The 144,179-nt window shown below is 42.9% G+C and overlaps 1 protein-coding gene across 1 annotated transcript; it reads right to left on the bottom strand.

Annotated features, from left to right (window-relative positions):
• Positions 1-14,402: 14,402 nt before the first annotated feature.
• LOC132396292 (15-hydroxyprostaglandin dehydrogenase [NAD(+)]-like) lies at positions 14,403-92,048 on the bottom strand. Its single transcript, XM_059973819.1, has 7 exons — positions 91,907-92,048; positions 66,697-66,820; positions 39,486-39,592; positions 37,669-37,765; positions 28,888-28,964; positions 26,939-27,102; positions 14,403-14,999 (listed from the first exon to the last, which is right to left on the bottom strand). The coding sequence occupies exons 1-7, from the start codon at positions 91,997-91,999 to the stop codon at positions 14,891-14,893; spliced, it is 771 nt and encodes a 256-aa protein (XP_059829802.1). The 5' UTR covers positions 92,000-92,048; the 3' UTR covers positions 14,403-14,890.
• Positions 92,049-144,179: the final 52,131 nt, after the last annotated feature.

Consider the following 144,179-nt stretch of genomic DNA (forward strand, 5'->3'; position numbering starts at 1 on the left):
CTGAAAGGACAACAGTCCTTGTTTGTTTAAATGTTGTAAATGCAGCTTTTAGGTCTGTCAGGAATACTGGCTCTGAAAAAAAAAACCGAGAATTATTAAGCAAACATTTATTGCATTTCTCAGCAAATCACAAGCACAAGAGATTCTGCAGCTGCTGGGTATCCAGAGTAATATACAAAATGCTGTAGGAACTCAACAGGTCAGGCATGCCGCATCTGCAGTGAGGAATTAAAGTCAACACTTCAGACCAAGACCTTTCACAGATCAGATCCTGATGAAGATTCTCGGCCTGAAATGCTGTACCTTTATTCCTCTTCATAGACGCCGATTAACCTGTTGAGTTCCTCCAGCATTTTATTTGTGTTGATTTGAATTTTCAGCGCATTGGCTGAAATTAATCAGTTCACCAGGAGATGGCAGCACAGGCTCAATGTTTCATGACAACATCCAGCCCGCAGATCTGCTTTATTCTGTCACAATGAAATTTGTCTTTAGGGACGGGAAAGCAGGCATTGCTAGTTATGATCTAATCTCAATGTCTGAAGACCCCTAGCACAAAAATTTAGGAAGTTTTAATTTGAAAGCAGTCCAATGGATGTTGGAGTTACAAGAATGGCAATCCCAGCACAGCAACTGAGGAATTTGAATTGAACCATTTAACAAGATCATGACAGACCTTTGACCTCAGAATCATGTTTGGACACAAATCCCATATTTGGTATTGGCGTTGGTATTGATCCGTGTACCACTTTAGAGCCAAAAGCTTTTGGTATGCGTGCTATCCAGGCACAACAGACCATATATAACTACATGGAAGTAGTTAAAAGAAAACAAAATGCAGAATATATTTGACCATAAAACCAAATTCTATAAGATGCAAAAATGGAATTAAGTCATTTAGCCCATAAAGTCTGCTCTGTTATTTAATCATCGCTGAGTTTTTTTTCTCAACCCCAATCTCCTGCCTTCTTCCCATAACAACCCACATACCAATCAAGAACCTATCAATCTCTGCCTTAGATACATCCAATGACAGCCTCCACTTCCCCATGTGACAACAAATTCCACAGATTTACCTAACAAAAGTTTTTCTCTCGCTGAAGAAATTCTTCCTCAGCTCCCTGTGCCCTTGGATCCTGAAGGAGACACCCTTTCCGCGTCCACTCTATCCATGTCTTTCTGTGCTCAGTAAGTGTCAGTCCTGTGTTCATCCTAATAAACTCCATCGAGTACAGACCCTCATGTGTCATGGCTTCCAACCTACTGGAGTCAGAGAGAAAATACAGTCCAGGCAGACAAAAGAGGTGCAAAGGCCTTGGAGAGGTTGGCTGAGAAATCAAGTGCTCACCAATTCATCTTTTGGTGCATTCAGGAGCCTGAAAACAGTGGGATAGAAACGACTCTTGAGCCTGTTAGTTGAGAGTCTCAGGATTTACTATCCCCTGCCCAGAGGGAGGGGGAGAAGAGAGAATGTCTAGGGTGTGAGGGATCCTTGATCAGGCTTGTTGCTTTCCTGAGGCAGCAGAGCGTGTAGATGCACTCAGAGGCTGGTTTGTGTCGTGGACTGAGCTGTTTCCACAACTCTCTGCAATTCCTTGCAGTCTTGGGCAGAGCATTGACTTAGAAAAGTCAGACCGTGCATATCATGGTACATCAAAGTTCGAAGTAAATTTATTATCAAAGTGCATATATGGCATTTTATACTACCCTGAGATTCATTTTCTTATGGGCATTCACAGTGAGTACAAAGACACATAATAGAAGCAACGAAAAAGTGCACATAGCAAAGACAGACAAACAGCTTCTTCAACAGGCAGGCTAAATAAGGTGAATGTAGCCGGCAGACCTCATATCCAGTTGAGATAGAGACAAGCCTGTCCTAGCACGTGAAGTCTGCTCCAACAATCTGGGTGGGTGAGGTCTACAGTGAGGTCCAACAGCCAGGATGGAGGATGGAAGGCTTTGTGGACGGTGAAGGGCATGACAAGGCACAGACAACATCATGGTCATCAACTTTAACCAAGGACAACAAACTTCAAATACAGAAAGAGATAAAACAAAATAACAACAATAAATGGTGGTGGGTTTCTGTCATGACAGGAAACCTGCGCCGGAGAGATTTTAACTTGGAAAAGCCATTGCACAGGGACAGTTCTACTCTCTCAACCTTGGAAGCCTGGGTCCAGTGGTACGAAAAAGCGTAACGACTGGGGTCTTCCTTGGTTGCAGTGGAATGATCATGACGTCTTCTATGCTCTGTCATACCCTTCGCTGTCCCGTGACCGTCGGCAGAGCTGCCTTCCTGACTATTGGATCTCACTGTAGATCGCATTCACCCAACCCGTCAGAGTAACAACCAGTGTGAGAAAGAAGACAAATCATCATAAATTAATAATACTGAAAACATGAGTTGTAGAGTCCTTGAAAGTGATTCTATAGGTTGTGGAGTCAACTCAGTGTGGAGGTTCAAAGGTTCAACGATTCAGAGGTTCATTTATTATTGAAGTACACAACTCTAAAATTCTTCTTCTCCAGGTAGCCAAGAAAGAGAAAAACAGCAACACAATCACCCCCCCCCCCCAAATCCATCCTCCCCATAAAAAATGAACATAAACGAAACAGGTACATCCCCCTCCCTAGCACATAAAGAAAACAAGAAAGATCGGGTGAAAAACACCGAATATAAAAACTATAAGACTGGGAAAAAATCCATATCCAAAAAATGCAAATAAACCTAGGTAACATTCTCCAGGCCCAACATCAGGCTTTTCCCTCTCTGTAGCAGAGCGATACCACCAGCGTCTAAAAGGCAGTCGCCCCTCTCCGTAGAAGAGCATTCCCACCTGTGATCAAAAGGCAGTCTTGCCTTTCCATAGCAGAGCGATCCCACCATCAATCAAAAGGCAGGCAGCCAGGGCTCATCTTCTCCATTTGCCTCGATGCTTCGATCTCCCTTGTCACTTTAGTAGGCGAACAGTGGAAGCTTTAATCGGTGAAGTGGACTTCGGCTCGTGTCCTGCACCCTTCTCATTACGAAATTCGCTCATGCTGCCTCTGCCTGCTGAGATCCTCTTGGAGACTGTGGAGAATTGAAACAGCCAAAAGATCTCCAAACTGCAAATCACAAGCTTAAAGGTAGAAGACATTATCTATGCTGGTTCAGGAGCCTGATGACATGTGCCTGGAATACACTCTCTGGGGATAGTGGTAGAGCCTGATATAATAGGGGCACTTGGAACTCTCAAATAGGCACATGGGTATAAGAGAACTGGAGGGTTATGAGCTGTGTAGGAGTGAAGGGTTAGATTGATTGAGGAATAGGTTTATATAGGTCAGTACAGCGTTGTTCTGTTCTGTATTCTTCAATGCTTTGTGTTCTAATAAAAAGTAGATTAGTGAATGTAACTGAACAGCTGATGGTCAGCGTGTGTGCTGGAGGCATGTTGTGGTGCTCTTCACTTTAAAAGCTGGAGTGAAATGGTTGCGGAATGAAAAGGATCACTCTCTCCAATGATAACTGAACAGAATCAGAATCAAGTTTAATACCACGGACATACAGTATGTTGCAAAATTTATTGTTCTGCAGCAGCATTACAGTGCAATATGAAACAGTGGTTTGCATAGGACTGTATTTGTCAACCTGGAGTGGAGGGTGAGTTTGTAAATCTGCTAGGAGCAAAGGATGTTGGAAATGATGTGAGTGGAGCGCCATGGGAGGAGTGTGAGACAGGTGGCAGAGAAAGAGTGCCAGGAGTGCGGGCAGGGGTTGGTGGGGGTGCAAACACACCCGGCCCTAAGACATCAGGCAAGATTATTTGATTCCAAACAATTGGTTTATTGATCATTACAGAATGTCTCTGGTGCTTCCCACTCTCTCCCCTTTCCTTTCCCCTTTTCCCAATCATGATTCCCCTCTCCCTGATTCCTTCCACTCTCAGTTCACAAGTGAGACCCATATCATAATCACGTTTATCATCACTTACATATGCCATGAAATTAGTACTTTTTTGTAGCAGTACAGTACAATACATAAAATTACTACAGTACTGTGCAAATGTACTGTGACATCTTTAGGGAGTGGTGTCTCAGAAAGGCAGTGTCCATTATTAGGGACATCCAGCACCCAGGACATGCCCTTTTCTCACTGTTACCATCAGGTAGGAGGTACAGAAGCCTGAAGGCACACACTCAGCGATTCAGGAACACCCTCTGCCATCTGATTCCTGAGAGGACATTGAACTCATGAACACTACCTCACTTTTTAAATATTTCTGCTTTTTGCACGCTTTTATCTATTCAATATATGTATACTGTAATTGATTTACTTATGTATTATTATTGTATTTATTTTTTCTCTTCTATATTATGTATTGCATTGAACTGCTGCTACTATTTTAACAAATTTCATGCCACATGCTGATGGTAGTAAACCTGATTCTGACTCTGATCTGGATGTATTATGCACCCTATATCATGGCAAGCATTTGGTCCATAATGACAGACAAAGAAGCTCATTAGCTGTGGTGAACTATGTGCCTGTCGGGACACGCCCCCTGCTGACTGCTCCTGTGGCTCCTCCCACAGGCCCCTGTATAAAGGAGATCTGAGGCCTGACGCTCGGCCTCAGTCTCCAGGACATTGTATGATAGACACTCACTCCTGGTTCCTTCTTCCAGTCAATAAAAGCCGATATCTCGCCTATGTCTCAGTGCGAGTTATTGATGGTGCATCATTAGCTCAACAACCATTTTATTGTGATAAACGCAAAATAGACAGCGCACCAGGACCCGGAGAGAGAATCCACTCAGTCTCATACAGACAGGAGAGGTAACCATCACACACAACCACAAATACACAGGTGAATAATTGTATAACCCAGCCTAAAATGTAAGTATAAATGAACTGGAACTTCCCACCATAATCTCACAAAAGCACTTTAACACAAGAACAATAAACAGTGCTGGTCATTAGAAGTGCAGTAGCGGGGTGGGGTGGGGGTGTGTGGGAGAGAGAGAGAGAGAGAGAGAGAGAGAGAGAGAGAGAGAGAGAGAGAGAGAGAGAGAGAGAGAGAGAGAGAGAGAGAGAGAGAGACTTTTGCACAGTACTGAATATATAGATATAGTGAGATATTTTGAATTCAATAAATAGCTCAAAAAGAGAGCCGAAAATAGTGTGGTAGTATTTATGGGTGAGTTCATTGTCCATTCACAAAAGATTCTAAAAGATTGAGTGTGTGGCTTCACTCTCCTGTACCTCCTCTCTGATGGTACAGGAGACTGAAGCAATGAGGAGAGGGCATTTGCTGGGTAATGGAGGTCTTCAACGAAGGATGCCACCTTTTAGAGGCATCGCTTTTTGAAGGTGTCCTCAATGCTGGGGAGGCTAGCGCCTCTGATAGAGCTGGCTGAGTTTGCCACCCTCTGCAGCTTTTAGCTTTTTCCCCACAAAGAACGAATTGCCAGGGCTTGGAGTTGGGGGGGGGGTGGAGAGAGGGTGTTTGCTGAAGCAGCCCATCAACATGAGCTCAAGAAAGAAGAGACTGTTTTGCAGAGATAAGGAATGAAGGGGTTTTTTGAGAAACTGGTTAGGCGTGATGAGGAATGACAGTGTAGCAGCCTCTCCCCACGCCCAGGAGCTCCTATCTGCCTGCTCACTGTCAGAGAAATCACCACTTGGTGACTGGAGTGGCTGAGTAATCACTTTATTAATGGGCACTGTCACTCTAATGGCCAGCAGTGGAATGATTAGAGTCACCAAAGATGTGCTAAATCTATGGCTACAATATACATCTCTCAATAATAGCGTCTCCTCCAGGCCAGTACAATGGTCCCGAGGGTAAGTTGGTCAGGAGTATTCAGCCTCGTGCTGGCGTGTCCGCTATTGCAAGCTGTCGAAACCTCTCTGTTTTCCTCTCTAGACCTGTTCTGCCTCTTGCACAGAGATTCCAGCGTCATCAGTGGCCCATTTGCTCTGTCTGAAACACTGCTGATAACCTGCTGGCTGGGAGCACTGAGAAATCGTCACTGGTTGCTGATGTGTGTTGAGATAGGGTGCAAAGCTTTTGTCTGCCTACCATCCAGACGGATCATTCTAATCAGCAGGGTAGCACAAAGGGCAAATAAATACTGCAGAATGTAGAGTATTGCCAGGCAGAATATAGGGTTGAAAAGTGTATGGTCACGCACTTTGGTAGAAGGAATAAGGCCACAGCCTATTTCCTAAACAGAGAAAATTCAGAAATCAGAAGTGCAAAGGTTCCTGGGCGTCCTCGTGAAGGATTCCCTAAAGGTTAGCTTGCAGGATGAGTCAGTGGTAAAGAATGTAATCTTAGCATTCATTTTGAGAGGACTAGAACATAGGAGCCAGGATGTGATGCTGAGGCTTTATAAGGCATTGATCAGACCATACTTGGAGTATCATGAGCAGTTCTGGGCCCCATTTTTCAGAAACAATATGTTGGTATTGGAGAGGACCGAGAGCAGGTTCATGAGAATGATTCCAGGAATGAAAAGATTAACATTTGTGGAGTTCTATGGCTCTGGGCCTGTACTCGCTGGTGTTTAGAAGAATGAGGTTGGAGCTTACTGAAACCTATCCAATATTGTTTGGCCAAAATAGAGTGGATGTGGAGAGGATGTTTCCTATAGTGGGGGAGTCTAGGACCAGATGACACAGATAGAGTGGATGTGGAGAGGATGTTTCCTATAGTGGGGGTGTTTAGGACCAGAGGACACAGATAGAGTGGATGTGGAGAGGGTGTTTCCTATAGCGGGGGAGTCTAGGACCAGAGGACACAGATAGAGTGGATGTGGAGAGGATGTTTCCTATAGTGGGGGAGTCTAGGACCAGCGGACACAGATAGAGTGGATGTGGAGAGGATGTTTCCTATAGTGGGGGAGTCTAGGGCCAGAGGACACAGATAGAGTGGATGTGGAGAGGATGTTTCCTATAGTGGGAGAGTGTAGGACCAGAGGGCACAGATAGAGTGGATGCGGAGAGGATGTTTCCTATAGTGGGGGAGTCTAGGACCAGAGGACACAGATAGAGTGGATGCGGAGAGGGTGTTTCCTATAGTGGGGGAGTCTAGGACCAGAGGACACAGATAGAGTGGATGTGGAGAGGATGTTTCCTATAGTGGGAGAGTGTAGGATCAGAGGGCACAGATAGAGTGGATGCGGAGAGGATGTTTCCTATAGTGGGGGAGTCTAGGACCAGAGGACACAGATAGAGTGGATGCGGAGAGGGTGTTTCCTATAGTGGGGGAGTCTAGGATTAGAGGACACAGATAGAGTGGATGCGGAGAGGATGTTTCCTATAGTGGGGGAGTCTAGGACCAGAGGACACAGATAGAGTGGATGCGGAGAGGATGTTTCCTATAGTGGGAGAGTGTAGGACCAGAGGGCACAGATAGAGTGGATGCGGAGAGGATGTTTCCTATAGTGGGGGAGTCTAGGACCAGAGGACACAGATAGAGTGGATGCGGAGAGGGAGTTTCCTATAGTGGGGGAGTCTAGGACCAGAGGACACAGATAGAGTGGATGTGGAGAGGGTGTTTCCTATAGTGGGGGAGTCTAGGATTAGAGGACACAGATAGAGTGGATGTGGAGAGGATGTTTCCTATAGTGGGAGAGTGTAGGACCAGAGGGCACAGATAGAGTGGATGCGGAGAGGATGTTTCCTATAGTGGGGGAGTCTAGGACCAGAGGACACAGATAGAGTGGATGCGGAGAGGGTGTTTCCTATAGTGGGGGAGTCTAGGACCAGAGGACACAGATAGAGTGGATGTGGAGAGGGTGTTTCCTATAGTGGGGGAGTCTAGGATTAGAGGACACAGATAGAGTGGATGCGGAGAGGATGTTTCCTATAGTGGGGGAGTCTAGGACCAGAGGACACAGATAGAGTGGATGTGGAGAGGATGTTTCCTATAGTGGGAGAGTGTAGGATCAGAGGGCACAGATAGAGTGGATGCGGAGAGGATGTTTCCTATAGTGGGGGAGTCTAGGACCAGAGGACACAGATAGAGTGGATGCGGAGAGGGTGTTTCCTATAGTGGGGGAGTCTAGGACCAGAGGACACAGATAGAGTGGATGCAGAGAGGGTGTTTCCTATAGTGGGGGAGTCTAGGATTAGAGGACACAGATAGAGTGGATGCGGAGAGGATGTTTCCTATAGTGGGGGAGTCTAGGACCAGAGGACACAGATAGAGTGGATGCGGAGAGGATGTTTCCTATAGTGGGAGAGTGTAGGACCAGAGGGCACAGATAGAGTGGATGCGGAGAGGATGTTTCCTATAGTGGGGGAGTCTAGGACCAGAGGACACAGATAGAGTGGATGCGGAGAGGGTGTTTCCTATAGTGGGGGAGTCTAGGACCAGAGGACACAGATAGAGTGGATGTGGAGAGGGTGTTTCCTATAGTGCGGGAGTCTAGGATTAGAGGACACAGATAGAGTGGATGCGGAGAGGATGTTTCCTATAGTGGGGGAGTCTAGGATTAGAGGACACAGATAGAGTGGATGCGGAGAGGGTGTTTCCTATAGTGGGGGAGTCTAGGATTAGAGGACACAGATAGAGTGGATGCGGAGAGGGTGTTTCCTATAGTGGGGGAGTCTAGGACCAGAGGACACAGATAGAGTGGATGCGGAGAGGGTGTTTCCTATAGTGGGGGAGTCTAGGACCAGAGGACACAGATAGAGTGGATGCGGAGAGGGTGTTTCCTATAGTGGGGGAGTCTAGGACCAGAGGACACAGATAGAGTGGATGCGGAGAGGGTGTTTCCTATAGTGGGGGAGTCTAGGATTAGAGGACACAGATAGAGTGGATGCGGAGAGGATGTTTCCTATAGTGGGGGAGTCTAGGATTAGAGGACACAGATAGAGTGGATGCGGAGAGGCTGTTTCCTATAGTGGGGGAGTCTAGGATTAGAGGACACAGATAGAGTGGATGCGGAGAGGGTGTTTCCTATTGTGGGGGAGTCTAGGATTAGAGGACACAGATAGAGTGGATGCGGAGAGGGTGTTTCCTATAGTGGGGGAGTCTAGGACCTGTGGACACAGATAGAGTGGATGTGGAGAGGGTGTTTCCTATAGTGGGGGAGTCTAGGACCAGAGGACACAGATAGAGTGGATGCGGAGAGGGTGTTTCCTATAGTGGGGGAGTCTAGGACCAGAGGACACAGATAAAGTGGATGCGGAGAGGGTGTTTCCTATAGGGGGGGAGTCTAGGACCAGAGGACACAGATAGAGTGGATGTGGAGAGGGTGTTTCCTATAGTGGGGGAGTCTAGGACCAGAGGACACAGATAGAGTGGATGTGGAGAGGGTGTTTCCTATAGTGGGGAGTCTAGGACCAGAGGACACAGATAGAGTGGATGCGGAGAGGATGTTTCCTATAGTGGGGGAGTCTAGGACCAGAGGACACAGATAGAGTGGATGCGGAGAGGATGTTTCCTATAGTGGGGGAGTCTAGGACCAGAGGACACAGATAGAGTGGATGTGGAGAGGGTGTTTCCTATAGTGGGGAGTCTAGGACCAGAGGACACAGATAGAGTGGATGCGGAGAGGATGTTTCCTATAGTGGGGGAGTCTAGGACCAGAGGACACAGATAGAGTGGATGCGGAGAGGATGTTTCCTATAGTGGGGGAGTCTAGGACCAGAGAACACAGATAGAGTGGCTGTGGAGAGGGTGTTTCCTATAGTGGGGGAGTCTAGGACCAGAGGACACAGATAGAGTGGATGTGAAGAGGGTGTTTCCTATAGCGGGGGAGTCTAGGACCAGAGGACACAGATAGAGTGGATGTGGAGAGGGTGTTTCCTATAGCGGGGAAGTCTAGGACCAGAGGACACAGATAGAGTGGATGTGGAGAGGGTGTTTCCTATAGTGGGGAGTCTAGGACCAGTGGACACAGATAGAGTGGATGTGGAGAGGGTGTTTCCTATAGTGGGGGAGTCTAGGACCAGAGGACACAGATAGAGTGGATGTGAAGAGGGTGTTTTCTATAGCGGGGGAGTCTAGGACCAGAGGACACAGATAGAGTGGATGTGGAGAGGGTGTTTCCTATAGCGGGGAAGTCTAGGACCAGAGGACACAGATAGAGTGGATGTGGAGAGGGTGTTTCCTATAGTGGGGAGTCTAGGACCAGAGGACACAGATAGAGTGGATGTGGAGAGGGTGTTTCCTATAGCGGGGAGTCTAGGACCAGAGGACACAGATAGAGTGGATGCGGAGAGGATGTTTCCTATAGTGGGGGAGTCTAGGACCAGAGGACACAGATAGAGTGGATGCGGAGAGGATGTTTCCTATAGTGGGGGAGTCTAGGACCAGAGGACACAGATAGAGTGGATGTGGAGAGGGTGTTTCCTATAGTGGGGAGTCTAGGACCAGAGGACACAGCTAGAGTGGATGCGGAGAGGATGTTTCCTATAGTGGGGGAGTCTAGGACCAGAGGACACAGATAGAGTGGATGCGGAGAGGATGTTTCCTATAGTGGGGGAGTCTAGGACCAGAGGACACAGATAGAGTGGCTGTGGAGAGGGTGTTTCCTATAGTGGGGGAGTCTAGGACCAGAGGACACAGATAGAGTGGATGTGAAGAGGGTGTTTCCTATAGCGGGGGAGTCTAGGACCAGAGGACACAGATAGAGTGGATGTGGAGAGGGTGTTTCCTATAGCGGGGAAGTCTAGGACCAGAGGACACAGATAGAGTGGATGTGGAGAGGGTGTTTCCTATAGTGGGGAGTCTAGGACCAGTGGACACAGATAGAGTGGATGTGGAGAGGGTGTTTCCTATAGTGGGGGAGTCTAGGACTAGAGGACACAGATAGAGTTGATGTGAAGAGGGTGTTTCCTATAGCGGGGGAGTCTAGGACCAGAGGACACAGATAGAGTGGATGTGGAGAGGGTGTTTCCTATAGCGGGGAAGTCTAGGACCAGAGGACACAGATAGAGTGGATGTGGAGAGGGTGTTTCCTATAGTGGGGAGTCTAGGACCAGAGGACACAGATAGAGTGGATGTGGAGAGGGTGTTTCCTATAGTGGGGAGTCTAGGACCAGAGGACACAGATAGAGTGGATGCGGAGAGGATGTTTCCTATAGTGGGGGAGTCTAGGACCAGAGGACACAGATAGAGTGGATGTGGAGAGGGTGTTTCCTATAGCGGGGAAGTCTAGGACCAGAGAGAACACAGTCCCTTTAGAACAGAGACAAGAGACAAGGAGGAATTTCTTTAGCCAAAGGGTGGTGAATTCATTGCCACAGATGGTTGTGGTGGCCAAGTTTTGGCCCTTTATCTGAGAAATGATGTGCAGCATCTGAGACGGTAATGGTTCCAGGAATGAACAGGTTAACATATGAGGAGGGTTTGATGTTTCTGGGCCTGTACTCACTGGAATTTAGAAGACTGAGGGGCAATCTCATTGAAACCTATTTAGAGTATATGTGGAGAGGATGCTTCCTCAGGCCATTGGGTATATTTAAAGTGTAATTTGGTAGGCTCTTGATAGTAAGGGCATTAAACATTATGGGGAGAGGACAGGAGAATGAAGTTCAGAGGAATCATACAGTACCTTGAAAAAGTATTCTATTTTCACATTTTACCTTCTCATTTTGTGAAATTAACATATTTTGAAATGGGATTTTTGGGAGAATTTAAATACATTGTACAGATGTCAAATCAAAAGTAAAATTCCAAAACCTGTCAACAATTCACTAAAAATTAAAATCCAAAATTATGAGGCTGAAAAAACATTCATCCTTTGTAATTATTACACTAACTTTCCTCATGTGCAGTAGACATTATTACCTAACCAACTCACCCAATTTGTTGATGTAGAAAATTGAGGATCACCTGTTTTTAATGAATTCATAAGAACAAGCACACCCTATCTCTGTCAGGTCCAACAGTATGGCAGATTTTCAACAGATCAAATCACAAATTAAGACCAAAGATCATTCTATACAAGTCAGGAAAATTCCAATAGAGAAGTGACAATCTGGGGAAGGGTCAAAGAGCATCTTAAAGGCACTGAACACACTTCAGAGCTTAGTGCAGGCCGTCCTGGAGCCACAGTCACACTGCGTAGGTCCAGCAGCCCCTCTAAACTTAGCTGCTGGAAAAGAATAGTATTTGTAAGAGAGGCCACTGTGACGTCAAGCCACTCTGAATGAGTTACATACAGTGGCTGCAACTGGAGGTGAAACTCATTGCTCTAAGGCCTTGCACAAAAAAGGGTATTTATGGAAAAGTGGCAAGGAAGAAGCCTTGTCCGTTAGGACTTTGCAAAGCATCACTTAAAAGATACTGTAAAGATGTGGAAGAAGGTCTTGTGGTCAGATGAGACTAAAGTGGAACTTCTTGGCCTCAACCTTTAATGGTATGTGAGGCGTCAGTCTAATACTGCGCATTGGCCAGGTAATGCTATCTCTGCTATAAAGTGTGGTGGAGATAGCACCATGCTATGGGGATGCTTTTCAGCAGCAGGGACTGAAAATCTGGTCAGGATTGATGGGAAGATGAATGCTGCTAAATACAGAGAGATCTCTGCGAGCCTCTGCCAGAAAGCTCAAACTGGGGAGGAAGCTCATCTTTCAGCAGGACCCAAAGCACACTGCCAGAGCAACCAGGGAGTTGCTTCAAATGAAGAAAATTGATGTCCTTGAGTGGCCCAGTCAGAGCCTTGACTTAACCCGATCAAACATCTCTGGCAAGAACTCAAGGTTGCTGTCCACCACCATGCCCCAAACAACTTGGCACAGCTTGAGTAATTTTGCAAGGAGGAATGGACAAATCTTGCTCCATCACATTGTGTAAAGCTAATAGAGACTTATCCAAAAAGATTTCTGGCTGTAATAGCTGTGAGAGTCGGTTCAACTATGTACTGAGCAAAGGGGGTGAATACTTTTGAACTGCTGACATTTCAGGTTTCAAATTTTTAGTTTTTCATGTTTTACAATTTTCTGGTTTTAGACTGTACTGTGAAAAAAGGAGCATGTGATTCACAAATCAAAAATCTCAGTTAAATTGATCCCTGGTTGTAATACACATTTATGTGAACAAAGGATTGGGGGCTGAATCCTTTCCCAAAGTACTGTAAATTAGCCATGACGGAATGGTGGAGTAAACTTGATGGGCCGAATGGCCTATTTCTCTCCAGTGTCTTATATTCTTATGGTCTTCATTGATCCCAGAAAAAGAATAATATCAACGCCTTGTGAGATGTTAAGATGCAGCTGGGGCAGAATATAAAATGGAGATTGACTACAAAAGACGTCTAGACATTGGAGATCTTGTAGCTTTTAATAATTGTATAACAAGATGTTACAATAGCTTTGCCTTTGAATTCAGAGTACATTTTAATTATAAAATCCCACACCTGCAAATGGAAGCGTTCAGCAATAACTCATAGATTATCCCTATTTTCCCCTATTCTGGTGTTTGGTCTGAACAGCAGCTGAACCTCTTGGCCATGTCTGCATGCTTTTGTACATTGAGTTGCTGGCACATCATAGTCTGATTAGATATTTGCATTAATGAGCAGTTGTACCTAATGAAGTGGCCACTGAGTGTAGGGCCACAATCGTAGAGCCATAGAGAGATACAGCACAGAATCAGGCCTTTCCACCGAGTCTGCACCATTTAGTGTAATCCTGCATCATCCCACGTCCTCAGCATCTCCCACCAGATAATATATTTTAAAACATGAGGGATAGAGAGTATGGGACAATTCTTTCTAAATATGCATTGAATGCATCTTGTTTTAGTTATTTATTTTTATTGAGATACAGCAAGGAGTAGGTCCCACTGGCCTTTCGAGCCGTGCCGCCCAAGAGCCCCCCGATTTAATCTTAGCCTAATCACAGGACAATTTACAATGATCAATTAACCTACTAACCGGTACATCTTTCGACTCTGGGAGGAAACCCATGCGGTCATGAGGAGAACTTACAAATTCCTTACAGGCAGCAGCGGGAACTGAACTTGGGTCGCCGGTGTTGTAAGGCGTTGTGCTAATTGCTACGCTATTGTTCGTTCATTGAAAGCCCATACAAATTAGGACTCTCTAGGTGCAGCGAGCACATTCACGCCAAAAAATATTTTAAATACTGCAGTTTCTTGGGATCTAAAACAAAATTAGAAATTTCTAGCCAGCAGATCTGGCAACATACTAGGTTTGAGAAACACTTCAGATCAGAACTGCAATATTGCACAGCAGTCTAACCGATCAATATAACCTGAGGTACCTGAGTACTCAGCAGGCCAGGCATCTACCATTTGTGTGTGTTCCTATTTCCAGCACCTGCCGAGTCCCTTGTGCTTATCTTTAAGAAATGTTTTTACAAAACAATATCTTTGGCATAGTTATAGTGTAGGAAGTCTTAAATAGTTTAAAAACATGAAGAAGTTATGGATTAAGCGACCGCAGGGAAGCCTTTCTTTATAGAAAAATACAGCCACATTATCTTTCTCTCATACTGGATTGGTTGAGCCTTGATTAGACAAATGGCCTTATTGTGGATTTCAAATCTCCCCATTTTGTCTGTACTTGGCTGCAATAGTGAGGAATGTGAATTTGGGACTTGTAAAGAAAACTTTGCAAATAGACATATGTTGCCAATGGGTAAATGAGTTCAAAGTTCTCCTGCCTTTTCTTTTGTCCATTATGCCACCGGCATTTGGGGCAGCAATGAATTTCTCTATCTCTGGCAGCATTCACAGTTTCCTTCATCATGTCAGTAGCTTTCTCTTGGTTTACTGACAATCATGCAAGTTCTGGTTGGAGACTTAGGAATACTGTCAAACACAGAGATAGGATTCTTCATTGCTGTTTCTATAACAGTTTTGTTTCACTATTCAGGGTTGTTAGCCATGAGCTGAACTTTCCTGCTGCCTGGAGTTCTAAAAATTTTCAAAGTGAATGCCCCTGGATTTTGTAATTCTCATTGCTGCTCCGTTTAAGCTGTCATCTTCAACCAGTTGTATAAAGCCATCAGCCACGAACGATGGCCTGTAACACATGATATTGGTAAGAAAGATAATGTTAGCAAAGCCAGACAGTTCATGAAATGACTTTATCATAAGGCCTTTGACAAGATAAATTAATGTGATTATAACCAAAAACCAGCCATAGTTCAATCACTAAAGCTGAGCCTAATGTTCTGCCAAGGGATCATTCCTGTGATGGGGAACATCTGTATGTGACTTTGTTTAACATAGGGAGGCTGATGTGCTCTCTGACAGATTGGCATAAGGGTCTATTAGTGTGGCATGGAATATGTTTGGGGACACTTCCTCCACCTTCATTGCTGTTGTGATGTGTCGTGATTGTAACCCAGATTAATTAAACCCAAAGTTGTTATGCTATGTTGTCCCCACAGCAGGATGAAAACAAGATTTACCGATTTACCAAAAAGAGTATTTGAAAAAAACGCCAAGTGAGGGCAGGGCAGGCTGGACACAGGACGGACAAGGAAACAAACACAGCAATGATTAGAAGCTGAAGGCATGAACTGTTAAGAGTGGAATTAGTAGTGAACATCTTTACGCTACTAACTTGAAACCCTCAGGGTGAAACCCTTGGAGGAGAGACGATAGCGATAAAAGATTTATTGAAGCTTCAGCTATAACATGCAGCAGCTTTAATGAGAAAATATCAGCTGAGACCAGTGTTCAAAATCCCCACCGTGTAGTCGACAATTAGTTCTGCAAAATCATACCAAGGATTTGGTCAAGTTTTTGTACAAGTTTGTGAATTGACTTTCCATGGATGATAAACTATTTAATTGAAACATAGAAATCCTACAGCACAATAAAGGCCCTTCGGCCCTCAAAGCTGTGCCGAACATGTCCTTACCTTAGAAATTACCTAGGTTTACCCATAGTCCTCTATTTTTCTAAGCTCCATGTATCCATCCAGGAGTCTCTTAAAAGAACCTATCGTTTCCGCCTCCACCACCACCAGCAGCCCATTCCAAGCACTCACCACTATCTGTGTAAAAAACTTACCCCTGACCTCTCCTCTGTACCTACTTCCAAGCACCTTAAAACTATGCCCTCATGTGCTAGCCATTTCAGCCCTGGAAAAAAGCCTCTGACTATCCACACGATCAATGCCTCTCATCATCTTATACACCTCTATCAGGTCACCTCTCATTCTCCGTCGCTCCAAGAAGAAAAGGCCAAGTTCACTCAACCTATTCTCATAAGGCATGCTCCCCAATCCAGGCAACATCCTTGTAAATCTCCTCTGCACCCTTTCTATGGTTTCCACATCCTTCCTATAGTGAGGTGAACAGAACTGAGCACAGTACTCCAAGTGGGGTCTGACCAGGGTCCTATATAGCTGCAACATTACCTCTCGGCTCTTAAACTCAATCCCATGATTGATGAAGGCCAATGCACCGTATGCTTCTTAACACAGAGTCAACCTGCGCAGCTGCTTTGAGTGTCCTATGGACTGGGACTTCAATCCCTTTGATCCTTTATACTGCCAGGAGTCTTGCCATTAATGCTGTATTCTGCCATCATATTAGACCTACCAAAATGAACCACTTCACAATTATCTAGGTTGAAATCCATCTGCCACTTCTTAGCCTAGTTTTGCATCCTATCAATGTCCCCCTGTAACCTCTGACAACCCTCCACTCTATCCACAACACCTCCAACCTTTGTGTCATCAGCAAATTTACTAACCTATCCCTCCACTTCCTCGTCTAGGTCATTTATAAAAATCACAAAGAATAGGGGTCCCAGAACAGATCCCTGAGGCACACTACTGATCACTGGCCTCCATGCAGAATATGACCCATCTACAACCACTCTTTGACTTCTGTGAGCAAGCCAGTTCTGGATCCACAAAGCAATGTCCCCTTGGATCCCATTCCCTCTTACTTTCTCAATAAGCCTTGCATGGGGTGCCTTATCAAATGCCTTGCTGAAATCCATATACACTACATCTACGGCTCTACCTTCATCAACGTGTTTAGTCACATCCTCAAAAAATTCAATCAGGCTTGTAAGGCATGACCTGCCCTTAACAAAGCCATGCTGACTATTCCTAATCATATTATGCCTCTCCAAACATTCATAAATCCTGCCTCTCAAGATCTGCTCCATCATCTTACCAACCACTGAAGTAAGACTCACTGATCTATAATTTCCTGGGCTATCCCTGCTCACTTTCTTGAATAAGGAAACAACATCCACAACCCCCCAATACTCCGGAACCTCTCCCATCCTCATTGATGATGCAAAGATCATTGCCAGAGGCTCAGCAATCTCCACCCTCACTTCCCACAGTAGCCTAGGGTACATCCCGTCCGGTCCCAGTGACTTATCCAACTTGATGCTTTCCAAAAGCTTCAGCACATCCTCTTTCTTAATACCTACATGCTTAAGCTTTTCAGTCTGCTGCAAGTCATCCCTACAATTGCCAAGATCCTTTTCCATAGTGAATAGTATTCATTATGTACTTCTTCCATCTCCTCCGGTTCAATACACACTTTTCCACTGTCACACTCGATTGGTCCTATTCTCACTTCTTATTCTCTTGCTCTTCACATACTTGTAGAATGCCTTGGGGATTTTCTTAATCTTTTCCACCAAGGCCTTCCCCAGAAGGGGGTCTCCTAATTTCATTCTTAAGCTCCTTCCTGCTAGCCTTATAATCTTCTAGATCTCTATCATTACCTAGTTTTTTTGAACCTTTTGTAAGCTCTTTTTCTTTTCTTGACTGAATTTACAACAGCCTTTGTACACCACAGTTCCAGTACCCTACCAGTGTTTCCCTGTCTCTTTGGAAAGTACCTACACTGAACCCCGTGCAAATATCTCCCGAACATTTGCCGCATTTCTTCCGTGTATTTCCCCGAGAATATCTATTTCCAATTTATGCTTCCAAGTTCCTGCCTGACAGCCTCATATTTCCCCTTACTCCAATTAAACGTTTCCCTAACTTGTCTGTTCCTATCCATCTCCAATGTTATGGTAAAGGAGATAGAATTGTGATCAACGACCCAAGAAGCCACTCAAGAGGAAGAACCAGCGCGGAAACAGAATGTGTAATGACCCAGAGGATTTAATACGGTTGGATGTGCAAGTTGTTTTCTTTCAAAGAATCCAAATTATTTTTTGGCAAGAACTATTATTTTTGCAAAGACTGATTAGTTACTGAATGAGATTTACTTTGTTTAAGAGTTGTGATGTTGGAGAATTGGCGTGAAAGGTGTTAAACTGTGTATATATAATTTTTGAATTTGAAATTAAACTTATAGATATACTGCCTGGAACTGAAACTGAAGTTAACTATAAAATGCAAGCATGAGGAAATCTGCAGATGCTGGAAATTCAAAGAACAACACACACAAAATGCTGGTGGAACACAGCAGGCCAGGCAACATCTATAGGGAGAAGCGCTGTCGATGTTTCGGGCCGAGATCCTTTGTCAGGACTAACCAAAAGGAAAGATAGTAGCTCTTACTATCTTTCCTTTCGGTTAGTCTGGAGGAAGGGTCTCGGCCCGAAACGTCGACAGCGTTTCTCCCTATAGATGCTGTCTGGCCTGCTGTGTTCCATCAGCATTTTGTGTGTGTTGTTGTTTTAACTATAATACTTGAGAATAGGAATAATATTTGGTTTCTAACTAACTAATGATAGGCATCCATTAGTCTTGAGAGACCATGGATTTGTGCCCTGGAAAGTTTCCAGAGCGCAGGCCTGGGCAAGGTTGTATGGGAGACTGGCAGTTGCCCATGATGCAAGTCTCCCCTCTCCATGCCACCGATGTTGCCAAGGGAAGGGCAAGGGACGATACAACTTGGCACCGGTGTCATCGCAGAGCAATGTGTGGTTAAGTGCCTTGCTGTTGGACACAACAGTCTGCCTTAACTAAAGCTCGAACTAGCGACCTTCAGATCACTAGACCAATGCCTTAATCACTTGGCCACTAAGTAGGGCTAAGTAAAAAGGAAAGTTTAGTCTGTTAATTTTCAAATAGCAAATAACACTAGATCTAATTTGTTAGAGAAATTAGAGTAATAAAGGAATCTCACTGATTCTATTTAAAAAGGAATTTGTTTTGGTTTGATACTTAAGATTTGGAACCTAAACAGAATGTTGGAATTTGAATTGTTCTTGCTCATGTAAATATTTTGTACATATTGTTCTTTTCTTATAAAAAAAACCTTATCCCCAGACGCGTGTGGTTTCTATTCACTGCCTCCTTCTCATACCTAGATTCTTCTGATGGCCTACTAGCACCCAATATAAATTTGGTTTTCTCAGAAGAGTGCGACGACTGGTCACACACGATGAGACTGGCGCTACACAGGTGTTTCATTATCTCCTGCCTGCTCCACAGATGAAGTCTTGGTTGATCACCGTTAGTCTGGAACCTCCCCGTTGGCCTTACCACCATGGGTGACCCTACCAGGAGTTAAAATCTAGATGGCATTGCTCTCGGGATCTCAGGAACGTACATGCTTCTCCATTGTGTTAGGGTGGTGACTCTGAGAAGCAACACACAATGGGTGACAAGGGATCATTAATATTCTTTGGCTTGCCCTGTGTCCATCTAATTTGATCTCTAATTCTGCCAGAGGAAGTGGTTGAGATGGGTACAATTACAATAGCTAAACGACATTTATAAAGTTTCATAAATAGGTAAGTGTAATCCCCTTGTTTAACACCATGCTTTATTTTATTAATACAGTTATCCTATTGGGACTTTTATCTCCTGCAGATTTTCTCAAAGTGCAATGTGTTCCTTTGATTACGATATACAATTTTTGCTGTTTAAAATAAAAATATAGTTGATTGATAAGTTAGGGTTGTTGCATTAGCCAATAGGATTTGTCTTGGGAACATTCTACAAAGTGCGGTAAAAGGAGATCGGGAGGCATCTTCTTGAGAGCGTGGAATTGAAGAAGGAGAATGGAAATGGACAATGAACATCAGAGGAGAACATGGTGAAATGCTCACAGAACCCATTTGGAAGGGCAGATACTGATGCTGGGGAATTCCTGTGCAGACAATGGTCTCACGGAGAATGTGCAGATATCTTTTAGTTAGCTATATGACATTGAAGAAAATTCGATGTTTTTCACTTGGATGTCGTGTGAATATTTGTTTCCTGGGACAGGTTCTTTAGTGTGAGACAGTTTCATGTTGTGAGGAAATGAAGTGAAGTAAACTGGATTGATTACGCTACAAGGGGCTCCAACAATTACATGAGAAATATAGACTATTATTTATATATATGACGCTTTTTTTCTGTATTTTGTATAATATAGCTTAAGAATTTTTGACAATACATTTTAGATCTAAGTTTATTCTGGTGTGAGTTAAATTATTTTCCCTGGCGAATGGTAAATTTGAATTGGTGTGTCAGAGTAACTGCCTTTGTTTGCCTTGGAAGGAACATTCAAACTTTTATGTTTGCTTATATCCAAATCATGTTTACCCTAGGTGAGCTTATTTAATGGAAATGACCTCTTGCGTTGTTATTTCCATGCATTGTAGAGCTCTGTTGCTGTGAACTTGAGTTTATAGTAATAGCATTGGGGATATGCATCCGATACCCTGAGAGGTTTGTGTCGGGCGTCCAAGTATACAGGAGTCATTGGCCCTCTTGGACCATGAGCTCATTCTATGTTTGATTCTTTGGTCTAGGACCATAAGACAAAGCAGCAAAATTAGGCCCTTCAGCCCACTGAGTCTGCTCCTGCATTCCACCATGCCCGATTTATTCCTCAACTCCATTCTTCTGCCTTCTCCCTGTTGTCAAAGGAACCTTTGACAACTTTACTAATCAAGAACCTGTCAAACTTTGCTTTAAATGTACTCAGTCACCTGGTCTCCACAAGCACCATGGCAATGAATTTGACAGATTCCCCCATCCTCTAGCTGAAGAAATTCCTCCTAATCTCTATTCCAAAGTGATGTCCTTGTATACCGAAACTATGCCCTTTGGGTCCAGACCCTTCACTATAAGGAAACATCTTCTCCATATCCACCCTTTCAAAAACCTACAAACGACACACACAAAATGCCAGAGGAATTCTGCAGGTCAGGCAGCATCTATGGAAAAGAGTATAGATGATGTTTTTGGCTAAGACCCTTCATCAGCACAGGAGAGAAAAAGATGAGGAGTCAGAGTCAGAATGTGGGGAGAGGGGAGGAAGAAGCACAAGGTGATATTGGGGGGGGGAGTTGCAGAAGGGTGAATTAAAGAGCTGGGAAGCTGATTGGAAAGAGAAACAGCTGGAAGTGTAATAGAGCCGAAAGTATTCACAGAGCATAGAATAGAACATTTTAACCTATTCCAAGATCAATCTAATGCTTCCTCCTACATAGCCCTCCACTTTTCTTGCATCGATTATCGAAGGGTCTCTTAAATGTTTCTAATGTGTCTATCTCTATCACCACCTCCAGAGTGCATTCTGCACAGCCACCCCTACCTCTAATATCACCCCCATACTTTTCTTCCAATCACCTTGAGATTACTCCCCGCCCATATTAGCCATTTCTATCCTGGGGAAGAGTCTCTGGCTGTCCACCAGATCTATGCTCCTTATCGTCACCTCTCTATTAAGTCACCTCTCATCCTCCTTCGCTCCAAAGAGAATAGCCCTCGCTTGCTCAACCTATATTCTTAAGACATGCCCTCTTATAGCATCCTGGTAAATCTCTGCACCTTCTCTAAAGACTCCACATCCTTCCTATAATGAGGACAATATTCTAAGTGTGGTCACCTTGCAGATCTTGAACTCAACCCCCCCGACTGATGCAGACGAGCACACCATATGCCTTCTTAATCACACCATCTATCTGTGCAGCAACCTTGAAGGATCTATGAACATAGACCCCAGGGTCCCTTGGTTCCTCCACTCTGCTAAGAATCCTGCCGCCAATCATGTATTTTGCCTTCAGGTTTGAAGTTTCAGGATGGATCACTTCACACTTTGGGCAGTACAGCCTCTCAGTGCAATCACTTTACAGCACCAGCTGTAAGATTGGGGTTTAATTCCCTCTGCTGTCTGTGAAGAGTTTAGATGTCCTTGCCATGACCACTCAGGTTTCCTCTGGATGTTCTGGTTTCCTCCCACAGTCCAAAGATATACGGTGCAGCAAGTGCAGTGGCATTTGCGGGCTGCTCGTGACAATCCTCACTGATTTGATTTGACGCAAATGCCTCATCTCTCTGTATGTTTTGATGTACACGTGACAAATAAAGCTGATATTTTTTCGGGATTGAATGCCATCTGCCACTTCAAATGTTCATCCAAATGCATTCTTCATGGACTACCACTCCATGAACCAGGAGGTGGGGAGTGGGAAGATGTTTCACTCACTCTGGATACAATCCATGGAATGAATTCCTCCTGCTCTTCAAAGATCCATGGTAAATGATGTGCACCCTCAGAAGGTATGCAATGCCTAATATTTCCTGTAAAGAATTAGTTTCTCTGAAAGAGATGGTGTAGGAATTCTCCAGAGTATTTTTAAAGAAGGATATAACAGTAGCGGATGCTTTGCCCTTTATCAAGTTTATAAATAGTTTACATTAACTCCCTTTTCCTATATTACCACATGTTCCTTGATTCACCAGCCTTTAAGTGAAGGGATTTCTTCACCTTCTATTATTCTGACACTGTGACTCAAATTTCCAGGTTATTCACCCAGGAGAAACATACCGCCTACATCCGAGCTCTACAAAAAACTTTGCAAGTTCCAATGTGATTAGTTTCTTCTAAACTCTGGAGAATTCAAGCCCAGTCTATTCATTCTCTTCTCATTTGACAAACCCACTTTCCCAGAAACAAGCCTGGTGATTTCTTATTGCCTTTATGGCAAGAATGCTCTTTATTCAACAAAAGCACACTGCAATAAAACTGTACACTACACACAAAACATTCTCACTGAAGCCCTATGTAATTGCAATTAATAACATCCTTTTCTGCATTTATCCTACTGTCTGCAACTTTTGCTTTAATAATAATAATAAGCCATAAATTTCAAGTGGAGTCATCAGCACACCATCGTGATGACGTTTTTTTTTTTAGCAGCCTTTCTTATTTTTATGAGGCCGACTTGCTAGCTCAACACTCAACCCAGCACGGAAGGAAAGTGCGCAAGGGAGCCGGCTGGATTCGAACTCGGGAGCCTTCGCTCCGGATTCCGGCGCAGATACCACTATGCCACCATGGCACTTATCATGAGTGTGGTGCAGATTTGATGAGCCAGTTAGATTCTATCTGTTCATCATTTTCAAGGAGAGCACAAAGGCCTTGAAAGCAAACAGCTGATATTTACTGCATTGTTATAGAGTCATAGGGCACCATGGTGCAGAAACAAGACCTTTGGCCCATCTAGCCCATGCCAGACTATTACTTTGGATAGTCCCATCGTTCCATACCTGGACCCTAGACCTCCAAGCCCCTTCCATCCATATGTAATTATCAAAATTACTATTTAAAATTGAAATCAGACTGTCATCTACCATGGTGCCTCATTCCACATTCACAGCACCCTATGAGTGAAGAAATTTCCCCTTCAGGTTCCCCTTAAATAATTCACCTTTCACCCTTAACCTGTGACCTCTAGTTCTAGTCTCACTCAAGCTCAGTGGAGAATGGCTGTTGCTATGGCCCTACCTATACATTTCATCTGGTCAACATGAGGTTGTTGAATTGATGCAATTTTACAGGTGCAATGATTTAGTAAGCCCTGCCATGAATGGTCCCAAGCAAGCCTATGAAAGGAGGAGGATAGGCATGAGGCCAGCAAGCACAGAGCTCCAGAAACGCTTACAGAAGGTCCAAAGACCACATTCGTGGGAAAGGAAGGACCTTCTCCTAGAAAAGATATGTAAATGTGAAGGCCACAGGGCCGACAAACCTTCCATTATCCAGTTTGAAAGACTAGTCTCAGACAGAGGACTCTGGAGAGCTGTTTTCCGTGGCCCATACCCTTACTGAGGCATTTGGTGCTACCGTGTCTTAACATGGAGGTGCTGGAGAGAAATTATTTTAACACACTGGTCTTTGATCCTCAATGCTCTCTGAGGAGAGATTGAGTAGAGTTAGACACAGCTGGTAGAGCTGTTACCCTACCTAGCAGTGAGATTAAAAATCTTGTCAAATAGCATCACAACAATCTCTCACTCAACGTCAGCAAAACCAAAGAGCTCATTATTGAGTACAGGAGGAAGAAGCCCAAGATCAATGAGCCAGTCCTCATGAGGGCATTGGAGGTATAGAGGGTCAGTAACTTTCAATTCCTTGGTGTTATCATATCAGAGGAGCTTCTGCGGAACCAGCACGGAAGTGCCGTCACAAAGAAGGCATGACAGCCCCTCTGCTTTTTGAGAAGTTCACATAGTTTCGGCATGTTGATAAAAGAAACTGAATTTCGAGGTAGTATATAGTGACATTTATGTACTTCATAATAAATTTACTTTGATTTTGACTTTGACTACACTGTCAATAACCCAGGCTCAATCCTGATCTCCAGTGTGTCTTTGTGAAGTTTGCATGTTCCTCCCCTGACCACACGACTTTCCTCGAAGTGCTCCCTAGAGTGATGGAGTCCGGGGAGAGTTATGTCGGGAGAGCTAAAATGGGATTAGTGTAGGATCTGTATAAATGTATGCTTGTTGGTTGCATCATGGCCTGATGTGCAAACTCTACTGAAGGCTCTACAATGTATCACTGGCACCAGCGTACCTGCCATCTAGGACGTATGCAGAAATGTGCTGGAAGAGGCCAGCAGTATCAATGAGGATCCCACCCACACTCATGAATTGTTTGTCCCACTCCCATCAGGGATGAAGCTCTACAGCACCCACGTCAGGACGACCAGACTGAAAAACAGTCACTTCCCCCAAGCCATGAGGTTGGTCTACACCCTCGCCCATTAACCCATGCCACCACACCCTCACCCCACCACCACCACTACTTTATCATTTCCTGTCAGCAGCACCATTTTACAGATACACCTATACCTAGTGTCACTTCAAGGACATACAATCAGTCTATTACTATAAGCCAAATCTTAAGTAATTATATTTATTGTTTTATGTTAATTGTGTTTTTATGCTTATTGTGTGCTTTTTATGCTGCATCAGATCTGGAGTAACAATCATTTCATTTTCCTTTACCTTATGTACTGAAGAATGACAATAAACAATTTTTAATCTTAGAACAATGTATCAGGATGGTACTACTCAATGCAATGAATCCCTTCAGTAGATTGCTTGTTGAGCTTGTTCCTGCACTGTCCAAGTGTCTGATCCTAATTGGCTTCTACTGACTGGAGTGTGTAACAATGGTATATGATCATATTATAATCAAAGAAGTTTGGGCAGGAGTTGATGCAGTGAAGTTATTTTTTTCTGGTTGAAGAATCCTAAATAAATTCAGTATTCATCCATCATCCATCAATATTCATCATTAAGGACCCCTACCATCTGGGCCATGCCATTTTCTTGCATCTACCTTTGGGCAGGACCTACACAACAATGTTCCTTCAACCATTCAGTGTCAAACCAACTGGCACAACACAAGAACTACAGTTTAGCAACACAATGACCACTTTGAACACTTAACACTAAAGTGGCCTTTTTTTTGCTCTAATTGTGTTGTTTCTCATAAAAATGGTGTATGATATGTTTATTTAATACTTTTCTTGTAGATGCTGCTAATCTGATGCTAGTTGCATTTGATACTGCTGCAATTAATTCTTTCATTTCACCCGTGCATACGTGTGCTTGTGCACATGAGAATAAACTTGACTTCTTAAAGATTAGCCACACACACAAAATGCTGGTGGAACACAGCAGGCCAGGCAGCACCTATAGGGAGAAGCGCTGATGATAGGGAGGACTCCTGACGAAGGGTCTCGGCCCGAAACGTCGACAGCGCTTCTCCCTAAAGATGCTGCCTGGCCTGCTGCGTTCCACCAGCATTTTGAGTGTGTTGCTTGAATTTCCAGCATCTGCAGATTTCCTCGTGTTTGCTTCTTAAAGATTAGATTAGCTTTTAGTTGTCACATGTACATCAAAACATATAGTGAAATGTGTTGTTTACAGCAAATCAAATCAGCTAGGACTGTACTGGGGGCAGCTGTAAGCAATGCTTCCTCTAAGGTGTGCACATTGCCGACACACACATCTTTTGCTACTAGCACACAAAGGAATTTAAACTGCGCCCAAAAAGTTGACACCCTCTACCTCATTGGCATGTCAAGTACATTTCACAATTGTACACGATCACATTACCTTTTCTGGTTTCTGTGGATGGTGTTGTCAATGTGGAGTTTGTGATGATTTGTCTGCATATTTTAGAACTGACTTCTTTATTCTGCTTTTATTGAAGAAATTAGTGATCCACTATGTCAAATTCCAAAGAAGCAAGGGGTGTGAACTGCAAAAGAACTGCTAGTTCATTTAAAGCAGAAAGGCTTATTATCCTTAGTTTAGCTTCAGGTTTACTTCCACTTAAAAATTCAGTGCATGCATGTTCTTATCACTGACCAAAAATTGCACAGCGCAAGATTTTTGCACCCACTGGTCATTACAAATTAGAGGAAGCACTGACACTGCAGGAATTAACCACCATTCAGTGATCGCAGGCTCTGTAAAGCAATTGTGCTAGCCACGACGCTACTGTGCCGAGCCACTTTGACTTTGAATGAGTGATCGATTATTTAAATCTGTTTATGCAGAGGGTCATGTATCTTTGGAATGATCTATTGAAGGATCTTGATGCCTGTTTGTTGAGACTGAGGCAGATATATTTTGGGACACTGATTGAATCAAGGGATAAGCGACACGGGAGCAGCTTTGATCATATTGAATAACGCAGCAAGCTTGAGGGACTTTATGGTCATCTCTTGCCCCTATTTCTCATGTTCTTATGGGAATCAGAAGAACTACAGGTACAAACTTACTCCAGTACTCCCGAGACTTCCATCAATTGCTTGACCGCATCCTTAAATTGAAAAAATGTTCCAAGGTTTTCCTTGTGGTTTATGGTGTCCAGAATATGCGTATTGGCAAAACCTGGGCACAGGGCATTGACACGAATTCCATAATTTCCAAGTTTAGAAGCTTCCTGTAGGAAAGAAAGGTTGGTTATTAGGTCAATGGTCCTTCCCTTTCCCAGAAGCTCTTGGATGTAGTTTGATCAGAGAGAGCAGTTTCATTTGATTATAGAGAATCTCTAGTATTTATTTTATTTGTTTGTTTACTCAGTCTTAATAAACTTTAGCAAGGTTGGATTCTGCTGCTCTGTAAGCCTTAACTAGTTTTGTCCTATCCGATACACAAGCGATTCTGCATGAGTCCTGATGAAGGGTTTCGGCCCCAAATGTCAATACTTTATCCCTCTTCACAGATGCTGTTTGACCTGCTGAGTTCCTCCAGCATTTTGTGTGTGTTCCTTTATCCCACCCTGATGGGTTCTGACCGAAGTCAGAATGTAGAATAATAGCCAATTATGAACGGGATGTCAGTGAGTTTTCATGTGGACTACTCCAGTGACAGGATCTGGGAAAGTCAGGGCATAATTCCTGCTGTGGGCCTATAAGCTTCTGACTCGGGTCAGAATCTGATTCAGATTTATTGTCCCTGACATATGTCACAAAATTTATTGTTTTGTGGGATAGCTCCTCCAAGGTGCTGATACCCAGCAAGCAACATGTTATATCTTAGCTAGGGTCAGACATATCATCTGAATGTGCTCATATTTTTGATCTTGAATGGCATAAATTTAATCATTAATCCATGCTGATATGTCTTCACATAACGAATTTCCTCCTGAATTCCCAATTCAAATTATTTAAATTTGCCCTTCGAATATTTTTTTCAGATCTAATTCATTTATCCACCTTTGATGAGTAGTCTAGCCACATTTACCCCCACCTTGCATCTACCACATGGAATTATTATGGGAGTGAGGAAGCATGCAAAATAGTCCTGGATGGATTTCAGGAAAAATTAGAGAACTCCGAGGAAACAATTTCAGAAATTGGAGATGCAAACGGACCAAGAAGTCCTTGTGCAGGATTCCCTAAAGGTTGAATTGGTAGTAAGAAAGGCAAATGCAGTGTTGTCATTTATTTTGAGAGGATTAGAATATAAAAGTAAGGATGTAATGCTGAGGCTTTCCATGTCATTGGACAGACCACACTTGGAGTACTCTGAGCAGTTTTGGCCCCCATATCTAAGAAAAGGTGTGCTGGCATTTGAGAGGGTTCCAGGGGAGGTTCGTGAGAATGATCCTGGGAATGAAAATGTTAATGTCTGAGAAGCATTTCATAGCTCTGGGCATGCACTGGCTGGAGATTAGAAAAACGAGGGAGGATTTCAGTGAAACCTACTGAATAGTGGAAGGTCCAGACTGAGTAGACATGGAGAGAATATTTCCAATAGTTGGAGTCACTAGGACCAGAAAGCATCAACTCAGAATAGGACCTCCCTTCAGAACAGAGTTGAGGAGGAATTTCTCTAGCCAGAGGATGGTGAATATGTGCAATTCATTGCCACAGACAGCTCTGGAGGCCTTGTCTTTGGGTATATTTAAAGTGGAGGTTGATAGGTTCTTGATGAGCAAGGTCGTCAATAGTTCCAGGGAAAGGGTAGGAGAATGGGGTTGAAAGGGAAAGTAAATAGGCCATAGCTGAATGGCAGGCAGACCCAATGGATTGGTCTAATTCTACTTAGTGTCAATGGACCCAGAATCAGCACTGCTATGAAGAGGTCGTCTGAATGACTCCATCCAATTGTCGGTTTGATATATTCATTACTTCTGTAATAAAAGTAGCTCTAGCACCTATTTAGAAAACGACGGCCAACCTGGTCATTTGGGGCAATCGCCATTATAGCTGACAATACTCACAGCGAGGGATCTCGTGAAGCCTAGCACTCCGTGCTTTGAGGCTGTGTACACCGGAGCGTGGGCTGCTGGTAGGAAACCTGAATGTCAGAGGAAATACACAATAAGGTTTCTCAAAAATGCAAGGTTATGGATGAATGTGCACAGACCTTTGCTGAGCTGATCCTGTGGCTACCGGGCATACAGTGGGGAATGGCATGAAGCAATCCACAAGGAGCAGAGAGTAGACACTCCTTTGCTCAGGTACAATGTGCACATTGTTCCCCAATGCTACCGCCTTACATTGACTGCATTCCTCGGGTAGTTTTTTTTTAACGTACATGTGTCAATGGTTCGTGAATATTTTCAATAGATATCAAGGTAAAAGAAATACTTATTTTTCTGAGTGGCAGGAAGAATATTTTCGTATCGTTATCTACAGGGTGAGTTCGCTTGCCTGCGATCTTTTCACAGGCCATTTGAATAAACAGTGGTCTTTCAACAGAAAGCACATGGGAAAATTCCATCTCATGAGAGGACATGACACGAGTTCCATGAGTTACCCCTGGGAACTGTGGCTTTCCTATGTGGCTGTGCACACAAGGCAGCTAATTAGAAGTAAAATAATATGCAGTGACAAATACTTCAGAAGATTAAAACAGATTCGTTTTATTTGTCACATGCACACGAAAATATTGAAACATACTGTGAAATGTGTCATTTCTGTCAAATCAAATCTGCAAGATTTGTGCTAGGCAGCCTGCAAGTGTCGCTAGCTTTTATGTGGTTAGTTTTGTCTTTAAGAAAATAATGGCATGAAAACTTTGCCACAGCTGTCATACAGTACTATGCAATAGCCTTAGGCACCCTAGCTATATTTATGTATCTCAGTCTTTTCGTACAGTACTGTACATTTCATTCTGTGTCTAGTTTCACTCAGAATTACCTTTTTTGTTCCCACACTGGTCTTTTGTGTGTCACACCCGGACATTCTGTAGGATTGTGGATCATCGGTCTGGAATGTCACTGACCTAGCCCTCGGTAGATTGCAAAACTTCTGGTTCATACAGGGCTTCTGGTTTGGGAAAACTCCGTACATTTTCAATGGCACACACTCATCCACAAGGTTCTTGATGAAGACAGTGATGGCTGTGACATATTCATACAGATCCTAAGGTGAATCCCAGCCTAGATCCTTTAACTCAAATTAATTTTTCAATGAGGTAACCAGGTAGGCAGATGTCTCACCTTCAGTTTCATTGGGCACAACAGTGATTTACAGAAGTGCTTTTCTCGTTTGCAACAGAAATGGAGAGTTCTGATGAAAGGTTAGCATCAACTCTGTTTCTCTCACCACAGATGCTGCCTGGCCTGTAAAGAATTTATGGCATTCTCCTTTATTTCAGATGTTCAATAATTTTAGTGTTTTGTATCTCAAAGTTTCACAGTGATTTTGCTTTCTCCTTCACTTGGGCTGTTTCATTTCTTTCAGTGAGTGACTGGCAGACTTCCATCACCCTCTCTTCACTGGCACCACCTTCTTTTGCAGTGCTGCATCTTTCTTGGTCTCAAAGCCAAAGTCAAAGTAAATTTATTATCAAAGCATTTATATGTCACCATATAGTACCCTCAGATTCATTTTCTTGCAAGCAATGACAGAAAAATAAAGAATTATAATAGAATTCATGAAAAACTGTACATAAACTAGAACTAGAGAAACCATTCGAGGAGACTATCACTGTATGGCCTAATGAGGAAATCTCTAAGCTCCAGGACTTTTTTGAAAAGACTATCTGGTAGATGTTAAGGAGGCTGCCACAAATGGAACAGATGCATTCTTGATTCTTCCTCATTTGTCATTAGCTACATCAGTAAGTGTGTAGATGATGTAGGTAGCTCAAGAACGGATGTCTCAAAGTCCAACCAGAAGCCATAAGACCATAACACATAGGAGCAGATTTAGGCCATTTGGCCTATAGGGTCTGCTGTGCCATTCAATCATGGCTATCCTTTTTACACTTCCTCAACCCCATTTCATGGCCTTCTCCCCGAAACCTTTGATCCAGTCAGGAACCTATCAATCTTTGCCTTAAATACACCCAATGACCTGGCTTCCACAGCTGTCTATGGAAACAAATTCTGCAAATTCACCACCCTCTAGCGAAGGAAAATTCTCTGCATCTCTGTTTTAAATGGACACCCCTCTATCCTGAGGCTGTGCAATCTTGTCCTAGTCTGCCCTACCATGGGAAACATCCTTTCCACATCTTCTCTGTCTAGGACTTTCAACATTCAAAATGTTTCACTGAGATCCCCCCCCAATTCCAGCAAGTACAGACCCAGAGCTATCAAACATTCTTCATATGATGACCTTTACACTCCCGGAATCATCCTTGTGAACTTCCTCTGGACCCTCTCCGATGCCAGCATATCTTTTTTAAGATGAGGAGCCCAAAACCTTTTCACAATACTCAAGGTGAGGCCTCACCCATGCCTCAGCATCACATCCTTGCTCTTGTGTTCTAGACTTCTTGAAATGAATGCTAACATGTCATCTGCCTCCCTCACCGCCAACTCTACCTGCAAATTAACTTTAAGGTGTTCTGCACAAGGACTCCCAAGCCCCTTTGCATCTCAGGTTTTTTGATCCCCCCCCCCCATTTAGAAATTAGTCTGTACATTTATTTCAACTACCAAAGCACATGACCATGTATTTTTCAACATTGTACTTCATTTGCCATTTTGCCCATTCTCCTAATTTGTCTGAATGCAGAAGTGTGCTTGCTATTAAAAAGCCCGAGACACTGCTGTCAAGTCTGGTGACAGAACAGCTCTCAGAGCAGCCAGGAGAAATCTCGTCTTCGGCATCAAGACAGCAAAGGCTGCCTATGCACAAAAAATTCAGGAACACCTGTTTGATAAAGAATCTCAGCGTATGAGGCTTGCTATTAAGGGTATTACCGACTGTGCAAGGGAAAAGAGCATCAACTTTACCAGCAGTGCTGCCCTCCCTGATGTTCTGAACAACTCCTATGCATGCTTCGTCGTGCAACAAAAAGCACCCTTCCCAGGTGAGCAGCCACTACTGTAACAGCAGTGGACATGAGCAGTATTCTGCAGGGTCAAATCCCGTAAGGCAGCTGAGTCAGATAATATCCTAGGCCAAGTATTCAGAGCGTGTACCCCAGCTTACTGACAGCACATGAAAGTTCAGTCATCCAGGCTGCTGTCCCCACATGCTTCAAATCAGCCACCATCATCCCTGCAGGGAAGACCTCCACCCCTAAGTGAGCCACTGCCCAGTGGCACTGACACCAATCATCTGAAAGGCTGGTAATGGCACAGATCACAAACTCCACTCTTGCCATTTTGGACTCTAACCAATATGCTTACCGATATTACTGCTCTATGACCGATGCCACAGCATCTGTCATGCACCTGGCCCTGATACACCTGGAAAATGAGGACACATGTCCGAATGCCATTTCTGGATTTCAGTTTGGCTTTCAACTCTATTGCCCCACAGATGCCGGCACAAAAGTGGTGGGGCTTATCACCAATGATGAGGTGGCGGGAGATCTCAAGGCCTGGTGCAAGGTCTGTGCACCCCTCTGCTTGAACGTCAACAAGATGGTTATCAACTTCAGGAGAACTCGCACCACTGACGCCCCATTTTACATCGATGGCACAGCAGTGGAAACTGTGAGCAGTTTCAGACTCCTGGGAGTGCACATCACACACAATCTCTTGTGGTCCCAGAACACAACCCCCACAGTCAAGAAAGCTCATCAATGTCTCTGCTTTCTGAGGAGGCTGAAGAGAGCTGGACCTTGCACATCCATACTCACCTCGTTCTACAGAAGAGAGAAACCTGACAAGCTGCATCACTGCTTAACATGGAAGCTGCACAGTGGCAGATAGGAAAGTTCTACAGCGGGTAGTCAAAACTGCTCAATACCTCACTGGCAACCCAGCCCACTCACCATCAAGGACATATCAGATATAGGAGTAGAATTAGGCCATCAAGTCTGTTCCACCATTTAATCACAGCTGACCCCTTTTCCTCCTCTTCAGCCCCACTGCCCAACAAATTCTGCTCCAGATTAGGTCCTTCTGCAGCTTACTTGTATCTTCAGCACTACCTGCCCTTCCACCAGTCTTACTATCATTTGCAAACATGACAATTTTTGTCCCCTCTATTTTGTCCCCTCCCCTCTATTCGATCATCGAAATCATTTATACGCAGCATAAAAAGAAGTGCTCCCAACACCAATGCCTGTGGAACACCACTAGTGACTTGCAGCCAATCAGAAAAGGATCCTTTTATTCCTACTCACAGCCTCCTACCTAGCCAATGCTCTAACTAAGCATGCCAATAACTTTTCTGTAATCCCAGGGGCTCTTAACTTGGTAAGCAGCCTCATGTGTGGCACCTTGTCAAAGGCCTTCTGAATGTCCAAATATACAACATCCACTGCAAACACGAGGAAATCTGCAGATGCTGGAAATTCAAGCAAGACCCACAAAATGCTGGTGGAACACAGCAGGCCAGGCAGCATCTATAGGGAGAAGCACTGTCGACGTTTCGGGCCGAGACCTTTCATCAGGACTAATCGAAGGGAAAGATAGTAAGAGATTTGAAAGTAGTGGGGGGAGGGGGAAATGCAAAATGATAGGAGTAGACCAGAGGGGGTGGGATGAAGCTAAGAGCTGGAACGGTGATTGGCGAAAGTGACACAGAGCTGGAGAAAGGAAAGGGTCATGGGACGGGAGGCCTCAGGAGAAAGAAAGGTGGCGGGAACACCAGTGGGAGATGTAGAACAGGCAAACAACTAAATATGTCAGGTATAGGGTAAGAAGGGAAGGGGGGCATTAACGGAAGTTAGAGAAGTCAATGTTCATGCCTTCAGGTTGGAGGCTACCCAGCCGGTATATAAGATGTTCCTTCAACCTGAGTTTGGATTCATTTTGACAGCAGAGGACGCCATGGATAGACATATCAGAATGGGAATGGGACGTGGAATTAAAATGTGTGGCCACTGGGAAATCCTGCTTTTTCTAGTAGACCGAGCTTAGGTGTTCAGCGAAATGGTCTCCCAGTCTGCGTTGGGTCTCACCAATATATAAAAGGCCACACCGAAAGCACCAGACGCAGTATACCACACCAGCCGACTCACAGGTGAAGTGTCGCCTCACCTGGAAGGACTGTCTGGGGCCCTGAATGGTGGTGAGGGAGGAAGTGTAAGGGCAGGTGTAGTACTTGTTCCGTTTACAAGGATAAGTGCCAGGAGGAAGATCGGTGGGAAGGAATGAGGGGGACGAGTGGACAAGGGAGTCGCATAGGGAGCGATCCCTGCGGAAAGCAGAAAGGTGGGGGAGGGAAAAATGTGCTTGGTAGTGGGATCCCTTTGGAGGTGGCGGAAGTTACGGAGAATTATATGTTGGACCTGGAGGCTGGTGGGGTGGTAGGTAAGGACAAGGGAAACCCTATCCCGAGTGGGGTGGCGGGTGAATGGGGTGAGGGCAGATGTGCGGGAAATGGGAGAGATTTGTTTGAGAGCAGAGTTGATGGTGGACAAAGGGAAACCCCTTTGTTTAAAAAAGGAAGACATCTTCGTCCTGGAATGAAAAGCCTCATCCTGAGAGCAGATGTGGCAGAGACGGAGGAATTGTGAGAAGGGGATAGCATTTTTGCAAGAGACAGGGTGGGAAGAGGAATAGTCCAGGTAGCTCTGAGAAACATCCACTGCATCTCCTTTATCTATCCTACTTGTAATCTCATCAAAGAATTCCAACAGGTTCATCAAGCAAGATTTTCCCTTAAGGAAATCATGCTGACTTTGTCCTATCTTGTCCTGTGTCACTAAGTTAACCTCATCCTTAACAATTGACCACAAACTTATCCCAGCCACTGAGGTCAGGCTAACTGATCTACAATTTCCTTTCTGCTGCTTTCTCCTTTCTTCAAGAGTGGAGTAACATTTGCAATTTTCCAATCCCTGGCACCATATCAGAGTCCAATAATTTTTGTAAGATCTTTACTAATGCCTCTACAATCTCTCCCACTACCTCTTTCAGAACCCCAGGGGGTGCAGTTCATCTGTTCCGGGTGACTTATGTACCTTTAAGTCTTTCAGCTTTTTGAGCAGCTTCTCCCTTGTAATAATAACTGGACTCATTTCTCTTCCCTCACACCCTTCTAAACCTGGCACACTGCTAGTGTCTTCCACAGTGAAGACTGATGAAAATCAAAAACAAGAGAAAATCTGCAGATGCTGGAAATCAAAAGCAATACATACAAAACGCTGGAGGAACTCATCAGGCCAGGCAGTATTTATGGAAAAGAGCACAGCTGATGTCTTGGCCCAAAATATCAATTGTACTCTTTTCCACAGATGTTGTTTGGCCTGCTGAGTTCCTCCAGTATTTTGTGACTGATTCTAAAAACTCATTTAGTTCACCTGCCACCTCCTTGACCCCTGTTATAATTTCTCCAGCCTCATTTTCTAGTGGTTCTATTTCCAATATTATCTCTCTTTTATTTTTTGCATACTTGAAGAAGCTTTTACTATCCACTTTGATATTTTTCGCCAGCTTGCTTTCATATATCCTCTTTCCCTTCCTAATGCTGCTTTTAGTTGCTCTCCTTAAGTTTTAAAAGCTTCCTAATCCTCTGTCTTACCACTAATTTTTGCATTGTTGTATGTTCTCTCTTTTGTTTTTACATTAGCTTTGACTTTCCTTGTCAGCAATGGTTGTAATATTTTGCCATCTGAGCATTTCTTCGTTTTTGGAATACATCTGTCCTGCATCTTCCTCATTTTCCCCAGAAGATGATATCATTGCTGCTCTGCTGACATCCCTGCCAGCATCTCCTTCCAATTTACTTTGGTCAACTCCTCTCTCAAACCACTGTAATTTCCCTCACTCCACTGAAATACTGCTACATCAGACTTTACTTTCCCCCTTTCAAATTTAAAGTTGAACTCAATAATATTGTAATCACTACCTCCATATACACAGAAAGGTGCCAGAAAATGGCCAGTAACATCAGGAAGGATCCCACCCACCCTGTTCATGGACAGTTTGTCCCACTCCCATAAGGGAAGAGACTATATAGCATTCAGGCAAGGACCACCAGACTCAAAAACAAACTGCAGATTCTGCAAATGCTGCAAATTTAAATCAACACACCCAGAATGCGAGAGGAACACAGTAGGTCCAGAGTGGAGAGGTCATGTTGCAACTCTACAAATCTCTGGTGAGACCGCACTTAAAGTATTGTGTTTAATCCTGGTGGAGAGGGTGCAGAGGAGATTTACTAGGATGTGGCCTGGATTGGAGAACAAGTCATATGAAGCAAAGTTAGCAGAGCTGGGACTTCTCTCTTTGGAGCGTAGAAGAATGAGAGGGGACTTGATAGAGGTCTACAAGATCATGAGAGGCATAGATAGGGTGGATAGTCAGTACCTGTTTCCCAGGGCACCAATAGCAAACACCAGAGGGCATATGTACAAAGTTAAGGGAGGGAAGTTTAAGGGAGACATCAGGGGTAAGTTTTTTACACAGAGGGTTGTGAGTGCCTGGAATGACTTGCCAAGGATGGTGGTGGAGGCTAAAACATTAGGGGTATTTAAGAGCCTCTTGGACAGGCACGTGGATGAAAAAAAACAATGGAGGGTTATGGGGTAGTGTGGGTTTAGTACTTTTTTTTAAAGGATTATATGGGTCAGCACAACATGGAGGGCTGAAGGGCCTGTACTGTGCTGTAGTGTTCTATGGTTCTATAGGTCAGGTAGCATCTATGGAAATGAATAAACAGTTGATGTTTCAGGCCAAGACCCTTCTTCAGGACTGGAAAGGAAGGCAGAAATGACAGAATAAAAAAACAGGGTAAGGGAAAGAAGGATAGCCACAAGTTGATAGGTGAAGTCAGGTGGGTAGGAACTCCAAACAGTTACTCTCCCCAACCAATCAGGCTGATCAACACTCCTACCAATTAACATCACCGCTAGTTTATCAACTCTTGTCATTTTATGTGCAGCCTGGTGCCACTTTATGGATGTACAATCAATCAATGTACGTAATCTATCTTATATATTTATATTTATTGTGTTCTTTATCTTTTGCGCTGCATTGGTTCCGGAATAACAATTACTTTGTTCTCCTTTACACTTGTGAATAAACAAGACTGCCACTAACTGATATTTAAAGGAAGACAAATTGAGCAAATAAAAATAAACACTATGGAGAACACGAGTTGTAGAGTCCTTGAAAGTGAGTCTGTGGGTTGTGGAATCAGTTCAGTGTTGAGGTGAATGAAATTAACCATGTTGGATCAGGAGCCTGATTGTTGAAGGGTAAGAGCTGCTTCTGAATCTGGTGGTGAGAGCTAAGGCTCTTGTACTTCCTGCCCAATGTTTGGCTTATCAGAGACATTCCCTATTTCCTCCTCCCACTCCCATCCTCCTCCTGTAAGGCTTTATGGCATTTGATTTTTAACTCAGAGAAAATGAAACACTAACTCATTTCCCTCTCCACAGAATTGTCTGACATGCTGAGGAATAAACAATTGATGTTCTGAGTCAAGACCCTTCATCAGGAATGAAAGGCCTCCACCCAAAATGTTGAGTGCTTATTCCTCTCCAGAGATGCTTCCTGATCTGCTTGAACTCCTTTAGCACTTTATGTGTGTCTTCTCTGCTTCTTGCACAGAACTGATACTGTTTTAAGTTTCCCTTCATGGAAAATGGTAGTTATTTACTTTTTAAGCATCTACATTTCTGTAAACTTTTCACATCTTACTTGACATGGAGGCCACATTCACAATGCAACCGCCCTTCCCTCCGTGATCACTCCTCATGTGTTCCAAAGCCAGATAACTTGCTTGTACCAATGCCACCTGCATAAAAGATTAGGCATAATTAGAAGAAAATCATTTGAAGCTAAAGTCAATCGATTGAGTTAGAGACAGGTGATTGAGTTGGGGTGGCAGAGTGGAGCTGTCAGTAGAGACACTGCCTCACAGCACTGGAGAGCCGGGCCCAATCCTGACCTCCATTGCTGTCTGCGTGGGATTTGCACTCAACTTGTGCCATCACTGAACTGTTCCCATGACCAACGGACTCACTTTCAAGGACCCTTCATCTCATATTCTTGATACTTGTTGCTTATTTATTTATTATTACTATTTTCTTGTTTTTTTATATTTGTACAGTTTTTTGCCTTTTGGACACTGGTTGAATGCTCAAGTTGGACAGTCTTCTGTTATTGTTATTATTCTTACAGAGTTATTAAGTACACCTGCAAGAAAATCAATCTCAGGGTTGTGTATGATGATGTATATGTACTTTGATAATAAAATTTACTTTGAACATAAAATGAAATTTCAAACATTTCATTCAATACTTTACTATCAATAAATTTTAAAATAAGCATTTGATAGTGAATAGACTGACAATTTAATGATCAGTTGCTCTATTGACTTTAATAGGAGGGTGTTTACTTAGAGCTTGGATTTACTTTGAGCATTTTCTGTGACTGCATGGTTTTCTAGTTTTATACATCCCAAAGATGGCAGGGGTTCTATGTAAATTGGCTACTGTAATTTGCCTCCAAATGCTCCCTATGAGTGGTAGGTGATGGTGGAATGTTCAAAGTTCGAAGTACATATTTATCACCATATACAACCCTGCGTTTGTGTGGCAAGAATAAAATAGATTAAGTTAGATTTAGTGTAAAAATGGGTGATCAGTGGTTGTCATGGACTCAGACCAAGGGGTTTATTTCTATCCAATATCTCTCTTTGACTTGATTTGTCCTATTATCTCCATAGATGGCTTGGTGCCAAAGTTTGCCTGATGACATTCTTGTGTAAACACGAGGAAATCTGCAGATGCTGGAAATTCAAACAACACACACAAAATGCTGGTGGAACACAGCAGGCTAGGCAGCATCTATAAGGAGAAGCACTGTTGAAGGGTCTCGGCCCGAAATGTCGACAGTGCTTCTCCCTATAGATGCTGCCTGGCCAGCTGCGTTCCACCAGCATTTTGTGTGTGACATTCTTGTGTAGCTGTTTGGGATTGTTACAATATTCAAGGTACTGAAAATGCCCAAAGCTGGTGAGGTGTTCTAAAGGTGATCAGGCATTTTATCATTTAGACTGTGCATCCCACTGTTATTCTTTAGCAAGCTCTGAACCACCCAAGGTATTTTATCACAGTATCATGTGCAAACTTTCTGCAGGTGGAGATTTTGTGTAGACTAACTCATGGATCCCATTGACCTCCAATGGAGAAGAACTGTCTGGGAAGTTATCGAGCACCTTGGATTTCTGCGAAGGGAGCTTGTGCACTAAGAGTGGAAGGAATACACCATGCTCAATTACCACTCTGCTGACCTGTTAAGCATCACCTGCTGAACCTGTGCAGAGCCTGAAGATCCTAAACAGGTCTAATTAACCATCTCAGAGCCCATACTGGAGAGATGTAGGGAAAGCGGTGTGGAAACCACCAAGGTTGAAGATACAAATGACCCATTCCTTTATCTGTTAAGAAATTACTTCTGAATTGTTAGGGCAGGCTTGATGAGTAAGTGGAATTTCATTGCATGGTACTTACCAGGTTGACAGAAATAGTTTTTTCCCAATAATTTTCATTATTTATTCCTGCATTATTGCACAGTATATCTAGTTTTCCAAACTTCTCCACGGTTTTATTAAAAAGATCTGGAAGATATGATGTAAGAATTTTAATTAATTGACCTGATTGAGAGAATACATTGTCCCTGTAGCATTCTACGTTAAATAGGCAATTAAATGAGCTACAGTAGAACAATTGAAAATTAAGATCAAGGATGAAGGAACAATTTCATTCACTATGTACATTTATGTGTGTTAGGAATTTGCTGTGGTACTATATATTGGCATGACATGCAACGTAAAACAATATTCAACAATTCCAAAGAAAGTTAGAGTTTAAAATACAGATATGGAATAAAATATGTGTGTGTGTGTGTGTGTGTGTGTGTGTGTGTGTGTGTGTTTATATTTATATAAAATTATGGGTATGTATTTGCGTTGTAAGCGGGTGGTTTAAAGTGTTTATGGTGCAGTGCAAAAACTGTGGTAATAGATGAGCAGGGTGGGGCGTGGGGCTAACTAGAATCATTGATCAGATTAACTGCCTGGGGGGAGGGGAAGAAACTTTTAAAATGCCATGAAGTTATTGTTCACTCTACTTTAACCTCCTGGTAAATTAGGATTTCTTTCAGATTATAAGAGCAGGAGAAATAGTAACGTTGTCCACTCAGCCCTTCAAGTTAGCCTGTTTATTCAATAAGATGCTGCGTAATTCTCTGTCATTAGTTTGACTTTCTTTGTTTTGCATTCCGTCCATACAATCATCTCATCGTATCAGTAAGCTGAGGTAGTACAAGGGAAAAGCAATTACAGAATGCAGGATAGACTGTTACAATTACAGAAAAAGTGCAGACAAAAAGGTGTAGGGCTGTGATGAGATAGACTGTGAGGTTCAGAGTCTATCTTATTGTACAAAAGATCTGTTCAATAACTTGGACTTCCTATGGTCAAGAGTGCATTATGCAAATTCAGAACATGAATTACCTATTTTGTATCCATTTGTTAACCTGTTTTAATTATGCTCCCTCATAACCATTCAGAGCCCCAAACAGTCCTTCCGGGTGAGATGACACTTCACTTGTGAGTCTGTTGGGGTCATCTACTGTGGTTGGTGCTTTTGGTGTTGCCTCCTGTATATCAATGAGATCTGATGTAGATTGGGAGACCCACTCATGATCTCCCAGTGGCCTCTCAATTTAATTCTACTTCCCATTCCCATTCCGACATGTCAATCCATGGCTTCCTCTACTGCTGCAATGAGGCTACACTCAGGTTGGAGGAGTAATGCTTTGTATTCAGCCTCCAACCTGATGGCATGAACATCGATTTCTCAAACTTCCGGTAATGCCCCCCCTTCTCTATTCTCCACTTCCATTTCTCTCTCTCTCTCCTTATCTCCTTACCTTCCCATCGTCTCCCTCTGGTGTTCTTCCCCCTGCCCCTTCTTCCATGGCTTTCTATCCTCTCTGATCAGACTCCCACTTATCTTTTTCATCAATCAACTTCCCAGCTCTTTACTTCACCCCTCCCCTCTCCTAGTTTCACCTATCACCTTGTATTTCTCCCTCTCCTCCCCTCACCTTCTCACGCTAACCTTATCTTTTTCTTCAGTCCTGATAAGGGTCTTGCCCCAAAGCATCAACTGTTCACTCTTTTCCACAGATACTGCCTGGCCTGCTGAGTTCCCCCAGCATCTTGTCTGTGTAACACCCTAGACTACTTTTCCCCACATGGAATTACTTTATTTGATTTATTTAGAGCTGTTCTAACTACATATCTGCTGAAGTCCCAATTACTCTCAGACCGCCTGTAGCACTGGAGTCTGTCCAATTCCTTATGTTCTCATCAATTCTTGTTAATCTTATCCAATCTTATGCTTTCCTGTTATAGGAAGGACATCCGTAAGCTGGAAAAATTACAAAGAAAATTTACAAGTTCAAATAACTTTTCCAGGACTTGAAGGCTTGAGTTATAGGGGGAGATTGGATAGGTTGGGACATTATACACAGGAGATTAGGAGATTGAGGGGTGACCTTATGGAGGGTTATAAAAACAATGAGCATGGATAAACTGAACACAAATAGTCATTTTCTTGGGAAAGGGAATGAAAAACTAGAGGGCATAGGCCCAAGATGAGAGGGAAAATATTTGAAAAGGTCTTAGGAAGTAAGGTCCTAAGTGGGTGGTGTGTAAATGGAATGAGCCGCTGGACAGAGTGGTTGAGGCAGGGAATGTAATGACATTAAAAAGAAATTTGGACTGATACGTGGATAGGAAAGGTTCAGAGGGAGATGGACCAAACTTAATCAAATGGGACAGGCTTGGTGGACACAATGTTTGGCATGAACAAGCTGGACATTAGGTCTATTTGTGGTACGTTACTCTGTGACTCTATGGCACCATCCCAAATGCTTATAAATCACAAGAGGCCCAAAAACAGACCCTTGAAGGAACTCGCCAGTAACGTTCTCCTGGGAAGTTGGTTACTGTGAAGCAGAGATTACATTCCGGATCATAATAAGTGATTTAAGGGACTTATTAGTCAAATTCTGCTACTATATGCTTGAATATAAACAAGTCAAGTTTATTATCATTTAACCATATACATGTATATACACTATATAATCATATCATGCCCATGGAAACGAGATATTTCTCAAAACCAGGGTGTGAAGCACAGTAGTACACATAACACAGGCTAACTTGTGAAGGTAAGATAAAATCTAAAGATGAGTCACACAAAAATAACAAACTAAAGCACATAAATCTGATATTGTAAGGTTTGGAACAGATTAACCAGTGACACTTCAATACGATGTGGCTGGGAGTTCAGAAGCCTACTGGCTTGAGTGAAGGCCTTGTTTCTCACCCTGACCATTCTTGTTTTATGAATCAGAGTCTCCTGCCTGATGGTAGAAAATCAAAGAGGACGCCGGATGGTCGGGTGGGATCTGCGTACACAGCGCTCCTGATAAATGTGGATGATAAGGAAACCCCTATGATCCTCTCAGCTGTTCTCACCAGCCTTTGTGGGTCTTCAGGTCTGATGTTTGGCTGATTCCACACCAGATGGAGCTACAACTTGTCAGGATGCTGTCAATGGTGCTCCTGTAAAATACAGTTAAGATGGTGGGGGGTGGGGAGCCTTGCTTGCCTCAATCTTCTTAGGAAGTGGAGGGACTGCTGTGCCTTCTTATTTGGGGAGGTGATATTAAGGGACCAGGTGAGGTAATCTGTGACGTGGACTCCCAGGAATTTGGTGCACTTATGGTAACTCTGTCTACGGAGTAGCCATGCATTCACAGAGGGGGATGGTTCATTTGCATTTTCCTGAAGTCCACAATGATTTCCTTGATCTTCTTCACATTCAAGCTTAGGTTGTTCTTCTCACACAAGTCGACCAGCCGGTCCACTCCCTCTCTGCGCTCAGTCTCGTCATCGTTGTTGACGTGGCCGTTGTGCCGCCTGAAAGCCTGACGTCACGTTTGAGCTGAATACTGTGACACGGTCGTGAACAGCAGCAGGCTGTGCTAGTGCTCAGGCTAATAAAAACCCTTCATGATTTCTGGTAGCCAGGTGCTACTTAACCACTGGAAAACAAATTTGATAGTTCTCACTTCCTCCTCTTATTTTCACATTTTAATCTAAATGCTTGGGAGGGTGAAGGAAGCAGTTCTTTCCAAGAAGAATGAATATGCCGAAACACTTTTCAAAGTATTAACACTATTAGTAATGCTGGAAAAATTGTAAATCTGGCAGTTAGGATGGCAGTACTGTTAACAAGTGTTAAAAATAAGCTTCAAAATATTAGCGATTTCTTCCCACAGGAACAAACTGTGTGGGGCAGCCAGTGGGTCAAGCAGCAACTGTAAGCAGAAAGGAATGAATCCTGCGTCGGGAATAGGATTCCCAAACTTTCAGCAACAGAAACAAGAGAATGGAATTATGTTCAAGACACTTGAAAAATGGCTAACTCCATTATAACACCAGATCTTTAAACGCCTTTATCAACAATTAACTTTTAGTTGTGGTATAAATCAGTAGCACTCTTTGTGTTCTTTGTAACTGCGTTGGACTGGGTGGGAGTTTGGGTGAGACTAGCACAAGGGGTCATACGTTAAGGGCGAAAGGTGAAATACTTGCAGGGAAACTTCTTCAACAGAGGGTGGCCAGGGTGTGGGACAAACTGCCAGTGGACATGATGGATTCAAGTTCGAGTTCAACATTCAAGAGAAGTTTGGGCAAGTACATGGTCAGCAGAGGTATGGCGGGCTATTGTCCAGCTGCAGGTTAATGGAACCAGGCAGAACAATAGTTCAGCATGGACTAGATGGGATGAAGGGCCTGTTTCTGTGCTGTGGTGCTCTGTGACTATGACTCCTCCATTGCTGTACGGAGGGCTCTTGGACTGCAGGTCTACAGCTCCTAAAATGATATTCAAACACTGACTTGAATGACACTGAAATCCAAGGTATCTTTTGTCAGTAAACAACATTACAAATTAAGTCAAATTTATTGTCATTTGTACAGAGATGTTGAGGTGCAATGGAAAACATACTTGTAGATGCATCATTCCGGTTTAAGATGGCGCTGAATAACTGCTTGTTGGAGGCCAATGAAACAAAGAAAAAAAATGTAATGCTTTGCTAATCACACCTTTTCTGGCAACTGGTCACCACAAATAGCCTATAACTTCCCTTTGGATTTGGAGGCAATTTCATGTGGCAGCACCAAGGCAAGGCGAACCAGCAGGCGCGTTACTGGAAGTGAGGAAAGTCCCGAGGTTCAATCGATTTAAGCGCTGGCCTGAGTTGGAAAGGTCAGGTACAGGCCGCATTGAGGCCGCGGGGTGCAGGTCCCGAAGTTCATCGAAGCGACAGAACCCGAGGTTTGGATGACAATTTAAGCACCGGTCCAGATTGAAAAGGTCACGGTGTTGGGGCCCAAGGCAAGTGTCTGCAGACGGACTGTCTGCGGACTGCAGTTCAGAACGATATTTGCTTGCTTTTATTGTTCACATGATTGTTCCTTTCTTCTCTCTGCACATTGGATTTTTGACCATCTTTTTTACATGGGTTCTTTTGAGTTTCTTTGTTCTACAGCTGCCTGTAAGGAGACAATTCTCAAGTTTGTATAATTTATACATACTTTGATAATAGCAGTGCACACAAAATGCTGGAGGAGCTCAGCAGGCCAGGCAGCATCTGTGGAAGAGTACAGTCGACATTTCAGGCTGAGACCCTTTAGCAGGACTGCAGTCAGAGTTAGAAGGTGGGAGAGGGAAGGAAGAAACACAAAGTGATGGGTGGAACTGGGAGGGGGAGGGGTGAAGTAAAGAGCTGGGAAGTTGATTGGTGAAAGAGGTGCAGGGCTGGAAAAGCGGGAATCTAATAGGAATGGGACAGAGGCCATGGAAGAAAGAAAAAGGGGGAGGAGCACCAGAGGGAGGTGATTGGCAGGCAAGGAGATAAAGGTGAGAGAGGGAAGAGGGGATTGGGAATAGAGAAGGGGAGGGTTATCCATCACCGGAAGTTCGAGAAATCAATGTTCATGCCATCAGGCTGGAAGCAACTCAGACAGAATATAAGGTCACAAATAAGAGAATATCTGCAGATGCTGGAAATCCAAGCAACACACACACAATGCTGGAGGAGCACAGCAGGCCAGGCAGCATTTATGGAATCAACATTTCGGGGCGAGACCCTTCCTGAAAAGTGAGGGACGGACACCAGTGTAGGCTTGGAACTTAGACCGTTCCACGTAGCTGACAAAAAGGCAGGCATAGCTGATACCTACTGTATGTGGGTGCCCAAGGCTACACCTTGTGTTTGAAGGAAGTAGGAGGAGCCAAAGGAGAAATTAGTAAGAGAGTTATTTAGATAATTAAGGGTCTTGGCCTGAAATACTGACTATACTATTTTTTCCATAGATGCTGTCTGGCCTGCTGAGTTTCTCCAGCATTTTGTGTGTGTTGCTGCGAATGTAAGGTATTGCTCCTCTAACCTGAGTGTGGCCTTATCGTGAAGGTAGAGAAAACCAAGGAGGAACATAGACACGGAAATCTACAGCACATTACAGGCCCTTCGGCCACAACGTTGTGCCAACTGCTCTAGAAACTGCCTAGAATTTCCCTATCTCATAGCCCTCTATTTTTCTATGCTCCATGTACCTATCTAAGAGTCTCTTAAAAGACCCTACTGTATCCACCTCTACCACCTTCACAGGCAGTGCATTCCATGCACCTAGTTCTCTCTGTGTGAAAACCTTACCTCTGACATCTTGTTATCTACAAGCACCTTAAAGCTATGCCTCCTCTTGATAGCCATTTCAGCCCCCGGAAAAAGCCTCTGGTATCCACATGATCAATACCTCTCATCATCTTATACACCTCTATCAGGTCACCTCTTATCCTCCATTGCTCCAAGGAGAAAAGGCCAAGTTCACTAAATCATTCTCATAAGGCATGCTTTTCAATTCAGGCAGCATTCTTGTAAATCTCCTCTGCACTCTCTCTACAGTATCCACATCCTTCCTGCAATGAGGTGACCAGAACTGAACACAGTATTCCAAATGAGATCTAACTAAGGTCTTATATAGCTGTAACATTACCTTATGGTTCTTGAACTCAGTCCCATGGTTGAAGAAGGCCAACACACTATATATCTTCTTAACAATGCTGTCAACCTGCGCATCTGCTTTGAGTGACCTATGGACACAGACCCCGATCCCTCTGATTCTCCACACTGTCAAGAGTTTTGCCATGAACATTAACACCCCCAACCTTTGTGTTATCAGAAAACTTACTAACCCACCATTCTACTTCCTCATCCAGGTCATTTATAAAAATCACAAAGAGGGGGAGTCCCAGAACAGATCCCTGCAGAACTCCATTGGTCACTGTCCTCCATGCAGAATATGAACCTTCTACACCACTCTTTGCCTTCTGTGGTCAAGCCAATTCTGGATCCCCAAAACAAGGTCTCCTTGGATCCAATGCCTCAATACATTTTGAGTGAGCCTCACATGGGGAACCTTATCAAACGCCTTACTGAAATCCATATACACTACATCCACCGCTCTACCTTCATCGATGTGCTTTATTTCATCCTCCAAGAATTCATTCAGGTTCGTAAGGCACGACCTGCTCTTAACAAAGCCATGCTGACTATCGCTAATCAGATTATGTCTCTCCAAATGCTCATAAATCCTGCCTCGCAGGATCTTCGCCAACAACTTGCCCACCACTGAAGTAAGGCATACTGGTCTATAATTTCCTGGGTTAGCTGTACCCCCTTTCCTGAACAAGGGAACATTTGCAACCTTCCAAATTTGCAAACTTCTCCCATCCCTATTGATGGTGCAAAGATCATCACCAGTGTGTCAGCACTCTCCTCCCTCGCTTCCCACAGTAGCCTGGAGTATATCTCATTCAGTCCCAGCAACTTATCTAACTTAAAACCTTTCAAAAAGTTCCAGCACATCCTCTTTCTTAATGTCTATATGCTCAAGCATTTCAATCAGCTGTAAGTCATCCCCACAAAAGTCCTTTTCCCTGGTGAATACTGAAGCAAAGTATTCATTAAATACCCCTGCTACCTCCTCTGACTCCACGCACATGTTTTCACTCTTGCTCCTGATTTTTCCTATTCTCACACAGCTCATCCTCTTGCTCTTAACGCACTTGTAGTACATCTTGGGGTTGTCCTTAAGCCTGCTCACCAAAACCTTCTCATGGCCCCTTCTGGCTCTCCTAGTTTCATTCTTGAGCTTTTTCCTGGCACCCTTGTAATTTTCTAGAGCTCTAACAGTACCTAGTTTCTTGAACCTTTAGTAAGCTTATCTTTTCTTCTTAACTAGATTTTCTACATCCTTTCTACACCATGGTTCTTTAACTCTCCCATCCTTTCACTGCCTCAGTGGAACATACCTGTGCAGAATGCCATGCAAATTGCCACATTTTTGCTGTGCATTTCCATGAGAACATCTGCTCCCAATTAATGTTACCAAGTTTCTGCCTAATAGCATCATATTTCCCCCTACCGCAATTAAATGTGTTTCCAAATTGTCTGTTCCTATCCCTCTCCAGTGCCATGGTGAAGGAGGTAGAATTCTGATTGCCTCCAAAATCCTCTCCCACTGAGAGATCTGACACCTGACCAGGAATGTCAGAATGGGAACGGGAAGTGGGATTAAAATTGGTGTCCATTGATTTCTCAACAATTTTCTGGAGAGAAGGTTGCAGTGCTCAGCAAAGCAGTCTCCCAATGTACATTGGGCCTCACTGATATACAGGAGGCCTACATACAACAGATAACCCCAACAAACTCACAGGTGAAGTGTCACCTCACCCGGAAGCACTGCCCTGAGACGAGGAGGTGCAGGGGCAGGTGTAGCACTTGTTCCGCTTGCAAGGATAAGTGCCAGGAGGGAGATCAGTGGGGAGGGATGAATGGTGAAGGGAATCGCATAAGGAGTATTCCATACAGAACGCAGAAAGTGGTGGTGGGGGGGGGGGGGGGAAGGAAGTTACGGAGAATTATGTGCTGGATGCGGAGGCTGGTGGGGTGGCGGAAAAGAGGAACCCTATCCCTGGTGGGATGGCGGAAAGATCAGGTGAGGGCAGATGGGTGCGAAATGAAAGAGATGCGGTTGGGGGCAGAGTTGATGATGGAATATATTCTTTATATTCCTCCAGCCCGATGGCATGAACATTGATTTCTCAAACTTCTAGTATTCCCCCCTTCTTTATTCACCATTTCCCTTTGCCCCCTCACCTTATCTCCTTGCCTGCTCATCACCTCCCTCTGGTACTCTTCCCCTTAATCTTTCTTACATGGCCTTCTGTCCTCTCCTATCAGATTCTCCCTTCTCCAGCCGTGTATCTCTTTCACCAATCAGCTTCCCAACTCTTTACTTCACCCCTTGCCCCTCCCAGTTTCACATATCACCTTGTGTTTCTTCCTCGCTTCCCCCACCTTCTAATACTGACTCCTCATCTCTCTTTTTCTCTAGTCCTGCTGGAGGGTCTCGGCCTGAAACATCGCCTCTACTCTTTTCCATAGATGCTGACTGACCTGCTGAGTTCCTTCAGCATTTTCTGTGTGTTGCTTTGGATTTCCAGCACCTGCAGATTTTCTCTTGCTAATATTTTGATAATAAATGTACTTTGAACTTTGAACATCACAGGTATGCAGGTACAGATATAAATCATTCATATGTTATACAAGGTAGTGAAGAAAGAGAGAAGAATGACTGTGCTAAGATGAGACCTTATTGAAAACTAAGCAGACAATCAGAGATAAATCCTTAGTTGCATCACTTCCAATAATGCTTTTGTAAATACCTGTTAGAAAATGTTTGAACTATGGAAGATATACATGTAAATTTGAAATATATGGAGGAGGTATGAACCAAATAAAACATCTTTACTACTGTTCTACAGTTCAGCTGTGATCTCATATTGAATATATTTCAGTTACTTGGAATAGAGAAACATGAGAAAAATAGCAATGTGAATTAGAAATAAGCCTCTGAGCCCCACAAACATATTCTGTTCAATTACAGCATGGGAGATCAATGCCTTGATTCATTTCATCCATCTTGATTTAATATTCTTTGTATTGATTTGGGGTTTTGCAGACAAAGTGTCCATTGTATTTACAGTGCTGGCTGTGTTATGGCTGTTAGTAGTCTTGGTTCTGAGTCATACAATTGTAGGTTCAACTCTCACTCCAGGGAAGTGAATGGAAAAACTGGGTGGGTGTGCAGGGGGCAACTCCATGTGAGTAAGTGTGCCTTGCTTTACAGCACCGGTGACCCAGGTTCAGTTCCCACGGCTGTATGTAAGGAGCTTATATGTTCTCCCCATGACCACATGGCTCACCTCTAGCTACTTTGAATTCCTCCCACATTCCAAAGATATAGGGTATATAAAGATATAGATGTAGGCTAATTGATCACATGGGTATAATTGGGCAGCATGAGCTTTTGGAACTGGAAAGGCCTGTTACCGTGCTAAGTAAAAAGTAGAATTAAATAAGTAATGGCTGACTTATAAAATGCTCCTGTAACAGGAAATTTTTCATTGGTTGCCTGAACATTAGTTTCTCAATTGACAGCACTGAAAAAGAAAATGAACTTTAGCTCCCAGTGTCCTCTGGTGCGAGACTACAAGAGTACCTTAGCGCCTGTGAATTGCTTTGTTACACCATGAGATCGTATCAAATAGGAACCTTTTCTCCTTGTGTCTCGCTAATAAAGCTTCAGCAGCTCTCTCCTGTTACTGAACTTATGGAAATAAATGTGCACACAAAAATATCAAACTCCTCAATCAGGATAAATCTTCTCTTCGATAAGACCCTCTCTCACTGCCCCCCCTCTGTGATCTGGGCTGCCCTCCGACTCTTTGACCATGTATGAACCAAGCTTCGTTACCACGACCATGTATCCTTCCTGGAACCATCTCTGCCACCATTTTTTTCATATCAGATTCCTTCCTTCTGTAGCCCTTTACATTTTCTACCCATCTATCACCTATCACCTTTTAGCTATTCACCTTCCCCTCTCCTCCCACCTGTTATTGTGACGTCTTCCCCCTTCCTTCCCAGTCCTGAGGGACGTTCTTGGCTCAAAATGCTGACTGTTTATTCATTTCCATAGATGCTGCCTGACCTGCTGAGTTCCTCCAGCATTTTATGTGTGTTGTTTTCTATTTTCAGCATTTGTAGAATTTCTTGTGTTTATGAATATAATTTCAAAGCTTTTTATAATAACAGAGCTTTTCTGTTGTTTGCAGGTTGTAAGCAGGACTGGCAAGGCTGGCACAAATTGCCAGAATTTAACTCATATTGTAATATCTCATACTTCCTTATAATTAGGTGGCCATTCAGGCCATTGAGAATCCACTGGCTCTCGGTCCCATTCCCCTAATCCAGTCTCTCACACATCCCATCAGTATCTATAGTGCCCATGTGGACATGGTTGAGAGCTTTAAGTCACAATGACATTACAACCAAGAAAGTGTACCGGTGCCTCCACTTCCTTCAATGGCTAAGGAAATTTGGCATGGCCCTGTTGAATCTCACCAATCTTTTCAGATGCACCATAGAAATTACAGAATATAGAAACATCACGGGTTGGTATGGGAATTGCTCTGTCCAAGACTGCAAGAAGTTGCAGAAAGTTTTGGACACAGCTCAGTCTATCACAAAAACCAGCTATAGACTCAGTCTTTGCTTTCTGCTGCTCTGGGAAAGCAGCCAATATCATCACAGACCCATCCAATCCTGGTCATTCCCTCTTCTCCTCCTTTCCAATGGGGAGAAGGTACAAAAGCTCAAGATCAAGTACCTCGAAGCTCAAGGACAAATTGTTAAAGACTGGTGAATTGACCTCTTGTGCAACAAAGAGATCCTGATTTATCAGTTTACCTTGTCATAACCTTTGTATCTGAGGAGGAATTTCTTCAGTTAGAAGGTGATGAATTTGTGGAATTCATTTCTACATACAGATGTGGAAGCCAAGTCATTGGGTAAGGTTAACGTGGAGTTGATAGGTACTTAGTTAGTAACGGCATCAAGTGTTATGGAGAGAAGGCAGGAGAATGGGATTGTGAGAGGAAAATAAATCAGCAACGATTGAATAGTGGAGCAGACTCAATGGGCCAAATGGCCTAATTCTGCTCCTATTTCTTATAGTCTTATTTAACTATATGCACTGCATTTTCTCTGAACTGTAACACTACAGTATATTCTCCATTCTGTTATTGCCTTTGCCCCCATGTATTTATGTATGAAATATCTGCTTGGATGTCATGTGAAACTAACTTTCCACTGTAATAAATCAATTTCCAATTACCAGTTTGCCACATTATGGGCAATTTATAGCAACCATTCAATCTAGCATGGGACATCGGAGGAAACTGGAGAATCCAGAGAAGGATATTTGTTGACGGGGACAAGATGCAGACCACAAGGAGAACATCAGGATCACACGCAGGTGGATAGAAATGAAATTGGCTTATTATTGTCACATGCACCAAATTACAGTGGAAAGCTCGTCTTGCTTACCATTCATATGGATCTCAGATTGAGGAAGTACAAAGTAAACCAATAATGGAATGCAGAATATGTAGGTTACATGGTCGGCACAACATTGTGGGCTGAAGGGCCTGTCATGTGCTGTAGATTTCTATAATTTCTATTTCTATAATAGCATGTAATGACTAGCTAAGTCCACTTTGCTGAAGTGCTTGTCATGGATGGTATAAGGAACTGGATGGGCTTTGTAAAATTTGGGTGTGGCATTCTTATTTAACACTATTTTACCCTTGATATGATTATGTTTTCCAAAGCTGAACACAGCTGTGGCATTATCCATAACCTTTCTTAATTCTCTTACAGTTGACTTTATTGCGGGGGATGTGGCATTAAAATGGTAGATGGATCGCCAATCAAGTTTTAGTTGTCTCAACCAATCACATTCCTACAATGCTGGCTTACCTGTATTTACAATATACAAACCCAAAGTGGCTTGTTGTTTGTTGTATTTTACTGTTACAAATGTCATTCCCACAAAAGTTATCTTTTCTCCAGTGTAATTTCTTACTTGAATATCTATAGGCTTCAGTTCCGTATCTTTGAAATGCTGTCCAAACTCATTTTGTGAAATGATTGAAACAGCTGAGCCAGTGTCTAACTACTGTACATTGTAATTAATTTGCTATTCACTCCTTGTGTAAGCCACGTTGCTCGTTTATTGTTAGTTTTCACATTGTGAATCTCAAGGCTAGTCAATCTTGTGTCCATAAGGTGTAGGAGCAGAATTACGTCATTTGGCCCATTGAGTCTGCTCTGTCATTTAATCATGGCTGATCCTTTTCTTTCTTCTCTTCAACTCCATTTCCTGGCCTTCTCCCCATAACCTTTGATGCCATGTCCAATCAAGAACCTATCAATCTCTGACTTAAATACACCCAGCAAACTGGCCTCCACAACTGCATGTGGCAACAAATTCCACAAATACACCACTCTCTGGCTAAAGAAATTTCTCAACATCTCTGTTTTGAATGGATGTCCTTCGATCCTGAGGCTGTGTCCACTTGTCCTAGATTTTCACACCATGGGAAACATCCTTTCCACATCTACTATGCCTAGGCCTTTCAACATGCGAAAGGTTTCAATGAGATCCCCCTCATCCTTCTGAATTCCAGTGAATACAGATCCAGAGCCATCAAATTTTCCTCGTATGATAACCCTTTCATTCCTGGAACCATCCTTGTGAACCTCTGGACCCTCTCCAATGCCAGCAACTCTTTTTTTTAAGATGAGGAGCCTAAAACTGTTCACAATACTCAAGGTGAGACCCCGCCAACACCTTATAAAACCTCAGCATTACATCCCTGCCCTTGTATATTAGACATTTGCCTTTCTCACCACTGACTCAACCTGCAAGTTAGCCTTTAGGATGTTCTACACGAGGATTCCCAAGACCCTTTGCATCTCAGATTTTTGGATTTTCTCCCCATTTAGAAAATTGTCTACACATTTATTTCTACTACCAAAGTGCATGACCATGCATTTTCCAACATTATATTTCATTTGTCACTTTCTTACGCATTCTCCTAATCTGTCTAAGTCCTTTGCATCTTACCTGTTTCTTCAAAACTACCTGCCCTTCCACCAATCTTTGTATCATCTGCAAACTTGGCAACAAAGTCATACAGCATAAAAAGAAATGGTCCCAACACTAACCCCCCCATGGAATACCACAAGTCACTGGCAGACAAGGATCCTTTTATTCCCACTCACTGCTTTCTTCCAATTAGTCAATGGTCTAACCATAGAAACATAGAAAACCTACAGCACAATACTGGCACTTCGGCCCACAAAGCTGTGCTGAACATGTCCTTACCTTAGAAATTACCTAGTTACCATGATAGTAAAGTTCCTGCTCTTAACTTGGTAAGCAGCCTCATGTGTGGCACCTTGTCAAAGGCCTTCTGAACGTCCAAATATACAACATCCACTGCATCACCTTTATCTTTACTACTTATAATCTCCTCAAAGATTTCCAACAGGTTCATCAGGCAGAATTTCCCCTGAAGGAAACCATGCTGACTTTATCCTATCTTGTCCTGTGTCACCAAGTACTCCATCACCTTATCCTTAACAATTGACTCTAACATCATCCCAAACACTGAGGTCAGGCTAATCGGTCTGTAATTTCCTTTCTGTTGCTTTCCTCTTTTCTTAAAGAGTGGAGTGATATTTGCGATGATTTTTGAAAGATCATTGCTAATGCCACCCCAATCTCTAACACTATTTCTTTCAGGAACCTGGGGTGCAATTAATTTGGTCTGGGTGACTAATGTACCTTAAGGTCTTTCAGCTTTTTTAGCGCCCTCTCCCTTGTAACAGTAACTGTAACCATTTCTCTTCCTTCACACACTACAACATCTGGCACACTGCTAGTGTCTTCCACGGTGCAGACTGATGCAAAATACTCATTTAATTCATTTGCCATCTTCTTGTTCCCCATTATTAATTCTCCTGCCTTAATTTCTAGTGGTCCTATACCCACCCTCATCTCTATTTTATTTTTGCATACTTGAAAAAGCTTTTACTATCCACTTTGATATTTTTTGCTAGCTTGCTTTCATATTTCATCTTTTCCCTTCTAATGGTTCTTTTTAGTTCCTTTCTGTAGGTTTTTAAAAACTTCCCAATCCTCTATCTTCCCACTAATTTTTGCTTTGTTGTATGTGTTCCCTTTGCTTTTACATTAGCTTTGTCTTCCCTTGTCAGCCGCGGTTGTAATATTTTACCATTTGAGTATATTGTCATTTTTGGAATACTCATGTCCTACACCTTCCCCATTTTCCTCAGAAACTCATGCCATTTGGTGCTCTGCTGACATCCCTGCCAGCAGCTCCTTCCAATTTACTTTGGCCAACTCTTTTCTCATACTGTTGTGGTTTCCCTCACTCCACTGAAACACAGCCTGTATATAACTGCCATCAGGGTCCTTTTATCCTTGTAGTTTCTTAACTCAACCCACAAGATTCAACATCTTCCAATCCTATGTCACATCTTTCTACTGATTTGATGCCATTTTTTACCAGTAGAGCAACACCACCCCCTCTGCCTACCTTCCTATCCCTCCGATACAACGTGTAACCTTGGAGATTCAGCTTCTAACTCCAATCATCCTTCAGCCAAAATTCAGTGATGGCCACAACATTATACCTGGCAATCTCAAACAGTGTCATTCTCATCATTATCAGATTTTTTTTCATCAACAGCATGCAAATTAGTGCTGTTTTTTGAAACTATAACTTCTCTTTTTATCACTGTCTCTTCCCTGTACAGTCCATTTATTTTTGTCTGTCTGACATGGTCTTTGTATGTATCCTACTGTGTTACACTTTCTGCAAATTTTACCTTTAAATCTGCATTGGTCCTGTGAATATGAGCCCCTGCCACAGCGGTAGCAAAATTTGTTTGGCCGGGAAGGTTTCAGTTTAGATGTTTCCATTTTGTTCATGGTCACTTTCATTCCTGACTCCAATTCATCTGCGTCCCTCCCTGCTGGTTCAGTCAATACAGCAATTTCAACTGCTTTTTTAAATGTGAGTTGTCTTTCAGATAGGAGCCATTTTTGAATGCTTTCTCGAAAGATTCCACAAACTAAACAATCTTTTAGTGCCCCATTAAACCCTTCACTAAACTGACAATGCTCAGTTTTTTTTTTAAATTCGGTCACATGCTGAAATGGAATCCCCTTCCTTTTGATTCTGCTTATGAAACATAAAGTGTTCTGCAATGGTTTCAGTTCTCAATATTCCTGCATTACATTCACGATATCAGCAAAGCTAATTTTGGCTGGTTTAGTTGGAGCAGTTCAACTTCTAAGCAATCTCAATGTCTTTAAACACAATGCATTCAGCAAAACTCACTTTTCATTGACTATTCCTTGTGCCTTATTATACCGCTCAATTCACTCAGTATGTAAAATCCAGATATCTGTTGTGCAATCGTGCACATCAATCTTTCCAGTGTAACCAGCTAGTTCTGTTCCTTTAAAATTTATGATTATTATAAATACCCAGAATTATTTATGAACCTATGAATTCATCCTTTTTCTTCTCTTTTAAACTCGAACGTCTTTCTCCTCTTGTGAAGAAAAGAAGTGCTGAGATTTTTTTAAAACTCAAAGTTCAAAAGTTCAAATTTCAAAGTAAATGTATCTATCTTAGTGCACCTATCTATCTATCTATGTCACCATATACGTCTCTGAGATTCATTTTCTTGTGGGCATATTCAATAAATCAATAGAATAGAATAATAATCATAATAGAATCAATGAAAGACTGCACCAACTTTGGGATTCAACCAGTGTGCAAAAGACAACAAACTGTGCAAATAGAAAAAGCAAGGAATAATAAATATATAGACAATAAACATCAAGAACATGAGATGAAGAGTCCTTGAAAGTGAGTTGATAGGTTCGTAGAAGCAATTCAGTGATGGGGTATGTCCAGTTGAGTGAAGTTAAGCCCTTTGTTTCAAGAGCCTGATGGTTGAGGGGTAATAACTGTTCCTGAACCTGGTAGTGTGAGTTGTAAAGCCCCAGAACCTTTTTTCCTGATGATAGCAGCAAGAGGAGAGTATGGCCTCACCTGGTTGGTAGGTGTCCCTGACAATGGATGCTGCTTCCCTGAGACAATGCTTCATGTATATGTGCTCAATGGTGGTGAGGACTTTACCCGTGAGGGACTGGGCTGTATCCATTACTTATAGTAGGATTTTTCAAGGGCATTGGTGTTCCCATACCAGGCTGGCAATGGAGCTGTGCTTGGCCTCACAGTCATAAGTATAAAGCCAGCAGAGCAGGGGGCTAAGCAAATCGCCATATCCTGCCACCTGTGCTGATGGAGATTGTCGAGGAGATGTTGTTTCAAATCCGAACTTGAACGTCTCGCTGTTCTACACCAGGTAGGTAGTCGTCGGGTTCATTTAAAATTTCCTCATCATCTCTGTTGCAGTTTTAATTCTAAAACATAAAACTAATTGAAAGAAAAACACGGGGAAACCAGGTGAATGTGTGCACTTTGTTTCTTTACTTATGATGTGGTAGTGTAATGCTGTATACCATTCACGTACCTTTACATTCAATCTGGAATGTATTAGTTAAACAAATAAATGTTTAATCAAACAATATACAGTATTTACAGCATTACTCATGTGTAAATATTAAATACACAATACACTGAAATATTAAATACACAACATGCAGAGCAGACAAATGATAAGATGCAAGGCCATAAAGGTTGATTGTGAAATTAAAAGGCCACCTTGTCAAACAAGAGAGCTATTTAGATGGCTTATTACAACAGAGTTGCTCCTGCCTTTGAGCCTGTTCGTACATGCTTTTAGGCTTTTCCCTAACGGGAGAGAAAAGAAGAGAACACGTCTGGGGTGGGTGAGGTCTTTGATCATGCTGGCCTCTTTACTGAGGTAGTGAGCAGTACAGAGAGAGTCCGTGGATGGGAGGCTGTTTTCTGTGATATGCTTATCTATATCCACAACCACCTGAGCTGCTCTGTCAATGTAGCTTTGAACAGAGGGGCGAATCTATTACGAACAGCAATAAGAGCCAACAGCACATTCAGAATCAGATTTAACATCACTGGCATGTGCTGTGAAATTCGTGGCTTTGCAACAGTAGTACACTGATTACATAATAGGGAAGCTATGAATTACTGTAAGAAGTATATTATAAATAAATTTGATCGCTGCAGCTGCATGATGCGGGAGCTGGTGGACCCCATTGTGGTTCCTGGTGGCCACATCGGCAGCAAGTGTTGGCTGCTCGAGGAACTCGGGTTCAAAGCTGATGACCTGGAATCTGAGATCCAAACACTGCGGCACATCAGGGAGGGGGAGAGTTACTTGGATTCTCTATTTCAGGAGGGAGTCACACCCATTAGATCAGCTGCCTCAGATTCGGTCTGTGGTCAAGTGGGGTGACTGCGAGTGAGGTGGGTAGTGAGATCCAAGAGATGGTGCTGGAGGACCCTCATCCCTTGGGCTTCTCCAGTAGGTCTGAGCTTCTTGCTCCCTGGGTGGATGAGAGTGTGGGCTGCAGGAAGGATGTGGCACTGTAGTTCAGCGAGCCATTCTAGAGAAGAGAAATGTAGTGGCAATTGTGGTTAGTATAGTCAGGGGAATAGGCAGATTTGTCTGTCGTGAGGATAGAGCGTCCCGAAGGCTGTGTTGCCTGCCTGGTGCCAGGCTCAGGACATCATATCTGACCTGCAGAGGAACTTGCAGTGGGAGGGGAGAGATCTAGTTGTCGTGGTACCAATGACATTGGTAGAATGAGGAAAGAGGTTCTGCTGAGGGAATTTGAACAGCTACAGGCTAAATTAAAAAGCAGAACCAAAAAGGTGGTAGCCTGAGGATCACTACCTGAGCCACTTGCAAATTGGCACAGGGTCAAGAAGACTGGAGAATTAAATGCGTATTGGTGTGGGAGAAGTGGGTTTGAATTCATGGGAAGTTGGCACCAGTATTGGGGAAGGAGGGAGCTATTCCAATGTTTCGGGCTCCACCTGAACCGTGATGGGACCTGGATCCTCACGAATCACATAATTGGGGCTGTGGATAGGGCTTTAAACTAAATAGGTGGCTGGGTTCAACAGATCGGAGAAGTATGTATGAAGTAAGAAGAGAAAAGTGTGGATAAAGTAAAAACAAAAGATAAAAAAGAAAAGTAAGAATGGAGTGAAGAAAAGTGAAAAAGGGAAAAAGATTACAAGATTATAAAAGCACAATGAGTGTAAGGGCACTTTATCTGAATGTCCGTAGTATTCGAAGGTCAGTGAACTTGTGGCACAAATCAGTACAAAGGGGTATGATTTAGTGGCCATAACAGAGAAATGGTTGAAGGGTGGAGATGATTGGGAATTAAATATCCAAGGATATCAGGTAATGGAGGATAGGCATGAAGGTAAGGAAGGTGGGTAGCACTCTTAATTAAAGACGCTATGAGGTCAATAGTGAGAGACGATATAAGATCTAAGGAACAGAATGTTGAATCCACCTGGGTAGAAAATAGGAATAGTAAAATCACTGGTGGGAGTTGTCTATAGGCCACAAAATAATAATAGTACAGTGCACAGACAATAAACAGAGGAATATCTGAGACATGTAAGAATGGAACAGCAGTTATCATGGGGGACTTTAACTTGCACATAGATTGGGTGAATCAAGTTGGTTGAGGCAGTCTTGAGGAGGACTTCATAGAATACATCTGTGATAGCTTTCCTGAACTGCATGTTACTGAACCTACAAAGAATGTGCTACCTTGGATCTGGTCCTGTGCAATGAGTTCAAATTAGTGATCTTGTAGTTAGGGATCCTCTTGGAAATAGCGATCACAGTATGGGTGAGTTTCTTATACAAATGGAAGGTGCAATAGCTCAATCCAAAACGAGTGTATTATGCCTAAACAATGGAGACTACAAGGGGATGAGGGAGGATTTGGCTAGTATAGACTGGGAACACGGGCTATATGGTGGGACAGTTGAGGAACAGTGGAAGACATACAAAGAGATTTTTCACAGTGCTTAGCAAAAGTATATTCCAGTTAAAAGGAAGGGCAGTAAGGGCATGACAGCCAGCCTTGGATAATGAAGAAAATAAAAGTAGGCATCAAACTAAAAGCTCGCGTGTACAAAGTTGCCAAGAGTAATGGGAAACTGGAAGATGAAGAAAACTTTAAAAAGCAACAAAGAACCATGAAGCAAGCAATAAAGAAAGGGAAGCTAGATTATGAAAATAAACTTGCACAAAGTATAATGGATAGTAAAAGATTTTAATAATTATATAAAGTGGAAAAGGGTGGCCAAAGTGAACGTATATTCCTTGGAGGATGAGAAGGGTGGATTGATATTGGATAATAAGGAAATGGCAGAGGCTTTGAATGACTAATTTGTGTTGGTCTTCACAGTGGAAGACACGTCTAACATGCCAAAGAGAGACGTTATGGATGCAATGGAAGGTGATGACCTCGATGCATTAGTTATCACTAAACAGGTCATGTTGAGCAAACTTGTGGGCCTGAACTCTCTGGAGATATTATATGATATGAGAGGAGATATTATAGAAACATATAAATTTATGAAAGGGATAGATAAGATAGAGGCAGGAAAGTGGTTTCCACTGGTAAGTGAGACCAGAACTAGGGGACATAGCCTCAAGATTCAGTGGTGCAGATTTAGGATTGAGATGAGGGGGAACTGCTTTTCCCAGAGAGTGCTGAATTTGTGGAATTCTCTGCCCAATGAAGCAGTGGAGGCTACCTCAGTGAATATATATAAGAGAAGGCTGGATAGTTTTTTGCATAGTAGGGGAATTGAGGTGAGGGAGCGGGAAGCACCAAAGAGACATTCTGTAATGATCAATACACCAATTGTCTGGAATCAACTGACCTTATCTGGTGTCTCAGGGCTGGGAGTATCTGCACCCCGGGCACATCTGTCACCTGTCCCACACCCCTCCAACAGCACTCCACCCTCGACATTCCCATATCCTATGCTCTTGCCAAATTTGCAAACTCACTCTACTGTCCACGTTAACAATACAATACTGCGTAAAAGACTTAAGCACCCAGGCATATATATGCTTCTAAGACTCTTAGTCAGTACTGTATATCTGCGGATATTGCGGATATAGAGAGTATCTGACAGGAAAAATTAAATGATGTTCGAACAGGTTAACTACATGAAACACAACCAAAGGAAGCTAAACAGTTGCATGGTTGTCAGCTCTAATGAAGAACTCTTGATTGTCCTGTAGATGTTATCTGGCCAACCTACCCACTTTTCAGGTCACAGACCATTATATTCTCACCAGGAAGCACGAGAAGGGGACTTGCTAAAAAATGATATGGTGATCTAACATGCATCGAAGTTTGTCTGCACTGGTCATTTATATCATGATGGTGGTTCACTGTTCAAAGATCAAAGTAAATTTATTATGAAAATATGTATTCAGTATGTCACCGTATACCTGCTTGAGATTCATTGTCTTGTGGACATCTTGTAGAACAAAGAAATACAATACAGCCGATGAAAATCATACATAAGGACTGACTAACAATCAATGTACAAAAGAAGAGAAAATATGCAAATAAATAATAAACAAATAAATGATACTGATGACATGAGTTGTAGTTAATTATGATACAGAATCAGTGAAGATGGGCTACTTGTCAAAAGCTGAGGTACAAAATTCAAAGCAAGTTTATTACCAAAGTATGTGCATGTTACCAGTTGGCATTGTTACAATACACGCCTGACTGTGCCAGCTCCAATTCTCCGCAGAATGGATAGCTGGCTCGGCCCTTTTAAAGATTCGGGCTTGCTCTGCTAATTGGCGGCCATGCTTTGACAAAGAGCACCTGAACACAGATTCAGTGCTCAATAGTCAGCTCAAGTTTGGTTCAGTCTGTGATTGTATTTGGGATTTCTGTTTTCGTTTGGATTCTCATCTAGTCTCGTCAAGCTTTCCTCTAGCATCCAGTCAAGAACCTTGTTCTCATCTCAGTCTTGAAATCGTGTCTTGATTCTAGACCCTGGATATTCCAGCACTTTGGTCCCTACCATCCTCACCTAGACCTCTCGTCACAATGAACATGAGATTAATTTTCTTGCAGTCACTTACAGGAAAAAAGAAAGCAGAATTTTACAAAAAAAAAAATCATATATAAACAAAGACTAACTGGCACACAACCATTGTGCAGAAGAAGAAAAACTGAGCAAGCAAAAAGGAATACTGGAACGTGAGTTGGACAGATTCCTAGAAGTGCGTGTGTGGGTAGCAGAATCAGTTCAGAGTGAGTTGTGGTAAATGTTGGTGGTTTCAAATTCTATTTGTGTTTCATTTCATTTCAACTAACCACCATGGCTTTGAGATTGAGTCATCAAATGATTCAAAATCATGATAAAAAAACAAAATTGATCTTGTATGGTATGTCTCATTACTTTAATGAAGTAATTAAACAATTCATTTCGAGTCAGTCAGCTCCTCTACCAAGCAGAGCAGAAATTTCAAACAAATCCGAACCATTTGCTGAAAGTCATAGTCATAGAGCCGTAGAACAACACAGCACAGAAATGGCCCCTCAGTCCATCTCATCCATGCCAACCAAGATATCTATTCAAATAGTTCCATTTTTCTGTATTTGCCTCACATCCCTCTGAATTTTCCCTAACCATGTGTTTATCCAAATGTTTTTTAAATGTTGTCTTTCTCCCTGCTTCAATAATTTTCTCCAGCAGTTTGCTCCATATACAATACTGTGCATAACTCTTAGGTGTATGTATGTATATGTATATGTGTGTGTGTGTGTGTGTATATATACGCTGATATTTATGTCAGATTTTGCTTTGAAGAATAATACAATTAGATTTGTAAGTGACTTTTTCCCTTATTGTTGTCAGCTTTTGACTCAACAGTGTTTTGTGCTGGGCGTTGTGCATTTCACCAGCTGTTTCTCTCTTATGCAGTTGCTCCTTTCACTTTCTCCCCTTATCCCAGTGACCTAATTGTTGGGTGACAAGAGCAGGATTCTGAATTCATTCACAAGCCACCATTTTTAGTTTTTTTTCCGTTTTTACCCTCTTCTTCATTTCCCCACTCAGGACCCCTCTTACATTTTCTCCTCACCTGCTATCACCTCTCCCTACTGCTCCTCCCCCTTCCTTTCTCCCCATGGTCCAGTCTCCTTTCCTATTAGGTTCCTCCTTCTTCAGCCCATTAGTTTTTCCACATTTTACCCCTTCTTCTTACTTCATCTCTCCCCTACCCCCCGCCTACCTGGCTTAACGTATCATCTAGCATGTCCTCCTTCACCTCCTCCACTTTCTTATTCTGACATCTTTCCTTTTCTGATGAAAGCTCTTGCTCCAAAATGTCACCTGTTTATTCATTTCCATAGATGCTACCTGATCTGCTGAGTTCCTCCAGCATTTTGTGTGTGTTGCTCTGGATTTCTAGCACCTGCAGCATCTTGTGGTTATGAACAGAAAGATTCTCCTTCCAGGGTATAGAGGTCAATAAGTATATTATATAGGATCAGAATTCAGAATCAGGTTCATTATCATTGAGCATGTGAAATGTTGAGCGTAAGATATTCTGCAGATGCCGGAAATTTTGAGCAACACACAAAATGCTGGAGGAACTCAGAAAGTCATGCAGAATTTGTGGATGGCAATAAACAGTCGATGCTTGAGGCTGAGTTCTTTCAGCAGACTCTTTATCCCCCTCTGATGCTGATGCCCGATTTGATGAATCCCTCCATGATCTTGTGTATGTTGTCATGAAATTTGTTTTTGTGGTGGTAGTGCGGTGAAAGACATAAAAAATACTGGAAGTTACAACAATAGGTAAGTAACTAAATAACTCAGAAGAGAAATATTAAGGTTGTGTCCATGGGTTCATGAAATCTGATGGGGATTTCAGTTAATTGGTGACAGGTTAGCGAGATTTGAAAGAGCTAATTTGGAACAGAAACCTTCATATATACAGTAAATTTGAAAAGCAGTGATTTGCAGGTCTATGGATGAAGAGTGGAGAAGTGGGTTTAACCTAACGTCCATTTTGCTCAGTATGGGAACAATGGCTAAACCAATCCCTTTTTTGCATCAAATTCAATAATCATGAACTGTAATAGTCCTGTACTAGATACAACACAGTAAACATTATAGTCCAGTGTAAGAACGACTGGATTCACATGTTCATTACAGCTTTAAATAAATATTTTGTGGAATCTCTGGTCTTTACTGTTCTATATTATTCCTTGATGAAAAGTATAATTTTGAGGAATTTGAATTAAATATCTCCCTGATGGCTTTTGGTAACAATTTATCAAAAGAAACAACTAACTAAGACTCAACTGTATAAGGTCACAGTTTATACAGAGAGTGAGAGTAGAATCGTTGGTTCCAGGGTTTTAAATGTTTATTTAAGTATTTATTGCCATATGTTATGTATCCCCAGGGTTCATTTTTTCTGTGGACTGTCACTTTAAACGCTGGGAGAATGAGACTGACTTTTGGACACTTGAATTCCTACTGATTACAAAGTTGCTTGGTTACTATGGTGAGAGAGGTGGAGTTATTTGATGGACAATCGATGTTATGGCTTCTCTGCAGCTTGTTTTCGATAAACAAGGACAGTCACAGACACACAGACACACAGAGTTAGAGTCAAGATGGATTCTGTCAATGGAAGACACCAGTGAGTCAGTCACCAGTTTAAACTTTCAGTAGCCCAAAGGGGTGAGTTCAGATCGATCCAGAATATTGAAAAATGACTCTCACAAGTGCTACAACTAGAAAAAGTTTGCAGAGAAGAGAAGAGGGGAGAGGAAGGTTTGAAACAGAAGCAACCTAGTGACAAAGAGATCACTGTTTGTACTCTCTCTCTAAGTAGCCCATGAGGATGAATTTGTTTCCATTCGAATACGAAAGTGTGATTGTCACATAGTTAATTCACAGGAGTGGGTTCTCTGGTGAGGGGAAAACCTTTGTGAGTACCACGTGTTTGTTTACCCTTTTGTCTGGGTGTAGTAGTTCACTGAAGAAAGGCACCCCTGTGGCATATCAACTTTGGAGTTATTTCATATGTCATGGAACTGGATAAGTGGCTATCACGTTGTGTGTGATTAGGTACCCTTGTGGAATCTACTGGTGCGTCGACCCTTGACTGGGTGGTGGTTCCCTTGAAGATGGTCCCCTTTGTGATGAGCTACTTGGTGATAATCCATACGTGGATTCTGTTTGAGTATCCTGTGGCCACCACTTTGAGATGTCCCGTAGCTGAATTCGGCTGTGGTACCACTTGTGTTGAAAGGATATTCATTGAAGATCACTGTCGATGATACTTTGTGTGTGGAGTGGAACAACTCCGGAGATAAAACCTACTGCTGATGTTATTTTGTGTTGCTGTCATGGAATCTGTGGAATATCGATTTAATTGCCTTCTCACAACATTCGCCTTTGGATTATAAACATCTCATGTTTATTAACCTGTGCATTTGAACTGAAGATTTCTTACATACCATCGTAAGACTGTACCACTTACCACCTATGCTTGAATAAGTTTGGGAACTTTTTTTTACACCTATATATGCATAACACTGTTAACTCTTGATTTACCTGGTTTAAGTTACTATATTATATAGTTACTAATAAAACAGTGTTTTGTTTACTGCAAAACCAGACTCCAGGTGTGTCCTATCGCTGCTGATACTTTTACAGGGTTGTATGTACGTAACACATTTAGCGTGGAATAGGCCCTTTGAGCCCAATTTAATCCTAGCCTAATCACAGGAAAATTTACAATGAACAATTAACCCACCAATGAATAAGTCTTTGGACTGTGGGAGGAAACTGGAGCAGCCGGAGGAAACACACACGGTCACAAGGAGTACGTACAGACTCCTGACAGTGCGGTGGGAATTGAACCATGGTCAATGGTACTGTAAAGCATTGTGCTAACCATTATACTACTGTACCTTGTTGTAAGGGAAATTGTAGCAAGCAGGCCACTGGGGATGGGAAGTTATAAGCCATTGTGCCAAGGCTTAATTACAATATTTAATGGTATGTAAAGGCTAAATAATTGTGTACATTTAAAACTGAGGTTGATAGGTTCTTTTCTTTTTACAATATTTTTATTCAGAAGAAAAAAAGATTTACAGAGTGCAACACATAGATACATCTCAACATAACTTGTGTACATTCATATATTGTAATAAAATTGATCAAAATGTTATAGCATAACACATAAAAGTATACCACTCTGTAATCAAAAATTTAAAGATAGGTCATACATCATAAAAGACATTTTTTTTATATATAAAAAAGTCAAACCCCTACCAACTACCAAAGAAAAAAGCTGATGGATGACAATGGATAATTAGAAAAAAAACCATATTCACTTAAGAAGAGAAGATAAAAATATACATAAAAGTCTGTGCACTGTTAAACTTTATAAATTGGAAAAGGTCCCTAAATATCATAAAAAGATTGTTTTGAATTTAAGTCTGATAGGTTCTTATTTAGAATGGACATCAAAGATTGGGGGAGAAAGTGAAAGAATGGGATTGAGAGGGAAAATAAGTCAGTCATGATGGGATGGCAGAGCCATCATGGCCTAATTCTGCTTCTATGCCCAATGGTTTTATATGAAAGATTTTTTCACTTAATCTTCAACAAAAAACAAACCTATGCAAATACAGATTATTTGCTTATCTGCCAAAATCAGGCCAGTCACCTGTATAAATTACCAGCTAAATTTCGGGTGGTGTACTGTCATTAATTATTTGCATAGGGATTGGTTATTTGATATGGAGAAGGTGAGTGTAAGATTTAATGGAGGTGTTCAAAAAACAAAGGGTTTTAACAGGGTAAGTAAATCCTTTTCAACGGCAGAAGCATCAGTAACCAAAAGGACACAGACTTAAGGTAACTTACAGAGGAAACAAGAGGGAGATAGGGGAAACATTTTATTTTAGGCATTGGGTTATAAGAGCTAGAAAGCATTCTCTGAAAGACTGCTTTTAATTAGAAGTTGGTCAAATAATTGAAAGGTTGTAAAAGCAATTTACAGGTCAAGAGGGTAAGAATAGGTGTGATGAAAGCTTTCAAAGAACTGGGATAGACAATAAATGCAAGAGATTCTATAGCTGCTGGAAAATACACACAAAATGCAGGAGGAACTCAGCAGGTCAGGCAGCATCTACGGAAAGGAATGAAGAGTTGACGTTAGCCCGAGTACGGATGAAGGGTGTTAGCCTAAAATGTCGATTGTTCGTTCCTTTCCATAGATGCTGCCTGACCTGCTGAGTTCCTCCAACATTTTGTGTGGGCTAGACAATGCTGTGAGGAATGGCCTCCACTATATCTTTGCACTAGGCACCAACGCTGATTATCATTCCATTTTAGCCACTTGGAAGTTTTCAGAGCCCTAGTTTGGATCTTCCATGAAATGGTTGAGCTTTTGACTGACCTAGTAATGACTGCATTAATTTCAAAGTGCGAAACAATGTCAGAGGGATTTAACTTTTTGCAGTTCAATGTCCATTAACAAGAAATCTTTAACTGTAAAACACCTACTGACCTTTCAGTTGGGATTGGGATGTGACATCACAGCAGACAAATGTAGTTCGACTAGACTCATATTTCTGATCAAACTCTGCTTTCGTGACTGCCCCTAGCTCACGGTTGATGTCACACATAACCACCTGAAAGATGAAGAAAATTCCTTTACAACATTGACAACATCTGATGAACTTTGAGCTGTTAAACCAGTTCTTCCACGTTGTCCCTTCAGCTTGAAGATAGCAGAAACTCCTGTTGTTTGTTTGAACAAGAATAGTAATAAGTGGGCCACAGCCATCCACAGCAGCAATATATACCATAGAATCATCACGCTCTGGTCAAGGAATTCCTCATATCTGTTCTAAAGGGATGTCCTTGTATTTTGAGGCTGTGCTCTTTGCTTTTAGACTCTCCTCTCCAAATCCACGCTATCTAGGCCATTCAATATTTGATAGCTGTTTTTTTGACATTCAATGTCTCTTCTATGTTTCTTAATGGTTAATTAAATGGTGAAATGGGGACACCTCTTTTTCCCTTATCAGCGAGAGAGAGAACCTGTGGTATGTTGAATTGCCAGGTGAACAGATAGTCTTTGGGGTTCTGCAAGAATGTGTGTCTTTAGTGTCTTTATTGATACTTAGCTACACTCTTGAGTGCTCGGTGGGGGGGGGGGGGATGATGATTTTTTTTTGCTGATGGGAGGGGGGAATCATTGCTTTACTGCTACTTATGCATGGGAGGGGGTGCTCGGGGGCTTTGGGGTTCTAACATTTAACTTTCATTCATTCTTTGGAGCGCTCCTCTGTTTTCATGGATGGTTGTGAAGAAAAGAATTTCAGGATGTATATTGTTGAACCTATTGAATTTGAAATAGTCAGACCTTATAAGTGAAACTGAATTTGAAGTTAGTATTAGAATGAATTCCCTCACTGACTGTCTAATATTGATTCTCTGCTGCCTTATTTAGACCTCGCTGTTGCACATTCCCACCTGACAAGGAACCTTTCATTTCCCAAAGAATCAGGACAAAGTGTATTCATTTGAATAATTAAAACAAAAATATAAAAATGATGTGGAATGTGGCAGAGTTTGGGGAGTGGGACTTCATCTCAAATCTTTCTTTTATGCTTTGTACATTGTTTAAAATAATGTCTTCATTTTTTTCCCAGTTCACTGTCTGTGGTTATTCTTCATTGCACAAGGGTGCCTAGCCAGCTTACTTGAAGCATAACAGGTGGATTTGTGTGAGCTGATCTTGGCAAGCACCAGCATCAAAAAAGGATGTTTGCCTGCAATTTGCCTTAAGCTTGTGACAAACATCATCTTACTGCGGGATACAAAATCCTGGCCCAACCTTTCATGCAATGGTCATGGGAGCTTGCCATGCTCAAGTTACTGCCCTAATTTTGGAGTTCAAACTGCTTCTGAAGTACATCAATTAGTGCAAGCAGCTTTGAAGTCAAATAAGGCAATTAAATGCTTGTCTTTCTTTCCACTTAAAAGTCTGCTTGAATTGTTTCATATGGCTTCTGCTCTTAGAGTCATAGAACACTATAGTGCAGAAAACAGCCCTTCAGCCCATCTAGTCCATGCCAAACTGTTATTCTTCTTAGACACATCGACCTGCACCCAGACCATACGCTTCCCGTCCACGTATTTATCCAACGTTGAAATCGAACAAGCATCTGTCACTTTGCAGCTCGTTTTGCACTCCCACCACCATTTGAGTGAAGAGGTCATCCCTCAGGTTCCCCTTAAATATTTCACCTATTTCCTCCTCTTGTGGAAGATATGCCCTGAGAGAGTACCGCTACCTTTGCATATCTCAAATACAATTCAACAATGCTATTTCCAAGACCTCAGTTTCTTGTTAATAGACTGACTTAACAGTACAGTGATAACTGTTAGAAATATTAGTGGATGAATTTTTCATGTACTTGAGGGACATATTTTCTTTTGGCTGCAAAAATGGAAGTATGATTTAAATGGATTACTGTACGATATTTCTCTCCAAGCTTCTATTACGCACTTTTATTATGAATGAAAACTCTTCGTGTCACCCTCGGTCTAAATCCTGGAACTGCTGGAAGCATTCACTTTGAGATTGGAATATAAAAGCAAGGATGTAATGCAGGTATTGATCAGACACTTGGAGCATTGTGAGCAGTCTTCAGCTCCTCATCTAAGAAAGGATGTGCTGGCATTGGAGAGGGTCCAAAGGAAGTTTGCAGGATTGAACCCGGAATGAAAAGATTAACGTTGATGGCTCTGAGCCTGTACTCACTGGAGTTCAGAAGACTGAGGGGGGAATGTATTAGAAGAAAATATTTGTATTTATCTCAAACAAGAGAAAATCTGTAGATTACTGGATATCTAAGCATAACACACACAAAATGCTGAAGGAAATCAGCAGGCCAGGCTGGATCTATGGAAAAGAATAGACAGTCGAAGTTCAGGGCTGAGACCGGTTATCAGGACTGGAGAAAAAAAGATGAGAAGTCACAGTAAGAAGGTAGGACAAGTGGAGGAAGAAGTATAAGGAAGTAGGTGATACTTAGAAGAGGTAAAAAAAAGCTCGGAGAGAAGCCGTTTTGTTTTTAACTGATCGGGGCAGAGGCTAGACTATGCAGGCACGTGACGTAGCGTGCCAAATGTTTAAAAGAAAGACCGCCATATACAGTGGCCATTGTCAGAGCGGACTGAGGCAGACTGGGTCACCTTGGCTCAATCAGGCTTCGGCGAGAACAGGCAGAGGCGAGGTTTGAACGGGCAATGACTGCGCAAGCGCGTGAAAATCGGTCTCTGAGATCAGCGGGAGAATTTAAAAAACAAGCAGAGGTGGAGGATGAGCTTCACTCCAGGTGAGGCAAGGCCGGTTAAGCTCCTTTAATTAATCTAATTAGATTAGGAGTAGGTAATGGAGGCAACAGTTAGGGCAGTCGAGTGCTCCATTTGCAGTATATGGGAAGTCAGGGGGAGTACTGTTGTCCCTGGTGACTACACCTGCAAAAGGGGCATCCAGCTGTAGCTCCTGACAAACCATGTTGGGGGACTGGAGCTGGAGCTGGATGAACTTCGGATCATTCGGGAGGCAGAGGCAGAAATAGACAGGATTTTCAGGGAGATAGTCACCCCTAAGTGTCAGGAGACAGGTAGCTGCATGACAGTCAGGAGAGGGAAGGGGAATAGACAGGAAGAGCAGAACACCCCTGTGGCCATACCCATCAACAATAAGTATACCATTGGTTTTGGATACCATTGGTGGGGATGACCTACCAGGGACAAGTTGCAGTGGTTGTGTCTCTGGCACCGAGACTGGACCCTCAGCTCAGAAGGGAAGGAGGGAAAAGAGGAGAGCAGTCGTGATAGGGGATTCAATAGTTAGGAGGCAGATAGGAGGTTCTGTGGAAGAGATCGAGAATCCCGGATGGTCTGTTGCCTCTCTTATGCCAGGGTCCGCGATATCTCAGATCGAGTTCTCAGTACTCTCAAGAGGGAGGGTGAGCAGCTGGATGTCGTGCTCCATTTAGGGACCAATGATGTGGGTGGGAAGAGTGAGGAGGTCCTGAAAGGTGAGTTTAGGGAGCTAGGTGCCAAGTTAAAGGACAGGACCTCCAAGATAGCAATCTCAGGATTGCTACCAGTGCCACGTGCAGGTGGGTTTAGAAATAGTAAGATAGTGCAGATCAACACGTGACTGAAGACTTGGTGCAGGAGGGAGGGCTTCAGATTTATAGATAATTGGGCAGTTTTCCAGGGAAGGTGAGACCTGTTCAGCTGGGATGGTTTACATCTGAACTGGAGGGGGACAAATATTCTTGCAGGTAGGTTTGCTAGAGAGAATATAAAAGTGGATAAATCTCTGGATCCTGACAGGATATTCCCTAGGACCTTGAGGGAGGTTAGTGTAGAAATAGCAGGGGCTCTGACAGAAATATTTCAAATGTCATTAGAAACAGGGATGGTGCCGGAGGATTGGCGTATTGCTCATGTGGTTCCATTGTTTCAAAAGGGTTCTAAGAGTAAACCTAGCAATTATAGGCCTGTCAGTTTGACATCAGTGGTGGGTAAATTAATGGAAAGTATTCTTAGACACGGTATGTATAATTATCTGGAAAGACAGGGTCTGATTAGGAACAGTCACAATGGATTTGTGCACGGAAGGTCATGTTTGACAAATCTTACTGAATTTTTTGAAGAGGTTATGAGGAATGTTGACGAGGATAAAAGAGTGGATGTTGTCTATATGGATTTCAGTAAGGCCTTTGACAAGGTTCTGCACGGGAGGTTAGTTAGGAATGTTCAATCATTGGGTATTAATATTGAAGTAGTAAAATGGATTCAACAGTGACTGGATGGGAGATGCCAGAGAGTAATTGTGGATAACTGTTTGTGAGGTTGGAGGCCGGTGACTAGTGGTGTGCCTCAGGGATCTGCACTGCATCCAATGTTGTTTGTCATATACATTAATGATCTAGATGATGGAGTGGTAAATTGGATTAGTAAGTATGCAGATGATACTAAGATAGGTGGCATTGTGGATAATGAAGTAGGTTTTCAGAGCTTGCTGAGAGAATTAGGTCAGTTAGAACAGTGGGCTGAACGATGGCAGATGGAGTTTAATGCTGATAAGTGTGAGGTGCTACATTTTGGTAGGAATAATCCAAATAGAACAAACATGGTAAATGATAGGGCATTGAAGAATGCAGTAGAACAGAGTGATCTAGGAATAATGGTGCATAGTTCCCTAAAGGTGGAATCTCATGTGGATAGGGTGGTGAAGAAAGCTTTTGGTATGCTGGCCTTTATAAATCAGAGCACTGAGTATAGGAGTTGGGATGTAATGTTAAAATTGTCCAAAGCATTGGTAAGGCCGAATTTGGAGTATTGTGTACAGTTCTGGTCACCAAATTATAGGAAAGATGTCAACAAAATAGAGAGAGTACAGAGAAGACTTACTAGAATGTTACCTGGGTTTCAGCACCTAAGTTACAGGGAAAGGTTGAACAAGTTAGGTCTTTATTCTTTGGAGTGTAGAAGATTGAGGGGGGACTTGATAGAGGTATTTAAAATTATGAGGGTGATAGATAGAGTTGATGTGGATAGGCTTTTTCCTTTGAGAGTAGGGGAGATTCAAACAAGAGGACATGAGTTGAGAATTAGGGAGCAAAAGTTTAGGGGTAACAAGAGGGGGAATTTCTTTACTCAGAGAGTGGTAGCTGTGTGGAACGAGCTTCCAGCTGAAGTTGTAGATGCAGGTTCGGTATTGTCATTTAAGGTAAAATTGGATAGGTATATGGATAGGAAAGGAATGGAGGATTATGGGCTGAGTGGGATATGGGTGGGATAAGGTGAGAGTAAGTGTTCAGCATGGACTAGAAGGGCCAAGATGGCCTGTTTCTTTGCTGTAATTGTTATATGGTTATAGGTGAAACTGGGATGGGGGAGGGGTGAAGTAAAGAGTTGAGAAGTCGAATGGTGGAAAAGATAGAGGGCTGAAGAAGTGGGAATGTGACAGGAGAGGATAGAAAGCCATGGAGAAAGGGAAGGGGGCAGAAGACCAGAGGGAGATACTGGGCAGATAAGGAGATAAGGGGAGAGATAGAGAGAGAGAAGTGGGAATGGGGAATAGTGAAGTGGGGAGCCATTACCAGAAGTTCGAGAGATCGATGTTCATGCCATCATGTTGGAGACTACCCAGATGGAATATATGGTGTTATTCCTCCAACTGAAGTGTGGCCTCATCATGGCAGTAGAGGACTGACATGTCAGAATGGGAATGGGAAGTAGAATTAAAATGGTTTGCTGCTGGGAGGTTTTGCTTTTTCTGGCAGATAGAACACAACTGCTCATGAAGTGGTCCCCCAATCTATGTCAGGTCTGACCGATATACAAGAGGCCACATGGGGAGTAGCAGATACATTGGCTGAGCCTGACAGACTCCTAGGTGAGGTGTTGCCTCACCTGGAAGGAATGTTTGAGGCCCAAATGTTAGTGAGAGAGGAGGTGTAGGGGTAGGTGTGGCTCTTGTTCCACTTGCATGGATAAGTACTGGGAGGGAAATCAGTGGGAAGGGACAAATGGACAAGGGAGTCACATAGGGAGCGATTACTGTGGATTACTATGCTTGGTGGTGGGGGTCACATTGGAGATGCTAGAAGTTAAGGAGAATTATATGCTGGACACGGAGGCTATTGGAATGGTAGGTGAGAACAAGAGGAACCCTACTTATGATGGGGTGGCAGGAGGATGGGGTGAGGGCATGAAATCGAAGAGTTACGTGTGAGGGCTGCGTAAATGGTGGAGGAAGGAGGCCCCTTACTTTGAAGAAGGAGGGCATCTCATTAGTTCTGGAATGAAAGGCCTCAACCTGAGAGCAGATGAGACTGTTCCTGGTCTGAGTCTGGGTCATGATGAAGGGTCTCAGCCTGAAACGTCGACTGTTAACTTTTTTCCTTCGATGCTGCCAGGACTGCTGAGTTCCTCCAGGATTCTGTGTGCGTTACTTTGAATTCCAGCATCCGCAGATTTTCTCTTGGTTGTTAATAATAAACCTTATTCTGATTCTATTTCTGTTTCTGTTTCTGATATTATCTTTATGGACTTTTTAAAGACACTTGCCACAGCCCTGCATGGTAATGTGGAACACTGCGCGGAAATGTTAGGCACATACAGGATATACAGCTAGGATGCCTAAGACTTCTGCACAGTACTGTTGCAATTTTATGTTTGGAATGTACTGCTGCCACCAAAGAAAACAAATTTCGTGGCATTTGTGAGTAATGATAAGCCTGATTCTGGTATGGGTCTCCGACGTGGATTGAGGGTGAGAAGGAGGCAGGGAGAGGGTAATCATGGCTGGGAAAAGGAAAAGGGAGAGGGGGAGAGAGCGGGAAGCACCAGAGAGATATTCTGTAATGATCAATAAAGCAATTGTTTGGAATCAAACGACCTTGACTGCGCCCATACGAGCCCCAACACCCCCCCCCCCCCACAACTGCTGACACTCCTTCTCTGCCACCTGGCCCATGCCCTCCTGCAGCACTCCACCCTCACCATTCCCAACACTCTTTGCTCCCACCAGATATACAAACTCGCTGTCAGCTCCATGTTGATAAACACAGTACTGTGCAAAAAGCCTTAGGCACCTAGCTCTCTATATATGTGCTTAAGCCTTTCGCACAGTACTTTACATGGAGTACAAGGCAAACCAACTAACTGCATACAATATTGCATTTGTGATTAGAGGCAGAAGATGGTGGAAGAAAGATGGTTTTCTATTTGCAAGTACCGGACCTTTATGTACTGCAGGGGTTGGTGCTGATTTTTGTTGCTTGTGATGCATATTGGATGTGAATCTAGGAAACACGACTTAAAAGCCTGTCCAGTCTGCTGGTGCTCTTGGGTGGCTAGGATGGACTTTTAAGACGACGCAGAATATAAGGAACAGAGGAGGAGTATTGTCAGATTGAATTTAGTACTGATAGCGGCAAAGTGATGACTTTTTAGAAGTCAGCTTAGGGGCTAGGGCATATACAGTAAATGGTGGGACACGAAGGCATCCTGATGAACAGAGGGACTTTAGACTTCCAGTGCATAGCTCCCTGAATGTGGCAACAGAATGAGACAGGATGGTAACAGATCATCAGAACAAGAGATTCTGCAGATTCTGGAATTCCACAGCAACACACACAAAATGCTGGAGGAAATCAGCAGCTCAGGCAGCATCGATGGAAATGAATGCACAGTTGACGTTTCAGGCCAAGATCCTTCCTTCTTCAGGACTGAGAACGGGTGGTGGTGGGGGGAGATGTTGGAATAAAAAGGAAGGGAGAGGAGTTTGTTAGTGTTGCTTTCTTTCATGAGTTGGGGCATGGAGTTTATGTTGCAAATTTGCAAAACACTGGTGTCACTAACATTGGAGTATTGTAGCATTTCTCATCAAGGCACAAGAGGGAGGCTGTCCCTGGTCTGGGAGGAGTGTAGAGCAGTTTCACCAGGATGTTTCCTGGATTGGAGGATGTTCATTGTGCGAAGCGTTTGGGCAGACAGGGAATGTACTTCCCAGGGCGGAGAAGGCTGAGGGGTGATCCGATGGAAGTATATAAAATTTGAATTTGAATTTGAATTTACTTGATCACCTACATCCTTCATATACACGAGGAGTAAAAATCTTTACGTTGTGTCTCCGTCTAAATGTGCAATGTGCAACTTATAGTAATTTATAATAAATGGTATGTACAACAGGACAGTCAATATAACATAGAAATACAGTTGTATCAGTGTGAATTAATCAGTCTGATGGCCTGATGGAAGAAGCTGTCCCGGAGCCTGTTGGTTCTGGCTTTTATGCTGCTGTACCGTTTCCCGGATGGTAGCAGCTGGAACAGTTTGAGGTTGGGGTGACTCGGGTCCCTAATGATCCTTCTGGCCCTTTTTACACACCTGTCTTTGTAAACATCCTGAATAGTGGGAAGTTCTACAGATGCGCTGGACTGTCTGCACCACTCTCTGCAGGGTCCTGCGATTGAGGGAAGTACAGCTCCCATACCAGGCAGTGATGCAGCCAGTCAGGATGCTCTCAATTGCGCCCCTGTAGGAAGTTCTTAGGATTTGGGGGCCCACACCAAACTTCCTCATCTGTAAATACCAGCGCCATCTTTTTCACCACACAGCTGGTATTACAGGATGTTCATTGTGCGAAGAGTTTGGGCAGACAGGGAATGTACTTCCCAGAGTGGATAAGGCTGAGGGGTGATCTGATGGAGGTATATAAAATTTGAATGTGAGATCCACGTGAGATTCTCTGTGATGTTTATGCTGAGGAACTTAAAGCTGTTCACCCGCTCAACCCCAGATGCAAATAGGAGAACCATTTTATGTGAACCATAGATAGGGTAGTTAATCAGAAACCTTTTCCCATAGTAGGGGTTATCAAAAACAAGGCAGAAGAGGTTTAAGGCAAGCGGGAAAATTATTTTTCTACACAGAGAGTGTCTGATATCTGGAATTTGCTGCCAGTTGAGTTGAAGGAATCAGATACAATCACCATGTTCCATTGAGGCAGGTATTTGAATAGGCAAGATATGAACTTACAACAGACAAATGAGATAAATGGAGATGTTCTAAAAGATCAGTACTGACGTGGCCCATTTCTGTGTTGTACATCTCTATGACTTTATGAACTTCATAAATCATTGAAATCCTTCTCAGAATCAGAATCAGAATCTGGTTTAAGCTCACTGGCATATGTAGTGACATTTGTTAACTTTGCAGCAGCAGTACAATGCAATATATAATAATAGAGAGAAAACTGAATTACGGTAGGATTACATATATATATATAAAAAATTAGTCAAATTAAATAAATAGAGAAAAAAGAAAAAAATAGAGATAGAAAAGTAGTGAGGTAGTGTTCATGGGTTCAATGTCCACTCAGAAATCAGATGGTAGAGGGAAAGAAACTGTTTTTGAATCACTGTGCTTCAATGTACAGTTTTGAAAACCATCTTCCAGCTGAAGGTCTCACCAGAGTTTTAATATCTAGAGCATTTTCAGATGTAGGGTCTCCTTCCTGAAATGTATCTTGGACCCCCCTCTGCTGGTCTCACCGATCACCTGCCAGCTTGTACTCATTCTCCTCCCCACTACCTTCTCATTCTGGCTTCATCTCACTGTCTTTCCAGTCCTGGTGAGGAGTCTCAGCCTGAAGCATTGACTGTTTATTCCCTCACACAGATGCTGCCTGACCTGCTGACTTCCTTCAGCATTTTGTGTGTGTTGCATCCTGAAACGCAGTCTCTGTTGCTCCTTCCACAGAGCCTGTCTGACCTGCTCTATTGTTCCAGCATTTTACTGTTTCATTTGCAGTTCTTAAAAAAAAATTTCACCAATCTCTAACAAGATCCTCCTATTTCAAAGTCAGAAGTACGTTCATTATCAAAATATGTTTACATAAAACAACCTTGAGATTTGACTCCTAACAGGCAGCAAAGAAACAAAGGAACCCCCAAAAAACTCATATTTATGAAAAAAATACTGTCTAACACCCAATGTGCAGAGCATAAAGCCACATCATGCCCATAAGAAAATAAAAGAATAAAATAACCAATTAAAAGACTGTCGAGCACCCAACATGCAAAGAACATCATGAAAATAGTAACTACAAGCAAATAACATTTCTGAAGTGAAGTCCATAAAGAGAGCTTGAGACGAGGAAAAGTGATGCAGCAGCGATCTTAGTCGGCCAGTACCTCACCTCGGGCCCTGACACCTTGACCTTTTCAATCTGGCCCTGTGCTTAAATCTCCATCTGAACAATGGCTTCTGCCACTTGGATATGCCAGACTTCACCGTCTCAATTTGGCCCGGAAATATCAGTCGAACATTGTGTTCAGGGCCGTCGATACACTCTGGGGCCTGGACCCTGCTCTTTCATGCTCTTCCAGGTGCTTTGTGACGGGCCCGCCACCTCGCCTTGCCTCGGTTCTGCCACATTGAATTGCCTCCAAGTCCAAAGGGAAGTTACAGACTATTGCGATGATGATTTGCCAGAATAAGCAAGAGTTAACAAAGTATTTAGTTGCTATCCTTGTTTCATTAGCCATCAGGCAAAAGTCGCTGAGGTTCACCTTAAATGATTTCTGTACCCAGTTTAGAATTCTACAGTTGTCTGTCCTAATTTAATGATTTCCTGATGAAATATTACTATTTACCCTTCCGGTATGTTCATTGTAATACGACTCCTTAAGATATTGGGTTATGACCCAAGGGAAAATTGGCTGGAGTTGCTTAGCCCTTTATGGAGGGGAATTTATTAAGTGCTTCAAAAATCAAACTTACAAAAATGAGTGAAAATAGTGAAAAGAAAACAGCCAATATTTACAAAAAGGTATCTACTGGAAAACACAATTACAGCTTCATACTTATTCTTCCAGTGTGATCTCCTGACAGCCCCTATCTCTCTCCCTACTGAGAGCGAAGAGCTCCTTTTCATTAGGCACCAGGACATACCATCCTTAATCATCCACAAAGTTAACTGAAGACTGCACATGAATTAGACTATGATGCACCCCTCAATGTAGTTACAATCATATTACAAAATAAACAAGAGTATCTACCTTAAATACAATATACAAACAACAAATACACAATTGCACATCCCCAGTACTAAAGAAATGGGATATTTTGCTGTGTATGGTTGGAAAGGCACCATCAAGCCAGCCTGAGTGCATCAGCTCTGCTTAGGAATCATTATGAGAATATACCGGGGAGGACGTGGAAATGCAAAGACAGCAGAATGGCAATGGGGGGGGAGGGGGTGGTGTGTGTGTGTGTGTGTGTGTGTGTGTGGAGTGTGTTTACCAAGTGCACTCCATCACAATCTATGTATCTCATGACTTTATACATCTCTAAGGTCAATCTCCTACACTCCAAGGAATCAAGGAAGTCATGCCTACAGAACCCCTCTCTCTATAACTCAGCCTGTCAATACTGTAAATATACAGTATTTTATTTTCTGTGTGTTGTGTGCACCTACGTTCATGTGATGCTGTTCCAAGCGAGATTTTCATTGCACATATACTTCTCAGTACGTGCTCACATGACAATAAACTTGTCCTGACGAGACCTGACTTGATAATTTTGTAAGCTTTCTTTGTATTCTCGTCAGGTTAATTACGTCTTTCCACCAAAAGGGTAACCAAGTCTATACAAATGTTCCAGGTGTGGCCCTAGCAACATCATGTACAACTGCAATGTATTTTGATTGACACCATCTCTTTATTTTGTCACGGGCTCTGGATTGCCAGGGTGTAGTGAACTACATATACCTGTCTGGACACGCCCCCTGCTGACTGCTCCTGTGGCTCCTCCCACAGACCTCTGTATAAAGGCGATTGAGGCCTGAGCCCGGCCTCTCGGTCTCCAGGATGTATTATGGTGGTCAACCACTGCTTGTTCCTTCTTCCAGTCAATAAAAGCCGATATCTCACCTTTACATCTCAGAGAGAGTTATTGATGATGCATCACAGGGCATGACCGTCCTTTGTGGGAGCTGTGTCATGCTTGGAATGAGCAGGTAACTCTAAGACTGTTTTCCAGTTCCCTTCTGGACTCAAAATGTCGACCGGTTCATTCTCTTCCACAGATGCTGCCTGGATGCCTCAGGCATCTGTGTATGTTGTTGAAGATTTCCAGCACCTGCAGGATCTTTTGTGTCGACTCCCTGATCTAATTCTGGTTCCACCTGCCATTCAGGTTCCCCTTATGGCTCTGAGGGATGGCAAGGTAGCGTAGTAGTTAGCATAATGCTTTAAAGTATAAGGATCAAGGATTCAATTCCCATCATTGTCTATAAGGGGTTCATATGTTCTCCTTGTATCTACATGAGTTTCCTCCGGGTGCCCTCCCACAGTCCAAAGGTGAACCGGTTGGTAGGTTAAGTGTCATTATGAATTGTTTCGTAATTAGGTTAGGGTTAAATCAGGGGTTGATGGCTGACATGGCTTGAAGGTCCAGAAGGGCTTTTCCGTGCTGTATCTCAATAAATTAAAAAAAAATCTATCATCGTGAAATGATTTGAGAGTCTGGTCATGACACGCATCAACTCCCGTCTCCCAGGCAGCCCTAACATGCTGCTATTTGCCGACTGTAACAACATGCTCACAGCAGTTTCTCTGACCCTATACACCTCTAACAAAGGCATCATTGCAAGACTTTTATTTATTAACTCTAACTTTGCCTTCAATACTAACTCATCCACAAACTCCAGACATGAGATTCAGCACCTCTCTCTGCAATTGGATCCTTGACTTCCTGACCACCAGACAGCAGTCTGTAAGGACAGGCAGCAACTTCTCTGCCATAATTATCCTCAACACTGGTGGTCCACAGGGCCACATCCTCAGTCCCCTACTCAACTCCCTCTACAAATTCTACTCTAATTCATTCTATAAGTTTGCAAATCACATCTCTGTGCTGGGCCTGGTCTCAAATACCAACAGGAGATAGTGGGCCTCATAACAGAATGCCATGATGACAACCTTTCACTCAATGCGGCCGGTCATTGACTTCAGGAAGCAGGGCAGAACACACACCTCTGTATGCATCATTGCTGCTGAGGTGAAGATAGTTGAGAGCTTCGAGTTTGAAGTATAATAGCTTGTTCAGGCCCAACAGGTAGACACTGTGGCCAGGAAAACACATGAGCAGCTCTACTTCCTCAGAAGGATAAGGAAACTCGGCACGTTCCAGTTGACCCTTAATAACTTTTATTGATGCAACAATGAAAGTACCCCACCTGGATGCAGAGGTTAGTAAATCAATCAACTGCTCTAGCCAAGACCGTAAGAAATTCCAGAGATTATCGATGTAGTTCAATCTATCATGAACACCAGCTTCCCTTCCATAGACTCTGTCCACACTTCTCGCTGCCTTCAAAAAGCAGCCAGCATAATTTAATCTTATTTATTTATTGAGATACAACACCAAGTAGGCCTCTCTGGCCCCTTGAGCTGTGCTGCCCAGTAATTCCCCAATTTAATGCGAACCTAATCAAGAGATGACTTACAATGACCAAATGACCTACTAAACGGCACGCCTTTTGGATTGTGGGAGGAAACTGAAGCACCCGGAGAAAACTCACACAGTCATGGAGAGAATGTGCAAACTCCTTACAGGCAGTGGCGGGAAATGAACCCGGGTCATCTATATTGTAAAGCATCATGCTAACCATTATGCTACCATGCTGCCTCCCTCAAACAGCTTCGCTCTCCCACACCCCACCCTGTCTCCCAGAAGATACAAAATCTTAGAAACATGCACCACCAGGCTCAAGGACAGCTTCCATCCTACTGTTATAAAACTCTTGAAGGAATTGTGCCCCTTGACCCTTGACCTCATAATTTACCTTGTCGTGGCCCTTGCACCTTATTGTCTACCTACACACTGCATCATCGCTGTAACGGTAATGTTATATTCTACACTCTGTTACTGCCTTTTCCTCTGTATCACCTTGGTGTACTGATGTGATGAAATGCTCTGTATGGATGGCATTCAAAACAACATTTTTCACTCTGTCTCGGTACATGTGACAATAATAAGCTAATTACCAGCCCCGGTGTTACACACACTCCAGGTAGATGTGCTCAGAAGCATGCCAACAAGAAATACAAGTTGATGAAATATTTTCAACCAGCATCAGGCTGTTCTCTGGAACTTGCACTCTCTCCCTCTGACTGTGTGGGTTTCTTCCAACTGATCCGGTTCCCTTCCCCTTCCCAAAGACCTGTGAGTAGGTAGATTAATTGGCACAGTAAATCACAACTTGTGTGCAGGTCTTTGGGGAGGTGAGAATGAAATGAGATTAGTGTAGATCAGGGGTTCCTAACCTTTTTTTAGGCCATGGACCTTGGGAACCCCTGGCCTCAATGAGGATTGCTCTAGGTTGTAAGGGGACATTAGTGTGGTGAATTCCTCGGAGCAGTGATCTATGGAATTTGTTGCCACAGGCGGCTGTGGAGGCCAAATTATTACAAATATTTAAGGCAGATGTTACAGGATGCAGAGTTGGGCTGAGTAGTGGCAGATGGAGTTCAACCCGGAAAATTGTGAATTGATTCATTTCAGCAGGTTGAATTTGAAGGTAGAATATGGTGCTTATGGCAGGATTCTTAGCAGTGTGGAGGAACAGAGGGATCTTGGGGTCCATATCTCTCAAAGTTGCCACGCAGTTCTGTAGGGTTATTCAGAAGGTGTACAGTATGTTGACCTTCGTTATTTGGGGTATTAAGTTTAAGAGTCATAAAGTAATGTTGCAGTTCTGTAAAACCTTTATAAGACCCTGCTTGGAGTTTTGTGTTCAGTTCTGGTCACATCATGATAGGAAGGATGTGGAAGCTTTAGAAATGGTGCATGTCTAATGAAGATAGATTGAGTGAGATAAAGATTTTCTGTTTGAAGTGAAAGAAAATGAGTGGTGACTTGACAGAAATGTACAAGATAACAGGCACAGATACAGTGGATAGTCAGAGACTATTTGCAAGGGCAGAAATGGCTAATACAAGGAAGCATAATTTTAATATGATTGGAGGAAATTACAGAGGGGGATATCAGGGATACATTCTGTACAGAGAGTGGTGAGTGCATTGAACAGCCTGCCAGGGGTGGTGGTAGAAGCAAATACATTAGGGGCATTTAAGATGCTCTTAAATTGGAACATGGATGATAGAAAAAGGGAGGGCTATGTACAAAGGAAGGCTGAGATTGATTTTGGAGCATGTTAAAATGCTGGCACAACATTGTGGCCAAACATTTATTATAGTAAGAGATCACTAACTACTCAATGGTAAAATAGCATAGCATTTTGTTTGTAATTTGTTGAGAACTGGCCGTTACATTGGCAAGGCCAACTATTACCCTTCACTTCCACACCACACTGCTCTGGACAATAGAGTGGGGCAGCTGGTTGAACTACTCCAGTGCCATAGGGCCAGTCATGACCTCCGTTTCTGTCAAGGATCAAAGATCAAGAGGCAACTTTATTCGCCAGATACACTCAGCAGCCTCTTTATTACAAAGGTACTTCTGCTCATTAATACAAATAACTAATCAACCAATCATGTGGCTGCAAACTCAATGCATAAAAGCACGCAGACATGGTCAAGAGGTTCAGTTGTTGTTCTGACCAAACATGTGCACCTCTTTCACCTCAGATGGTTGAAGAAGTTTGGTACAGGCTCTGGAACAGTTTGTGGTTGGAGTGTCTCAGGTCCCCAGTGATCCTTTTGGGCCCTTTTTACACACCTGTCTTTGTAAATGTCCTGAATACTGGGGTGTTCACACCTACAGATGTGCTGGGCTGTCCGCACCACTCTCTCCAGAGACCTGTGATTGAGTGAAGTATGGGAAACTGTTCCAGCTGTTACCATCTGGGAAACAGTACCACAACATAAAAGCCAGGACCAACAGGCTTCAAGACAGCTTCTTTCACCAAGCCATCCGACTGATTAATTCACACTGATACAATTGTATTTCTATGTTATATTGACTGTCCTGTTGTACATACTATTCCTTATAAATTACGTTATGTCCCCGTCACATTGCACATTTAGACAGAGACATAACGTAAAGATTTTTACTCCTCGTGTATATGAAGGATGTACGTTTTAACATCAATTCGATTGAATTCAGGATGGGGAAGAGATGTGGTCTAGGTGAATTTGACTGTGGAATTACAATTGGTGCAGACAGGATGGTTCTCCTGAACATTGCATACATGCTATGTTGCTGCTGGAATGTTTGGTGAGACCTGTAGGCTCCCTTCAAATCTTTCTTAGCCTGTGCTGACTGTTAATGCAAACAATGTACTCGACTGTATGTTTTGATGTGCATGTGCTAAATATATGAATTTCAAAATGATTGTCTGGCTGTGCCAGTAAACTGAAGTTAAACAGAGAATGAGGCATGTTTGTCCACTGTGTGACTGTGATGTAGGTCCGGCTAATCTCATGCAGGCAGCTGGAACTAGTTTTGATTGGCTTCATGGTTAGCACATGGTCCTATTTCCGTGCTCTATTATTCAAGGTGAATATACCAATGCATGTTACATATTAGGAGGAGGAATAGGTCCTCTGGATCTTCAGACCTGCTCTGCTATCTAATGACAACATAGGCAATCCAACTCTGTTCCATATTGCTTTGTAGCTGCAGAAAACCCTTCACCCACTTGTTACCAATTATTAATCTACATGGGTCTTAACAAGTGTTAAAAACATTCTGCTTCTGCCACACAGTGAGGAGAGACTCAGCAAACTCCGAGAGAAAAAATAAGTTATTTTTAAACCATAATGTTCCCCAAGAGGAAATGAACATAGAACATAAAACAGTACAGTGCAGGAACAGACCTTCTGGCCCACAATGTTGTACGGAAACTTTAAACTAGTAATCGAATTGCTAACTAAACTAATCTCTTCCACCTACGCAATATCCATATCCTTCCATTTTTCTCACATTCTGAACATCTCATAAAAGTCCCTAATGTTTCTGCTTGTACCACCACCTCAGGCACCCACCACTCTGTGTAAAGAAACTTGCCCCTCATGTCTCCTTTGCAATTGCCCGCTTTCACTTTTAATGCATGCCCTCTAGTATTAGACGTTTCAATCCTGGGAAACAGATACTGTCTGTCTATGCTTCTCATAATGTTATAAACCTCTATCAGATCTCCTCTCAGCCTTCGCCACTCCAGAGAAAATAACGCAAGTTTGTCCAGCCTCTCATTGTAACACATGCCCTCCAATCCAAGAGGCATCCTGGGAAACCTCTTCTGCACCCTCTCCAAAGCCTCAACACCCTTCCTGTAATGTGGTGGCCAAAATTGCATACAATACTCAGGTAGCCTAACTCAAGTTTTATAAAGCTGCAGCATAACTTCCTGACATTTGAACTTAATGCCCCAACTAATAAAGGTAAGCATGCTATATGCCTCCTTAACCATCCTGTCAACCTGTGTAGACACCTTCAAGGAGCTGTGAACTTGGACCCCAAGATCCCTCTGCTCTTCTACACCATTAATGGTCTTGCCCTTAGCAGCATACTGTCTTGTTACATTTGACCTATCCACCAAGGTGCAACATTTTACATTTGGCTGGGTTAAACTCCATCTGTCATTTCACCAATCTTGGTATCATCTGCAAACTTACTAACCTACCCATCTACATTTTCATCCAGGTCATACTGTATATATATATCACAAATGGCAGAGGTCCCAGTACAGATCCCTGAAGAATACCACTACTCACAGACCTCCAGCTAGAATAATTCCCTTTGATTAATATCCTCTGTCTTCTATGGGCAAGCCAGTTCTGAATCCAAATAGCCATTTCACCATGGATCCCATGCATCTTAATCTACTGGATTGACGTCTGATGAGAAACCTCGTCAAAGGCCTTACTACAGTAGGTGCTTGGAAATTTTCCATCCAAATCCACCATCAAAGCAGCCAGGATCTGTTAAGTTTCCATAATGTCACATCTCTTCTAAACTCCAATTGATAAACTGGTCTATCATTCAGATGAGAGACTCTGCAGTTGCTGGAAGTTTTGTGTGGCACATACAAAATGCTGGAGTAACTCAAAAGGCAGCATCTATGCAGTGGAATAAATAGTTGGCATTGCAGACTGAGATCCTTCATCTGCTCAGATCTGTCCATCTGTTTTATCTAACCTTTACTCATTAGACAATCACTTTAAGTAACAGCTTAGTTAAGTTTTTCTAAATTACTTTCAATGTATTAACATCCTTCCTTAAATAAGACCAAAGCTATGCATGGTACTTCAGATGTGAACTCTCGATAACTTATATAAAGGAATGATGACCTTCCCTCTTTTGAGTTCAGTTCTCCAAGTAATTAACATTCTGTTAACTATCATATTTCTCACAGTACTTGAATATTGGCCTTTTCTAAATTGTGCACTTCAACACCGATGTAATTTCTCTTACTTACTTACTGCCTGTTATGCCACTGGTGTTTAGGGCAGCAAAGAAGGTCCTTCATTTCTGTCTATTCATATGGTCGCCCACAGTTGTAGAAGGATTCTTCATTGCTGTTCCCATACAGTTTTGTTTTTACCAGTCTGGATTGTTAGCCCTGAGTTGAACTCCCAAACCTGGAGGACTGGTGGACCACTTTTAGTCTGGCCTCTACCCTTTGACCTGTTTGGCATGGGTGAGCCTACCAAGAACCAAAGCATAAGGCCCTGACTCCAGCCAGTGTAGCTCTCCAGGACATTTAGGTACGCAAGCCTCCAAACTCTACAATGGAGTTGTGGTCCTCCTGGAGAATCTCTCCTTCTGCATCTCATTTTTTCTATTTCCATTACTTCTTTTTCCATTTATTCTAAATATTCTGTGGAAATCTCTATTTCTACACTTTCCAATATTATACACCAGTTTCTACTTCCTTCCCCATTCACTTACCTATTTGTATCCCCTTTGTATCCCCTTGTAGCCATCTTGTACCTCCTTCACAATTTACATTTCTAACTACTGTACCTTTGTGTTATCAGAAAAAAGTAACAACCATACCTTTTCGCCTTCATCCATTATTGACATAAATTGTAAAACTTGGGGCCCTAGAACTCATCCCTATGGCGGTCCAGTCTGGTCAAAATGGCACCAAGCCGCAGTTTCATTGAGGTTGTGGCTCAGACATAGTTGTTTTTAAGGTTCGCAGGGATGGTTGAAGAGTCAGAGTGTCAGGTTAGGGTTTTGGGACAAGGACATGGGGGTATTAGAGGACAGGCTGGACTTTAAGGCTCCCCTCTGTGCTCTGCATTTGAAGGCCAGTGATGTGGATGCGGGGCAAAGGGCATCTGTGGTCAGATGTCCTGGGTTTGGAGGACGGTTTGTGCCAGTGAGTAGGAAGGTGGGAGAGCAGAAAAGGGCTTGCTCTACTGTTGTTGTTTTGTGTGCTGTTCTGCTGAACATGGTGGACATGCTACGTTGATTCCTTAATGTGTGGCAATACTTGCGGGCAGCCCCCAGTACATTCTCAGATTGTGAAGGTAGTTAGCACTAAAGGAGATGAATCTCAAGGGCGTCTAATGTATACATACTTTGATAATAAATGTACCTTGAAATTTGAGTTTGAACTTTAAGATTTATTTCACTGTATGTTTTGATGTACATATGACAAGTAAATGAATCTGAATCTAATTACCATAAAAACTCTATATATTGCTGTTCACTTTTTCCAGACAGAACAGAATTAGGCCATCACGTCTGTTCCACAGTTCCAACATTCCTGCTCCGCAATTAAATCTGGCTGATCTAATATCCTTCTCAACCCCTGTCTTCTCCACGTAACTATGACACCCTGACTAATCAAGAATCTCTTAATACCCAGTGACTTGCCTTCCACAGGCGAAGTCATTTTCCTTTTAATCAGCCAAATTGTCTATCTGCACCAATATTTTACCTGCTGCTAAATTTTATTTTCCTCATAGCCTTATCAAATGCCTTTTACCAATTAACATATGTTTTTGGTGTATAGTTTATTATTGTCACATATGCTGACACCCAGTGAAAAAGTTAGTTCTGAAAGCCTTCCATACTGATTGTTTCTAAACATAAGTACACTGTGGCAGTAGAAGGAAAGACAACAATGGAATGCAGAGTATAGTTTTACAGTTACAGAGAAAGTTCAGTGCATAAGGTCACATTAGAGTAGACTGTGGTCTCCAAAGTTCGTCTGTAATATACAAGAAACCTGTTCAAGAGTCTTAAAACAAATCACCAACTGTCAGACCTACAGGAACGACAAAATTGCAGCCAGCAGGGTGAGTATCAGTGATTTAGGGATACAAAATCATAAAGGTAGCAAATATGGTACTCAAAATGTTATATCCCAAAGCACGGAATTTAAAAAATAAGGTGACTCATGGCTGAAGGATGGTTGTAGTTGGGAGCTGAATGTCCAAGGTTATATGTTGTATTGGAGGAATAGGAAGTTAGGCGGGGAGTGGGGTGGCATAACTCTGCTGGTAAAGAATGGCATCAGATCAGTAGAAAGATGTGACATAGGATTGGAAGATGTTGAACCATTGTGGGTTGAGTTAAGAAACTGCAATGGTAAAAGGACCCTGATGGCAGTTACATACAGGCCTCCCAACCGTAGCTGGGATGTGGACCACAGATTACACAGGGAATAAAAAAGGTGTATCAAAAGGGCAATGTTATGATGGTCATGGGAGATTTCAACATGCAGGTCAATTGGGAAAATCAGGTTGGTAATGGATCTCAAGAGACAGAGTTTGTTGAATGTCTAAGAGATGGCTTATTAGAGCAGTTTGTTGTTGAGCCCACTAGGGGATCAGCTATACTGGATTGGGTGTTATGCAATGAACTAGAGGTGATTAGAGAGCTTAAGGTTAAAGAACCCTTAGGAGACAATGATCGCAATGTAATTGAGTTCAACTTGAAATTTGACAGAAAAAGAGCAGAGCCTGATGTAGCAGTATTTTGGTGGAGTAAGGGAAATTACAGTGATATGAGAGAGGAATTGGCCAGAGTAAATTGGAAGGAGCTGCTGGCAGGGGTGACAACAGAGTAGCAATGGTGTGATTTTTTGGGGGAAATGAGGAAGGTACAGGAGAGATGTATTCCAAAAACACAGAAATAATCAAATGACAAAATAGTACAGCCACGGCTGACAGGGGAAGTCAAAGCTAATGTAAAAGCAGAAGAGAGAGGACATTCAACAATGCAAAAATTAGTGGTAAGACAGGGGGTTGGGAAACTTTCAAAAACCTAAAGAGAGCAACTAAAAGAATCATTAGGATGGAAAAGATGAAGCAAGCTAACAAATAATATCAAAGTGGATAGTAAAAGCTTTTTCAAGTATGTAAAAAATAAAAGAGAGATGAGAGTAGATATAGGACCATTAGATCATGAGGCTAAAGAAACAAGGTGATGGCAGATGAACTAAGTAAGTATTTTAGATCAGTCTTCACTGTGGAGGACACTAGCAGTGTGCCTGATGTTGAAATGTGTGAAGGAAGAGAAGTGGGTGCAGTTATTATTACAAGACAGAAGGTGCTCAAAAAGTTGAAAGACATAAAGGTACATAAGTCACCCAGACCAGATGAACTGCACCCTAGGGTTCTGAAAGACATAACAGTAGAGAATGTGAAGGCATTACAAATGAGCTTTCAAAAATCATTGGACTCTGGCATGGTGCCACAGGACTGGAAGATTGCAGATGTCACTCCAGTCTTTAAGAAAGGAGGAAGGCAGCTGAAAGGAATTTATAGACCAGTTGGCCTGACTTCAGTGGTTGGGAAGTTTGGAATCAACTGTTCAGGATGAGGTTATGGAATACTTGGTTACACAGGGCAAGATGGTACAAAGTCAGCATGGTTTCCTTCAGGGAAAATCCTGCCTGACAAATCTCTTGGAAGTCTTTGAGGAGATTACAAGTAGAATAATTAAAAGGATGCAGTGGATGTTGTATAGTTGGACTTTCAGAAGGCCTTTGACAAGATGCCACACATGAGGCTACTTACCAAATTATCAGCCCATGGTATTACAGGAAAGGTTTTGGCATGGTTAGAGCATTAGCTGATTGGTAGGAGGTAGCAAATGGGAATAAATGGATCCTTTTCTGGTTGGCTGCCAGTGACTAGTGGTGTTCTGCAGGGGTTGGTGTTGGGACCACTTTTTTTTAATGCTGTTTATCAATGATTTAGATGATGGAATAGATGGCTTTGTTGCCACTTTTGCAGATGATATGAAGATTGGTGGAGGGGCAGGTAGTGTTGAGGAAACAGGAAGGCTGCAGAAGGACTTAGACAGATCAGGAGAATGGGCAAGAAAGTGGTAAATGAAATACAATGTTGGAAAATGCATGGTTATGCACTTTGGTAGAAGAAATAAAAGTGCAGGTCATTTTCTAAATGGGGAGAAAATTCAAAAATCTAAAATCCAAAGGGACTTGGGAGTCGTCATGCAGTACACCCTAAAGGTTAGCTTGTAGATAGAGTCAGTGGTGAGTAAGGCAAATACTATGTCAGCATTCATTTCAAGAGGTCTAGAATACAAGAGCAGCGATGTAATGCTGAGGCTTTATAAGGCACTGGTGAGGCCTCATCTTGAGTATTGTGAACAGTTCTGGGCTTCTTATCTACAAAAAGATGTGCTGGCATTGGAGAGGGTCCAGAGGAGGTTCACAACTATCTAACATTATTATCTTTTCACAATGCTATGTTTACTTTGCTTGGATTGCCTCGTTTTCTGTTCCTATGTTATAATATCATTTGTAATAGCTTCCAGTGCTTTAACTCCAATATATGTATGTAAAGTCAACTGACTTGTAGTTCCTACATCCCATGTTCTTCCCCCTTCTGATAAAAGGGTTTTATTTGCTCTTTTCTGATCCATTGGAGCCTTGCCTTAATCTACAGAACTAAAAAAAATTAACACCCTTGTATCATCTACCCATGAGCCATTTCTGTTGGATGGAGTCCGTTAGCGACTGGAAATTTATCAGCTCATGGGTACAAACTGATCAACCCTTCCATCAGCTACTTTGGTTGTGTTGAGGTTGAGTTATGCTGAAATGCATCAACTGGCCATGATGTTTCGATGAACTTCGTTAGGAACATGATACTTTTGAGCCACAGATCTAACAGTTTGCTCAGTATCCTGCCCCGGTGACTAATTTTTGTATGTTCCAATTTCCCTCTTAATTCATATTTTACGGTAGTTTTTGAAGGTTTCACATGTCTGTTGTGTAAAGACAGATGCAAAGTAACTGCAGTCTTTATTTGCTATTCATTTGTTTTCAATTAATAGGTCCCAGGCACACTTTCTATGGACCAATCAATGCTCACTTTGTTAGGTTGTTGAGTGTTAGTCCAGGGGTACCTGAACACCAGTCTGATTGCAATTGTCCAGAATTAAGGCATAAGGACCAGGTATATGGGCTCCAGAGTAAATTATCCACCAGACTTGCTTGTGAATGAAACTTTTGATTACAATTTATTTATCATTTGAACTTATGCAGGTTGAGTACCCCTTATCTGAAATTCCAAAATGCAAAAACCTAAGAAATATGAATTTTTTTGTGTGTTGATGCAATGTCACAAATGGAAAGTTTGGGGTGATACAGTAGCTTAGTGATTAGAGCAAGATTTCAGCAAGAAGAAGGAATTGGTTGTTGACTTCAGAAGGAGTAGCGGACCACACGACCCCATCTACATCGGTGGTGCGCAGGTGGAACAAGTCAAAAGCTTTAAGTTCTTCGGGGTGAATATCACAAATGACCTGACTTGGTCTAACCAAGCAGAGTCCACTGCCAAGAAGGCCCACCAGTGCCTTTACTTCCTGAGAAAGCTGAAGAAATTTGGCCTGTCTCTTAAAACCCTCACTAATTTTTATAGGTGCACCATAGAAAGCATGCTTCTAGGGTGCATCACAACCTGGTATGGAAGTTGTCCTATCCAAGACCGGAAGAAGCTGCAGAAGATCGTGAACATAGCCCAGTACATCACACAAACCAATCTTCCATCCTTGGACTCACTTTACACCGCACGCCGTTGGAGCAGTGCTGCCAGGATAATCAAGGACACAACCCACCCAGCCAACACACTTTTTGTCCCTTTTCCCTCCAGGAGAAGGTTCAGGAGCTTGAAGACTCATACGGCCAGATTTGGGAACAGCTTCTGTCCAATTGTGACAAGACTGCTGAACGGATCCTGACCCGGATCTGGGCCGTACCTTCTAAATATCCGGACCTGACTTCCACTACCTTACTTTCCCTTTTCTATTTTCTAATTATGATTTATAATTTAAATTTTATTATATTTAATTCAATTTGCAATTCAGGGAGCGTGAAGTGCATAATCAAATTGTACGCTCTAGTATCAAATGTTTGGTGACAATAAAGTAAAGTAAAATGCCAGTGACCTGGGTTCAATTCCCACTGCTGCCTGTAAGGAGTTTGTATTTTCTCATGTGGGTTTCCTCTGGGTGCTCTGGTTTCCTCCAACAATACAAAGATGTACAGGTTGGTAGGTAAGTTGGTTATAGTACATTGTGATTAGGCAAGGGTTAAATCGGGGGATTGCTGGGCTCTGTGGCTCAAGAGGGCCAGAAGGGCCTATTCCATGCTGTAACTCAATAAATGAATATTGTGCGTGGAATGGGCTGCTGACGCCGGTGGTGGAGGTGGATATGAAAGGGTCTTTTAAGAGACTCCTGGACAGGTATGTGGAGCTTAGAAAAATAGAGGGCTATGGGTAACCCTAGGTAACTTCTATGTTAAGGACATGTTCAGCACAGCTTTGTGGGATGAAGGGCCTGTACTGTGCTGTAGGTTTTCTATGTTTCTAACCCTTCTATCCTCTTCCTCTGAATCATAGTCCCTAACATCCCTTTTTGAATCAGAAGTAGTTAAAAATTAAAAAAACTATTAAAAACATTCAGATGGAAAAGGCAGAATCTATTTTTTCTAAACTATGTCTCACAATTACTCCCACTTTAAGTCGAATGCCAAGCTGAAGAGAAAAATATTTGCTTAAATCTTGAACTTGTAAACAAGTCCCGGTCTGTTTGTTCATTACTGGCTTGTGATAAGCAAAGTTGTCGCACCTCCCACCCCCTGCAAATCTCATTCATTTCCTGGCCAGTTCCACCCTGACCCTTCCAGGATGCAAAAGAAATCATGTTACCTTTGCTCCTCTCTTTAACAAGGCTTCTGCAATGGCCTTCCCCAATCCTTGGGATGCCCCTGTTATTAAGCCCACGGTGTTCTTCAGATTCATTTCGGTTCCAGTTGTCTCTCTCGATGCTCAGCCCTCTGCCTGTGCTTTCTTTTTGCAACTGCCTGTTGACTGACAAGGAAAAAGCACCTCCTCCTGCTCTTTAAATCTTAACTCACTGGCCACTAGCCAGGGAAACACCTTCAAACATTTGCAGCTTCAGGAAGTAATAGTCGCATCCCAAAACAATTTCAAGCTGTTTTGACAATTCTAACTCACTCAAATGTAAGTGACACTTCTTAATGGACAAGGATCTAAAATAGTGATTGTTTGAGCTCATCTGATCTTTGAAGCAGCCTTGATTCACTAGAGTGCTACATTGCTTTGCATGAAGACTTTTCTTTTGTATCTCTACACTCCAGTGACCCTCTGAATAAACAGAATGAACTTGCCTATTCGTCCAACTGCTCTGCGATTTATAATACTTCCTCATGGTAAAAACACTGTAGTATATTCTTGGCTCTCCATTTCCTCAAAAGGCTATGAAAGTTCAACATGTTCCCAAAGACCTTAACCAAATTTTACAAACAAGAGAAAATCTGCAGATGCTGGAAATCTGAGCAACACACACAAAATGCTGGAGGAACTCAGCAGGCCAGACACCATCTACAGAAAAGAGTACAGTCGACGTTTCAGGCTGAAGGGTCTCGGCCTGAAATGTCGACTGTACTCTTTTCCTAGAAAAGAGTCTGCGAGAAACTGCAGTGAGTTGTAAACACAGTCTATCACAAAAGCCAGCCTCTCCTCTACTGGCTCTGTCTACAATTCCCACTGCCTTAGGAAAACTGGCAACATAAAGTAAAGCAACACCCACAAAATGCTGGAAGAACTCAGCAGGTCAGGCAGCATTAATGGAAAAAAATAAAGAGTTGGTGTTTTGGGCCGAGGCCTTCTTCAGGACTGAGAAGGAAGGGGAATGGTTGCCAGAATTAAAAGGTATGAGGGTCCACCTCTCCCCTTTCTCGATCTCTCTGTCTCCATCTCTGGAGACAAACTGTCAAACGTCATCATTTATAAACCTACTAACTCCCATGGTTATCTCAACTATACCTCATCCCACCCTACCTCCTTTAAAAAGTGTTGCTCCCTTTTCTCAGTTTCTTCGACTCCACTGTATCTGTGTCAGGATCAGGGCCGGATGGACCCAAACGCAGGACACAGCCACTGAAGTGCTAGGGGGAGGACAGGATGGGGATGCCAAGGCATTTAAGGGTTAATGCAGGCGGGGCTGGATCTAAGAGTTCAGACGAGGCGGGCAGGAGGATCCCAGAGTTCGGGGCAGGCGGGCAGATCCCACAGTTCGGGGCAGGCGGGCAGATTCCTCATGGCGGGCCGCAGGGATCCCGGGCAGGGCCGCCTCCCAGGCGGAAAACACAGAGGCCTGGGCCAGTCACAGACACCTGGGCAGGTGTGGGGCACAACCAATGGGAAACGAGGGGAGGGAAGATAGGAGTCCCTAGGGCAGGCTACATGAATCCCGGGCAGGGCTGCCTCCCAGGTGGAAAACACAGCGGCCTAGGCCAGTTGCAGACACCTGGGCAGGTGTGGGGCACAACCCTTAGGGAGCAATAGCTGGAAGGGGCAGAACCCCCGCACGGCAGTGGCAGTCCGGCCAGACCCACCCAATGGAGGCAACAAGTAGGAGGGGCAGAACCCCCACCGGGCAGCGGCATTCCAGCCGGATCCACACAACAGAGGCAACAGGTAGGAAGGGGCAGAACCTCTGCCAGGCAGCGGCAGTACAACTGGACCCGCCCAACGGAGGCAACGGGTAGGAAGCTGGGTCCAGAGTAAGCAGCAAAACTACAGTGATCCACTGGGCACATTGGTAAATTGGGAAAGACAACCAACAGCGTGGCAGCACAAGCAAGGAGAATAAGGCAGAACAGCAGGACCAGCGCACAGGAGAGAAGCAGGGGAACAAGACCAACCAGATAGAGCATATACAGAACAAAACACCCACCCAGTCTCTGTCCCACGGCCCCTTATAAACACCTGCAGCCAAATTGGCCACAGGTGTGCCTCCTTGATCCAGGCTGATCTTAACAGGCTCAAAGGGGCCGGGAGGGACAGCTGCAAGACTCAGAGTCCGGAGCACTCGGACCGGACCGGACCGGACCCTGGCAATCTGTTCCCAGGATGTGCTTTCCCAGGACATCAGAAACTTCCTTGTGTTTGCAAACATAAAGACCTCTCCCACCATGCTCATTCTCTCTGCTCTCTTCCTCCATCAAGCGGAAGATACAAGAGCTTGTGAACATGTACCACCAGCTCAAGGACAGTTTCTATCTCACTTGAATGAGATAGAATGAGGTTGTACTCTTGAATGAACCGCTGCTTAGATAAAGAGCTCCTGATTTCTCTGTCTACCAAATTATGACCCTTGCACTTTAATTCTTTACCCAGATTGCATTGTTAACACTCATCATCATTATATGACATGGCATATGACGTGGGCGATCATGGTCTCATGACCATGATTATTCTTGGCAAATTTTTCTACAAAAGTGGTTTGCTGTTGCCTTCTTCTGGGCAGTGACTCCAGCCATTACCAATACTCCTCAGAGATTGCCTGGCTGGCGTCAGTGGTCACATAACCAGGACTTGTGATATACACCAACTGCTCATATGATCATCCATCACCTGCCCCATGGCATGACTTGACCCTGACTAGGGGGCTAAGCAGGTGCTACACCTTGCCCAAGGGTGGCCTGCAGGCTCCAGGAGGGAAAAGGAGCACCTTACACCTCCTTTCGTAGAGATGTATCTCTACCCAGCCACCAAAATTGTAACACTATATTCTGCATTCTGTTATAGCTATTCCTTTTGTATTACCTAGGTGTATTTGTGTATGGAATGATCCGCCTGGATGACACACAGACAAAAGCTCTTCACAAGTGACAATAATAAGCCAATTACCAATTAGAAAATTGATGGTTACCAATTAATCTATCAAAATATCTTTGGGCAGAGCTTTAAGGTGGGAGGGAAAAGATTCCAAAGGAACTTGTGGGTAGGTTTTTCCACACAAAGGATGGTAGGTAATATAGAAAAAGCTGTCAAACTTATTGGTAGAGGCAGGTGCATTCCCAATGTTTAAATGATGTTCAGGTACATGGATAGAAAAGGTTCAGATCAGGGGTCTCCAAGCTCAGGTCCACAGACTGCTTGGTTAATGGTAGTGGCCCAAGGCATAAAAAAGGTTGGGAACCCCTGGTTTAGAGAGATTTGGACCAAACACTATCAAATAGACTAACTCATCCAGTCTCCTTAGTCAGCATGGACAGTTGTATAACTCTATGTCTCTCTGAGAAGTGAACCTGAGTCCCTGGGGCTGTAACACTGACTGCCACACCAAGGTGAGTTCAAATTTCTCCTATTTGCCTCGCTTATTTTTGCATAGAAACTCTACCATATTGGGAAAAGATTTGGATATTTGGGGGGATAGTAGGAGATCCTGATGCGTGAGAAAACTTCTATGTTGCATGATCCAGAATTCCAACCGAAGCAGAGCCAGTTGAATCTTGCTAAAGAATACAGATGGAAAAATTCAGATACAGTGCCAAAGTGAAAGAACTGCAGAATGGGACTGACAGCATTTTTATATGCTACCTGCTCTAAGCTAATGTGCCAACTGGCCTCTTCTTCATATGCAAGATTTCTAAGAATCTATTTTCAATTCCCAGTGTCATTCTGGTGAGTCCATTGCCTTATCCTGGACTTTCCCCAAGTAGTAAGACTGATCAGCACATCCACCCCTCCACCATTTCCTTTCACAGTCACCTTATGTACAGACACTCCCGCGCCTCATGTCACATTGTGGATATACAAACACCGTTTGTACAAACAATCTAGGTATATAAGCTGACTTAAGTATTTATATCTATTGTGATTTTTTTATTTTTGCGTTATTTATTTTATTGGGCTTTTTTGTGCTGCCTTGAATCCAGAGTAACTATTATTTTGTTCTCTTTTATACTTAGTTACCGGAAATGGCTTTAAACATAAGATGTAAACAATCTGCTGCAGGAACTCAAAAGGTTGGCCAGTGGAGAGAAGCTAAGTCTAATGCAGGGTATTGAACCAAAGTATCAACAATTTTTTTACTCCACCACCCATAGTTGGCTGGTGGCACAGTGACATCAGCACCGGACTCCAGAACGAAGGTTCCTGGGTTCGAATCCAGTTGGGCCGTTCCCGAGTACACTTTCCATCTGTGCCAGGTTGAGATCGCAACTCGACCTCGTAAAACGTTTCTGTGAGGAGTCTTGTAAGGCCTGTTAGGCCTGAGTCGTCATCATCATCATTACCCATAGTTGCTGCTTGACTCCCCCCCCCCCCCCCAAGTTGCTCCAGATACCAGCATCTGCTGTGAAGGCAAGTGCTCTCTTCTTGCTGCAACCATCAAGACGGAAGTGCAAAACCCACACCACCCGGTTCAAAAACAGTTATTCAGCCACCAGGCTCCTGTACCAGAGGGGATAACTTTACTCAACTTCAATCACCCTAACACGGAATTGCTTCCACAACCTAGGTATGAACTCACTTTCAAGGATGTTCACAATATTTATTGCTTATTTGTTTATTTGTGCCTCAAGAGAGGGGAGCCATGGAGTCATGTGTGGCTAGCCATCTGGACACAAGCTGGGGTCTGATCAGCCCCGGCTGGGTCACCTGGAGGAGGGTGTATGATGTTGAAAGACCCGAAACACCCGATGATTCCAGGAACATCACTGATGATGTGTCCAGAAGCATCAGTAGATGTACGCACACGGATTATTATTATTTAACTTTTTTTCTTTTTGTATTTGCATTGTTTGTTGCCTTTTGCACATTGTTTGTCCACCTTGTGTGCGTTTGTTTCATTGATTCTATTGTACTCCTTTGTATCAACTGTGAATATCCTAACAAAATGAATCTCATGGCTGCATATGGTGATGTACCATATATACCTTGCTGATAAATTTACTTTGACCTTTGAACTTTCATCTGTAGTCTCTTGTGTCGTCTTCAAACACAAGTTGGTTAGACCATTGGCAAGTGCTAGTGTAAATCAGCAAATTGAGCTTTACTGGGGTGGATATGTACCGCCTTCACCAGAATGCAATACTCCTTTCTGTTAAGCCAAACAAGAATATGTACAATAAGAGCAGAAGTGGGTCACATAATCCTCTCTGCATACTCCAGCATTCAGAAAGAACATGCCTGATCCCTGTTGACTTTCCCACCCAGTCCCCAAATTCTACTTCCAAAAATCTGTTATCCATGTGCTCAAGGACAGATTATCTATGGGTCACTGAGGAGGGGTGTTCCAGACAGTTAACTACCACTGCTGCTTTGTATAAGGAAAGTTCTCTTCATTCTGCTTTTAACTGGCTGACCTTTCATCTTAGATTGTGTCTCCCCCTCCCATCCCCTCCTCCAAATTTGAGACTCTCCAAATAGCGAGATTGGACTTCTATGATTTACTCTGTCACAACCTCACAGAATTATTAATATCTCAATAAGATCCTCACTCATTCTTCTAAAATACACCTCAAATTAGTCAAACGTTAGTCAATTCTCTGGAAGGTGAACACTCTCCTTCCTGGAAACAAGGAATGCTGATTTTTATGCATGAACTCGAAGCCTGCATGCTATATTTCAATATCTCTAGGTCAAGCCTACCATCCCTTACAATAAGAGACTCTCAAGAACATCTCAAACTCTTTCATGCCCTACAAGCCAGTGAAAGAGACAGAGTATGATGGTATAATTAACAAGAACCACAGACAATAAACAAGCACCAACCTTCAACCTATTATTTTATCAGATATTGATGTCATGGAGCTTTGAGTCTTCAAGGATCAAGAACCAACTTTATTCACCATATACATTTACAAATGTACATTTCCATTTCCATCATCAAGGAACCTCACCACCTAGCTATACTGTCTTCTCACTGCTGCTATCGGGAAGGAGGTACAGGAGCCTCGGGTCTCACACCACTAGATTCAGGAACAGTTATTACCCCTCAACCATCAGGCTTCTGAACCACCTCAACTCTAAAATGATTTCACAACCTACTGACTCACCTTCAAGGATGTTACACAAATAATAAATAAATTGATACATACATACATAAATAGATGCATACATACAGACACAAATAGAGATAGAAAAGCTAATACCTATGAGAAAATGATTTGTAAAGTCCTGTATGTATGTATCAATTTATTTATTATTTGCATATTTTGTATTTGCGCAGTTTGTCTTTTGCACATTGGTTGGTTGTCAGTCTGTGTGTAGTTTTCCATTGATTCTATTGCATTTCTTCATCCTACTTTGAATGCCTGCAATAAATCTCAGGATGGTATACAGTGACATATACATCCTTTGGTAATCAGTTTACCTTGAACTTTGATGTATTAGGAATTTGCTGCGGTGTGTTGACATGACATAATTTCCATTGCAAGAAACAGAAATCGACATGATACACCCTAGTGAACAAAGACTGCTAATGACCCGAACGATGACTGTGTGATGTCGACAGCAGAAGGCAGATCGGTAATCAGTTCTCGGAACTAACCACAGTGTTTTAAAATGCCTTCAACAAGGTTGCAGAACTGCAGTTCTGCTCTGTACCGAGACAAGAAACAAATGAAGCTTTCTGTGATAATAATCTGTGTGCGTACATCTGCTGATGCTTCTGGACACATCATCAGTGATGTTCCTGGAATCATCAGGTGTTTCGGGTCTTTCAACATCATACACCATCCTCCAGGTGACCCAGCCGGGGCAGATCAGACCCCAGCTTGTGTCCAGATGGCTAGCTACACATGACTCCATGGCTCCCCTCTCTTGAGCCACAGCCATCTTGAGGCCCTCCCTGCCGCATCAGTGGTATTGCGGATGGCTCTCCTCTTCCTCTCTCTCTCTCTCTCTATCTCTCTCTCGATGCCCAAATTGCTGAAGGCTCTGGCTAAGGAACGGGCTGTGAATCCACTACAACCAACTTCCACTGGGCCTATCAACCTCTCCCTTCGCCGTTGCCTCCAGAATTTGGTTGACATCTTCGTCAAACTGTTTCCACAGTGAAGTCATGTTAGCTGCAGGCCATTTGATCTGCCTCCTGTTAGACTTGATGTTAGAGGGATCAGTTTGCAACACTTGGAGGTTCTGGGCACTATGGGGTGTCTCTGGGCCTGGCACCTCCTTCGTCTCACCAGGTAAGACACCTGCGCGTCGTGCTGCTCCTGCTCCCGCCAGACACTTCACCCTCGCTTGGTGGATCTTCAAGCCGCGATCGTTCTTGCAGATTTTGCCACATGCACACTGCTTGCTCATAGTCATTTGTCCATTGCCTGGGTCTGTTGCCGTTGTGTCCGTCCGACTGGGGTGCTCATCCTCCCCCACCTCTCGGGCACCCCTGGGGGTATCTTTCCTTTAGATTCATTGTAGCTTTTGTGAGGTTCCTCCTCTCAGAGGACACAGATTGGATCGCCAGCCTGTTCTGCCCCGGTTGCTTCTCTCCGAGCTGTCGCTGACTCTCCAGTCATCACCACTCTAAATGTATGTATAGGAAACACTGTAGGCCACCATGATGCAGATGAGATAAAGCCCCTGCATGGATGTTACAGTAAAACGTTTTTGAGATAAGGGTAAGTGGAGCAATGGATACTTGTACAGAAAACTGATGATTGTTTCATTATTGTCACATGCTGAGAAACAGTGAAAAGCCATTGTCTATCTACTGCACCATCTGAATGTAAATATGTTGAGGTAGTACAAGGGAAACGTTATAATAAAATGTGTTCCATTGACAGAGAAAGTGCAGTGCAGGTAGTCAATGAAGTGCATGGGCATGACAATGTAGATTGTGAGGGCAAGAGACTTGTTCAATAATCTTATATCAGAAAGATCAGTGTCCTTGAACCTGAGTGGTATGTGTTTTCAGCCTTCTATCCAGTGAGGGAAGAGAGGAGGGTAAGCCCAGCGTGGGAGGGATCTTAAGATGAGGCCACCCTCAGGGTGGAGGAGCAACACCTTATATTCCGTCGGACTATCCTCCCACCTGATGGCATGAGTAATGATTTCTCTTTCCTGTGAACAAATTTCCACTGTCCCCTTCCTCTATTCCCCACTCTGACCTTCTCATCTGCCTATTACTCCCTCCTGGATAACCTCCTCCTTCCCTTTTTACTATTCTTAGAACCATAGAACACTACAGCACAGAAAACAAGCCATTCGGCTCTTCTAGTCTGTGCTGAAACTTTATTCTGCTGGTCCCATTGACCTGCACCCAGTCTATAACCCTCCAGACCTCTCCCATCCATGTATCTATCCAACTTATTCTTAAAACTTAAGAGTGAGCCCGCATTTACCATGTCAGATGGCAGCTTGTTCCACACTCCCACCACTCTCTGAGTGAAGTTCCCCATAATGTTCCCCCTAAACCTTTCCCCTTTCACCCTAAAGTCATGTCCTCTCATATTTATCCACTCTCTGATCAGATTTTTTTTCTCTCCAGCCCTTGACCTTTCCCACCCACCTGTTCTCACCAATCACCTTTCAGCTCGCTCCTTTCCCCTCGCTTCACCTTTCTATTCTGGCATCTTCCCCCTTCCTCCTCAGCCTGAAGAAGGGTCTTGGCCCAAAACTGTGACTGTTTACTCTTTTCCATAGATGCTGCTTGACTGCCGAGTTTCCCCAGCGTTCTGTGTGTCTTGCTTTGGATTTCCAACATTTGCAAACTTCCTCATATTTTTGATTATGTTGGCTTCTTTTCTGAGGCAGCACTAAATGTAGATGGGGTGGGGTGGTGTCTGGTTTCTGTGAATTGCTGAGCTGTGTTAACAACTCTACAGTTCTTTGTTATTGTGGGCAGAGCAGTTGTCATACCAGGATATGATGCATTCAGATAGGTTGCTTTCTATGTGACATCGATAGAAGTTTTTAAAGCTCAGTGGGGACATGTCAAATTTCCTTCACCTCTGAGGAAGAAGAGGTACTCGTGCACTTTCTTGGCCATAGCATCTACGTGGTTGGACTGGACAAGACTTTGATGATATTTACTTCTAGGAACTTGAAGCTCATAACTATCTGCACCTCCGCACCCTTGGTGCAAATAGAGGAATATGGACTTCCCTCTTCCTAAGGTCAATGATCTGCCCTTTGGTTTTGCTAACATTGAAGGAAAAGTTGCTGTTATGACACCATGCCATTAGGCTCTCTATTTTCTTCCTGTTCTCTAGCTTAATGCTATTTGAGATTTGGCCCACTCCACATTTGAAAATGTAGGGTTTAAGAAAAGGGGACTAAGGATGCAGCTTTGTGGGACTTTCCTCTGGGCACCCTGCTCATACATTTTGAAGACTGCTGGGATGGATGGATGGGGAAGGCTTTGCTTGTTGCTGTGGGCTGCAGACGTCTGCTGTTTGGGTATGGGGCATTCCTGTGTGCATTTCCTTTTCCCATCATCCCCAACTTCTCCTTCCCACCACTCCGAGAGCTGGAATAATTAGGCGCGGAGCAGTCTCACTCACTCTGGCGGGGGCTTGCTCATCCCATCACAGCTGTGCCTGTTCACTTCCAATTTACAGTTTGGGGTTAAGTAAAGTTCTCAGGAAGGGAACCTTGTTCTATTTGCCAGATAAGAGAGAATAGCCAAGGCAGGGATGGATTGAGCTTTGCAGAGCCATTGAGCAGTACAGCACAGAAACATGCCTATGTGACAAAAGCTCCCTTTACAACCCATCTACCTGTGACTCCCTTTTCAAGGAATTATGTATCTGTATGTGATGCACCATCAATAACTCTCTCTGAGATGTAAAGGCGAGATATCGGCTTTTATTGACTGGAAGAAGGAACAAGCAGTGGTTGACCACCATACTACATCCTGGAGACAGAGAGGCCGGGCTCAGGCCTCAATCGCCTTTATACAGGGGTCTGTGGGAGGAGCCACAGGAGCAGGAAGGCGATTGAGGTCTGAGCCCGGCCTCTCTGTCTCCAGGATGTAGTATGGTGGTCAACCACTGCTTGTTCCTTCTTCCAGTCAATAAAAGCCGATATCTCGCCTTTACGTCTCAGAGAGAGTTATTGATGGTGCATCAATTTTATTGACTGGAAGAAGGAACAAGCAGTGAATGACCACCATACTACATCCTGGAGACAGAGAGGCCAGGCTCAGGCCTCAATCTCCTTTATACAGGGGTCTGTGGGAGGAGCCACAGGAGCAGTCAGCAGGGGGCGTGTCCAGACAGGTATATGTAGTTCACCACAGTATGTGCAGATCCCTTTGTTCTATTCTATACCTCTGTGCCTTACCATTTATTGTGTAAGTACTGCTCTGGTTTGTACTGCCAAAGGCCAACACCTCACACTTGTCTGCATTAAATTCTATCTGCCATTTTTCAGCCCATTTTCCCAGCTGTTTCAGATCACGATAGCCTTTGATAGCTTTATGGCTCCATATATTTCGAAATAAAGGCACCTAATACCATTGTAACATGAAAAGTTTAAAGGGGGGAGGGGTGTCTACTGCCTTAGGCATGTGTTTTAGGATTCCTGAAGTTCCAGGGCCAATCTGACAAAGGGTTTTGAACTGAAGTATCAACTGTATTTTTCTTTCCACAGATGTCAACTTATCCTTTGAGCACGTCAGTATCTATTAAAATATACTTCTCCTTCCTTTGTTTGCCTGTCTCACAAGATAAAGGCTGATATTCGAAAAACCCTTTGGTTGAAATAGGAAACCTGGGTTTCCTTGAAATTACGTCATTAGCAGCTTGATAAGGCAGCATTGTTGTTTGGTGAGCAAATAAAACACTATTGCATACACTGGCAGCTGTGCAATCATTGCGACAAAACAAGAAACACAACGTGACCAATACTCTGTATATATCAGAAACCAATGCTGGAGGCAACACCTCAAAAGATTTAGCATTATCGCCATTTTTGGATTAGGGTCTAAACTGTTATTTTCCTGTAGTTTAATCTTCTTTCTATGTGTTCGTCTCTTTGTAAATGTTCAAGGGATTTTCAGCAAATTGAGTACAACTCGTTCTGTACTTACATAGGACATTGAATAATCCAGCACATTACAGGTCCAGCTCATACCTTTTAGAATAGAATTGGCATCCGTTAGTCTCGAGACCATGGATGTGTGCCTTGGAAAGTTTCCAGGGTGCAGGCCTGGGCAGGTTTGTATGGGAGACCGGCAGTTGCCCAAACTGCAAGCCTTCCCCTCTCCACACCACCGATGTTGTCCAAGGGAAGGGCAAGGGGCCAATACAGCTTGGCACTGGTGTCGTCACAGAGCAATGTGTGGTTAAGTGCTTTGCTCAAGGACACAACACGCTGCCTTAGCTGAGGTTCGAACTAGCAACCTGCAGCTCACTAGATCACTTGGCCAAGCGCCAACATACCTTTTAATCCACTTTTTAACCTACACGAAAATCAATTTAATGCTGCCCTTACACTTAGCCCTTTTTCTCATCTGTGTCCCTATCTAAGGGTATCTTCAATGCCTCAAGTGCATCAGCACCCCTGCAGGGTGTTCTACTTTTAGTGTACATAATCTTTTTCTGACACTCTCCCTGTACTATTCTCCAATCATTTTAAAATTTAGTACCCCTGTCTTAGCCATTTCCACCCCAGGAAAAGGTCACTAGCTGTTCACCCTGTCTATGCCCCTTATCAAATTGTACACATTTATCAAGTCACTGTCACAGTCCAGTCCATGATGTCTGCATTCCAGTTCACAGACCCGTCCGTGGATTCCGTACTCCAGTTATTCTGTTTTTCCCTTGTTCTGTTGGGTGTCTTAATTGAAGCACCTGATTCTTGTTTCGGGCTGGCAACATAAATAGCTTTGGGGACCAGTGATGGTTGCTGGACTGTTCCCGTCAGAACCCCAGGGGTTAGCTTGTCTGTGACTTCAACAGCATCCCTGTCAAGTTAACCTGCTGGAGTGAGACTGGAGCCTTGTTGCATCAAGATAAGGAGCAGTCTATCATAGTATGGTCTTGTCTCTTCATGTCATCGCCTTTGCTAGGTCTGGCCATTTGCTGCTACCTTGAGTTGGGAACTGTCTCTTTGTGTCCTTGCCTCCACTGGCTGTTTGCTGTAACCTTGAGTGGAGATTTGTTTCTTTGGGTTCTGTGTATAAGAAGAGTCCTGGCCCTATGTCCTGTATCTAAGGAGGGGTCCCAGCTCTGAGTTTTGCGTTCCAGCCCCGTCTGAGCCCCTGTCCAGTCTGCTAGTTCCGAGTTTCTCGTCCAGGTCTTGGTAGTCCAAGTCTTAGCCCAAGTCCTGTGTCCGTGTCCAGCTTCGTTACTTTCCACTTCTGCTCTGCTTTCTCTTCTGGATTTCCCTCTGATCAATCCTTGCTTCCTGACTTTCCTTACATTCTTGATAATCATTGTCCAGCTCCTATTACTTCAGTGTCTGTGCCTTGCAGCTGGGTCCACCCCCAACACCCCTTTGCAAGAGTCTCATCTCATCCTCCTTTGATCCAAAGAGAGAAGCTCATGCTTGCTCAACCTTTGCTCATAAGACAAGTAGCATCCTGGTAAATCTCCTCTGCCCCCTCTATAAAGTTTCCACATCCTTCCTGTAATGTGGTGACTGGTACGGAACACAATACTCTAAATGTGGTCTAATCAGAATTTTATAGAGCAGCAACATTACCTCATGGCTCTTCTGTGGTTTCTTTGTAAGTCTGAGATGACATAGTAACATGGATCAAGACTGTTGCTTCACTGGCTGTTCCTAGTAAAGATATAATTAAATTTATTATCAAAGTACATGTATGTCTCCATATCCAATGCTGGGATTCATTTTCTTGCAGGCATTCTCAATAAATGCAATAACCACATGGGGTCAATGAAAGACCACACCAACAGGGTGTACAACTAGTGTGTAAATGACAACAAACTGTGCAAATACAAAAATAAAAAAGAAATACTACTAATAATAATCACTTGCACCTATAAAAACATATCAACAATTTTCTGAGAATCCTGACAAAGTGCCTGAATGTTTGACTGAAAGTGAACTATATCTCACACCTAAAGGAGAAATCACAAATGAACCATCACAATTTTGTTCCAATACTTGTTTATGAACTATATATAAAATTGTAACTATTGTAAAATTGTAAAGTGCATTTGCAACTATTAACCACAATATATTTGCAGAAAAGATGGCGTAAATAAATGAAAGGATGTTAACTCATCTTTTTCTACCTTAGGCCATGAACTTATCAATCACCCTGATGAGTTATTAACTTCAAACTTTCTGCATAATCAGTGCATAAGAGATGAACTGCATGTGCAGGTAACGAGAGCTGTATAACTCATCTCCTTCTACCTTAGGCCACGAACTTATCAATCACCCCTGCTGTGGACACTTTCTGGAGGTCCAAGATCTGTATGCTCCATGACTGCTGGACTAAGTGTGTAAATGTAGGAGGGGGACTATGTTGAAAAATAAATGTGCTAGCTTTTCTAAAATTGACTCCTTCTACCTTAGGCCACAAACTTATGAATCACCCCTCATATTTTAAATTGTAGAACGATTTTCTGAAGATATAAACATGAATCTTGTACTAGATAAGTGCAGAACATTAAACATTAAGGGTGGTGCAATAGAGCTAGTAGAATATAAAACAGAGCAGCAGGATACATTACAACAAATGGATGGATATGAAACGTATAAGTATCTGTGATATTAACAAGCAAAGAAAATAGACCTTAATGAGATAAAGGGAAAAATTTCAACAGAATTTCCTTCAGGGCTTAAGAATATTGGCCAAACAGAGCTCAATAGTAAGGATACACCAAAGGCAATGAACTCTTGAACTGTATCTGGAAAATTTACAAAGAAAATTAAGAGCTGAAATGACTGATGTTAGGAACACATATGCACTCAAACACACATAGATTAACACTATCTAGGACAGATGGAAGAAGAGGAATAACTGGCATAAAAATCACACAACAGTCAGATAAAACTTCTAAATTTTGACAAGAAAGTGTTGAAAGCTGGGCTCAGAATTGGAGACCTCTTCCCAGACACAGAGGGCTTCCTTGTAGCAATACAGGACAGATAGTTAACACAAAAAAAATTAAGAAACACATAATAAAAGACCAAAAAATTCATGACGATAAATGAAGAAAATTGCTGAGAAAAAACAGAAACAATCCAACACATTACAGGATCCTGTAGCAGTTTAACTCAATCTGATTACTTACACAGGCATAAAGTGGCAAATATCATTCATCAAAAACTTACTTTAAAATTCAAATTCATAAAAGACATCATACCTCACTATAAATACAAGCATGATCCAATGTTAGAATCAGAGTACTACATATTACATTACAACCAATTCATTATTAAAGATAGGACAATCCATAAGAACCATCCAGATATAATATCACAGGATAAACAAGCAAGAACAACTTTCTTAATCATGAAGCCTCAGTCAGTCAGGGTTGGCTGTGAATGTTGCATCCTAGCTGTCTAGATATGCAAGCTAGGGCGGTACAATATGGAGAGTAAGCTGTCGCCCATCAAGCAGGCTTCCCTCACCACCCATCTGATGACCCAAAGGAACAGCAGATCAAAGCAAGTTTGGTACCAGCTGCATAGCAGGAGTTGTCAGTTGTGTTGAACTCAACGTAAGACTGCCTTAGAGACTCCAGCACCGGATTTTTCTCTTGGGGTTTACTCATACCCACGAGAGGGTATAGCTGCAAGGCACCGGAGATTTGAGATCAGAGTTTTCCTTCTCCGTGATGAACCGCTAACCATGGCTGAAGAGCCCCATCTCTGTACTGAGTAGATATAGCCATTCCAGAGACTCACAACATACAGAAATCAATGATTGAAATAGAAGTATGGTGAATTAAAGAGGAAATTGAAAGACTAAGGAACATGAACAGGATATTCATTGTTCCAGCAGTAATATCTATAAGTTGTATCATCCCAACGTCACTACACGATAGCATTAAACAATTAGGGTTACACAGAAATATCTATGTAAATCTTCAGAAAGCCACAATACTAAACACCACTAGAATAGTCCAAAAGTTCCTAGCAATTGACAAATTAACTAAGCCCGCACCTCAGGTTTTACCAGCTCAAGCTGAGAAAAAAATATATAATTATAATAAATAAGCAATAAATATTGAGAGCCTGAGATGAAGATTTCTTGAAATTGAGTCCATAGGTTATAGGAACAGTTCAGTGATGGAGTGAGTGAAGATGAGTGAAGCTATCCTCTCTGGTGCAAGAGCCTGATGGTCGAGGGGTAATAACTGTTCCTGAACATTGGGATTTGAGTCCTGAGGCTCCTGTACCCCCTTCCTGATGGCAGCAGCGAGAAGAGAGCCAGGCGTGGCTGGTGGGGGTCCGTAATGATGGATGCTGCTTTCCTGCAATAATGCTCTGTGTAAATGTGCTCAATGGTGGGGAGGGCTTTACCCATGACGGACTGGGCCATATCCACTACTTTAAGTAGGATTTTTTGTTCAAGGGCATTGGTGTTTCCATACCAGACTGTGACGCAACCAGTAAATATACAATACTGTGCAAAGATCTTAGACACATATACATAGCTAGGATGCGTAAGATGTGTGCATAGTACTGCATTTGTCAACATAGAACAGAAAATAAGTTTGTAAATCTGGCAGGAGCAAAGGCTGTTGGGAATGGTGAAGGTGAATCACCATGGGAGAGCTGTGGAACAGGTGGCAGGAGGGTAGCACGGGTGCAGACGCATCCAGTCCTCCGACACTAGGTAAGATCATTTGATTCCAAACAACTGGTTTATTGATCATTACTGAATGTCTCTCTGGTGCTTCCCGCTCCCTTCTCCTTTTTCCAATCCTGATCCCTTCCCACTCTCAGTCCGCAATAGAGACCCAAATCAGAATCTGGTTTATCATCACCCACATACATTTATTTTTTTTGTGGCAGCAGTACAGTGAGATATATAGAATTACTACAATACTATGCAAAGTCCCAGGCACTGTAGTGATACAAGTGACTAAGGCCTTTGCTCAGTACTATACTCTCCACCACACATCGATAGCAGTTTGTCAAAGTTTAGATATCATGTCAATTCTTTGCAAGCTCCCTGCTCTCAGAGCATTCCCTTCTCTGTGCAGCTTGAACCCGTTTTCAGTGTAAAGACCATGAGGCAGGTTCTTTGTTAGAGTGAATTGGTTACAGTTAGAGTTCATTGCCTGCCGCTATGTTACTTCATCATAGTGCTCTTTTCTTTGTTGTGAAAATCTAAGAAAATGACTATAACCATAAGATCATCATCATCAGGTGCCATGCCCAGTTTGAGCTTTGACTACCATGGCCCACACACTCCTGTTTCGGGTCAAGTGGATCAATTCATTGGTATTCACTTCCAGTTCTCTGGCTGCTGTCTCCATCATCATTTGTCTTTGCCTTCCTCTTGCTTTCTTCCCTTCAATCTTTCCCATAGTTACCGTGCATTCTAACTTCTCTTTCCTAATCACATGTCCAATGAAGTCACGTTGCCTTTTCATGACCTCATACAATATTTCTCTTTTTGTGCTTGGTCTGTTTATGATATCCTCATTAGATATTCGTTTTGTCTGTGGTATTCTTTGCATCCTTCTCAAAAACTACATCTCTGCTGCTTCAATTTGTTTCCTCATGTTACTAGATATTGTCCAACATTTTGAGCCATATAACATAACTGGATAAACGTACCATTTCAGTACTCTGAGGCAGGTTGTCATATCTAGTATAGTGTTGGTCAGTATACTCTTCATTCTCGTAAAGGTGTTTTTTGCCATCCCTATTCTTCTTTTGATGTCCATGTCTCATCTGCCATCTGATGTCCCCTAGCTTCCTAAGTAGCAAAAGTTCTGTACTTGTTTTGTCTTCCCCGTTAATTCTCCTTCTTTTTGGATATCACCATACATTCTGTCTTTTTGCAATTGATAGATAGACCCATTTTTGCACTTTCTTCAATAACTATATCAATTAAGTCTTGTAGTTCTTAATCTGTACTTGCAATTAACACAGTGTCATCCACATATTTGGAATTATTGATGTTTTCACCACCAACTTTAATTCCTAAGATGTCTCTTATTTGTTGTAATATTGTTTCACTGTACACATTAAACACACACCCTTGTCTAATGCCTCTCTTGATTTTCGTAAACTGATCCATTTCTCCATCTATTCTTACAGCGGCAGTTTGTTCCCATTACAGATTTCTGATTAGGCGGACGTCTTTCGAATCTAGATCTGGAGTTTCCTGTACTATTTCAAATAATTTATTGTGCTTCACTTTATCAAATGCTTTTGTGTACTCAATAAAACAAACAAGCAAATCTTTTTGCACTTGAGTAGCTCGATCTGATAGTATCCTTAACATCAATATTGTGTTTCATGTACCTTTGTCTTCCATAAAACCACAAAATTCCACTGTGGCAGTTGGAATCGGTCCGATATAGAAATTGAAACAAGGTTCCCTCTACTATTTATTTTACCAACCATTGTTCTGATCTGAAAATTTTTATACAGCCTGAAAACTACACCACACTTTAAGTGGTTTTTTTATATTTGTGCATGAAAGAAACACAATCCACAATTCACATCACAAGTAAATGATGTCAGGCAATCAAAAGAACTGATAGGCACAATGGCAAAAATAAAATGTTTTAACTAGATGGCATTCAATGGGCCGGTAGTTTATTAACAATGACTTCCTTTCTGTGTTTATTGTTACAATTTGTAACAGTGTTGTAACTCAAAGCACCGACATTGTAAGTACATTGAAGCTCTAAAGTGTTTGAAAGTAAAGTTGTGGTATATTTATTATTTTGTAAAATTAATGGATTACATTCATTAACACAATTAATTATAGCATATTTCACAATTTCATTAATATAGATTTCAAAATTATACTAACATTATATAAAAGAAAGTCCCAGCTGGGTGGTAACAAGTGCTAAGACGATTCAGTTAGTGCGCAGCTGTACACCTGCTTAGCTTAGAGGGAACACAGATTTATAAACCAAGTTCTTGTTTACTTTTTCAGGCCATTTGTCTCCTCATGTCTTCTCTTCCACTCAATAAGATCATGGCCAATTTTTTACCTTGGCACCAATATCTTCATATCTCCATTATCATCAAAAAGGTGGAAAAGATACCTGCCTGTACAAAACGTTATAACATTGGTGTCCTGGTCAACGCTTCTCTGTCAAGCTGAAAAGGTGAACACGGTATAAACTAAAAAGTGGATTTTCAAAAGGCATTGCAGACTTGGAAGAAAACCTACAGAAACTTCACAAGTTCACCAAGGGAGGGGGGGTTTGAATCAGAATCTGCATCAATTTTATTACAACTGACATCTGTCATCTGTTTATGGCAGTTGTGCTGTCTTTACGACAGTTATTTAGTTTATAATATTTTTGCTTAGTAATTCATTCGATAGTATTTTCTAGTTAGAATTAGAAGTGTTTAAAGTATATTCATTGCATGTAAAATATATCGGCATGCGGTGACGTCACATCCGGTTTCGCTGCGTCTTGTGGGAAAATACCAGTTTGAAATTAGCACGAGGGTGGGGGCTCACCACGAGGCAGACCCGAGCAGAAGTTGTTTTGCAGGCATGAGAAATCACAGTGAGAGCAACGCTGTAAGTTAATAGATAATCGATATATTGAACTAAGATGTTAATGCCGATCCTGTTAGAAGTAACGACGGTAGATAATGTTTATGCTTTCGTTAGTTAAAGAGTCGCGGATAGTTTGCATGGAAGTGTATTTAAAGTAGTCAATGGAGCAGGTAAACTCTCCCTGTATACTGCACCTTAGTGTAATGTAGTTATAGTCACCTTTGCAAGTATTTACACTTGAAATGTGATATTAAGGAAGGAACAAATACTGTATCAATCTTGTATTGTTTTATCAACAGTTTTCACCATATGTTAATGTGAAGAGTGAACAGTAAATGGTTAATCTTGCTGCGATCTGGTTCTTATTAACTGTGGTTTATCTTGACATTAAATTCGGCGTTCGTGACACGCGAAGGAGAACGTTACAGCAGTAGTACATTAGTTAGTTGAGCCCATCACCTCTATGGTGGCATTGGCTGCTGACAGCAGTTCACCAGAGTCCTCTGGTCTCGGACCAGTCTTTCCAGTTGTTCCCAGGTGTAGCCCATCCTTTTAGTGTCAGCGTCAAGGTCATTTGCTGCCCCTCTGGGGATCCCACATTAGCACTTGCCTGGTGATGTTGGTCCTTATCTTACACAGTGTACATCCTATCCATCCCCTTCCTCTTCACCATCATTCTTCTTGCACTGCTTGCTGGTGTGTTGTCTGCCATGGATTGGAGTTATTGAGGACTTCTGACCAGTGCATCCAGAGCACTTTTCTCAGACACCTATTATTAAAGGTCTGCACTTTCCAGAAGTAGTCTTTATTGCCTTCCAAGTCTCTATCCCTTACAGAAGAACTGCATCACTTTGGAGTTAAACAGCCTGACTGTACCTTCGAGCACCAGACGTTCTCGAGCTGGATTAAGGCTGCTTTAGCTTTGCTGATCTTTGTCTTGACATCTTCTTTGGTGCCACCCTGACTGTTAATGACACTACCAAGAGAGGTGAAAGCTTCTACCTCTTTAAGTGGACTTCCTTCAAGAGTGACTGGGTTTGCGCAGATTGAGTTGATCTTGAGGACTTTAGTTTTCCTTTATGGATGTTAAGGCCCACGTGTGCTGATGTGGTTGTCAGGCCTGTCACTTTTTCCTGCATCTGCTTGTGGGTATGGGCATAAAAATACAGTAAATTACAATAATAGATAAATAGTGCAAAAGAGCAATTGGGAGGTAGTCATCATGGCATTATGGGCCATACAGAAATCTGATGGCAGAGGGGAAGAATTCATTCCTAAAACATTTAGAGTGGAACTTCAGGCTCCTCTACCTCCACACTGATGATAGTACATTGCTTAAAGAAGTACATTAGATCCTTCACTTTATCAACCAATCCTTATGGTACTAAACTTCTCAGAGGATCATCACGTTGTGGTGTAGATGCTTGTGACTTTCTGAGATCTTGTAAATAATGCCACCTAGAGTTCAGCTATCTGGTGCTTAGCTCCTGGTAGGATCACCCATGGCAGTAAGATCAAGGGAGACATTACCAAACACGAACAATCCATCCCAAGACCCTCGTGGTGGAAGTGGTGGTAGATGATAGCACATCACAATGGCAGTGAAGGCGGAGTAATGCGGCAGCAGTGAAGGGTCCATAGTTGTTTTTCACTTCATGCAGAAAGATCCTGATCACGATCTGTCAAGAACTGCGTGGTGGCTGCCTGTGCATCAGCATCACCACGTTAAACAAAGTCATGAACAGGCATTCTCCATTAAAGAGGAAGATTAAAAATATGGTTGAAAGGTGCCACAACAGCAACCTGTTATTCAATGTCAGCAAAACCAAAGAGCTGATTATTGAGGGCAGGAGGAAGAAGCAGTAGGACCATGAGCCAGCCCTCATCACGGGACTGGAGGTGGAGACAGTCAGTAGCTTTAACCTCTATTTTCTAGAAGTTTATGTAGATTCAGCATATCATCCACAACTTTATTAAACTTCTATAAATGCAGTTGGAGAGTATCCTTACTGATCGCATCAAGCAACATGTACAAAATGCCAAAAGAACTCAGCAGGACAGGCAGCATCTATGGAAAAGAGTAAACAGTCAACATTTTAGCCTACGACCCATCATCATGAGTTCCTCCAGAATGTTGAGTGTGTTGCTTGGATTTCCACCATCTGTAGAGTTTCTCTTGTTTGTGGTTGTATCATGGCCTGGTAAGGAAACACCATCAGGGAGGAGATACAGGAGCCTGAAGAAGCACAATGAACAGTTTAGGAACAGCTTCTACCCCTCCATCATCAGATTTCTGAATGGTCCATGAGTTCATGAACACTATCTCACTACTCCCCTTTTCCTCTATTTATTTATTTTATTCTTTGTCGGAACTTACAGTATTTTATGTCTTGCACAGTACTGCTGCCACAAAACAACAAATTTCACAATATGTTGGTGATAGAGGTGAGGCTCTATTTGATCTGGTATTAGGAAATGAACCTGGTCAGGTGTCAGATCTCTTGGCGGCAGAGCATTTTGGAGGTTGTGACCACAACTCTATCTCCTTTACCACAGCACTGGAGAGAGACAGGAGCAGACAATTTGGGAAAACATTTAATTGGGGTAGGGGACTTGGGAGCATAAATTCAGAGCAGATGTTCTCAGGGAAATGCTCAGCAGAAATGTGGCAAATTTACAGGGAATATTTGCATGGCGTTCTGCATAGTTATGTTTCATTGAGGCAGGGAAAGGATGGCAGGGTAAAAGAACCATGGTGTAAAAAAAGTGTTGGAAATCTAGTTAAGAAGAAAAGAAAAGCTTATGAAAAATTCAACAGTAGGTCTCAATAGAGTTCTAGAAAATTACAACATTGCCAGGAAGGAGCTTAAGAATGAAATTAGGAGAGTAGAAGGGTCCATGAAAAGGCCTTGGTGAGCAGGATTAGGAAAAACACCAAGGCGTTCTACAGGATCGTAAAGAGCAAGAGGATGAGCCATGTGGGAATAGGAGGTAGCGGAGGTACTTAATGAATACTCTGATTCAGTATTTACTAGCGAAAAGGACCATGACAGTTGTGGGCACACGAGTGAATCTGCAGATGCTGGAAATAAATAAAAACACAAAATGCTGGCAGAACTCAGCAGGCCAGACAGCATCTATGGGAGGAGGTAGTGACGTTGTCCAAAACATCGAGTATTCATTAAGTACCTCCGCTACCTCCTATTCCCACATGGCTCATCCTCTTGCACTTCATAATTGTCTATGTTCCATATCACAAATCTGATTCTGATTCTGATTAGCGGCAATTATCAGACACAGATCAAGTCCTTTAGCACACTGACGGTCTACAATCAATTAACACCAATTTAACATCATTTATATTCCTTGGCATTATCATTTCAGAGGATCTGTCTAGCAACAGCATGTAAGTGCTATTACAACGGAGGCATAGCAGCGCCTCTACTTTCTGAGGAGTTTATGCATTCTCGGCATGTCATCTAAAACTTGGACAAACTTCTGTTGATGCACAGTGGAGAGCATCCGAACTATTTGCATCGTGGCGTGATATGGAGGCACCCATGCTGAAGAATGCAAAATCCTACAGCGAGTAATGGATGCAGCACAGCTCATCAGAGGGAAAGCCCTTGACACCATGGAGCACATCAAAAGGAAGTGTTGTCACAGCAAGTGCTCAGCACATCCCAGGAACCGGCCTCCCCACTACTGACTATGTCTGTACTTCTCTCTGCCTCAGTAACACAGACTGACTGCTTTAAAGGTTAACATTCAAAGTTCAAAGTTACTTTGTAATTTGAACTTTTGAGCAGAGCACAATCAAATACTCCAGCCGCCCCGGACATGCTCTTTTCTCCTCTCTCCCCTTGGCACCTCACACCAGGATCAACGACAGCTTCTATTCCACTGTTATCAGAATCTTGAACTGACTTCTTGCACTTTAAGATGACCTCATGACCTTACTTTCCACCTCTTGCACTTTATCACTCACCTGCACCTCATTTCTCTCATAGCCTTTCCTCTCTATTCTGGAATGTTATTGCTTCAGCTTGTTCTACCTCATAGCATTGTTTAATGATTTGATTTGAATGAACTGTATGTGATGAGCTTTTCACTTTATCTTGGTACATGTAGCAATAATAAGCCAATATCAATACTAATAGAATCTCATTTAATACAAACAGGTCAGTTCATAATCTAAGCAAAGCAAGGGATTCCCTCAGAAGAGTGATTCGGCGGTTGCAACTAAAATCAACCTGCAGTGAGTCCAAAACTGAGATTAATTTTCTTTCAATCTAATCACGTTTATTGTTTTCAACTAGCATAGCAGAGAGCTGTTTGTGAGATTTATGTCTTGGCTCTGAGCCAGCATTATTTCAGCTAAAAATAGACTGGCCACATAATTCCTGATAAAGCTGAGAGTCAGGAATGCCAGCTCATAAGCTCCAATCTTCCCCAGTGTTTTTAATTCATTTGCACTTTGCTCCCATAGCTATTGAATTTATTTGTGTAAATAAATCTTTTTATCTTTAATTCAGAATGTAGGCCCTCATCCACCTATCAGCTCCTATCTTCTCACATTATCTCCCCACCATCTCCCTCGCCTGGTCACGCCTGTCACCTGCCAACTTGAACTTGCCCCCCACCTTATTATTCTGGTTTCTGCGCCCTCCCTTTCCAGTCCTGATGAAAGTTCTCAGCCTGAAACGTTGACTGTTTATTCTTCTCCTCCCTCACTACCATTTAGGGCCACAAACGATCCTTCTAGCTAAAGTGACACTTCACCTGTGAGTCTTTTGGGGTAACCTGCTGTCTCCGGTGCTCCTGGTGTGGTCTCCTGTATATTGGTGAGGCCCAAATTAGAGTTGTTGTGCATCTTTGCTTCATCCGCCACAAAAAGCAGGATCTCCCGGTGGCCACTCATTTCACATTTTCTTCCCATTCCCATTCCCACATGTCGGATGATGGCCTCCTCTACTGCCACAATAAGGCTAAACTCAGGTTGGAGGAGCAACACCTTATATTCTATCTGGGTAGCCTCCAACCTGATGATGAGAACATCGATTTCTTGAACTTCTGGTAATGCCCCCCCCCACCTCCTTCACCATTCTCCTTTTCCATTTCCCTCTCTCACCTTATTTCCTCACCTGCCCATCACCTCCCTCTGGTGCTCCTCCTCCTTCCCTTTCTTCCATGGTCTTCCACCCTCTCCTATCAGATTTCCCCCTCCTCCAGCTCTTTACCTCTTATACCAATCAATTTCTTAGCCCTTTACTTCACCCCCTCCCCCTCCTGGTTTCACGTGTTACCTGCCTCCCTTGTACTTCTTCCTCACTTCCCCCCCACCTTCTCATTCTGATTTCTCCCCTTCCTTTCCAGTCCTGATGAAGGGTCTCAGCTTGAAATGTCAACTGTTTGCTCTTTTCCATTGATGCTGCCAGCATTTTATGCGTGTAGCTTTGGATCTCCAGCATCTGAGGAACCCCTTATGTCTGGAGGTATTACTAATGGTTCAGCTTCTATGGTTGTTACGGGGAAGCAGGTTTACAGGTTTGGTAGGTGAGACACAAGACACTGATTATGAAAAAGCACATTAACCATTTACTTCCAGACAAACAGTAAGACATTCAACCAAACATTTAAGTCAAACAAGTTCTCATCTATGCCAATCTAAGTTACAAAAACTGCAACACTAAACACAGAAACATAGAAAACCTACAGCACAATACAGGCCCTTCACGTACTCAACAGGTGCTTCATTAAATCTCACCAAGGTACACAACTATCAAATTAAACATACAACAGATACTCAGCTAAGTGGGCCCTCATATGTCTGTAGTATACTTTCCCAATGGTTCTTCAGCACCTGGTCATGACCTCAGTGTGAAGGTGAGCCACTGGGGACAATCGAAAACCAGTGAGTCTTTTGAACATGCTATTCTTATACCTCTGTGGGACCTGGAACTGGACAAAAGTGTTGTGTCGCGCTAGGCAACCAATGGGAAGATCTGCTGCATCCCTCGAATGGGCCAATCGATGACCGGCACAGCAGAGGCAGCTTTAGACCGGCAAGTAATCTAACCCTGCACATTACGATTGTCTGTTGCTGAATGCCGCAAGCCAACAGATCTTAAGAGAATGTTACAGGGCAGTTAACAGTTAACCACACTGTTCTGGGTCTATTATCACTTGCACATGAGATAACGGCTTCCTTCCATAAGGCAAAACATTTCCTGTCCCAAGAGGGCTTATGTGGTTTCATGAGAGATTATTGATCATTACATGGTGGGATTAGAACACTTAGTTACTGCTGTCGTGGAGTTAGGCAGTTGTTGCCGTGGTAGCGTAGCAGTTAGTGTGACCCTATTACAGCTCAGAGTGATGGAGTTTGGAAGTTGAGTTCTCGTTGCCTGGAAGGTTTGTACATTCTCCCCATTATTTATTTATTTATTATTCTGAAGGCGGAGCGGAGTGATGATGGCGCTAAACGGAGACTCCTTTGCTTGCATCTTTGGAAACACTCTATTTCCATCTTTAATATCTTTATATTTCCCTTTCAGGGTTCTTTTGAAGACCCAGACCTGGAGTTCACGTTGACTATGGTTCTTTGCGGGAATGGGACTCGTTTTCGGGGTTTCATAACCAGCCGTTGTTCGGCACACTAAGGGCTCGGCCTAAGAGTCCGGCTCAGATTTGTAAGCCTGGGATCTCGGGGCTCTGGAGACGGGCAGATCGAGGGTCGGTGTCATGACAGGAGACCTGTGTGTTGTCGAGGAAGTCGGAATATCTGCGGTTGTGTGCCCAGATTTTTGGGCACACAGCTTGAAAAAAGCGATGTGGTGGACTTTTAACATCGTAATCCAGTGAGTTGTTCGTTATGTCTCCCCGCTCACTTGGAAAATGGAGACACCTCTTTCTTCCTTATTAGGGAGAGAGAGAACCTGCGGCATGTTGAATACCGGGTGAAACACGAAGTCATTGGGGTATCGGCAAGTCTGTGTCTTTGCAGTTGCTTTGCTCACATTTGAAGTGCTCGGTTTCGGGTGCTGATGCTTTTTTTTGCTGGTGGGGAGAAGGGGGGATTATTGCTTGCAGCCACTTATGTGTGGTAGGGAGGGGAGCTGGGGGTGACTTTGGGGTGCTAGCATTTAACTGTCATTCATTCTTTGGGGCACTCCTCTGTTTTTATGGATGGTTGCGAAGAAAAAGCATTTCAGATTATGCATTGTATACATTTCTCTGACATTAAATTATACCTTTGAAACCTTTGATTATTATTATTTTTGTTTTTTTCTTCTTCTATATTATGTATAGAATATATAAGGGGATTCACAGCCCGTTCCTTAGCCAGAGCCTTCAGCAATTTGGGCATCGAGAGAGAGAGAGGAAGAGGAGAGCCATCCGCAATACCACTGATGCGGCAGGGAGGGCCTCAAGATGGCTGTGGCTCAAGAGAGGGGAGCCATGGAGTCATGTGTGGCTAGCCATCTGGACACAAGCTGGGGTCTGATCAGCCCTGGCTGGGTCACCTGGAGGATGATGTATGATGTTGAAAGACCCAAAACACCCGATGATTCCATGAACATCACTGAAGATGTGTCCAGAGGCATCGGTAGATGTATGTACACCGTTTATAATGAACTGTTGCTGCCAAGTTAACAAATTTCACAACACATTCCGATAATAATAAACCTGACTCTGATTCTGATGAATCTGATCACATAGGTTTCCTCTGGGTGCTTTGGTTTCCTCCCGCAGTCCAAAATCGTACTGGTTACTGGGTTATTTGGTTAACATAAATTGTCCTGTGATTTGGCTGGTGTTTAATAGGTGGGTTGCTGAGCACTGTGGCTCATTGGGCTGGAAAGGCCTGTTCCAGGCTTTATCTCTAAATAAGTAAATAAATAAATCACAGAACCAAGTGTTTTTCTGCCTACTTTTGTGCCCATCTTCACTTTCCCTTTCTCCTGCATTAGGTTTACACCCTTCTATGCCTTGCCTTTGAGTGTCCAAGTGTCTCTTAAATGTAATAATTGTATCAGATCCCAACACCCCTCAGCATTGTTCTAGATAACAACCACTCTCTGTATATAAACATTTCCTTCAGAGTGCAAGCAGGCTTTTTTTCCCCCACTGAGGGTGAGTCTACAATTAGAGGTCATGGGTTAAGACTGAAAGGTGACATATTTAAGGGGAACATAGAAACATAGAAAATAGGTGCAGGAGTAGGCCATTCGACCCTTCGAGCCTGCACCGCCATTCAGTATGATCATGGCTGATCATCCAACTCAGAACCCTGTACCTGCTTTCTCTCCATACCCCCTGACCCCTTTAGCCACAAGGGCCATATCTAACTTCCTCTTAAATATAGCCAATGAACATGCCTCAACTGTTTGCTGTGGCAGAGAATTCCACAGATTCACCACTCTCTGTGTGAAGAAATTTTTCCTCATCTTGGTCCTAAAAGGCTTCTCCTTTATCCTTAAACTGTGAGCCCTCATTCTGGACTTCCCCAACCTCAGGGACAATCTTTCTGCATCTAGCCTGTCCAATCCCTTTAGAATTTTATACATTTTAATAAGATCCCCCCTCAATCTTCTAAATTCCAGTGAGTATAAGCCTAGTCGATCCAGTCTTTCTTCATATGAAAGTCCTGCCATCCCAGGAATCAATCTGGTGAACCTTCTCTGTACTCCCTCTATGGCAAGAATATCTTTCCTCAGATTAGGGGACCAAAACTGCACACAATATTCTAGGTGCGGTCTCACCAAGGCCTTGTACAACTGCAGTAGAACCACCCCCCCTGCTCCTGTACTCAAATCCTTTTGCTATGAATGCCAACATACCACTTGCCTTGAGGGGAGGGGAAACTTGAGGGGAAACTTCTTCACTCAGAGGGTCGTGAGAGTGTGGAATGAGTGGCCAGCGAAGGTGGTGCATGCAAGCTCGATTTCAATATTTAAAGGAAGCTTGGATAGTACATGGATGGTAGGGGTCTGGAGGGCTGTGGCCTGGGTGCAGGTCAATGGGGCTAGGCAGTTTAAATGGTTCAGCATGGACAAGATGGGCCAAAGGGCCTGTTTTGGTGCTGTACTTTTCTTTGACTCTATGTCTCTATTGATTTTATGTAACTCAATAGCCGTGTCATATCCACATTGTACCACACTAGGAGGAAAGGTAACCAGAAAAAAATTAATTCAGTATTGGGCAAATATACAACCATGTAACGAGCTCTTCAGACCTCTGCGGGGAGCCAGAGAGGATTGGGCACCCAGGTTTTTGTTGTTGTTGAGTGCCGTTGAGTCATTGTTGACTCATGGTGACCCTATGGATAGTGTGGTTGTCCATAGGGTTTTCGTGGCGAGATTCAAAAGTAGATTGCCAGGTCTTTCTTCTGTGCAGTTGCTGCTGTTGTCCAGTTTGGAATCCAGCCAGGTTCAAAATCAGGACCATCCATCTTGAAATCCAGTACTAATGCTACTACACCACCTGCTGGCCAGGTTTTGCTAAGAGCACCTGAATTGGATAATGGCTGTTGAACGAGAGTTGTTATTCATTTAGAGTTCCTTGTGCTTTCTCTGGAGGAACGCTCTTTGTAATGCAGTTTCCATGTGCTTAGGCTTGTTCAGTTTTTTCAACAGGCTTGAGGATTATATGTTACTTCTATGATTTAAGTGAATGCCTGATTTGTGCTAATCACAGGGTCCTAGTTTTGAGAATGTTACATCTTGAGTATTGCTCAGCTGGGCATGGATATTCTGTTGAAATTCTTATGAATAATCTCTGGCTGCTCTCTCTACATTGAAGTCTGTCTTTCCTCCTCGCATGGGTTCTGACATTGGCAGCGCACCTGATGTTAGAAGGGCCTCACCAAGTAATGAACCCAACGGAGGTTGAACAGCGGCACTTTGACAGCAGGTGGCTTGAGGAGAAATGCCATCCATCTTCAGGTCCATGTTCTATCTCTACGTTCACAGTGTCTTTAGTCAAATGAAGGGATTACCCAAGTGTTGTCTGTTCAGTGATGGGCTTAATGATGTACTGAGAGATCATTTAGTTTGTGGAATGCAGCATGAAATTGAATGATTCAAAAATGGCTTCTAACTGAAGCACAACTTACATTTAAAAGAGCAGTTGAAATTGCTGTATCAATGGAAGCAGAATCAGAATCAAAATCAGGTTTATTATCACCAGCATGTGTCATGAAATCTGTTAACTTAGCAGCAACAGTTCAGTGCAATACATAATATAGAAGAAGAAAAAATAGTAATAATAAGTAAGTAAACAATTACAGTGTACATATATTCGATAGATTAAAAATAGTGCAAAAAGCAGAAATAATATATATTAAAAATGTGAGGTAGTGTTCACAAGTTCAATGTCCATTTAGGAATTAGATGGCAGAGGGAAGAAGCCAGAGATGTTATTGAGTTGTATTCACGAATTAAACTAAGCACGAACAAAATTACTTTGTCTAGATAGAGCCCTGCCTGGCTGAACAAATTGTCTTACCATTGTGGCTGATGCTCACATACTCCAGATAAATGCAGATTTAAAGGTGAAACTTGCAAAAAATGTAAAAAAAGTAGGTTAACTACAAAGAGTATGTTAGGCAGACAATAATCTGTCATTGTAGCTATCCCTCAAGGTCGAGGATGATGGTCTTTGTTCTGTTGATCTATCACAGATCGAAGATGCCTGTGCATGTATTTGTTTAAAATGTACTTGATGTTGTACTCCAAGAAGCACATGATACTTCACAAATCAACCAACTGATTCCAATGGCATGGAAACCATGACGATTGGAGCTGATGGATTTGTTGAAGCCATCCACCTTCACAGCCATTGGGTTCAAAGTAACTTTGTCTGCCTGTTCCACCATTGAGGTCTTGGTTGGAATGTTCTTTGTCAGGGACCTCACCCTCGACCTCACCGCCATGGGTGACCCTACCAGGAGCATAGCTGCAGATGGCATTGCTCTCAGGATCTCAGGACCACACAAGCTTCTCCACCACGACAAGGTGACAATCCACGGAGAAGAGACAATAATAAATGCACTAATCTACATGTTGTTGATGAAAAGTATGATAATGATGAGAGTGACACAGGACTGGGTAGCTTTAAGATTTACATTGTGAAATCTTCCTGCCATGGAAATATATTGCCATTCCTGTATGGCTAATGGGTCTAATCCTGTCTGATAATGTTGTGAGAGCTCCTCCAAAATACACACTTTACCTGTTGCAGAGAAAAACTGGTGGGGATGCCATTCTTATTGCCATTTCTCAGCCAAAATTTCAAAATGCGCAATGGAAATGATAACTGGCCATGAATGCCTCATCTCAGGACAACTAGAAACTGTTCTTGACCTTTCCCACTCTATCAAATGCTCTTCATATGACACGCCATTCAATTGTAGAATATGTTCATGAACCTCCTTTGAACTCTCTCCAGTTTCAGCACATCCTTTCTAAGGTAAAGGGCCCAAAACTGCTCACAATACTCCAAGTGAGGCCTCACTGCATGCTTTATAAAGTTTCAATATTACATTCTTGCTTTTAGTCTGGTCCTCTTGAAATGAATGCTAACATTGCATTTACCTTCCTCACCACAGACTCAACTTGCCAATTAACATTTAGGGAATCAAGTCCCTTTACACCTCAGTGTTTTTGTATATTCTTTTCACTTAGAAAATAGTCAACCTTTTCATTTCTTGTACCAAAGTCCATGACCACACACTTCATGACATTGTATTCCATCTGCCATCTGTTTGCCCATTCTCCTAATCTGTCAAAGTCCTTCTGTAACCTCTCGACTTCTGCAGAACTACCTGCCCCTCCATCTATCATAATATGGTCTGCAAACTTTGCGACAAAGTTATCAATTCAAATCATTGACATATAACATAAAAAGAACTGATCCCAACACAGACCCCTATGCAACACCACTAGTCACTGGTGGCCAACCAGATAAGGCACTCTTTGCTTCCTGCCCGTCAGCCACTGCTTTATACATGCTGGAATTTTTCCTCTAATACCATGGGCTCATCGCCTGTTAAACAGCCTCATGTGTAATGCTTTGTCAAAGGCCTTCTGAAAATCCAAGTACACAACATCAACCAATTCTCCTTTGTGTTTCCTGCTTGTTTTACTTCAAAGAGTTCCAACAGATTTGTCAGGCAAGATTTTCCCTTGAAGAAATCATGCTGGCTCTGGCTTATTTTATCATGTGCCTCCAAGTACCCAGAGACCTCATCCTTAATAATTGACTCCAACAATTTCCCAACCACTGAGGTCAGACTATCTGGCCTATAGTATCCTTTTTTTCTGCTTCTCTCCCTTCTTGGAGTGACATTTGCAATTTTCCAGTCTTCCAGAACCATTCCAGAATCTTGTGATTCTTGAAAGATCATTACTAATGGCTCCATAATCCCTTCAGCCACCTCTTTCAGAACTCTGGTGTGTATACCATTCGGTCCCTGTGACTTATTTACCTTCAGACTTCTCAGTTTCCCAAGAACCTTCTCTCTAGTGATGGTAACTTCATGACTCCTGACACCTGGAACTTCCATCATACAGCTAATGTCTTCCACTGTGAAGATTGATGAAAGGTACTTATTCAATTTGTCCGCCATTTCCTTGTCTCCCATTACTACCTCTCCAACATCACTTTTCAGTAGACTGATATGAACTCCTGCTTCTCTTTTACACTTTACGTATCTGAAGAAACTTTTGGTATCCTTTTTAATATTATAGACTAGCTTACTTTCATATTCCACCTTTACCTTCTTAATGACTTTTTAGTTGCTTTCTGTTGGTTTTTTTAAAGCTTACCAACGCTTTAACTTTCCATTAATTTTTGCTCTATTATATGCCCTCCTTTTGGCTCTTACATCTTTTGTTAGCTTTGACATCTCTTGTTTGCCACAGTTGTGTCACCTTGCCTTTAAATTTACGTCTTCCTCTTTGGGATATATATATATATATGTGCTGTACCTTCTGAATTGCTTCCAGAAATTCCAGCCTTTGCCGCAATGATGTTTTCCCAGCCAGTGTTCTTTTCCAATCAATTCTGGACAACTCCTCTCTCATGCCTCTGTAATCCCCTTTACTCCACTGTAATACTGATACATCTGACTTTAGCTTCTCCTTCTCAAATTTTAGGGTGAATTCAATCATATTATGATCACTTCCCCCTCAGGGTTGTTTGACCTTATGCTCTCTAATTAATTCATTGCTCAACACCCAATCCAGAAACCAGATCCTTTAGTGGGCTCAACCAGGAGCTGCTCTAAAAAGCCATCTTGTATGCACTCTAGAAATTCCCCCTCTGGAATCCAGCAGCAACTGGATTTTCCCCATCTACCTGCATATTGAAGTCCCCCATGGCTATTGTAACATTGCTCTTTTGGCATGCATTTTCTAGCCCACGTTGGAATTTATAGGCCCCATCCTTTCTACTGTTTGGGGGTCTGTATACAACTCCCACCAGGGTCTTTTTACTCTTCCAGTTCCTTAGCTCTATCCACAATGATTCAACACCTACCAAGTCACTTCTTTCCAATAATTTGATTTCATTTTTTACCAGCAGTGCAACGCTACCCCATCTACCTTTCTGCCTGTCCTTTCCATACAATATGTATCCTTGGACTTTAAGCTCCCAGCTATAGTCTTTCAACCATGATTCAGTGATCCCTACAGTATCATACTTGCCAATCTGCAACTGTGCTACAAGTTTATCTATCTTAATTTGTATACTGTGCACATTCAAATATAACAGCTTCTCTCCTGTATTCACCCTTTTTGATTTTTCCCACCTTTTACGTTGCAACTCATCCTGTTAACTGCACTTTTGCCCTGTTAACAGCCTCTCCTCATGACACATTGCCTCTGCCGGCAAACCAGCTACCTGATCCGCCTTTCCTTCTTGCGTTGAAATTTACACAGCCCAAGACATTAATCACAGCACGCTCAACCTTTTGATTTCTGACTTTGTCTGAGGTCTGACCAACATCTGCCTCCTCAACCTCTCCACTAACTGTTCTGACACTCTGGTTCCCATCCCCCTGCAACTCTAGCTTAACCCCACCGTGCAGCATTAACAAACCTTCCCGTTTCAGTATTAATCCCCTTCCAGTTCCGATGCAAACCATCCCACCTGTAAAGGCCCCACCTTCCCTGGAAGAGAACCCAAAAAATGTTATGCTCTCCCTCCTACACCAACTCCTTGGCCACATATTAAACTAAATATTCTTCCTAATTCTGGCCTCACTGGCATGTGGCATGGGTAGCAACCCTTTAACTTAGCACCTAACTCCCTGAACTCCCTATGCAGAACCTCGTCACTTGCCCTACCAATGTCATTGGTACATAGCTGGACCGTGACTTTTGGCTGTTCACCCTCCACTTAAGAATGCTGAGGACTCGATCTGAGATATCCCAGACCCTGGCACCCTGGAGGCAACATACCATCTGGGAATCTTGTTCTCGCCTACAGAGCCTCTTGTCCGTTTCCGTTATGCAAATTACTAGGGCAGAGATGATCCAAAGAAAAGTCAGAAACAATCCCAAACTGTCACAGATCTACACAGCCACCCAAAATGTCTGGAATGTGTAACAGAAACTCCGGTTCCCCATTTTACCATCTCCAAGATAAACTTTCCCTTGATGGTGGTTGCCTTATGTTGGGATTGAGAATTGTTGTACCATCTAAGCTGACAGCTAAAGTGCTGGAAGAACCACATGCCAGCCATCTAAGAGTAGTTGAAATGAAAGCGTTGGCTCAAAGCTTTGTCTGGCATCCTGGGATAGATTGGCAGCTCGAACAGCTGGCCATGCAGCCAGCCAAGCACTGTGCAGAATGCCAACACGTCCAGAAAATGCCAAGAGCCACACCTCTGCATCCCGAGGAATGGCCTGGATTGTCCTGGCAGAGGATTCATGTGGATTTTGCCAGACCATTCATTGGCAAAAGTTTCTTGGTAGTAGTCGATGCAGCTATGATGTGGCCAGAAGTGTTTACAATGGCCTCCACTGCAGCCTAACACACTGTAGATATGTTGAGAAGCCTTTTTGCAAGGACTGGTGTTCGAGAAGACTTAGCCAGTTACAATGGACCAAGGTTTGTGGCAGAACAGTTTCAGTCATATCCAAAAATGAATGGAATAAGGCATATCACATCTGACCAGTACCACTCAGCTACAAATGGCTGGGCAGAAAGGTTTGTCCAGCGTTTAAAGAATGCACTGTGAATAATGTCAGTGGAACACACTGCACTCTCATTGAATCAGAAGCTCGCCAATTTCCTCCCTGCAAATCACAATGCAGCACGTTCCATAACCAACAATTCACCAGCTACAGGTTTGACGAAACGTGGAGGTGACACATCAAATGCATTTCCACGGCTTTCCATTGTAGTCATTTTGGAGCAGATATTACATTTTAATAAACTACTGCCTTACTATGTTGCTAATGACTACTTATTGGCGGCAAACAAAACAAAGAAAACTACTAAATACTTTTTAATATCACTTTATTAATAATGATAGCAGCTAACAATGGAGAGGTGAGCGAGCAAGGCAAATAGAGGAAGAGGCTTGGGGCACGTGGGTGCAAGGCAGAGTTGAGGCATCCCTGACAGTGAGTTTCATCAGTTTAAGCTCTGGGCCAAATCATGGCGGCAGGATCCAGGCCCCAGAGTGGTCTGAGAGTGAGGGGTGGTTTAAGTGCCAGGCCGGATTGAGAAGGTCAGGTTGTTGGGATCTGAGGCAAGGAATAGGCCGGTTCTGCTTGGTGCTACTCACTGCCTGGTGATGTCACTCTGCTTTGTGCTGATCTGGGGCTGTGGCCTGCTCTGGCTGCAATAATGACTGGCTTCGTGTCTTTCGTAAAACTTCAGTTCTGAATGCTATTTGCTTGCTCAGTTTTGCAGTTTGCATGATGTGTTTTTTTTTCTCTCTGCATACTGGGTGTTTGATGGTCTTTTTAAAAAATGGATTCTTTTGGGTTCCCTTGTGTTTGTGGCTGCCTGTAAGGAGATGAATTTCAAGGTTATATAATGTTTTGATATTAATATTAATATTAACATTAATAACAACAGCACTTCTGATGACTGTTGTTTGACATCCATTAGCTCTTGTACTAGTTGGTCATACTTGATTGGGTTTCCTAAAGCCATAAGAAATCTTCTTTGTCTCCATATGTTTCCAAAATCGTGACCAATGCCGAAAGCATATAGAGAATCAGTAGTATAGAAATTAGCTGATCTTCCTTCTGCCAACTTACAGGCTTCAACCAGAGCTTTTAGTTCTGCCAGCTGCTCAAGAGCTACAAGGATCCATGCTTCCTGACATTTCAGTTTCAGGAACCATGGCTGAATTCCTCTTTCAGTCATTAAGCAGCCTTCGGTGTACAGAATCTGATCAGGGTTTGATAAACACGCTAATGTGTAATAATTTCCTCCTTCATGCATGTCATTTTTCTTGCACAGTCATGGTCATCAAAGTCTTCCATGTCCGATGGTAACATTGTATCTGGATTTGCTCATTGAATGATGACATTGGGTGCCTCAAGAACAGTAGACCACTTGGCCCACCAAGCAGCTGCGTCAGTACCTCCAGCTGAACTTTCTTTTTGTGTGTTTCTCCCTAGCCGTCAGTCTGTGGTTTTGTATTGCCGTGTGCATGGAGAATATAAAAGCAGTAGCTGCTGTGTCTGAGATGTCCAGGCAAACAGGAGGCAATTGATGATATGAAAAAGCAATGGCAGGAGGAGGTTGCTTCAATGCAAGGCATAATGAAAGAGACACTGGGAGAATATGAGATTCAGTTTCATCACCATCTAGAGCAAGAACGCTCACAGTATAAGGAAGAAGTGAAAGCGCAAGTGAAGGAATTGAGGTTTTATTGAAATGATGAAGTCTCAGCATAAAAAAGAGATTACACAGTTAATGAATGAATTAGATGAAGAAAAGAAGATTCATATTTCATTACAAATGGAAGTGAAGCGTGAATTGACAGATCTAAGGAGACGTTTGTCTGAAGGACAAGTGAGAATACAAGATAAAATGAACACATGGACCCAGACCAGATCATACATGGTCCAAACAGAGGAGAGAGTAGTGTTAAGAAGAAATTTGCAAAGACCTTAAGAAAGAGCCAACTTCAGAGTTTCAGTTATCTGATATAGATGTGTTTTGATTAACGTTGTTAATTGTTTTTTCTTTTTAAGGAAAGGAAGATGTGGTGGTATCACATGCAATTATGTGTCAGTACATGATTGGACAGAGCATTGAGCATGCGCAGGATTGCTAGAATGTTCCAGCATGTGGCTGGGTTAAGACGTGTTTGTTTATTACTGTAAATAAAAGTTCACTAATTCTTCCAGAATATGATTCTTCACTGTTAACCCATGAAACATTTAAACAGAAGAAACATAACACCCCATGTGCTCCTGTCCCCACTCCTGCTCTACTCCGGCCCCTATATGACTTGTATGACCCCTATATGACCTCTCACTTGTTTCTCATTATTACCTGTATTGCTGCCACTTGTGTCTCATTGTGCTTCACCTATCATCTGCTTCTCTGTTTATTGCTCAGTGTACTTTAGTCCTGCATTTTCACCTGTTTGTTGACGGATTGTGCCAGTGAATTTTCCTGAGCCTGTCCAGCATTCGTATCTGTACTCTGTCTGCCTGAATATCAACTCTGCCTGTTTCCCGATTCTGGTATTTGGACTTCTCTGGAATTTTTGATCTCTGCCTGAACTTTGACGCTGACTTTGTTGCCCCCATCCCCTCCTGGATTTGCTACACAGTACGTGGTCTGCGATTGGGTCCCTGCTTCAGCGTCCTGACAAGCTGTTCCTTGAAAGGCCCTATTCATAGTCAATTAAGTGTGTATTGAGAGCGGACATCGAACGTTTGAAATTTGATCATGCACGATGCTAGAAACAGCCAAGACTGCCCATTCCAACATGTCAGTCCATGGATTCCTCTTGTAACCACGATGAAGCCACTCTTAGGGTGGAGGAGCAACTGCTTATATTCCATTTGAGTAGCCTTCAACCTGCTCCAAGTTGATGGCATGAATATTGATTTCTCCTCTTGATAAAAAAAAAATCCTCCCCCTTCCCTCTTCTTCTATTCCCCACTCTGGCCTCTTACCTCTGCTCACAAACAACCTCCCCTGGATCACCTCCTCTTTCCCTTTCCTTTCCTATCAGATTCCTTCCTCTCCTGCCCTTTATCTTTCCTACCCACCTGGCTTCACTTACCACCTTCTAGTGATTCTCCTTCCCCTCCCCCTCCTTCTAATTCTGACATCTTCCTCCTTCCTTTCCAGGCCTGAAGAAGGTATCTTGGGCTGAGAAGTCGACTGTTTATTCATTTGCATAGACACTACCTGACCTGCTGAGCTCCTCCAGCATTTTGTGGTGTTGCTTTGGAATTCCAGAATCTGCAGAATTTCTCTTGTTTAGGAATATAATTTCAAAGCTTGAATTAATGACTGCCAGGTAGGTTGCCTGCACTGCTCTTTTGCACAATCCGCAGTGATTTTCCACTAGTTTTGGGAAAACTGTCCAAAGTAAATTACTTCCTCTTGCTGTAATTGTGCCTCTTTCCTGATTTCTGAAAGAACCTTGGATTAAAACATTTGTATCCAACATGAATCAGAAGGTCAACTGTCTATTTCTTTCCAAAGATGTTGTTTGACCTGCTGAATTCCTGTGTTGTTCCAGATTCCAGACTTCCTCTGTCTCTTATACAGTAAAAACTTGGCTACCTGGCACTTCGTTAACCATTGCTCTTCAGAACCGACACATTAGAGGGAGCTGTTGGTCCAGATCAGGACATAGCTGTGAGATGCGGTGTAGTAGTTGACACAAAGCCTTACAGTGCCAGTGATTAGGTTCAATTTCTGCCACTGCCTGTAAAGGGTTGTATGTTCTCCCCATGACTGCATGGGTTTCCTCTGAGGGCACTGTTTTCCACAGCTCAAACATGCACCCAGTCAGGTTGGCAGGTTATCTATCTATCTATCATAAAGAATGGAAATGTGAGAGGATATTGCTCAAACACTAAGATTGTGTACATAATTGTTTAGTATACATGTATGTACAGTCAGATATGCAATCACATCAATGTGTATTGATAAATCTGATGGCCTGGTGAAAGAAGCTATCCCAGAGCCTGTTGGTCCATCCTTGGTCCTGGCCTTAATGCTGCGGCACCATTTGCTGCTGAAGCAATTTGTGGTTGGGGTGGGTGGTGTTCCTGATGATCCTCCAGGCCCATTTTTTTTGCACCTGCTGCTGTATGTGTTCTGAATAGTGGGAAGTTCACATCTACAGATGTGTTGGTCTGTTGGCACCACACTCTGCAGTGCCCTGCAATTGAGGGTAGTACAGTTCCCGTGCCAGGCAATGATGCAGCCAGTCAGGATGCTCTCAATGATAACCCTGTAGAAAGTCCAGAGGATTTGTGGACTCCTTTGAAGGGATGACTTTGAAGGGATGAGGCAGGAACTAGCGAGAGTAAATTGGAAACAGATGTTCGAAGGGGAATGCACAGAAGTAATGTGGGAGAAGTTTAGGGACCACTTGAGCTGGGTTCAGGATAGGTTTGTCCCACTGAGGCAAGGAAAAAATGGCAGGAAAAGAGAACCATGGCTGACGAAGCATGTGAGGCAACTCATCAAAAGGTAAAAGGAAGCATATGTTAGATATAAGAAGCAGGAAGTAGGAGGGGCTTATGAGAAATATAGGGTAGCCAGGAATGAGCTAAAGAAAGGAGAGCTTGAAGGGGGCATGAGAAGGCCTTGGCATGTAGGATTAAGGAGAACCCCAAGGTGTTCTATGCATATGTGAAGAACAGGAGGATGACGAGAACAAAGGTGGGACTGCTAAAGGATACAGAGGGCAAAGTGTGCCTGGAGGCAGAGGAGGTTGGGGAGGTCCTAAATGAATACTTTGCTTCAGTATTCACAAGTGAAAATGATCTTGATCAGGATGAGGTCGAAGTAGAGTGGGCCTGTGTGCTGGACAATGTGGAGATTAAGGAAGAAGAAGTGTTGGATCTTCTTGAAAACATTAAGATTGATAAATCCCCAGGACTGGATATGATACACCCCAGGTTATTGTGGGAATTGAGAGAAGAGATTGCAGGAGCATTAGCCATGATCTTTGAATCTTCTTTGGCTGCAGGGGAAGTGCCGGAGGACTGGGGAATGGCAAATGTAGTTCCCTCATTTAAAAAAGGTGATAGGGAGAAACCTGGGAACTATAGACCGGTGAGTTTTACATCAGTGGTATGCAAACTACTGGAAAGGATTCTTAAGGATAGGATCTATGAGCATTTGGAAAAATACAGTCTACTCATGGATAGTCAACATGGCTTTGTTGAAGGGAAGATCGTACCTCACGAATCTGATTGAGTTTTTTTGAAGAGGTAACAAAAGAAATTGATGAGGGTAGGGCAGTGGATGTGGTCTACATGGACTTTAGCAAAGCATTTGACAAGATCCCTCATGAGACTCATCCAGAAGTCATGAGGCATGGGATAAGTGGAACCTTGGCTGTTTGGATAAAAAATTGGCTTAAAGGCAGAAAGCAGGGGGTAGTTGTGAAAGGAAAGTATTCTGCCTGGAGGTTGGTGACTAGTGGAGTGCCACAGGGAACTGTCCTGGGACCCCTGCTATTTGTGATTTTTATAAATGACCTGGATGTAGAGACAGAAGGATGAATGAGTAAGTTTGTGGATGACACGAAGATTGGAGGAGTTGTGGATAAAGCTGTAGGTTGTCGAAGGTTACAAGAGGATATAGACAGGCTGCAGAGTTGGGGAGAAAAATGGCAGGTGGAGTTCAATCCGGAGAAGAGTGAGGAATTTTGGAAGGACAAACCAGAAGACTGAGTACAGGATTAATGGTCAATTACTTAAGAGTGTGGATGAACAAAAGGACCTTGGGGTTCAAATCCATACATCCCTCAAGGTCACTGCACAGGTTGATAGGGTAGTTAAGAAGGCCTATGAGATGCTAGGCTTCATTAATAGGGGGATTGAGTTCAAGAGTAGAGAGTCATATTGCAACTCTACAAATCTCTGGTGAGACTGCACTTAGAGTATTGTATTCATTATAGGAAGGATCTGGAAGCTATGGAGAGGGTGCAGAGGAGATTTACCAGGATGTTGCCTGGATTGGAGAACAAGTCATATGAAGCAAGGTTAGCAGAACTGGGATTTTTCTCTTTGGAGCATAGAAGAATGAGAGGGGACTTGGTAGAGGTCTACAAGATTATGAGAGGCATAGATAGGGTGGCTAGTCAGTACCTGTTTCCCAGGGCACCAATAGCAAACACCAGAGGGCATATGTACAAAATTAAGGGAGGGAAGTTTAGGAGAGACATCGGGGTAAGTTTTTTTACACAGAGGGTTGTGAGTGCCTGGGATGACTTGCCAAGGATGGTGGTGGAGGCTAAAACATTAGGGGTATTTAAGAGCCTCTTGGACAGGCACATGGATGAAAGAAAAATAGAGAGTTCTGGGGTAGTGTGGGTTTAGTAGTTTTTAAAAAGGATTATATGGGTCAGCACAACATGGAGGGCTGAAGGGCCTGTACTGTGCAGTAGTGTTCTATGGTGCTATGGTTCCTGCCAAACTTCTTCAGTGGTCTGAGGTGAAAGAGGTGCTGTTGTGCTTTCTGTGTCGCCACACAGCTGGTGAGTCCAGGTGAGATCCTCATTTACGTGTGTACCAAGCAACTTGAAACTACTCACCCTCTCAACTACAGTCCCATTGATATCGATAGGGGCTAGCCTGTCTCCATTCCTCCTGCAATCCATAATCAGTTCCTTCGTTTTCTCCACATTGAATGAGAGGTTGTTTTCTTGATACCTCTGTGTCTGGACATTGACTTCTCTGTAGGCTGTCTCATCATTGTTGGGAATAAGGCCTATTAATGTCATGTCACCTGCAAATTTGATTGGCATATTGGAGATGTACGTGGCAACACAATTGTGGGTGTATGGGGAGTAGGGGAGGGGACTCAGGACACAGCCCTGGGGTGGCTTTGTCATGTACCCCAAACCAGCAGAAATGGACTGATACGTTGGCATCTGGTGGTACTGTAACTAAAAGTGTTTATTAGTAAACTAAGTAATACAGTACTATAAAATGCAAATATTCATATGAAACAGGTTAGCAATGATATATACAGAAGTGTGGGAATATAAATCAAAACCAATCTCTTTCAAAGTCTAGGAGTAAATGAATAGACTTAAGATGGTGCAGAGTTCAGTTCAGTTCAGTTTAAGTTGAGGTAGTTGTTGTGGTACCATTGGGGAGGGAGGGGGAGACAGAGAGTGAGAGGCGAGCAGTTGCTGCAGGCAAACCTTCCATTGTCTTCTTGTCCTGTTGTGCTGTTGCAGTCACTGAATGTGACCCCTCCGTACCAGGCCAGACCATTCTTCAGTGATGAGCTTGTCACCCAGGCGAGGATGGACACACACACAAGCCCCCACCGGTCTGCCTTCACACACTGGGAGCCTCTGATCGATTCCCCCGAATCGATCCTCCAAACCCCCACCTTCCTGTTGGTGCACAATGCTCCTTCAGTGTCCCGTGGTGTGTCTGCTGGTGTCTCAGCAGACTCCCTTTCTCTCTCCCTCTCTCCCTCTCTCCCTCTCTCCCTCTCTCCCTCTCTCCCTCTCTCCCTCTCTCCCTCTCTCCCTCTCTCCCCCCCTCTCCCTCTCTCTCCCCCCTCCCTCTCTCCCCCCTCCCTCTCTCCCCCCTCCCTCTCTCTCCCCCCTCTCTCTCCCCCCTCTCTCCCCCCCCTCTCTCCCCCCCTCTCTCTCCCCCCTCTCTCCCCCCCTCTCTCTCCCCCCCTCTCTCTCCCCCCCTCTCTCTCCCCCCTCTCTCCCCCCTCTCTCCCCCCCTCTCTCCCCCCTCTCTCCCCCCTCTCTCCCCCCCTCTCTCCCCCCTCTCTCCCCCCTCTCTCCCCCCCTCTCCCCCCTCTCTCTCCCCCCTCTCTCTCCCCCCTCTCTCCCCCCCCTCTCTCCCCCCCTCTCTCCCCCCCCTCTCTCCCCCCCTCTCTCCCCCCCTCTCTCCCCCCCTCTCCCCCCCCTCTCTCCCCCCCCTCTCTCTCTCTCCCCCCCCTCTCTCCCCCCCCTCTCTCTCTCTCCCCCCCCTCTCTCCCCCCCCTCTCTCTCTCTCTCCCCCCTCTCCCCCCCCCCCAACTCTGGACCCTGTCTCTGCTCATCACAGCTTCTATGTTGAGGGTCAGAGGGAGTTCATCCTTGTCACCTGCTGGCGATCCGACAGGAAGTCCAGGATTCAGCTGCACAAGGCAGGGTGAAGGTTGAGGTCTCTGACCTTCTTGTGAAGCCTGGGGGGAATTATGGCGTTGAATGCTGAACTGTAGTCCAAGAACAGCATTCTCACATAAGCATCCTTCTCCTCCAGGTGTGTAAGGACGGTATGTAGAGCTGTGGCTATTGCGTCATCTGTCAATCGGTTGTTTCAGTAGGTGAATTGTAAAGTGTCCAGTGTGGGTGGGTAGCAAGCTGCAGATGTAGTCCGTGATCAGCCTCTCAAAGCACTTGCTTATTATTCAGCTGTGTGTGACAGGGTGCCAATCATTCAGCCTTGTTACCTTGGTTTTCTTTGGTACAGGGACAATGGTGGATGTTTTGAAGCAGGAGGGCACTATGCATTGGGAGACGGAGAGGCTAAAGATGCCTGTATACACGCCAGCCAGCTGTGACATGAACACTCTGTGTACATGCTCTGGGATGCCGTCTGGCCTCTCTGCCTTGCAGCTGTTGATGTGTTGGAATGACCTACGTACCTCAGCCTGGGAGATGACCAAGGTGCAAGGTCATTGTAAATTACCCTGTGATTAGGCGAAGTTTAAATTGGGGGTTGTTGGGTGGTGCGGCTCAAAGAACCGTTTCTTAATGAATAAATAGTGGTGCTGCTGCCCCACTGCTCCAAGGATCACACAAGCTGATAGGGTGATTAAGAAGGTCTCTGATTTGTTGGCCTTCATTACTTGGGTGATTGATTTCAAAATCTGCGATTTAATATTGCAGCTCTATAAAACTCTGGTTAGATTGTTCTTGGAGTATTGTGTTCAGTTCTGTTCATCTCATTATAGGAAGGATGTGGGAACTTTAGAGTGGGTGCAGAGAAGGTTTATCAGGATGCTCTCTGAATTAGAGGAAGTGTCTTATGAGGAAAGGCTGAGCAAGCTAGGGCTTTTCTCCTTAGAAGGAAGGAGGGTGAGAGGGACTTGATAGAAATATATAAGCCAAAGAGGCATAGATCAAGTGCATAGCCAGCATTTTTTCTCCCCAGGGTAGAAATGACTAACACAAGAGGACATAATTTTAAGGCGATGGGACGAAGTAAAGGGGCTATGTCAGAGGTTGTTTTTATTTACACTAAATGGGGCAGGTGTGTGAAACTTGCCTCCGGGGTGGTGGTGGAGGATGCAGATACATTAGAGACATTGAAGAGACTGTTTGATAGGCACTTAAAGGAAAAAGAAATGGAGGAATACGTGGCAGAGAAGGTTAGATGATCTTGGTGTAGGTTAGAAGGCTGGCATCACATTGTAGGCCAAAGGGACTCTACTGTACTTTATCGTTCTATGTCCTACCACAGCATATATATGATTAGTATACAGTATATTTATAATATCCTACATGCCATTTCTTTCAAGTTTCGACTTGACCACTGCCAAAACTGCTACCCCTGCCTAATAATTACCTTGTCTGATCAGACCAACCTTTATCATTGTTATTTACCAAAGATCTATTAATTCAGAATCTTTATTGTCTCCTCGTGTTAAATCATCCACATCTTTGAAATTATCACCCTGAGAAATTTAATGCCAACGCAATCAACACATTTACAAGCAAGCTTTATTTCCTTGTAGTTCAACTAAGTACTGTTTATCCAAATAGATTAATGATTCCATTCTTACAACCAACCAGTTTAACATATAAGCACTTGGTGTCTGAATTATCTAGTTGGAAGGTTGAGAGTTCAAGTCCCATGCATTTTCATGACTGTGCTCCAGTTCTAGGGAAGACTGGACTATCATTGTGGGTAGTTTCTATTTGAGACATTAAATGTTAAACATTAACATGTAGAAGGATTCCCTGTCCTCATTTGATGAGTCACAGACTTGAACTCAGTGTGTTGGTGATCAATCTTTTCAACCTCCGGATGTTGCAATCAAAGTTCAAAAGTAAATTTATTATCAAGGTATCTTTACGTTACCACATACCACTGTGAGATTAATTTTTTGTAGACATTTACAAGAAGATATAGAAATACAACAGAATTTATGAAAAACTATAAATAACAAAGATTAGCAACCAGTGTGCAAAAGATGACAAATTGTGCAAATAATGAAAAAGCAAATAAATAATGAGTTGCGGAGTCCTTAAAAGAGAGTTTGTAGGCTGTGGTGTCAGTGTTGCAACGAACTGAATGGAATTATCCACGCTAGTTCAGGATGCTGATAGTTGTTCCTCAACCTGCCAGTGAGGTGCTTAATACTCCTGTACCTCCTGCCCGATGAGAGAAGAGAACATATCCTGGATGCTGGAAGACCTTGATGATGGATGCTGCTTTCTTGTGCCAGCGTTCCTTGTGAATATGCCGAATGACAGCGAGGGCTTCTCCTGTGATGAGTTGGGCTGTATCCACCGCATTCTGTAGACGAGGGGTTCCAAACCTGGAGATTGCAGACCCCTCAGTTAATGGTAGGGTTCCATGGCATAAAAAGGATTGGAAACCCCCCCTCCCCAAAAGTGCAGACTGGACATTGGCCATGAAGCAACCAATCAGGATAATCTCCACCGTGCATGCAAAGACCTCCTGACAATTTACATTCCTTCAGGTAGGTGCCTTAGGAATTTTCTGGAACATTACTAAAGCACTGTTCTTATCCGGACAGAGCACTGTGAAAACTATACCGCATTGAGCGATGAGAAGGAGGGGAGAGGGGGGCGCGAAGGAGGTGTCAGCATCACAGGTAAAGCAATGACCCTTCAAGATAGAAAATGCAGCAAGGTTATAAACTGTCCAACACAAGAAAATCTGCAGATGCTGGAAATCCAAGGCAAAACACACCAAATGCTGGAGGAATTCAGAAGTTCAGGCAGCACCTATGGAAAAGAATATACAGTTGATGTATAAGGCCAAGAGCCTTCATCAGGACTGGAAGCAGATGAGGTGTCAGAGCAGGAAGGTGGGATGAGGGGAGGAAGAAGCACAAGCTGGCAGGTGATAGGTGAAACTGGGCGACGGGGAGTGGTTGAAGTAAAGAACTGGGAAGATGACTGATAAAAGAGATAAAGGGTTGGAGAAGAGGATAGAAGATCATGGAAGAAAGGGAAGGGGAGGGAGCACCAGAGGGAGGTGATGGGCAGGTAAGGAGATAAGAGAAGGAAAGAGAAAAAGAAATGGTGAAGGAGGGGTGGGTGGGTCAATTACTGGAACTTCGAGAAATTGGTGGCATCAGGTTGGAGGCTATCTTGATGGAATATAAGGTGTTGCTACTCCAGCCTGCATGTGGCCTCATTGCAGCAGTAGAGGAGACCAGGGACTGACATGTCGGAATGGGAATGGGAAGTGGAATTGAAATGGGTGGCTAACGGGAGACCCCACCTTTTCTGGCGGATGGAGCATAGGTGCTTGCAAAATTCTCTTTGCTCTATTAGAAATTAATAAAATTATTGTAATGCAACAATTTTTATGCCATTTCTTGACTTCTGAAAGAATCTTGGATCAAAAACATTGGAATCAAGATTCAAAGTGCATTTATTATCAAAGAATGTACAAATTATGCAACCTTGAGATTTGTTTGCTTACAGGCAGACGCAAAGCAAGGAACTGGAAAGAACACAAGAAAAATAAGACCAACCCCCAGTGTCCACAGAGAAAGAGAAAAAAAACACAAAACAGATCATATAAGCAATAAACGCGAGGAGCCACAACAGCATTCCCAACCAAATTGAGTCTTTATATCCAAAGCCCTGCAGCAGCCCAGAGTAGGCCCAAAGCCTTGGTATTCAGTTCATCATACTAGTGGAGCAAAGTTTGCAGACACGAAACACAGCAACCAAGGGCAGTCTCACAGCCTCAGTGTCGCAGAAAGAAGAGTACCCAGACCATCCAACAATTTTGATCTTTTCTTATTGTAATTTATAGTGGATTTTTGCACTACTTACAGTTATTACTTACACTAATTGCAGTTATATTAATAGCAAAAGGATAGTGAGGGATAAAATTGGTCTCTTAGAGAATCAGAGTGGACAGCTATGTGTGGAGCCGAAGGAGGTGGGGGGGAGGGGGGGGCGGTTTGAACAATTTCTTTTCTTCGGTATTCACTAAGGAGAAGGATATTGAATTGTGTAAGGTAAGGGAAACGAGCAGGGAAGTTATGGAAACTATGTCGATTAAAGAGGAGGAAGTACTGGCGCTTTTAAGGAAAATAAAAGTGGATAAAATTCCAGGTTCTGACAGGAGGGGAGAATCATTGCTTTACAGCTACTTATGCATGGGAGGGGGTGCTGGGGGGGCTTTGGGGTTCTAACATTTAACTTCCATTCATTCTTTGGAGCGCTCCTCTGTTTTCATGGATGGTTGTGAAGAAAAGAATTTCAGGATGTATATTGTTGAACCTATTAAATTTGAAATAGTCACACCTTATAAGTGAAACTGAATTTGAAGTTAGTATTAGAATGAATTCCCTCACTGACTCTCTAATATTGATTCTCTGCTGCCTTATTTAGACCTCGCTGTTGCACATTCCCACCTGACAAGGAACCTTTCATTTCCCAAAGAATCAGGACAAAGTGTATTCATTTGAATAATTTAAACAAAAATATAAAAATGATGTGGAATGTGGCAGAGTTTGGGGAGTGGGACTTCATCTCAAATCTTTCTTTTGTGCTTTGTACATTGTTTAAAATAATGTCTTCATTTTTTTCCCAGTTCACTGTCTGTGGTTATTCTTCATTGCACAAGGGTGCCTAGCCAGCTTAATTGAAGCATAACAGGTGGATTTGTGTGAGCTGATCTTGGCAAGCACCAGCATCAAAAAAGAATGTTTGCCTGCAATTTGCCTTAAGCTTGTGACAAACATCATCTTACTGCGGGATACAAAATCCTGGCCCAACCTTTCATGCAATGGTCATGGGAGCTTGCCATGCTCAAGTTATTGCCCTAATTTTGGAGTTCAAACTGCTTCTGAAGTACATCAATTAGTGCAAGCAGCTTTGAAGTCAAATAAGGCAATTAAATGCTTGTCTTTCTTTCCACTTAAAAGTGTGCTTGAATTGTTTCATATGGCTTCTGCTCTTAGAGTCATAGAACACTATAGTGCAGAAAACAGCCCTTCAGCCCATCTAGTCCATGCCAAACTGTTATTCTTCTTAGACACATCGACCTGCACCCAGACCATACGCTTCCCGTCCACGTATTTATCCAACGTTGAAATCGAACAAGCATCTGTCACTTTGCAGCTCGTTTTGCACTCCCACCACCATTTGAGTGAAGAGGTCACCCCTCAGGTTCCCCTTAAATATTTCACCTATTTCCTCCTCTTGTGGAAGATATGCCCTGAGAGAGTACCGCTACCTTTGCATATCTCAAATACAATTCAACAATGCTATTTCCAAGACCTCAGTTTCTTGTTAATAGACTGACTTAACAGTACAGTGATAACTGTTAGAAATATTAGTGGATGAATTTTTCATGTATTTGAGGGACATATTTTCTTTTGGCTGCAAAAATGGAAGTATGATTTAAATGGATTACTGTACGATATTTCTCTCCAAGCTTCTATTACGCACTTTTATTATGAATGAAAACTCTTCGTGTCACCCTCAGTCTAAATCCTGGAACTGCTGGAAGCATTCACTTTGAGATTGGAATATAAAAGCAAGGATGTAATGCAGGTATTGATCAGACACTTGGAGCATTGTGAGCAGTCTTCAGCTCCTCATCTAAGAAAGGATGTGCTGGCATTGGAGAGGGTCCAAAGGAAGTTTGCAGGATTGAACCCGGAATGAAAAGATTAACGTTGATGGCTCTGAGCCTGTACTCACTGGAGTTCAGAAGACTGAGGGGGGAATGTATTAGAAGAAAATATTTATATTTATCACAAACAAGAGAAAATCTGTAGATTACTGGATATCTAAGCGTAACACACACAAAATGCTGAAGGAAATCAGCAGGCCAGGCTGGATCTATGGAAAAGAATAGACAGTCGAAGTTCAGGGCTGAGACCGGTTATCAGGACTGGAGAAAAAAAGATGAGAAGTCACAGTAAGAAGGTAGGACAAGTGGAGGAAGAAGTATAAGGAAGTAGGTGGTACTTAGAAGAGGTAAAAAAAAAGCTCGGAGAGAAGCCGTTTTGTTTTTAACTGATCAGGGCAAAGACGCTAGACTATGCAGGCGCGTAACGTAGCGCGCCAAAGGTTTAAAAGAAACACCGCCATATACAGTGGCCATTGTCGGAGTGGACTGAGGCAGACTGGGTCACATTGGCTCAATCAGGCTTCGGCGAGAACAGGCAGAGGTGAGATTTGAACGGGCAACGACTGCACAAGCACGTGAAAATCGGCCTCTGAGATCAGTGGGAGAATTTAAAAAACAAGCAGAGGTGGAGGATGAGCTTCACTCCAGGTGAGGTAAGGCTGGTTAAGCTCCTTTAATTAATCTAACTAGATTAGGAGTAGGTAATGGAGGCAGCAGTTAGGGCAGTCGAGTGCTCCGTTTGCAGTATGTGGGAAGTCCGGGCGAGCACAGCTGTCCCTGGTTAGAGCATGGATTGATACCTAGAAATATCATGTTGTAGCTATTAGTGAAACATGGTTGCAGGAGGGGTATGATTGGCAACTAAATATTCCTGGATTTTGTTGCTTCAGGTATGATGGAATCAGAGGGGCAAGAGGAGGAGGTGTTGTATTGCTTGTCAGAGAAAATATTACAGCGGTGCTCTGGCAGGATAGATTAGAGGGCTCGTCTAGGGAGACTATCTGGGTGGAATTGAGAAATGACAAAGGTGTAGTAACACTTGTAGGACTGTATTATAGACCACCTAATGGGGTGTGAGAATTGCAAGAGCAAATTTGTAAGGAGTTAGCAGATATTTGTAGTAAGCACAAGGTTGTGATTGTGGGAGATTTTAATTTTCCACACAGACTGGGAAGCCCATACTGTAAAATGGGTGGATGGTTTGGAGTTTGTAAAATATGTGCAGGATAGTTTTTTGCAGCAATACATAGAGGTACCAACTAGAGAAGGGGCAGTGTTGGATCTCCTGTTAGTGAATGAGATAGGTCAGTGATGGAGGTATGTGTTGGGGGTCCAGTGATCACTTGGGGGTCCAGTGATCACAATGCCATTAGTTTCAATATAATTATGGAGATGGAAAGGACTGGAACCAGGGTTGGGATTTTTGATTGGAGAAAGGCTAACTTTGAGGAGATGCGAAAGGATTTAGAAGGAGTGGATTGGGAAAACTTGTTTTATGGGAAGGATGTAATAGAGAAAAGGAGGTCATTTAAAGGTGAAATTTTGAGGGTACAGAATATTTATGATCCTGTTAGGTTGAAAGGAAGGGTTAAAAGTTTGAGAGATGAGAGGGATATTGGAAATTTGGTTCAGAAAACGAGAGATAAATACAATAAATATAGGCAGCATGGAGTAAATAAGGTGCTTGAGGAATATAAAGAATGTAAAAATAATCTTAAGAAAGAAATTAGAAAAGCTAAAAGAAGATATGAGGTTGCTTTGGCAAGTAAGGTGAAAATAAATCCAAAGGATTTCCACAGTTATATTAATAGCAAAAGGATAGTGAAGGATAAAATTGGTCCCTTAGAGAATCAGTGGACAGCTATATGTGATGGGGAGATTTTGAACAATTTCTTTTCTTCAGTATTCACTAAGGAGAAGGATATTGAATTGTGTAAGGTAAGGGAAACAAGTAGGGAAGTTATGGAAACTATGACGATTAAAGAGGAGGAAGTACTGACACTTTTAAGGAATATAAAAGTGGATGAATCTCCAGATCCTGACAGGATATTCCCTAGGACCTTGAGGGAGGTTAGTGTAGAAATAGCAGGGGCTCTGACAGAAATATTTCAAATGTCATTAGAAATGGGGATGGTGCCGGAGGATTGGCGTATTGCTCATGTGGTTCCATGGTTTCAAAAGGGTTCTAAGAGTAAACCTAGCAATTATAGGCCTGTCAGTTTGACATCAGTGGTGGGTAAATTAATGGAAGGTATTCTTAGACATGGTATGTATAATTATCTGGAAAGACAGTGTCTGATTAGGAACAGTCACAATGGATTTGTGCATGGAAGGTCATGTTTGACAAATCTTATTGAATTTTTTGAAGAGGTTACGAGGAATGTTGACGAGGATAAAAGAGTGGATGTTGTCTATATGGATTTCAGTAAGGCCTTTGACAAGGTTCTGCACGGGAGGTTAGTTAGGAATGTTCAATCATTGGGTATTAATATTGAAGTAGTAAAATGGATTCAACAGTGACTGGATGGGAGATGCCAGAGAGTAGCGGTGGATAACTGTTTGTGAGGTTGGAAGCCGGTGACTAGTGGTGTGCCTCAGGGATCTGCACTGCATCCAATGTTGTTTGTCATATACATTAATGATCTAGATGATGGAGTGGTAAATTGGATTAGTAAGTATGCAGATGATACTAAGGTAGGTGGCATTGTGGATAATGAAGTAGGTTTTCAGAGCTTGCTGAGAGAATTAGGTCAGTTAGAACAGTGGGCTGAACGATGGCAGATGGAGTTTAATGCTGATAAGTGTGAGGTGCTACATTTTGGTAGGAATAATCCAAATAGAACAAACATGGTAAATGATAGGGCATTGAAGAATGCAGTAGAATAGAGTGATCTAGGAATAATGGTGCATAGTTCCCTAAAGGTGGAATCTCATGTGGATAGAGTGGTGAAGAAAGCTTTTGGTATGCTGGCCTTTATAAATCAGAGCATTGAGTATAGGAGTTGGGATGTAATGTTAAAACTGTACAAGGCATTGGTAAGGCCGAATTTGGAGTATTGTGTACAGTTCTGGTCACCAAATTATAGGAAAGATGTCAACAAAATAGAGAGAGTACAGAAAAGATTTACTAGAATGTTACCTGGGTTTCAGCACCTAGGTTGCAGGGAAATGTTGAACAAGTTAGGTCTTATTCTTTGGAGCGTAGAAGGTTGGGGGGGGGGACTTGATAGAGGTATTTAAAATTATGAGGGGGATAGATAGAGTTGACGTGGATAGGCTTTTTCCATTGAGAGTAGGGGAGATACAAACAAGAGGACATGAGTTGAGAGTTAGGGGGCAAAAGTTTAAGGGTAACACAAGAGGGAATTTCTTTACTCAGAGAGTGGTAGCTGTGTGGAACGAGCTTCCAGTAGAAGTGGTAGAGGTGGGTTCGGTATTGTCATTTAAAGTAAAATTGGATAGGTATATGGACAGGAAAGGAATGGAGGGTTTTGGCTGAGTGCGGGTCAGTGGGACTAGGTGAGAGTAAGCATTCGGCATGGACTAGAAAGGCAGAGATAGCTTGTTTCTGTGCTGTAATTGTTATATGGTTATATTTTTATTATATACTTTTATATATGAATCAGAATCAGGTTTATTATCACTGGCATGTGATGTGAAATTTGTTAATTTAGCAGCAGCAGTTCAATGCAATACATAATCTAGCAGAGAAGAGAAAATAATAATAATAATAACTAAAATGAAACTTATTAGATAAGCAAGTAAATCAATTACGTATATTGAATAGATTATTTTAAAAAGTGCAAAAAACAGAAATACTGTATATTAAAAAAGTGAGGTAGTGTCCATAGCTTCAAAGTCCATTTAGGAATCAGATGGCAGAGGGGAAGAAGCTGTTCCTGAATCACTGAGTCACCTTCAGTTTTCTGTATCTCCTACCTGATGGTAACAGTGAGAAAAGGGCATGCCCTGGGTGTTGGAGGTCTTTAATAAATGACACTGCCTTTCTGAGACACTGCTCCCTAAAGATGTCCTAGGGTGGGGGCGGGGTGTGTGTGTGTGTGTGTGTATATACACACACACACACACACACACATATACATCCTATTGAAATTTATGGTTGTTATTATTAACTATTGCAAAGCACTGCTGCTGCAAAAGAACAGGTATCTCAACATTTGCAAGAGATTTTAAACCTGATTCTGATTGTCTCCATAGATGCTGCCTGACCTGCTGAGTCCCTCCAGTATTTTGTGTGAGTTGATCTGGATTTCCAGAATCTGCAGAATCTCTCATGATAATGCCTTTGTTATGGGGGTTGTTCCATGTTTAGCCAAACTTGGATTATTTCCCCTGTCAGAGTCTATGGGAAATATTTACAAGTTTTATTTTGTCTTAACTTGTGTGACTGTCATTATGTTCGTTGTAGTTTATTTTGATCATGAGTTATGTAAAATATATGTCAATTTATTTTTTCTTA

The sequence above is a fragment of the Hypanus sabinus genome, chromosome 7 (assembly GCF_030144855.1).
Source record: "Hypanus sabinus isolate sHypSab1 chromosome 7, sHypSab1.hap1, whole genome shotgun sequence".
NCBI classification, from domain to species: domain Eukaryota; kingdom Metazoa; phylum Chordata; class Chondrichthyes; order Myliobatiformes; family Dasyatidae; genus Hypanus; species Hypanus sabinus.

What these genes read in the sequence shown, in the direction of transcription:
- LOC132396292 (XM_059973819.1), bottom strand. Translation starts at nt 91,999, where the DNA reads ATGAATCTGAAGAACACCGTGGGCTTAATAACAGGGGCATCCCAAGGA. An exon ending in ATCCCAATCCCAACTGAAAG is followed by an intron (nt 39,593 to 66,696) that starts GTCAGTAGGTGT and finishes CATATCTTCCAG; the next exon opens with ATCTTTTTAATAAAACCGTG. An exon ending in GCTTCACGAGATCCCTCGCT is followed by an intron (nt 27,103 to 28,887) that starts GTGAGTATTGTC and finishes TCTTTCCTACAG; the next exon opens with GAAGCTTCTAAACTTGGAAA.